Genomic DNA, 144179 nt, shown 5'->3' on the forward strand with positions numbered 1-144179 from the left:
AGTTTTAGATATATACATTAACATACAATATAATAGATAACATATATTGTTATATTAGCTAAAATATAATATATTGCAATATAATGTTATATTTTATAGTATTATATATATAATATTACACTACATATATATTTCAAAGCTATTTAAAGCATAGAAAATAATTTATTAAGGGAATAGCCCATGTAAATGCCCAAATGCGCAAAATAAATATACCGTATATGTCTTTTTCACTCTGTGCAAAAGAAAAAAAAAACCTAAGGCCCAGACTTTGCAGGAAACACAAAATAATTAGTAAAGACTGCATGTAAATAAAAAGTTTTATAAGTATATATTTATACTTATGGTACAAATATAGAGTATCATATTTTTATATCCTTGCTTCTGTTTATAGAGACTACTATGGGAAATAATAAGATGATAACTGATACATGTGGAGAAGTAAAAAAAAATGTCATTTCAAGTTTTTTGGCATCATTTTGTTACTCTAAGCATAAAATTTTGGGGTAGAAGTCTATTTTTAGAGGAAAACACATCAGTGGCCATTTTGACTTGAAATAGAAAGAATATAAATTCCAGAGTTAGACTTGATGGAAAGGTTGAAAGAAAATGGTGTTAGTTGTTCTACATAAAGAGTAGAAATAATTTTTTTCCCTGTAGGATTGGGGAAAAAAAGATTTATTTTTCTCTTCCTTTTTAAAAAAAAAAATATTTCTTGAAGAAGATGTATACTTGGGAAAACTGCTTCTAAAAAGAATCAGACAATAGACCATAGCCAGTTGGTGGCAGGCAGGTTTCACTAGAGAGACTGCATGCATATCAAATGGTGAGAAAGATCATTAGACACCAGAGCCTTGCATTGGTGGTGCTCTGAACAAGAGGGAGCTGTGCCTATACTTGAATGAAGCGTTAAAAGAAGAAATCAGAAGTGATAAAGAGCTCAGTTTTGAAATGAGATTCCAGAGATAAAGTTAAGCTGTATACAATACTTCTCAAATAGAGAAGTCAGACACCAGGAGAATGTAAGAACTTCCTCTACAAGTACGATTCCATGGAAAAACTGGAGCGGTCACAAAACTTCACACACCATCATTGGATAAATCTTTAATTACAAGCAAAAAACTAAAAATCTTGAACTTTGAGAACACTGGTATTATGTCAGTGTTCTGATCATTCTAATCTTATTTCCTGGGTCACACTTCATCTTTTTATTTATTTATTTATTTATTTATTTATTTATTTGATTTTGTGAAATCACTATACTTCTTACCCTGATATTTTATTGACTTTAATGAAAATTATAGATACGATAATCCAACTGTACACTTGGCAGCAAGTCAATTAAGATGAACCTTTTCCATCCTGGAAAGTCCATCAGTAACTCCTCAGATATAGATATTTATTCTGAGTATGAGTTCTTTACCTTCAGGTAGAGTCTCAGCTAGTACCACTTTCTGAGGGTTAATGGGAAGCCTGATTCACAACATTGCATCCACTTAGAAGATACACTTTAAAACAAAGGAGGTGTAGGTGTGGGCTCATGACCATGGAATATACTGATTATGTCACATACCAAATCATCCAGAAATAGTTAACCTTGTAGTTGGTGTACCAACATGGAGGTAATTCTCTAGATGAATGGGTACCTGATGGAAAATATACTTAGTTGTTTGAATCACTGGAAGGGCAAATAATAGAAAAAAAAATGTAATAAAGAAAATATTTCATTAAGTTTCAAAATACTAAACCAATATATACATAACAGGATGTTGTATTGGAATATGCAACTAAGGCATCTAAGTATGAAAGATATCAGATAGCAATGTGTGTGTGAAATGAGTTAGACCACCCTAGAGAACTTGAAAAAACAAGGTGATAACTTAAAATTAGTTACATGACTTTGTACCCTTTACCTATACCAAGTAAATATTTGAAAGGAAATATCTTTAGAGGTAGCTATGTTGGGATTCCCAATACCCCAAGGTGGGGTGAGATTTGGGAGAATGTGTATGCACTTTACATCTAGTCAGGGGAGACTGTCTTTAACTTGGAGAACTTAATATGCATTCTCTTTAGTTAGGAGACTGGGTGGATGGCTCTCTGACTCATTCATAGGGAATGCAGAGGGTGAGAATTGAGTTTTTAATTGTTTGGCAATGAGGTGAAGTAAAGCTAGATGCAGTAAGTGGTTTAGGACTTTAGAGTCCACTCCCCTGAGGTGAGTGTTCTATGTACACAGGAAGAAAGGTAATTATGGATTTTCGGATGGGTAGAGGAGAAAACTTCTAGTTATTCTCCAACATCATTCTCCCTTTCTTCCAAAATATAAGAACTTCCATACAGGCAAATAGCTATCCAAAGTAAATAAAGACTACATCTTCAATCCCCTTCGGGGGCTGGGTATGATCATATGTCTAATTTCTGGCAAATGGGATTGATGAAAGTGGACGGTTTTTGTGGCAGCCTTGGGAAATCTTCCTTGAGAGTTGGTGTATACAATTTGACATCTTTTACCCATTCATCATCATGTTGTTAGAATAACTGAAGATTTGGTTTTACATCATTAGTGGCCACCTTTATCTCTTATGCCACATTGGCATGGAACAAATAATTTAAATATGTGCATGGCATTCCAAGGACACAGAGAGCTATAGCAACTCTAATGTGTCATGCATTGCACCATTTTCCAATGTTTTATAAGGGTGCTGGAGTTGGGAGAGTGAATCCACTGAGGAACATCACAGTTGTGACAAGTGCCTGCCTTAGAAACAGGCGTCATGGAAACAGATGGAATGGAGAAACAACATCACTCATTCCCTAAATACCCCATGTAGCTCATATTCCAATGTCTTGATGCTACGTGCAATTACAAGAATAAGGAGATAAAACGTATACTGACAAACTGAAATTCCAAAGTGACTAAATGTAATTGGGAACCGAAGACCAAATTAAATTCTACAATAGACACATTTTTGTTGTTGTTTTTAAGTCTGATATTTTGGCTATCATTGGTTTTATTGTTCTAGGAAAAATGGAATTGCCTATTTATAGAATAATGAAATTGAAGCTCCTGTCCAGGGCGACTTCAGAAGGGAAATATTCTCTTCAAATGTCATATATTAAATTGGGACTTGATCTTGATTGGATTGTAGATCATTTGTTGAATCAGCCAGGTACCCTGCACTTACAATAATTCTAACTGAAAGCAGGAACCAAATTCTCAGACAGTGAAAAATGGCAGCACAAAGGCTGTGATATTTTAACATGTAAGAAAAATGAGAAAAGTGAGGGATTTTTCTGAAATGCAATCAAATGTACATTTTAAAGAGACCAAGTTTTAATATATATATTAAATATTATAGTTTTAATATATTCCACTTGAAACATCTTTTTTTAATTTTTGGCTGTTCTGTAAAAACTACTTAAGACAACTGAATATTTTTCTTATTAATTATCTGGATTTTTTTCACTTTATCAAGTAAATTTATTTTTCATGAGTAATGATTTGGCTAACATAAATTCATCTTTTGAATGTATTAATTTTATCTCTATGTTAAACATTTTGCTCTTCACTTCTGTCTTTTTGCTACTAATTTCAGCTATATGTTTGGTTTTGATGGATCTTTGTGATTATCTTATTGCCATAGTTTTTCCTTTAGAAATATAGATTTTACCAGTGAAAAAGTATTTGTCTTAAATTCTAGAGTAAACTAAATTAAATCCCACTACCTAGAAAATATTTTCTTTGTTGTTAAAATAGTACTTATTTCTGTTTGATTTTAAGGTAGAGCATTTGAAATAACAGCCTTCAGAAAGAAATTTCCTTGTGAAGAGTAATACCTAAATCCATATGCTTACAAATGTAATTATGATCGTTAATATTAGCATAATGCTATCCTAATTAAATAATTTTTCTCAACCGTTTGCAATTTTGTGTCAGGTATGAGCCTATTCAATCATTTCTGTTACATTTTAGAAGCTTACATTGATTTCTGTAATCAAATGTATTCATGAAAAAAAGTAACACAAAGGCCATTTAATTTCAATTAAAATGTATTTTATAAATAAATGATTTAAGACTGCTTTCATCTAGAATACTGATAGGACATTAATGGATTTTACAAGAATACTTTTTATATTTATATACTAACATTTAATTTAATATATTATTCATACATTAATATATTAACACTAAAGCAGTATTTTTATACATATTTCATCCGTAGACTTTGAGTCTTGTGTTCACTTTGTATAACAAGAAATATTTAAAGTACCTTTTATTGAAATATTACTTTGCATTTTAAATATTCTATGTTTGCTACTAACATAAAGGAAGAGATTTGAGGCGTTGGCATGTGCCTTAAACTATATGGTTTTAAAAAGAACTCTAATTGCAGCTGACTAATAGATGATAGAAATAGACGTGTACATCTGTGTTCTATAAAAGTTATAACTGTACATATATTTTCAAAACACAAAAATGTGTTATACAATGTCTTTTACTGTGATTTAAAAAGAGATATTTTAAAGGCCTTTGAAAAAATGTTTTAGAATGTCACTTTTTGGCAAGCTGGAGGTTGAAATACATCTGAGGAAAGTGAATGAAAATTACTGTGCTAGCTTCCCTATCTATCCTGTTGAAAAATTCTGGTATTTGTCCTGTCATAGCTATGAATACTTATTAAATATCTAGAATTTTGACTGGACATTTTCATTGTATGTTTTAAAGCAAACTACCTTATTGAGAGTTCAAAATTCATGAAATAATTTCCACTATGATTATGACAAATTTAAACTCTAGCAGTAAATCTTAAAGACAATGTGATCACACAGATTGTTAAATAAATAACATTGTCAGTATAATCTAAAGATCCCAGGAATGGGATTAATTTCTTTGTTCACACCATCAACATTTACCGAACATTTGCTTGGATCAGAAAAATGTGGTCTAAGTCACATAGATCAATGGATACATCAGGCAATATACAAATGCATTCATACGGTCTTGTCCCTAACAACAAGAGCAATTCATTCAAAAATTTGGGATTCTATTTGCATTTCTTAGGCTTCTCAATAATGGTTCTCTTCTCACAGTTTTGTGAGATAAACATTAACATTTGTCATGACAGAGAAGGTGATTCTCAAGCTAGCGGAAATCCTCTAAAGGGATATTGGACATTAGCAGGTTGGGCTTTTGGGGAAGCAGTGTCTAGGTGGGTTGGGCACATAGCACGTTGTTAGTTAATGTCCTCAGTATCAATACCAGTGGAAGGGAGAGGGAGGAAGCAGGGGAGGAGGGAGGAGCAGAGTTGGGTGCCAGCCCAACTGTTGCCTCAGTAGAACCCTGCACTGGGTGCTCTGGAGCTAAAATTGCTCTGCAGAGTGTGCAGAGTTGGGCCAGCTCTACCAAGTCTTCTACTACCCTCCATCCACATAGATTAGTCATGGGATGTGGGTTGCCCAGATAAGGGGTAAGAGCTTGGGTAAAGTGGAAGTTTGAAACTGACACAAATGTGGATTGGGCTGAGTGCTGAAGGCTGCCGTGGCAGCTGGGGCAATAAAAATTCACTGAAGGAGGGGTCCATCTTAGCATCTCCGTAAGCCACGGTTCATAAAAGACTTCTGTGAGCATCGAATACCTTTCAGAAATGAATATCTCAGATTCACCATGTCCCCCATTCTTTTTACATGTGGGAAGATCACAGTCAATCTAATACTGTTTATCAATGTTGGAGTGATTCTGTCTGGGTTTCTGCTTGAATTGTAAGTGTAGGTTGCCCAGCGGACTCACCATTCGATTCATGATACAATCGAGATCACTCTTACAGATACTCTGTAATTTTATCAACTACTGTTCTTATGCTGTATGCTATACCCAAGAAAACAAATGAACTACAAATCCAAGTTGTTTTTTACATCAGAGGTAATCAAGGAAAATATTAGTTAAGCTACATTATTTTATCATCAGAAAAAGTTAAAGAGAAGGTGGGTAATTTTGCATTGTGAAAGAATATATAAGGTATGTTGTTGAAATTAATATTCAAATATACTCTTTCACTCTATGGGGAGAGTAATTAAACAAATAAATAAAATGGCTATAAGATGTATGTTTTCATTACAAACCTTCCTTTATTTTAAACTGATACTGCTGTTTACCAAATTGTTTATCATTCATAAAATTAATGACTATTTGACCTTTTTGCTAAATAATTTTAACAGTTTGATGCCCATATGTATTAATAAATGTACATTTTAATGTGGTCTGTACATTTTTAATATCTCCATAAACATTTTTCATGTGGATTAAGAAGAGCTTGACAATAAATTACTTAACGGAAAAATAGTTTTGAAAATCCTAAGAGCAATATTTTATGTGCTTATGATTCCTGTAGCTTCCTTTTAATGAACTTACTGCTAAATAACTACTTCCTGACTTGAGAGTGTTGCCAAGATATTTATATACCTATTTTTGAAAGTTAAAAATTGTTGAGCAGTTAGAATAATGTTCTATCATTTATGTGTAGTAATGATAAAGAAAAAAATGTTTCCCAAAAATATTTTAATTCTCTTTTTGTCTTTTCTGTATCATATTTTTACATATTTTCAGAGGGCATGCCTGTTTGTACTCTTTACAGTCTTGCTCTGTATGAAATGTTTCTCTCTGGAGAAAGGCTGATGATTAATTGATTTCACCTTCCCCAACTAACAACTGTGACTTGATGTAATCTGATGTGGATCAAACTCATTTGACAGTCACACCAATGTCTGAAATTCTTTAAAACATCTTTTGCATAGATATCAAGTGAGGGCAGCTTAGTTTTCAAAATGTACAGCAGCTGCTTGCTTCAAAGTGCTGTGCAATCCAAGTGAAAGTGTAAAAATAAAACATACTAGATCTATTATTTTAAATGGGAACAATTTGCATAGTTTAAAAAGATCATATGACTCACAATAGATTTTTCATATTCTAAACATTTTTTAAAAATTCATGCTATATCTTGAGACTCTAAAATCCTCTTTAAATAATTTCTTTCATCAATCTCTTTAATCTAAGGACTTCTATAACTTTGTTTATAACCGCTCTTGTAAAATTATTATATTTTACAAATAATAAACTTTATTTTAATAATATAAAATTAACACATGAATCATTTATGGAAAATAGTAAAACTATACAGAATTTTTTAAAGTAAGAGTTCATGGTCTTTCTCTCAGACACTAATTTGTTTTTTTAAGTTTTTATGTATATGGCATTTTTAAGCATTTAATTCTTCTATCAGATATTTACACCAGTCTGTCTATGTACTTTATTTTTATTTACACGAATGGGAGTAAACTATACATATTGTCTGTAACATACTTGTTTCAATTAATAATAATATTTATTTTCTCTGTCATAACACGTAAACATATTTCATTCTTAATGAGTATAAAGTATTATTCAGTTGGTACACAGCAAAACATTTTAACTAATCCTCTACAGATGAACATCACGTCTGTTTCCAGGTTTTGCTGTTATATGTCATGCTTCTGTTCACACTTGTACAAAATCATTCCTTTCATATACAGGCCTTTTTGTAGAACACATTCATAAAAATGAAATTAAACTTTCTCCACAGTATTGAAAATGGCTAAACATATTTCTAGAACAACTAGGAATATAAATGCACCTTTCTCCTCAAACTTCTGCTGCCTTTGATTTTTTTCCCAATGTTTTATTATTAAAAAGTTGATTCACCCTTATTTTAGTATATTTTAGTATCTTTCATATTTCCATGGTCCATTTTTATTTTTTTGTGAGAATTCCCTTTCTATAATTTGCCATTTTAAGAACTGGATTATTTGTCTCTTTCTCATTAATTTGCATGTATTCTTCATGTATTCTGTATGTTAATTTTATGTTATTTATTTATTTATTTATTTATTTGTCTTTTTCATGACCGGCACTCAGCCAGTGAGTGCACTGGCCAGTCCTATATGGGATCCGAACCCGCGGCGGGAGCGTCGCTGCGCTCCCAAGCGCTGCACTCTCCTGAGTGCGCCATGGGGCCGGCCCAATTTTATGTTATTTATATCAAAGTCTTTCAACATCATGGAATGTATTTCTTTATTTTATATATATATAAATATACATAAATATTTCTTTATTTTATATATATATAAATACGTTTAAAATTTTTTTAGATATTTTCATCTGTCAGTTTTGTGCTTTATGGCTTCCGCTTTATGCCATGTTTAAAAATCCTTCCCCCAAACAAGCTTTTACACAGTGACTTAAAATACTACTTTGTTATATGTTAACTTTTAAAATATGTTAACTATTATGCATTCTCTTTCTCTTGGCCCTCTGCTCTAATGGTTTATTTGCTAATTCTTGTCCCAATATAATATAATATAAATTATATTTGCTTTTAAGTGTTTTGCTTTATATAAATGCAAAAATATTAATTTTGAAATACAGCAATGAGAAAAGAGATTAAAGGGGTGCCATACTTACATAAATCGAAAGATGTAAATGAAAATTAATAATAGGTGGTCAATAGATTTATTAATCCTAGACCCCTAACCTGTCAACATCAAGTTTTGAGATAAAATTTTGCAGTATCCCCTCTAAATTCTTCCTTAATGTCTTTAAATATATTATGTGAAAAAAATTAGTAACGGTAGTAAAAAGGTATTCTTTTTATATCTGTGTTTACAGATTCGATTTTTTGTTGTTGTTGTTAGCAAGTCATTCTTTTTCCGAATAATCAATTACTTGAGAAATATTTGACTCTAAGTAAAATCCCAGAAACTCCCAATGGCTGTTTGAAGTGTGCCTTTTGCTTATTTTGTTTATCAATAACTTGCATAAAATTTCTTCTTTACTTTTATAGGCTTGACAGTGAGTTTTATCATTGTTCGATTAATGTTATTGTTGCATCTTTTAGTAAATATTTGGTTTTACAGTTAGGAAAAATAAAGAAAAGATATACTGAAGTTATAAACAACTCCTAAAATTCATCCCATGCACAATATTAAACATCTGATGAAATAACATTTTTTAAAAAATGAAAAATAAATACATAGTGAAAAACATGGGTCAAAGATAACATAGAAATTTGAATAAAAGTGTGAACTTCTGCATTTTCTATTTTGTGTATTCAAATCAGGAATGAGATTTAATGCTACCAACAGAAACCAATGAAATTAAATTCAAATGTATTGTGTCCATGATGTTACAGTGGATGTAGAGATGAGATTGTCGTTTAATGTTGAGGAACAGTGCTGTAGCCATGCAAGCAATCAACAGTAAAAATAAATCTTATCATGAAGTAGGTTATAAAATAATGCTACAGGTGAAGGTTGGGAGATATGCTAAGTTTCACCAAAAAATAATTGTGAATAATGTAACTTTTCAATGGAATTTGATAATTATTTAACTCCTTTAGGCAAGAAAAGGGTAATTCAGATAGTTAGAACAAGTTATACCTGTATTTTAATGAAGCATTGACATTGAAGTTTGGTGGTGTGGTGAGTGGATTACTTTTAAAAGTTAGGGGCTGAATCTCCATTCTACCATATAATTGCTATGTGAACTTGGGCAATTTACTTAAATAAGGCTAAACTTTTGTTTGTTCATTTTTTTTTTTTTTTTCATGGCTGTCCAGTACAAGGATCCAAACTCTTGACCTTGGTGTTGTCAGAACCACAATCTACCAACTGAGCAAGCCAGCCAATCCCATTTGTTCATCTTTAAAATTAACCTTCAGGGTAATTTTGAAGATTAAAGCAAATATACCCGTTTTAGACAGCCTTTCCACCCAACTTGTGGCTTGTCCATCATGACTTTTCACAGGGTCCTTGGCATTTTCTTCTCTCTTTTCTTCCCATCTTGTATCTCCAACTTGGGTGTGAGATTCCAGATGGAGGAATTAAAGATCTGCTTTTGTGTGGCTGCATTTTCTTACCGGTTTCCCTTACTTTAATTATTTCTGTGGCTTTCTTATGGTTTAGCTCATGGTTTAAATCTTCCCAAGTTTATCTGACAGATGTCCAGATGTCAGTGTCCTGAGAAAAAGATTTTTTTTAAATTGTTTTTTGTTTTTTCCCCCAGTTTTGAAGTTCACAAGTTGATTGGACATGTGTGAGTGGGGTCCACACGTCCCTGTGTGTATAGCCTTGCTACTTTCTCTTCCAGGAGGCCTCTGGAAGAAGAAAGAGGGAGGTTGGTTGCTGGAGGACAGAAAAATAACTGTGGATACTGGACCCAGTGTAGAAGAGAAAGAACAGTGTAGCTAGTTAAGGGATTTTCACACTAATTTAGTTACATCATGAGCACACCTTTCATGCTGATAGCCATATAAATACACAAACTTAAAGAATAAGACAACGATTGCTCACTGCATATAATAAATTCTGGAATGTGCCATTTTTATGAGACTTAAGCAAAAATGAGTACAATAAGACGATTAGTAACATAATTTTCGCAGTACTTTAAAAAGCAAAATCATATGAATTTGGGTTCTTCCTCTTTAGTTTACTTTATCATAGCATCAGTATTTCATAATTTAGTCAAACATCACTAAATATTATAAATGAGAATGTATATTCCGATGTATTCCTAGACATTAAAAACTTAAAAAGAATTTGAAAGCGTTAGAAATTAATCGTTACTATTCAGGGTTATAAAGCTCTTTAAGAGAGGGGTGTATTAATGTTAAAATGAGTCAACTAATATTTCTGATTTATATGATTTTTTTGCAGTATTTTATAACACAAAGTTCCAGGTAGATTGATATTTTAAAAAATGAAACCATGAAAGTATTAAAATAAAACATAGATGAATGTTTTCATATATCTATAATTATTTCATATTCATGCTTATAAACTTGTAATTGCACACTCAGGTACTGTAATATCAAGTTCAAACTCTAAGTGTGGCATTAAAATCTCTTTAGCTTCGTCTAATTACTCCCTTTTTCTTCTCCTGTATCTGTCTTCAAGATCTGCTCACCTGTACAACACTACTCAGTTGCATTCTTCTTCATATCTCTTTTGTAGAATTGATTGCACTGTATTATAGTTACATTTTTGCTTCTCCAACTCTTTAAAGGCAAAAAAAAAATGCTTTTTATTGTTCTCCCAGAAGTGCCTAGTAAATAGTTGATTGATGCTTAATAAATATTTGAAAATAAATGTTCAAAAAATATCTTACACACTGCAGGTTTTCACATCAACATAAACTTTGCTATTATGCTGGTACAAACAAAATATATTTTTGGCAATCAGTAGAAAAATGTTTGACATGATTTCTGCTGTAGAGTTGGAAAATAGAAGCCAACATGAAGAAAAAGTCACCAAGTATGCAACATTCTAAAGTGGGCATAAAACAAGTCCCTACAAAGGTCCAAAATCCTAGCAAAGGTGATAATCACGGACAAGGTATACACATCATCAGAGGCAAGTAGCAGAAGAATACCTTATGAGCCTAAGGTTGACGTGGGGCATCTCCACAACACTGGACAGTAATTGGTTCTATGAGATAACACTAGCCTCTCACTTTTCCAACACATTAAGGGAGTAAAAGCCTATAAATGTCCTTCAACTTAAAGATAAGACAGGTAGAGGAGGAATAAAAATGCTATGCCCATCTATTCTTCTCTAAGTCATCACAGCAAACCCTGGACATTAATGTTGGGGACTCCTGGGGTGTAGAAAAACGTTATGAATTGGATATAAGATCAACAAGAATGGGCCACATTTTTATAATTTTTGATTAGAAGTGATTGGAGATTCACAGACTCAATCTGAGAACTCATTAAAAGATGGAAGAGAAAGGTTCAACTAAACATGTTTGAAGGAGGGATTGGATAAAAATGAAATGCTTATTTTTGCCATCACTGATTTCATAATATTTGATAGAGTAGCTACATATATGTAATAATATTATAAATCTCTATAAGAGTTTTGTTGCTAATGAACTCAAGTTTGTGATATTTTTAAAACTAGGTTGGCCATTAATTTGGGCATAAAATAATAAAGCTATGAGTTTAATATGATTCTGTGTTCAAATGATACACTAAATAGTGTTCTCTTTAATCAAACTCTTATGCTTTCTGGGTTTCAACTCTCATTTGCATGTATCTGTTATTAAAAATTTAAGCTTCATTTATCATTTTTCTAGACAAGTTTGAGACATTGATGCTGAATGATTAATTAATGTCCAATCAACAAGTAGTTAGTGAGTATCTATTTTGTTCCTATTATAAGTTATAATAAAAACAATTCTGCAGTAAGCCTTATTTTTTCAGTAAGACACTTTCAAAAACCCAGTTTATAAACCAGATAGAAGTGGATGGATGTGCTCTGAGGGAAGAGAGGAGAGTTAGCCAGAAGGTCCAAATATTCAGCCTTCTCATCCCCAGACAGGCATCTCCACTAGGGAGAAATATAGGATGTCGAACATGTACTTTCCGTGGATTCTCCCAAAACTGCTAAAAAATGATGGAAAAGGAAGATCAAAATGACAAAAGAGAAAACAGTAAAACACTTTTGAATTTTCACAAGCAGATGGATAGTCAGCTTAGACATGGCAATCCAAAAGGTGGGAGAACAGTCTCAGACAGAGGAAGATGCAGAGGAGTTTGGAAATTATACTACCTTGCAAAAATTTGGAAAATTTTCAGCTCAGCACATTTTTGTGGGTAATAATTGATCTATTTTCTACACATCAAACAAAACATTCTGCCCCTCCATTTTTTTGAGTAATGGTTAGAATACTTGCTGAACATTCTGCCTCATTATAACATGACCCTGAAGTTTAAGTGATTGAAACTTTTGGGGTCAACTCATTGCTTTATGGTGAGGCATATTCTTTACTTCCATGTCTACTTCAGCTCTTTCTTTCACCTCCTCTGGAGGCTTACACCCGCCACAGTTGCTATGGTAGAAGGTAAGACTTATTTATATATAAGGTGTCACTTCTTCTTAAGACCCATTCAGGGGATTGAGGAACTAATTAATATTTTGTTCCCTGTTTGGTTTATCCTTGGGGGTGAAATATTAATTTTTAGATATTTAAGTGGTTTTATAACTATATCTGTTTGATAAGTATGACGTTATTTCTTATTCGCTATGCATTAAAAACTGAAACGTATTCACTTTGTATATCTAAACAAAATGACTATTTTCTTTCTCAAAACAACATAATTATTAAAATCTTCTTCATTCATTTTCTTTTACTATTATTTTCCCCATGTCTCCTTAAAGTGAGCTCCTTACTAACTAAGTTTTAATAAATCTTCTATATATGAGATATGTCATTGTCTTCAAACAACCTATTTGAGGGTGAACAGAGAAGTAAAAGTTCATTTGGTATACACTTGTAACAGCATGAAATACTAATTATAAAAAGCTAAATTGTGTCATACCAGAAATTAGAGTAGAAAAGTGAATATTCATGTGATAATTGTTCAGTATAGAATATGTGAACTAAATAAAATTAAGAAGGGAAAGATGCAAGTTAGAAATCACGGGGGAGACACTTTTGCAGAGGTATAATCTGAGTTGAGTATTAAAGACAAAAATAGTTCAGAAGCAATCAATTATAAAAAGAATAGTAGGTATATGATAATAGGAACAAATTTTGTGGTACCGGAAACATGCAGGAATGCATTTACTTCAACTTGTATGTTTTATTAGTTTACAAACTGGAAATGTTTCCGATGATTATTTTGAAATATTATTACTCCACTTGGTTGTTTAAAAATAGGAGGAAATTTGATGCATCGAGACTAAGAATGCGTGGTTATTTTTTGAAAGAAATATGAGATTGTGTGAAGAATGTGATGTTTTAAATCGGACCTACCTGAGTTTAAATCGTAGCCTCAAACTTTGTTAGTTACTGGTTCTTGGATAGGATCTTTTTTTAATTTTTAACTTATCTTAGTTAGCTTCAGTTATCTTTTCTGAAAAATGAGTTGATAATAGGCCATATAATTATTATAATGATTAGATAAAATATTTTAAAAGTGTATGGTGTATTATAGATAATAAATATTACCTTATTTAATTATACCATTATATAAATAGTATTTTTGGAAATTAGTAATCTTAATTAACCCAGTAAGTAATAATCATATTTTAACTTGTTTAAATAATAAGAAGGTTATATAAGTACAATTCAGTGTGTCTTGTGAGATACTTTTAAAACTAACTCGAAAAACTCAGAAAGATGACTGTCCAAATCTTATTCAGAGATATGACATTAAAAATCCCAATGAGGTAAGTTAAAATTAGCCAGCATAAAATTATGCTGTTAATCACCATAATGGTATGACTTCAGCATTCCCTCCTGTTAGAAAACACACAAGCAAGCTCTTTATATGGTGAAACATTTCATTCAAAAAGTGATGACTGTACATAACAGGTTGCCAAAGCACAACCATGAAAACAAGAGCATGATACAGTTTCTGAAACAGAAGCAATGTTAAAGAGTAATGCAGAGAATTAAAAGATGCAGAGATAAAGCAGGGATGCTTGGAATTGTTTAAATTTAATTTTCTGGCTTTGGTAACTTTTCCTTAACACACATTTTAACAAATCAAGTAAATTCTCAAATACTGTGAGTGAGCAAGCTATTTCCCAATGTGCTTTTATTTAGTATATCACCTGGGAAATGTATAAATTATTTTAGAGCACTTTGGCACCAAAGAAGACAGGCCCATACCAGACCAATACACTATTTCAAGACACAGTACTCCCTTGTGGTTTCAGCAAGTCAGTGTATTTCATCTATAATGTTAAGGCATTAAGCACATGACAGTTAAGATCTATTGCCAAGAAAGTCAAGTGATAAGCCATTCTAAGTGAGTTTGCTATTTACATTTAGATTATTCGACTGGGTACAGAACTTACATGCCAAAGTCTTAATGTAAAAGAGTAATAATGTATTAACTTTCACAAATGACATGACAAAATTTGTACAGCATCACAGTTTTGGATGTAGAAAAATAAAATTTTTTTTTTTTCCTGTGAAACAAATGCACTGGATGTATAAACAGAGTTACCATACTGAGTAATTTTTCAGTTCTTTGCTATGCTGGATTAAATATATGATTACATAAATTTAAATCATTATGAATGCAATCAAACACCTGGAATTTTTGCCATGGTAGGCCAATGAATATCAAATATGAAGGGCATTATAAAATGCTTTTAGTCTTATTGGTTTAATTCCCATGTTTGCATAATAAGGTTGAAATCAATAAATAATATAGTAAAGTAAAAACATTATCCAATCATTGACCACAAATGGAGAATTGGACTGTTTGGCAGAGTTGGATGGCTGCTGCTGCTAAGTTTGGAATGCTGGGCTCCTAACCTCTTTTCCAGTCACTTCAACCTTCACTCATCTTTTTCTCTTGCTTTCAGGCACTCACTAAAAATTCCTAGAGAGTTACTGACTAGAAGTGGTGAACTAATGGGTACAAAACTATGCTATCTACCTTAGGTGAATCATCGTGCAGTATATGTATATACTGAAACAACAGACTGTACCCCACAAATATGTACAAGTAAATGTTAAAATTTAAAAAAAGAAAAGAAAAGAAACAAAGGGGCAAGATACTGGCTGAGAATATAGTAGTGATATTTTGATAGAGGTGCCAAAGTTTCCAATTATCACAGCTTAAAATTCACTCCCTAAGAAATTCAAATATTACTGGTTTCAGATTCCAGAGTAAAGGCAGTTTTATTACTTCACCAAGTTCTCTGAACCACAGTAGAAGAACAAATAGGATAAGAACAAAATGGATAAATAACACTAATTAAAAAATAGCAATATTAACAGTCTAAACATCAAACAGAAGTGTGAAGAATACTGTGAAAACTTGGACCAAAGTGTAGTGAAAATGTGAGAACCCACTCACACCTTTTCAGATATCTGGTGAATATTACTCCTAAAAGTGGATGTCACTGTTCTGAAAGGAACACCAAATAATGTCTGCATTACAATGATTGGATATAGTGCTCTGAGTTGGCCAAGAGAGAAGAGTGAAAACCAACCACAGAACACGAGGACCCACAAAGTTAAACAAGAGGAGAGCTATCACGTATTTCCAGGCTGTGCAAGCTGCCTCTCAATCTCAGGAAGACTTCTATAAATGGCTTTTGTCACAGGAGAAGGTGGAAGTTACCATTGTCAGATCACAGCCCTGGGAGACTGTTATTTAATACACTTTACTATGAATCACAATGACCTCCTAAAGACTAGAAAAAAGGAGATAGCCTCCTGGAGCAGAAACATTTGCTCTTAAGTTTTTGTAATCAGTAAATGTGAAACTAAGCTTATTGAGATCAGACTGCAAATGCTATCTTGTTATTCAGGCAATTGTAGGCCAAATTCACAGATGAAAGTAAGCGGGAGGCCGTGGGAAAGAAATGGAAGAGAAATAAAAAAAAAAAGAAAGAAAACATCATAGGCGTAATAGCCTTGTTATAGCAACCAAAAAATAAATGTGAATAAAATCATCAATGGGCATAGAGTAGACAGGATTAAAACAAAAGTAAAATAAAATAAAAATCTGTGGAAATGATTAAAGAGAAAATGGTAGATATAAATGACACATGAAAAAGCTCTGTAATACATATACATAGTATTCATAAAAGGGCAAGGAGAACAAATTTAATGGGACTATTTCAAACTTTCTTGATATAAAGAAGGCTTGAACTCTGTGGATAAATAAAAAATACAACGTCTAAGGAAAACTGATACAGAATGAACACTAACATATGATCCAGCAGATCATAAAAAAGCATCTCATAAATATTCAATAAAAAAAGTCAAACTGACTAAAATTTATCTGAAGCTTTATTCAAAGCAAGATGAATATACTCAAGTTAGTCTTAGTCTGATCTGGATAAGTCCTCTTGAACAGATGATCACGGAGCAGTATCTGACCAAGTCAAAAAAAGTGTGGACCACTTAAACACTGTCAAGGTTTACTTTATGCAATACAGGCCATGAACATAGTTTCAAACATACAAAACTGAAACTGTAACACCTCTAACTTGTTCTTGGAAAAAAATTCTTTTGAGGAAAACAATCCTACCAAACATAACTAAAGTTTTAGAAGCAATAGTAAAAAGAAAAATTGGTGGTCTTTAAATCCATCTAATATAGTCTAGAGAAAATGACATCCACAAAACAAACAAACAAACAAAAAACAAGAAAGTATGGAGAATACAAATAATGCACAAATCAGTAATGCATAACACAACTGGGTTAGAGCCAGGAACATTATAGATATTCAATTAATATTTGTTCATGAATGAAAAGAATAAACAAATAAAGTAACAAAAATTTGGAGGTGTCAAGTAAGTGGCATTGGAAAGAAACCTCATTTTCATATTTTTCATAGGAAAGAATAAGTGATTTGAAAACATGAATGTAAAAGATTGAGCCTTCTATAATGTTTACCTATTTCAGAACAATATGCTGTGTATGACAAATATATACAATTTTTACTTGTCAATTAAAAAATAAGTAAAGAAAGAAATACACAATAAAAATCATTTTGCACTTTAAAAAATAAAAATATAAATCTTTGTTGAATGAAAAAGATACTGTTACTCCAACCTTTTAGATTTTTTTATAAACTCTAATAAGTATTTAATTATCATTTTTATTAATTATTCTTTTTTGTAAACACTTCTTATGAACAAACACTTCACAGAGGTTCAAAATTTCTTGTTTTCCTTGTTTCATTGTCTTCTGTTAAAGTAAATAAAATTAGAATAAATATATTTATTCAGCAGTATTTAGAGTGTGATCTTATTTTTTGGTAAAATTGTTTATCTTTATTATTTTGTCTGCTTACATTCATAAAGATATGTGGGATGGTGTATCCAAATATTAGCTGTTTTTATTTCTGGGCAGGTGAAGGTAGAATGTTGGGTAACTTTTCACTATTTTTTTTCTGCTTTTCTGTATGGCTTAATTGTTTATATATATTATAAACCTGCTTTATTTAAAAAAATTCATGATATGATTTGGAATATTTTTGCTCTTCTTTAACATAAATGATTTTACAAATACACATTCCCTAAACATAGTTTAGCAGAAAGTAATATAATATTAAACCCTTAACTAACAGTAAATCATTAAATTCCTCAGGTAGTTTATGTGAATTAGAAAACTTAAATTATAATCTGAATAATAATAAAAAACTTTTTATTCTTTAAGTTATATACAACTATTACAGTTTTCCATTTTATTTGACATCAAATACAGAGTTGAGCAAAAATATCAGCAACTTAAATGCCTCCAATAAAATGCTCTGATCAATTTGGATGTTTGACAAAATTTTTTACCCTTTATCTATATAATCAAGGTAATTTGCCTAAATTTAACTTAGAAAATGAATCATTTTGTTGCTTTTATTTCCGTAATACCAAATGTCTGCCTTCACTATTTATTATACTTCTTAACTAATTATTTCAGTATCATTTGGGACAATAGCTGATATATAGCTAAACATATAGTGGACACTTGGGAAGATACACAACTCATGTGGGGGTAAACATGCCACATTTAGTAATGTGCTTTGTACAATGACATAACCGTAAAGTTAGCAAACTTACTCTGTGAAGTATACTGGATTAGATAGTACATTCCCAAAATTCATGTCCTCCCTGGAACCTCAGAATGTGAACTTATTTGGAAATAGAGATGCCAGAGGAAGTTCTGGGGCCTGAGACCTTGGGGAATAGTTTGAAACGCAGAGATGTGTCCTGTAACCTGAGCCCGTGAAAACCAAGTACCTCCTATCTCAATAGGGTTGTGCAAATGTAATTGGTTGAGATGAAGTTATACTGGGATTGGCTGGGCCCCTAATCCAATATAACTGGCATCTTTATAAAGAGGAGAAAACACAGAGACAGACACACAGACAGAATGCCATGTGATAGTATGATTGGAGTTATGAGCCCACAAGCCATAAAAATCAAGTATTGCAGCAATTAAAACAAAGTAAAAGAGAGGCATGGAACAGATCATCCCTCAAAACCCTCCAAAAGAAACTAACCTTGAAAACACTTAGTTTTCAGGCTTTCAACTTTCAGAACTGTGAGAATAACTTTCTGTTGTTTTAAACCACCATCCATGTGGTACTTTGTTACAGCAGCCTTGGGAGACTAAAACAGTATGTATGAGCCTTTGTACCATATGGTCTTTGTTGTAACGACTCAACTCTAACTTCGTAGGTGCAAAGCAACCACAGGCAATGTGGAAAAGCAAATCCCTATCCCATTAAAACTTCATTTACAAAAAAACAGGTATTAGACCAAATTTGGCCCCACAGCTATAGTTGCACCATACCCTTCCCTCTTCCTCCTCTTCCTCAGTCTTCTTGTTCCTCTTCCTCTTCTCCTTCTCTACATTCTCATTCTTGTTCTTGTTTTTCTTGTTCTTCTTTTTAATATTACCATGGCCAGAATAAATATTCTAGCTGTTCACTTTCCATAGCAGGATTTTGATGTCTGATAGGATAAGTATAAAACCAAGCATGCCTATCCCGGAGAGAAATGTACTTAAAAAATTTTGTTTTCATTTTAAAAATTACACTTTGTGCTTCCCCTTCTCTTGATTTCATGAGTTTCACATTATTCAGCATATGAATCATCTATATTTTTACAATCCAGTCATGTTTTCTTATTCTCAGACACCCTTAAGAACAAACAATAGCTAATCAATATGGAGGAAAATGAAGGAGAACACATGTTAAAGATGGAGGCACTCTTGCTCCATCAGAAATGCAAATAGATTGGGTCAGCAAGAATTTCACAAGTCTTAACCACAAACCACAGACTTCCCATCAAGTTGCCTAGGAGACAGGGAGGTAGGGTAGGGTCTCACAGCTGGCTAAAACATGTATAACACATGCCCGTAGACAATAAAGTTGCTTAGTGCAGGCGCTAAGTCCCAGGACTTTGTGTCTGGTTTCTGGTTGCCCAACTGCCTATGCGGCAGCCCCTAGCTCAAGACATGCCCTGAGCAACTCACTTCGCTGCACTCTCTTGGCAGGGTTATGTGTAGTCCTGCCTCCCGAGTGAGACCCCTAGGACCAAGAGAAACTTGCAAAAATATCTAAGATGTTCTAGTAGATGACTTTTATTTATTAATTTGTTTAATATTCAGAACAATCCAATCAGAGAAGTAGTATTATTATCTTCATTTTGCTGGTGGTTAAACTGAGACCAAGAAGATTTATGTAACATACATGGTCAATGGCCCTTAGTGTGTGGCAGAGCTATTATTTGAATAACACTAGACCCTTCACTTTTGTCATTTATCATTGGCATTATTCTACTCCAAAATGGTCAATACACATTTAAAATATTTAAATATTAAATTTTAATAAAATGCATTTTTCTAAAAAATGTAAACTAAAATGCCAGTAATTTTACTCAATACTCTAAACATATACTATATATTTCGAACAAGTATTTCTTCATTAAATACTCACTGATGTTCTAGTTTAAGCAGTGCAACCCTTCCTAAGAGGTAGGCTCTGACTTTGTTAAATGAAAAGACATCTTTCTGAAACATTTGTTTGTCACATTCTTCTAGTGAAATTTTAAAAGTAACTAATGCAGTTAACCACTATATATTTTCAACCATATTTTAGATTTTAATATTAACTGCAAGAATATACAAATAGTATACATCATTTATTCTAATATAAATATGTCATGAATCAGAAAAATAATGTATAAATCATATATAATTCAGTAAAAGTGGGTTATGTTTGCAAAATATACTTAAAAGAAAACAACTCTACCAAAATAAACAAAATAAATGACTTGTAATATTTTGGCAACTTAAAAATACATTTGGAAAAAATTTATCACTGTAGTAATTGTTGAACTACCAACTAGACAGTTGAACTGGGATTTTTTGGAGGGAGGGATGCAGTAAATAGCTATGACTGAAAGACATGAACTACTACCAATTAACTATCTCCTAGAATTGATTTTCTCCCAAACATCATGTATCAAATTGAAACTGTTTACAGGGCATAGAATTTCTAATTTGCATAGGATAAATTACTCAAGGAATTACTAATTTAATCTATATAATCATTAATTTAAATGACTCATCTTTCAACAAAGAACATTCTATCAACCTTCAAACACATATGGCAAACTTTCTTTGACAGTTTTGTTTTTTTTTTTTTGCTTGATTTTATTTGCAATTCTTTGTAAATTCTGTTTCTTTGGACATTTTTGCTGAAGTTGTCAAACCTTTGTTTTATGACGAAACTTTTATCTCTTTGTTGTAGGTCACAAAGGGATTTCAAATGCAATGTTTTATTCATTTTCAAAGTCCAAAGTTCCTTGGGATCTCTAAGGTTTTTATTTTTCTCTTCTTCTAGCAGTTAGTAACAGTGACATGCTTGTGAATAAAACCCTCCCCCCCACCTCATTCTATTCGCACCGTCCTTTCTTCATGCCCCTCCTTAACCCTCTTTCTCAAACGTCTTTCCTTTTAGAGAATCTAACTTCCAAATGGGATTTCAGACTGACAGGGGGAAAAAAGAAAAATGTTACCGTTTGAAGTTGTTTCTCACTTTAAAGGATTTTTTAGTGACAAACTTTCTTCTTGTAGAAAGGAGAAAATGGGAAAGGTGAAAGGTTATTACTATACATTCTAAAGCATAAATTTCTGTTAGGAATGAATTTAATCTTACCGATTTCTACTTTAGAAGTAGGTAATACTCACTAGAGCTTGGCACTCAAGCATACTTATTCATTACCATTTTAATTAGAAAAATAAGTTCTATGTAAATAATCTTGTATAAAGATATAAGTTGGAATTTAGATTAAAATTAGCATAAATAGCATGTTCTCACAGTCAGTAATATTTGCTAGGGGAGTTGTATTTTTTAACATGAAATAATACTAAAATTTTGGGAATCATTTGATTTCGTGGAGCTGGGAAACCTCTACTAGAGGATATTTAGCCTTCCTATTCTTTCTTGTTACATGGTGAGGATACAAGGATCTGAGAATCTCTTAGGGTTCTTTGTTTCCTGTAATTTGGCAAACTGCTGTGAAAATAAAATGTAGCATTTAAGGAAAGGCTAGGGAAACTTGTACTTATAGGGCTATAGCACCCAGATAAATAAAATTTTTACGTTTAATTCTAGGAAATACAGCCTAGCCTTGATATTTTTTACATCCTCTTCCTTCCTTTCCCCCTTCCCTTCTTTCCTTCCTTTTCTCCTTCCTAGTTGTCATGGCTTGATTGTAGCTTTGTGATTATTCGAAGCTATGTCAATATTAGGCAATATGCCTCAAAAGGGATGCATTGGACTGACTGCTAAAAAAATATATATTTTATTCCTCTCCCCAACTTACTTTTTGAGGAGCCATTAATAATTTGCCTTTTCCATAAGGATCATGAGGAACTGAATATTTAAGTCTATGTTTGTTGCCCTTGTTATTTCCCACAGTACCCAGAATGAATTTTAGCACACTGTATAGTTTCAGTACTCCTGGACTAATTAATCATTGAGTTAAATTGAAATGTTATGCAGGTGAAAGTACAATGAAATTGGTATTCTAATTCACTGCAGATGGTAATGTAATTTAGTACAGCCTACTTAGAATGTGAAGATCAGTAGCAGGAGCCATTAAGTTGTGGTGTCCTTCCACAGAAACAATCATTTACTTAACCATTTATCCTGTAGAAGTAAATCACAAAATCTAAATCAATTAACATAACTTAGTGTATTAAAATCTTTCAGGTTAAATGAAAGAAAATCTGAAATATTAAATATCAAATAAATAGTTTAACATGTCATATTAATATAATTAAATAGTATGCAGTTATTAAAATTATATTTATAAAAATAATCTGAATGGTGAAAAAACTTTAAAACAAAATACTGAAAAAGAAAGTTATGTGTAAAGCTGTAATTTTAAATATAAGTATACAGTCAAGATAAAATTAAAAATATAAACTTTTATAAGGAGAAAATACATATTGTTAAAACATACACATGTTAAAATATTGCAGAGCATGTACTTAATAAGAGTATTTTGAGACTAAAGTAGCACTTACTTTAAGACCAGCTAAGTTTATTATTTAGTTTTCTGAAAGTTTTGTAATGGATTCATTGCATGTTTGGGTTGTTGTGGAAGCAGATATTAACTATCTTCATTCAAAATGGTGATGGTCCAAGAATGTCCATGTGCTTCCCCATAGTTAGTCTGGCTATCTAAAGCTAAGGTTAAGATGGGAAAATATATATATATACTTTTTAAAGTATTTTAAACTTTTTTTTTTCTTTTCAAGCAACTACTGTGGTAAATATTGAGTAATGCACCAGCACCATAAAATTGTATGATAAAATTCTAAACTGTGTTGTTTTGGTTGTTCCCAGGCAAAACGTGTGCCCTGATAAAGCATGTAAATAATTAGAGTTAAAGTAATACTAAGAAATAGGCACTAAAATGAAATACAAATTATTACCAACTTCTGAACAAGGAAATAGGTTGTTCAGATTAAATACTTACATTAATCAGATTAAGTAATTACTCTAGCTTTATGTTGCTAATGTGGTTACAACTAAGTTACCTAAATAAACATAGAGTATTTGGAACTCTATACAGGAAGTACATTGAATTTGGAAGTGTGTGGATGTTTTTACTACCATTATCAAAATTATTTATTAAGCTCCAAAATTTGAATGCGTATGCATTTTCATGAGAAGTTAAACGGGCATTGTTCCTTTGCTATTGAGAAGAATGAGCTCTTTTTGTAGGCATCATATTTATATTTGCATTTTGACAATGACTGAGAGTGAGAATTGGCAGTTTCTACATGTTGCTAATTTGTTAATTTGAAGAACTTTGAGTATTACACTATGGTAATGGTTTAGAATACCTTATATTGAAATTGTGTACAAACCACATATCCCATGAATCTCCAATAAAAAAAAAAAAACATGGAAGAGTATATTTGGTGGAAATTGACTTAGTTTTTAAAACGTTAATGGAAAAGCAAGGGTCTAGATTAACCATGGCAATTTGGAAGAAAATGTTCAAAGATGAATGACTCAGATCACCAGATATTGACTTTTTGTATAATTACTGCAATCAGCACAGTATGTTGTTAGTACTGGTTAGACAAATAGATCAAAATAACAAAATAGAGTACAGAAATATCAGCTGATGCTGATAAAAACGCCACTAAAATTCAGTGGGAAAAAAAATTACCATTTTCAGAAGTCGTGCCAAGTAAACTGGGTATTCATTGGGAAAAATGATCCTTAAACTTTACAGAGAACATATAAAATTAATTTTCAATGGATTTAAGCATAAATTTGAATGATACAACAATAAAACTTCTAGAAGAAAACATTAAAAAAATCTTCATGGCATTTTAAAAGCCAACAAAAATTAAACATAAAATATTAACTATACGGATAGGATTGATTAATCAGAATTTACTAGACTTAACAATTTATGTTCACTGATAGATAATATTAAAATACTAAAAAATGCCAGCCACAGACTAGGAGAATGTATTTGTGTACATATACCTGCTAAAGGTCTCATTTGCAGAACAATATAAAGAATAAAAGCAAATAAGCTAAACAAAGGTAAGCCAATTAAAAATGGTAAAAGACCTGAAAACACAGGTCTTTATGACATTGACATTTACTTCTGTAAATTGAATGGAGCTGACCACTTAAAATATGCACACTTTGCTTTATGTAAATTATGCCTCACTAGAAAAGAAAAAAAAATGACAATGGTAAAAAAAAAAAAATCTTTTTTTTTTTTCATTCTGTGATGGCAACACCTTCATATAGTCTTCAGGATGTGTGTGTGTGTGTGTGTGTGTGTGTGTGTGTGTGTGTGTGTGTGTGTGTGTGTGTGTGTGTGTGTACTTACATATGTATATATAAAATACTGCATATTTTGTCCATAGATTATTGTGCATCTGAGTATGTAATCTTTAGCATTCTACTATAGAGTCCATAAACATATATGTTGTAAGTTTCATGCTTTGTTCTTGAAATGTTTTTCTGTAATTTTTCCATTTACTTAAGAATATATTTTTCCATCAATTACTCAGTGCATTTTCTGTATTTATTATTAATTCTCTAAAATAAATCTTAGTAGCTTAGACCCTATTGTGAAAATAATGTATGAGTATACTAATTCAAAGGGATTTATACTAGATCCATTGATTAAAATTATGATTTTGTTAACCTCTTATCATCAAAACAAAGAAGCACTTTTTATTCATTTTTGAAAATAATGAGGAATTGATTTGAATTATTTTTACTACTACTACAGTGAAAATACTTTTTCAGTTTTGTAGATTTATCATGGACTATTTTACTTTTGTTCAAGTACCACCCTCATCTATGTTTCTCATTTCAGTTATACAGATAATGCTTACTTTCACATCTATGACCCTATTAAAAGAAAAAAAAATTACAGTTTCCTTATAAGGTTTGGATGTTGCTTTGTATTTTTGCATAAAAGATTCAATCTTCTTTGTGGAAAACTTGAAAGTAGAGAATGTAATGGAAAAATTCTTATTCTCTCATCCTAAAAGATAAGTTCAACAATTCTCTGTTCTTTCTGAATAAGAAAGAAGTTACAAATTTTGGAAAATAGTCACAATTTCTCATATTGAAGTTCCAATCCAAATGGAGCATCTATATATATTTTGTGGTTTTTAAAAGCACATTAAAATGTAACAATTAATATTCCTAAAATATCTTGTCTAACTATATGTGTAGATGCTACTACTTAATAGCATGAAAATTCACTATGTTACTGTTGGCATCGGTGGTTCTCACTCTTGGGGTATTGTAAACCACTTCGCCACCGAAAGTACAAACAGTCACTTTGCCCAGGAACATGCAAAGAGCCAAAATTGTGCATAGCACTGAACGGAATGCACTGCCTCTACCTCCAGGATCATTAATCTCAGCAAAGATTTAAAAACTCGCTTTATAGCACATTATGAATCAATGTAATACTGTCTCTCTTCAACATATTTAAATGTTAGCATGATGTGTTGCATATAGTATCCATCAGTTCCCACGTGCACGGAAGGATGTTCCTATAATTGAAAACTCGAGATAGCTTTCTGAAATGTAATATAATTGACTATACTGAGATAAAAAATGAAGTTATGAATGATATAAAATAGAGTTGAGATACATCATGTTTCTATCAAGAAGCAAAGATTTTTCTTTTCTTTTGTAGCAGAGATTTTGCACATGTAATTGAAAATACAGCTTATTTTAGAATTCACTGTCTGCAAGTGACAAACTCATCCATAATACTTTTTTAGCTTTTAACTTTCTTACCTTCTCAACTCTCTCAATGTTCCTTTTATCAGGAATGTAATTTACTATGAAAAGTGAATTAGAATGTTAGCAAAGTGTAATTAATAACTTATTTGAGAAATATCTCAGCTATAATTCTACTGTTTGACAAAGTGAATATTCTTTCTCAAATTGTTACTTGTGAGTACTTAGTATGCTGTCTGCTATAAAGCACTCTGAATAAAACAAGACCTACACCAAAACCAAAGCACCGTCTCATGCATCAAATGTATAAGAGAGGATCAAAGTGCTATAAGGCGTGCACAGTCTTTACATGAGGTTGATAAAATATTGTGGTGGTGGTTTATTGAAGATTTTTGAAGCATCTTGAGAGGTGGGTAACATTTTGATGTATGAAAGTAGATGGTGGTGATAAATTTTCTGTTATTTATATTATACCACAATAAAAAACAAACAAACAAAAAAAACCAGCAGATGATGAGCAGCAGGAAGTGTAGAAGTCTAGATTGTTTCCAGGATATGGTGAATAACATACTCCTTTGCAAGAAAGAAGCTTTTTTTTATTGGTTATGAATATTTATGACATACAAAGCTGATTGTCACCTCTTGTGCCCAAGATGTGAAGGAGTTAAACAGTAAAGAAACCTTTTCAGGAGTGTTTTCAATAAGAGCTCTTTGAAAGCAGTTTATATCATTCTTAAGAGACAACTAAAATTATCAAGGAAATTTAAGGGATCAATTGTTATAAAACTTTAATAAGATTGATATCTTAAAATATTGGAAACATTATAAATGATTGCTTAGGAAGGTGGATTTTTAAATATATTTTAAAGTTTTCAAGGCTAAACATTGTGAAAACATAGGTGTTTAGTCTTTAGATTCGTCAATACTGTATATATAGTTGAATGAATGTACAGATATGTGATTGAAGAGTCGGTTTAGTTCAGAGGCACAAAATTGTTGAAATGTAAAAGATATTGAAAAAGGACGGAAAGTTAAAATACAACAGTATGCTTGATCAATATGATGTCATTGATGACCTTCCTAAAATTGAAATCAAAAGAAGAGAAGGCTTAAAGAAGTAGGAAAATGGTCAAAAGGAAGGAGCAGGAACTTTTAAAAGACAGGGTAAGTTTTCATTAGTCAAAAAAAAAAAAAAAAAAAGACTATTTGCAGATCATTCCTACCATTTACATCCCTACTAAATACTGGAGGAAGGGGTTAAAAAAATAGATTTGCCTGAAAATCAGGCTTTCACTATAACCACTCTATCAAAATTTCTATTTTAAGTCACACAGGATGTCCGTAATTTTTCTTTTTCTTCTTTATTTTTTAACATTCTTACTGAAAAAGACGTCCCCTTATAATTTGGGATCAAGATTTATTGTTTATTTTGAACTTAAGATGGTTTTTCTAGGTCATGGTATAGATAATCCTTTTTCCCTAATGTGGGCCTGAGCTTGTTTGTACCAATAAATGGATTAAGGAGGTCAAGATGGGGTTAAAAATCTCTGTTGGTAAAAGACAACAATTTAAGTAATTATTATTGAGCACCTAGGCACTAATGTGAGAAGCTAAAGAATACAGAGTAATTTGCAGAATCTTCATAAGGCTCCTTTTGCTTTCAGCACACTGTTCCAACTACTTCTGGCAGGTACCTCCTGACCTCCTGGCAATAGATCATTGTGGATTAAACCCAGTTTTATCATTTTCTCCATCATCTTTCTACCTATATTTTGCTAGTTATTATCAGTTAAAAAGTTATTATTTACTGTTATTGCACACTATGTATACCATTTGTCATACATTATTGTCAAGATATGTCCATTATCCAAATTAGATTTACCTCTCCATTCAGTGACACTTAGTCACATGCCATCTTTAATTATGCAGCTGCCTCTGCCTGAATTCTTTCAGCTTATTTTAATATTTTCAGACTAAGCTGTTGTCTTTTGTTTATGAAGTCTTTCATCTTAGCAATTACAAACTAGATTGGATATTCCTTTCAATGAACTTACAGATTTTAGTTTACAGAAAACAATTTAGTACTGGAATTCTTAGTATGTTGATTAATGGGAAGATCTAAAACTTTTTTCCAGAATTAATTATATGCTTTTTAAAAATAATAGCTCTTTTACTTTCAGTCATCAGGGAACCCAAAATACAGAATAGGTACATTTCAGTTGACATCTGCAGTTTGGTTGACTGAGTTGCATTACCCATCAATTATATTTTAAAAATATAATTATTTGTTATAACTTAATAAATATTTTAAAAATTTTATTTGCATTATTTTTGTGGTGATTGTATTTTCTCCTTAATTCTGTAGTTTTACATTGAAAAATAAATATTTCAAATAATGCCAAAGTTTAAAATAAATTTAACATAACATGAATATCTTGAAGACTTTTAAAAGCTACCAATATACCTTGAATGAATAAATAAGACAAAAAATTCTGCAAACCAATTTTGTTATTAGGAGCAAAACCAAACATGTGCCGAGGTAGCTACCAGTCCACTCAAATTATTTTAAAGTACACAGTTGTAGTTGGTGGCAATAGCAAATTGGATTGCTCATTCTCTCCAATTTTTTATTTTGCTGGTTCTCTTTGTGTGTGGACTAAATATTTTGATGAGTTTTAAGCAAACATCACTTTCAATAGATGTCACATGTGAATATATAAATATGTCCAAAGATCAGAAAAATAATGTTTCAGGGTTATTTTTCCTACTCTAGATTTACTTTTACGAGTTTTGATTTCTCTCTTTTTTTTTTTTTTTTTTTTGTCTTTTTGTGACCGGTAAGGGGATTGCAACCCTTGGCTTGGTGTCGCTGCACCACGCTCAGCCAGTGAGCGCACCGGGCCATTCCTATATAGGATCCGAACCTGGGGCAGGAGCGCCGCGTGCGCTCCCAAGCGCTGCACTCTCCCGAGTGTGCCACGGACTGGCCCCTGATTTCTCATTTTTTGTAGATTAGATATTCTTTATGACTTCCACTGTAACTTAGGATATTAAACTCACTATTAATGGAAACACATTATAGCCAAGAAAAGTTTAAAGTCTTCATTCAATTCAGAGAAATAACCTGACTGTGCTTGCTTATCACAATTGCATATCACCTACCCAAACCTTTCGAGTTTGTGAAATTGAGCTGAGAATTCTAGGAGAAAATGCAAGCTTTACAGCAAGATTTAATCTTCCTGCAAGCATCTAGCACAGAAATACCATAACAACAGCTGTTCTCATAGAATATTAGCATTTCTGCTTCTGGCCTCAGCTGCTTGTCAGAAGTTCAAAGAAATGCAAACACGGAAAATTTTCATTTTTAACAGTAGCTTGAGTTTGAAAATCAGGGGACATTCATCGGCCCCCCGAAGTAATGGATGCACACTTTTGCTAATTATTTTATTTCTGAAGTAGTGTATAGTATGACGTATACACAGCTCATAGAATATCTATCCTTTATTAACTATAGGAGGATGCATATTCATGATTTGGTAGCATGATTTTCAACTATGGTTCATAATGTGGGTGTGGTTTTTGATAGCATGTGAGAAAAATGCAATGTAATTTTCATCCTTTTAATATTGCCATACTTAAATTTAATCCCTTTATGCTCTTATATTCATGACTAAAAAATATAAACTATGAAAGTGTAACATCTGTGGTAGTATTTTAAGTGAATAAACTCTCCTTTGCAATTCCGAATAAGAGCAATTTTATCATATACCAGTTTATAGCTTTAACTCTGACTGTTCCTAATATAACTCACACATATCCATGCAATCACCACAAGATAAGAAGATGGAGTTTGTCCCCTTTGCTTCAAATTACTTTTTCACACTAGCCTTCCAATATCTATGAATGTTTTCTTTCTCTTTTTTTCTATCTGAACAATAGCAAGAGAGGATCTTACCTATGCAGTATATAAATTTTCTTGACTTTTGAAGAATAAAATAATATATGATGATCTCTGTTTCCTAAAATGGTCCCTACACTTAAAAATATATATTTTTCTTTCCAAGAAAAAACTCTAAAATATAACCTGAAAACTGAGATTTTTAGAATTTATGTCATGTTCTTCTATGTGCATGGTACATTTAATCTTGAGATTTATATAATTTTATTATTTATTTTAAATTGTACATATTTGCGGGGTACCATGTGTCATTTCAGTACATGCATATGTTGTTCAATGATTCACTTAAAGTAGTTAGCATATCCATTACCTAAACACTTATCTTTTGTTTGTGACAATTATGCTCAAGATCCACTCTTCTAGCTATTTAGAGACATACAATATAATATTATTAGCTCTAGTTAGCCTTGAACACCAGAACTTATTCTACCTATCTACCTGTATGTAACTTTGTCTCTATAAATCCACCTTTTCCCCTCCCTCCATGTCTCTTCCTTTCCCAGCCTCTGGTAAATATCATGCAATTTCATACTTCTACAAGAACCACTTTTTTGGTTATTTTCTGTTTGTTTGTTTTCAGATTCTGCATATAGTGAGTTCCTGCAGTATTTGCTTTTCTGTTCCTGGCTTGCTTCACTTAACACAACGGTCTCCAGTTCCACCCAAGTTGCTGCAAATGACAGGACTTCATTTTTTTTTTTTTAATAGGTGAATAGTATTCCATTATGTCTGTAAACGACAGTATTATTTTAACCCATTCATCCATTGATGGGCATTTGGGTTGATTTCATCTCTGGCTATTGTGAATAGTGTTGTGATGAACATGGGAATGCATGGGTTTTTTGATATACTTATTTCATTTCCTTTGGATATATACCCAGTAGTAAGATACCTGGGCCATAAGGCAGATCTACTTTTAGTTCTCTGAGGAACCACCATACTGTTTTCTACAATGTACCAATTTGCATTCCCACCAACAATGTTGGAGAGTTCCCTTTTCTATGAATTCTTGCCAGCATTTATTTATTTATTTATACCTCATTGTATTTTAATTTGCATCTCCCTGATGGTTAATAATGCTGAGCAATTAGTCATACACTTGTTGTCCATTTATATGTCTTCTTTTGAGAAATGTCTATTCAGGTCCTTTCCCATTTTATTAATTGTTTTTTTGTTTGTTTTGTTCTATTGTTTTTGGTTTTTTTTTTTTTTTTTGCAGTTGAGTTGTTTGAGTTTCTTACATATTCTGAATATTAGCCCCTGTCAGATATAAAGTTTGTAAATACTTTCTCCCATTCTGTAGTTTATCTCTTCACTTTATTTATTTTCTTTGCTATGCAGAAGTGTTTTTGTTTCATGTTATCTCATTTGTCTATGTTTCCTTTAGTCACCTGTGACTTTATAGTCTTCCTCAAAAAAGGCATTGCTTAGTTTAATTTCATGCAGCATTTCTTCTGTTTTCTTTTAGAATTTTCATAGTTTGAGGTCTTAAATTTAATCTTTTAATCCATTTTGAGTTGATTTATGTATGGTGAGAGATATAGGTCTAATTTCAATCTTCTCCATGTGGATATCCAGTTTTTCCTGTACCACTTATTGAAGAGGCTATCCTATTGACAATGCATATTCTTGAAACCTTTGTTGAAAATCAGTTGGTTATAAAATGTGTGGATATACTTTGGACCCTCTATTCTATTCCACTGATCTATTTGTCTGTTTTCATGCCAGTATCATGTTGTTTTAGTTACTGTAACTTTATAGCATATTTTTAAGTCAGGTAGTATGATGCCTCATGCTTTGCTTTTTTTTGTCCAAGATTTCTTTGGCTATATGAGACCTTTTGTAGTTCCGCACAAATTTTAAGATCACTTTTTATATTTCTGTGAAGAAGAATGTCATTGATATATGACAGGTATTTTATTGAATCTGTACTTTGCTTTGTGTAGCATGGATATTTTGATGATATTAATTCTCCCAACCCATGAACACAGGATACCTTTCCATTTATTTGAGTCTTCTTCGATTTTTTTCACCAGTATTTTATAGCTTTTATCATAGAGATATTTTACCTCCTCAGTTAAATTTACTCCTACATATTTATTTCTTTTCTTCTTTTTGGTAGTTACTATAAATGGGACTACTTTCTTGATTTCTTTTTCAGATATTTCAATATTGGCATATAGAAATGCTATTGATTTTTATGTTGATTTTGTATCCTGAAATTTTACTGGATTCATTTATTAGCTCTAGCCATTTTTTGGTGGCATCTTTAGGGTTTTTTTTTTTTTTACACATATAATCATGTCGTCTGAAAATAGGGATAGTTTTACTTCCTCCTTTCAAATTTCGGTGTTGTTTATTGCTTTCTCTTGCCTTATTGCTCTGGTTAGCGCTTCCAGTATGGTGTTGAATAAGAGTGGGGAAAGTTGGCATCCTTGTTTTGTTCTAGATCTTAGAGGAAAAGCCTCCAATTTTTGTCCATTCAGTATATTAGCTGTGGGTTTGTCATATATGGCCTTTATTGTGTTGAGGTATATTCCTTCTACACCTAATTTGTTGAGTGTTTTTATCATGAAGGGGTGCTGAATTTTTATCAGATGTTTTTTCCACATCTATTGAAATGCTCATATAATTTTTGTCCTTCATTCTGTTAATGTGATGTATCACATTTATAAATTTGTGTATGTTGAATCATCCTTAAATTCCTAGATTGAATCCCACTTGGCCATGGTTTATGATTTTTTAATGTGTTGCTGGATTCTGTTTTGCTAGTATTTTGCTGAGGATCATCAAATCTGTGTTCATTAGAGATATTGGTCTGTAGTTTTCATGTTTTATTTTGTCCTTTTCCAGTTTTGGTATGAGGGTAATGCTGTCCTCATAGAATGAGTTTGGAACCATTTCCTCCTCTTCAATTTCTTTGGAAGAGTTTGAGAATTAGAATTCTTATTTAAATGTTTAGTAGAATTTGGCAGTGAAGCCATATGGTCCTGAGCTTTTCTTTGTAGGTAGACTTTTTATTACTGCATCAACAAAGGTTTATATACTTGACAATACAACTCAGGCAGTTGAACTGACTCTAGTAGCTACTTTTAGAGATACTTCATAAAGGCACACCATTTAGAAAAAAACTCTTTTATATAGCTTATTTGCATGTAATTAAATATTAATTTAATAATTAAATTTGAAAAATAAAGATATATATTATCATGTAGAGTGAATGAAGGGAAAGGAAAGGAGAGAGAGAAAGAAAGAGAGGAGAAGAAAAGCGAATGAGCATTTGAAAACTTAAGTGATTATATCCAGTAAACAGATTTTAAATGATAGGTAAAATATTTATAAAGAGTGATTTGGTAAACCAGAGAAATATTCTAAATACAGGGAATAAAGTAAAGCAGTAGGAGAATTCAGGAATATTAAGAGAAAAAGGAGAAACTTAGTTTGACTTGATGGTTGAGTTTCAAGGGAGAATAATAGGCTATAATGTAAAAATGTTATAAGCCAGATGTTGGAAGGTCATGAACATCAGACTGAGGTGTTATTTCTTGTTTTGGAAGGCACAGGGGAGCCATTGCTTGATATGGCTCTTTATAGCAGAAAAATCATCTCTTTAGGCACATAATCTCAATAATTTTCCATAGAGTGATTCGGAATAAGAAAGTCCATGGGCTAAAACTGAAGCAACAATTTAGTTGCGGCATTTAAAATTTCAGCCCTATTATTTAGAAATGTACTTATATTGAGAGATAATAAGTAATTGGTAATGGTGTTCACAGGTGGCACCTGCTTCTCTTTAATGCACATACTGTGCTTAGGCACCCATTGTCTATATGCTGTCGACATTCAATGATACAACCCTTGTCTCCTCTTTTAGTGCTCCAGCAGAGGGAAAAATTCAAATATGGGTTTTCTTAAGAAAAAATACCTAAAGTAGTGATTGTCATTTCAGTGAATTATAGCAACCACATGGTTATTTGTTTCTACCCAATTTGTGCTGTGTGCATTACTTATTATCATAGTTCTAAACTTAGGGTGCGACACAATTCTTAAGTATTCAAAAAGGTATAATGCACTTTTCTACCATTCCACAAACCCCTGGAGAGAAGGAAATCAGCCTGGTAATTTACAAAGCTTGTTCTAAATGCAAATTTGTCACAGAGCAAGAAAATGAATTATTTATTTTCCTACATCTTCACCTTATCCTGCATCCTCAGAGATATTAATTAACCACTAGTGATAGCTTCCCTCTGTTTGCCATAAACTAGAGCTAAGAAAACTTGTAGATTGGGCAAGAATCAATGATTCGAGGTAGAAAGGCAAGAAGGTATCATTCCCGCACAGCAAGAGAATCAAGAGCAAAAGAGAAAACAATGAAACTTCAGAAAGAAATAACTCATATAGTAGATTTCTTTTACTGGAAATTAATTTATAGAAAATTTTGTTTTGACACTTGTTTGATATGATTAATACAATTGTAGTTTGTTTTGCATCCTCTAGGTTCATGTTTCTCAAAATATAACAAGGTTTTTCATTTACCATAATAGGAAACACATTTAATAAGGTAATGTATTGTAAATATTTGGCATACCTTTTTGACTGGAGATAAACAAGTAACTAAACACTTACCCATATATTTTTTAATTGGCAATAAATAACCTATGGACCATTATATATTATGTTCTTACAATATACTAACATAAAAATGCATGGTACTTTTTTTTTTTTTCTTTACAATTTCAATGATCACTGTCACCTAACTAAGAAAGAAAATAATATTGGCTCTTTTGCTTCTAGTGATTTGCTAGTAAAATGTCTGCTTTCCATTCTAATGACTTTTGGCTCTGCTGGTCTAGTAATATTAGTTTCTGAGGAAGGATGCTTCTATCAAGTGACACAACAATGATTCCACTAACCTGGAAGCTGAAACTGACATCTTGCCACTGTGGGCTCCTAATGCCAGTGAACAAACAGGTAAAGAAATGTGTCAGTGTGACAGCCAGTGTGGTGGACTCTGATTTTAAAGGAAAATTGAAATGCTAATACATAATAGCAGTAAGGAGAAGAATGTATGCAATGCAGAAGAGGTAGTAGAAAATCTTCTATCTCTTTCTATATGAGTTACAACATATTGAAGGACAAGTGTAACTCAGCTAGAAAAGAAATGCACATCACCTAAAGATGGGTGACGGTTTTCTGCACACTCTTTTGGGGAACAGATTAGTTTGTCCTCAGTTCTATCAGATATAGGTACATCCTGTTAGAAGCAAGCATGATTTTGCTGTTGTTTCTATCTGGAAGTGAATTAAGGTTAAAAGATGTATGTAGGGATGCCAAATTGACAAGAAGTGGACTGTACTGTCTTTGCTGTGGGTCAGCTTGGTTAAACTGTAAATATTTTTCGATAAATTAGATTCCCTCTGTAATTCCAAGTTGGATCTGGGAATCAGAGAAATTTACATAAGATTTGGAGGGCATAAATTAAAGAGAAGTCATTTTATACACTTCTAAATTTGGAATTAGGAACCAGTCAGAGAGACAGTTGCAGTGCTGTCACTGGCTATCTCACTTTGATGGCATGAGGTTCACATAGACCCAGTGCTCTCTTTTGCTTTTCTGAGCCTGCTCCATGTTGAAGGATATGTCTTCTACATCATGATGAGGGATGACAAGAGAATGTCACCAATTCCATTTTCTTCTCATGTGTACCAGTTTGTTCTTACAGAGCCCAGTTTGTCCTTGCTCTCCCCCACTTCACATTCATCACTCCTTTCCTACTCTCAGCCTGGCTGACCAGAGGGTGATTACTTGTACACACTTTACCAGCTTTCTCTATTGAGTTAAGTTTAATTTCTATAACAAACTCCTTATTCCATATCATTAAATCAACATATCACTCTAAATAAACCCTGATTAATATATAATTTGTAATAAATATCTTTATGAAAATGTCTATAAACATACCCACAAAGACTTTTGAATGAAGATGGCAGACAAGAGGTGCCCAATGCACATCCCTCCCCCAGAAGAAGATCTAAATGGGCCCACTGCCACTGCCACCATAGTCACTGGAGCCATTGTCCAATTCCCAGAACCATCCCATCACAGAGCAGCTCTCCACAGAGCAGCAGTACTGCAGGTGTGCTGTTGCTGCATCTGTGGACTCCACACAAGAAAGGAAGGAAGCTGCAATCATCACTGTCATTGCCACCTCCACAAGTTGACCCTACAGCCACCAAGGACACTGCAAACATGAGGGAGATAGCAGCAGCCACCAGCACAATTGCAGCCACCATGAAATAACACCACTGCTGTCAAGGGCACTGAAGATGTGAGGGAGGCAGTTGCAGCTGTTCGTGCTGCTGCCACCATTGCAAGGTAATCCTGTTGCTGTGAACACTGTTGCTGCAAAATCCACTGCTGAGGACACCACAGCTAAGCAGGAAGCTGATGCTACTGACACTGCTACAGTCACTGCCTGCACCAGCACTGCCAGACATCCACCATTGTCATATGAGCAGCCCACCACCACTGGAGCCACTGCTGCTATGAGGATAGCCCATCAAATTCACTGCCATGAATATCACTGCTGCCTGAGCAGCCTGCTACCACAGAAGCAGCTGAAGCAGCCACTGCTGCTGTGCAGGTGGATTGTTGACCACTAGACTAAATTGACAGAAAGAAAGTCACCAGCAGAGACCAGGGAAGGAGAGTAGTAGAAGAAACAACTGTTCTACCAGATGACCAGACATCGATGTAGATGTATTAGCAATATGAAAAAAAAAAAAAGAAAGAAAATGATAGAAGAAACAACTGTTCTACCAGATGACCAGACATCGATGTAGATGTATTAGCAATATGAAAAAAAAAAAAAAAAGAAAATGAGCCCACCAAAGGAATACAATAACTCTCATATACTAGACCCCATAGAGCAAAAAACCCTTGAAATGGATCAAAAGGAATTCTAGGTAAAAATCTTAATTAATGTCAATGAGATAAAAGAAGATGCAGTTAGATGACACAATGAACTAAGCAAAACTATCTAGGATATGTAGGAGGAAATTTACAAAGAGATTAACATTTTTAAAAAGAATGTACCAGAACTCTTGGTACTGAAAGAGTCATTCAACAAAATAAAACAAACAAACAAACAAACAAAACCTACAGCTAAGAACTTAAGTAACAGGCCAGAGCAAGCAGAAGAAAGAATTTCTGATCTTGGAGACACTATCTTTGAAATAACTTGGGCAGAAAAAAAAAATAGAAAAAAAAGAATTTCAAAAAATGAAGTAAATCTAAGAGAGATAGCAGACAGCTTTACTTGCACAAACATCTGAATCATTGGTATTCCCAAAGGGAAGGAGAAAGGAAAAGATATTGAGAACATATTTAATGAAATAATAGTAGGAAACTTCTCAGGTTTAGGAAGAGACATGTACTTTCAGATTCAGTAAGCTCAAATATCCCCAAACAGTTTCAATCAAGAAAAGTCCTCTCCAAGACACATTATAGTCAAAGTGGCAAAACTCAAGAAAAAGAGAGAATCATAAAAACAGCAAGACAAAAGCATCAAGTCACCTACAAAGGAGTCCCTATCAGACTAAAATCAGACTTCTCAACAGAAACTCCACAAGCTAGAAGAGAATAGGATGATGTATTCAAAGCAGTAAAAGAAAAAAACAAAAACTAAAACAAAAAAACCCTGCCAGCCAAGAATACTATACCCAGCAAGGCTATCTTTCACAAGTGAAGGAGATACAGTGTATTTCTCAGACAAACAAAAACTGCAAGTTCACCACCACACACCCAGCTCTACAAGAAATCCTCAAGGGAGTCCTGTATCTAGAATCTAAAAAAAAAAAAAAAAAAAAAAAAGATAATCACTACCATGAATACACAAAAATGAACAAAACCCACTGGTAGAACAAAATTGTAAATGAGAACAAAAAGAAACTGTATCTGACCATCTCCAAAAACCAACAAACACTGAAGACAAACACTAAATGGGAAAGAAAAATACAAAAGACATTTAAAACATCCAAATGAAAATCAATAAAATGCCAGAAATAAGACAATACCTCCCAGTAACAACCTAAATCTAAATGGATTAAATTTCCCACTCAAAAGACACAAACTTACTGATTGGATAAAAAGCTACACCCACTTATATGCTATCTACAAGAGACTCAACTCACCTGTAAAGACACACACAGTCCAAGAATAAAGGGATGGAAAAAGATATAACATACAAATGAAAATTTAAAAATGAGCATGAGTAGCTTAAATAGACTTTAAACCAAAAACTATAAAAAGAGACCCAAAGGGCCACTATATAGTAGTAAAGGTATCTATTCATCAAGAAGACACAACAATCATACACACACACACACACACACACACACACACACACACACACACACACACACACTCACACACATATACACACCCAGCATCAGAGCACGCAGCTATATAAAGCAAACACTATTGCATTAAGAAAAGAGATAAACACAAATATAATACTGTTAGGGACCTAAAGACCCCTCTCTCAACATTGGACAGTTCATCTAGGCAACAAATCAAATCAACAGAAAAACACAAGATTTAAGCCACATTTTAGACTAGGTGGACTTGGCATATATCTATAGAACATTTCATCCAACATCCACAGAATATACATTCCTCTCATCAGCACATGGAACATTCTCCATGGTAGACCACATGTTAGGTCACAAATCAAGACCCAACATATTTTAAAAAACTGAAATTATTTCAAGTAATTTCTCAGACCACAATGGTTTAAAACTAGAGATCAATAACAAGTGAAACTCTGTAAACTATACAGACACAAGGAAATTAAACATGTTTCCGAAGTACATATAGGTCCAAGAAGAAATTATAACAGGAAATCAAAAAATTTCTCAAAATTAGTGAAAATCAAGACACATCATACCAAAAGCTGTGGGATATTGCAAAAGCAGTACTAAGAAGGAAGCTTATTGAAATATACACTTACATTAAAATAGAAAGATTTCAAATAAACAACCTAACGGTATACCTCAAAGAACTAGAAAACCAAGAACAGTGCAATCACAAAATTAGTAGATGAAAAGAAATAATTAAGGTCAGAGCAGAACTAAATGAAATAGAAACAAAAACAATGATACAAAAGATCAATAATGCAAAAAGTTGATTTTTTGAAGGGATAAACAAAATAGGCTAACTAAAAAAAAAGAAGACAGAAATAACAAAACTCTGTAATGAAAAATAATACTATACCACTGATACGACAGAAATACAAAGAATCATTAGAGACTATTACAAACAACTATTGCCAGCAAAAATTTGAAAACCTGGAGGAAATGGATACATTTCTGGATGCATACAAACTACCAAGACTGAACAAGAAGAAACAAAAAACGTGAAAAGACCAAAACAAGCAATGAGATTAAAGCAGTAATCAGCAGTCTTCCAAAAAATGAAAATCTCAGGGTCCAATGGCTTTACTGCTGAATTCTACCAAATTTTTAAAGAAGAGTTAATACCAATTCTTCTCAAACTATTCCAAAAATTTGTAACAGAGGTCATTCTCCCAAACTCATTCTATAAGGCCAGTATCACCTTGATAACAAAACTAGACAAATATAAATAAAAAATAATATAAGCCAATATCTTCAATGAACATAGATGCAAAAATCATCAATAAATATTAGCAAACAGAATACAGCAACCTATGCAAGTCAACAAATGTGATACACTGCATCAACAAAAACAAGGACAAAAACCATGATTATTACATTAGGTGCAGAAAAAGCATTTGGCAAAATTTAACATTTCATTATGGTAGACTCTCAGAAAACTAGGTACAGAAAATTGATAAAGAAAATGTGGAGGTCAGCCACAACATTTGAAAATAAGGATCTATAAATCATTTTCCAGATCTAAGCCAATTATCAGATCCAGAATGTTTTAACAGAAGGAAAATCCAGGCCTCCTAAATATATGCTTTTTGATACATATATCAGTGAAGAAATTGAAACCACCCAAGGGCAATTGGATAATGGGTGTTAACTGCTTCTGTTACCAGCAGAACCAAAACATCATGACGACTTCCTGGTCAGAGGCCAGGTGATCAATGGTGTTCTAGCACAAGGATCTGTCACTCCAAAATGTTCATGTTTTCACCAGTGATTATTTTCCTGACTGTATAACTAGGATGGGTAAATTGTAACTGGAAGAACCCCCATAAATATTTTCTTACTAGTGAATTAAAAGGTATTAAGATTGGAGAACAGCCAAGTGGAAGTCCTTGAAACTCCTCTCCTTCTCTTCCATACAAACAAATCCATACTAGGATGAATTAATGAGATTAACAACACCATCAAAGAATTAAAGGACTCTGTGATGCTGGGCCCTAAAAATCCACATTTAGTTCCAGTCTGGTCAGAGCATCATAAAGTTAAACAAACAGCATTTCAATTGCAGCTATTAGGTCACATCATGTACTGAGACTCCAACAATTAAACACAGCCTCTGGCAATGGGAATGTGGCAGTTGATCCACATTAAGAACTGCCATTAAAAGACATCAATGAGAGAGTTAAAAAGCCAAAGACCAGAAAGAAGATGCTTGCAATAATTATAGCCAGCAAATTATTCATATTCAAATATAAAAAGCATTATGTACCAATAATAATTCAGGTAATCCAATCAAAAAAGGGCACAATTATTTGGGTGGGTCCTTTATGAAATCGGATATCCAATTGGCAATAAACATTAACATGTGCTTAAATTGATTATCAAGTTATCAAGGTAATACAAGTTAAAATCACAATGTGACACCTCTAAACACCTACCAAAATTGCTAAAGTGAAAAAAGAAAAAGACGATAGTGTTGGAGGCATGTGCATCAACGAGAATTTTCATATATGTTAATAAGGTGGAAATTGGGGCAACTACAGTTGACAACTGCTCAGTAGTGTAATGCAAAAGCTATGCAGCTGCAAACCTTATCACCTAATGATTGCTCTCTTAGGTATATTCCAAAGAAAAATTTATATGAATATTTAACAAAAGACATGTACAGGAGTCTTTATAGAAGCACTACTTATAACATCTCCAAATTGAAGACCCAGATGTGCATAAACACTTTGCCAATTAAATTGTAATATATCCATAAGTGGAATTTTATGGGGCAGTAAGAGTAAATAATATAGAACTGCATACAGTAACATGGATTGATCTCACAAATATAATATTGAACAAAGGAAGACAGATACAAAGAAGTATTGAAAATAAGGAAAACCAATCTATGCTGTTAGGTGTTGGGAGAGCGATTATCTCTGTGGAGTGGGCAATGACTGGAAAGCAGATGATGGTTTCATGGTGATGTTTATAAGGGTGTGTCCACACTGAAAATTTCCTCATGTGTAAACATCTGGTTTGTTTACTTTTTTCTATTTATTTTATAACTTAAGCATTTCTTTCTGCAAAAAGCCAACAGTACAAATTTATTGTCTTGTCCAGGACTATGTTCATTCTCTTTGTCTCTGTAACAATATAGTCTGCAGAGGTTTTTGCAAGTTATTCTGTAGAATAACATTCTGGTGCACTACACTGATGTAAACATGCTCATTGCAATCACATTAATCAGAAAGCAGTACTCTGGATACCTTAGTAAGACACATACACTTCAGATGGTGGGAAATAAGGCCCACAACGATAAAGGGACCTGCCACTCAATAACGCTTTTAAGGCTCTGATAGTATGATTCATGCCTACATATCTCCTCTAAGGTACAAATCTATTTCTTGCACTTTTGCAACACCTTATTTAAACTTGATGGATCTCTTTAAATTCTGGATGTGGCATATATGACATCTGGAATGCTATCCACAGAATTTATCAGGTGACTCAGAAGTCTGAGCAAGAGTATGTTCCACAGCATGTCTCGCCTGCAGCACAGGCTGACTTTCCACTCGTGCCATAGAGCTCCACGGATCTGACACTGCTAGAGGTATATGAGTAGGTAAGTAGAGTAAGAAATATCTAGCAAGCCTGAAAGGATAGTTACAGACAGAGTTCTCAAGAACTAAAGCCAGGTCTTGCTTCTTTGGCATAGAACTACTCATTGTTTTAAAAACAGCTGATGGTGTGACACTTGTCCCTATTAGAGCTTAATGCCTGACTATGGAATATCAAGTGACTTTGCAACCAGAGCAGCCCATCCTGACTGCTTATTCTAAGAGCCATCACGCAGGCTTGGGCAGCTGCCACAGCAAACATTTAAAAGAAAAGTAATACATTATATATCTGGCCTGAGAAAGTCCAGAAGGCGAAAATATGTTGATTGAGCATGTGATTTAAATTCCTTTGTCACCTATCTCTGTTACATCAATGCTTCTTCCTCAGTTATATGTGTAGCCTTGCAGGGACTTCTCTGTAAGAACCTTAGGAAGGAGAAGAATAGCCTTGCTCACAAATTCATTGGGTTCCCATGCCGCACTGCAGTGATCCTGTGCTACGTTTTTCTGCTATACAACAGGCCCATCAAGGATGGCCTTAAAGGTAATGGTCCAGGGGAACCTCCCCATTGAACAGAGCAATTAGCAATGTACTTGGTCATTCGCCTTATATATGGAGAGATGCCAGAGGTAAAGAGACATATGGGATTCCTTAACAAGTGGTTCAGATGTTTAGTCAGTAACCTGGACGAAGCAAGGTTAGAGAACTGGAGCCAAAAAGGTTGGGAAAAGTGCAAAGTGTATGGATATATGAGACTGAGCGAAAAGAGTGGTAATCTTTATGTCTCATTTTCATGATGACCAGACAGCATCCACCATAGAGGAGGAACTGTCAAAACAGATTGGGTAAGATTCTTCTAATGTGGGTCAGCTACTGATATAGTTTGGGTGTGTTTGTGTCCCCTCCCTCAAAGTGAGAACCATGAAGATTGGTTGTTAAAAGGAGCCTGGCACCTCCCCTCTCTCTCTCTCTCTTGCTTCTTCTTGCCATGTGATCTCTCTGCACCTGCCAGCTGCCTGTCAAAAGTAGAAGAAGCCTTAAGGCACATGCCTGGTACAGCTGTCCCAGAATTGTGAGCCAAATAAACCTCTTCTTTATAAATTACCTAGTCTCAGGCATTCTGTGATAGCAGCACAAAAATGGACTAAAACAGCTATCCACTTTTTGCCTAATGGGCCTGAAAGTACCACTATCTATAGGCTAACAGTGTTTAATTTATCAAAAGAGATCTCACATAATATTGCCTAGAATTAAGGGGCACATTTCACAGTAAAGGAAGGGCAAAATTCAGATGAGGACCATAGGATTCATTGGTCCTACCATGCCACATCTTTTTGAAGTGACGAATTGGATGCTTTAGTACATTCTTGGCTGAGATAACATCTCAGGGACAAGACCATGCAGGATGCAGTATACACTAAACCACAGTGGATATTTAGTCCCGTATCCCCAGTAGCTGGAATATGTGGGTCAGAGAACCTGTGAAGAAAGTACAGTATCAGCTCCTCCAACATCAATCCCAGGGATGCATTTGCGGAACATTTTCTCGAACTCATAAGCATACACACTGCTCGATTAGATGTCCTAGTTCCAGGGACTACAGATTTCATTTGTCCACCAACTTCATGGCTGTGTGATGAGGTGGACTTCTTGTAAGATTTGAATTTTCCGCATCATGTAGAAAGTGGGTATTTCATGCCCCATCTTAAATCTCAGCCCATTTTTGAACTCTGAACCCCAGCTATTACTCACCTCTGGGCACAGGTGTAAACTGAGAACAGCTCATCTCTGCTCCAATGCATGTCTATCTATTTCTGCCTCCTTTTGTGACATCATTGCTTGGCACATCTGTGGGAAACCCAGCCATATTGACAGAAGAACAAATCTGGAATTGAAAGGTCATTAATATTTGGACCAGTGGGTAAGAGCTGTTCTCTTAGGTTCCTTTAGTGGACAGTGTCCAGTTGCCCACAGAGGTGATCAGCTTTGTAATATACCCCATAATTAACTTTTCCTTTGTCTTTTTTTCTATGCACAGTATTAGCAGTTTACATTTCTAATTTCTGTCATTCCATCTTTCATTCCAACAAGTCATTATTAAAATCATAATTTCTCATTTGCAAGTGAGATATGTTTGTTTCAGTATGATGGTCTTGACTCAATCATATATGGAATTACTGAGTATTAAACTATGGGACAATTTAATAAGTGGAGATATGTATTTTTGTCATAGTCCAAGCTCATTTACTGTATTTTCACTCACTCTGTGTACTAGAGCCCCTGCCTCTGTCTACCATTTTATACTTATTTGCAAACTCACTAGATATTAGGCGGCTGAAAAATCTTTAGCAAATAATTTAATTTCATATAGACTTCCTTTTTTTTTTTCTGCTGGCATGTGGTATAGGTAAACCCAAGACAGCATACCTAACCTCAGCAACAGAAGATATGAATGTGTTTCTCCTCAGAGACACAGGTAGCTAATCAGCTAGAATTAGGTAAGCAGAGACATCACCTGTGCCAACTCATCTCTTACAATTGCTGAACCCTAGATTGGATTCAGGCTTGCCCTCATATACTCACACAGTCTTTACAACATGGTAGACACTCTTAGGGTTTCAGTTGTTAAATTCTACGCAAGAACTAGAAAAGGAGAAAGGAGATTGTACATGGTATTTTCAAATGACATGGGCATCCCTTGTGAACTGACTCATGGAGAATTGGAACCCATAAATATGTGCCTTTTCTTAAAAAAAAAAAAACATATATATGACAAGGTAAGAGGTATTTGGGAACTTTATTTAACTCTAGTTTAGATTAACTTTTAGGTAGTAATGTTCATAAGTGTTTATTTAGAAATAAAAACTAGTCCTGTATAGGACCTCTGTTTTGTTGTAAAAATGATAGGATTAAAATGGAGAAGTGGAAAATGTGATAGCTGAATGAGAAAGAGAAGCTGATTATTACCCACTGCGGTACCTCATGACATGTGATGAGCCCTGAGTAACCCCTGAATAGTAGGAATCATTTTGTTACAGAAAGTGAATGACTTATAGTCAGGATATGGCCTCTCTATTTTTCCTATTCAAAGGAGACAATGCAATTTGGAAAGCACGGAGAAGGGTGCTATCACCATAGAAGCACACATAATTGTATAGCCTTGAAGATAATGACATTTTTCACCCATTCCTCCCCTCTTTGTTATTAACTAGAAGAGTGTCATCTTTAGCTTTTTTGTGTGTGTTCTTGTGTGTGTGTGTACGATAACAGAACGAGTCATTTTTAATTACTCCATTTCTAATCTTGATAGAAAAATATTTCATACAGGGACTTCACCTTGCTTCCAATATGCAACATGTATCAGAAAATAGGAAAAAGAGAAAATTACTGATTTACAAACGAATTATGCTCCAGATGTCTGTACAGTAATTGTTTAGAATGTAACAGATGTTGTCAGAGAAACTTTGTGGGCAATAATGGTAAGATCCAACTTGGATCAAGAAAAAAATATATAGCAATAGGAAGAAAGAAAGAAAAAGAAAGGAAGGAAGAAAAAAGAAAGCTATTTAACTCATGTTTCAATCATTAGCAGAATTTCTCACCCATAGAAGAAAGGGAAGAAAATGCTTTAATGGAGAGAATGAAAACTACTTCAATTTTTAACTTTCTTTAGGTCAGACACTTTACAAAAATAAGTGCTATTCTATTTCCCTATTTTAAAATGTGAATGTTGAAATTGAGAATTATTGATAGCTCGTTTAAGGTCACTTGAAGCTTGGGAATAGCTGAGCTGGTTTTGCCTGATTATGAAATTTTTATCTACTGGATTTTCTCAGGATAGCCAAGAATTGGATGCTGCCTGAGTTCTCTCAGAATCACAGCACCAGTTCATGAAAGAAAAGATTCCATAAAGTACATGAGTATCTTCACCTAAGCTCAGAAGGACACATTTGAGAAACTCCACAGGAAACCTCATTAAAACCAAATCATTATTATTAGGAGTCAGACCTGTCCCTGGGGATTTGGAGGGTATAGGCAAGAGGGCAGGCAAGAAGCAGAGAGGAGCCCTGAGTTTCCCTAAAGGTAGGCAACAGATGCCTAATAGGTTTGTGTACAATATAGAAGTTTACAGCTGTGTTTTTGTGTCATTAAAACCTTTACCAGATAAATCATTTAGGTTAGTTTACTTACAATCCACTTAGTTGTAATTTTACTACATTTATTGGACTTAAAAGTCTCTTTTCATTTGGATAACTTTTATCAAGAGATAACACTATCTAAGAATTTTAATATAGGGGAGAAAAAGTGAGCTCTTCATATCTGTCTTCCTATTGAAGACTTGCATTCTCATAAATAGAGTAACAATTCTTGAAACATATTTTAAACAGGACAAAGGCTGAATAGGTGTCTGGCCCCTATCCCTATTACCACTTGTTCCAGCTGTATAACTGTGATTGAGTATTTGGTGAATGAGGATTTAGCTATCTCATTCCGGTTTTCCATAAATGTTTATCAAAAGGAAGAGGCAGTTACTTAGATTACCATACCAAAAATATGCTCTTTCAATGACAATCTCAGAGTCTAGTATATGTGACTGACATCAGTAACATCCAGGATGCTATTCTTATCCTGTGGCTCATGGGAGAGTGAGAGGAATATATAACTCACTTTCCTGAACTGGCAGATTTAAAAAAAATATATATGTATATCAGTGCCTTCCCTGAGGAAGAAGATAGATTACTATTCCTGTAATTTGCTAAGCAATTTTTGCTGTATTTGCTATGGTACACGTTCTGGACAATGAAGAAAACTACTCATTTCTAATTAATTAATTTTTATTATACATACATGTGGGATACAACGTTGATTTTCAATAATTGTGTAGAATGTGTGGTAGTTAGATCAATATAGTTAGCTTATTCATCATTACGGTACTCATTCATTCTTTGTGTCTGTTGTCCAATTCCTCATAAGCCCCCCTCCCGTTCCCCCTCCACTCCTCTTTACCACCTCTAGTTAAGGAAGATAATACAATTATTTTTTGAAAGATAGAAATTTATTTTAGGCAAAATGTAATATCAAAACTACTGTAAGAAAAAAACTTGTCCTTACTTTTGCTAAAAGTAAACTATAGGCAAATTACATATATGTGTGTGTTTGTGTATATAAATTAGTTTTAAAAATAATATTCTCAGCAACCTTCCTGTAAGCAACATTCCTTATTTCTTTTTTCTTAGTGGAAAATCTAAATATCCTATTGATATAAATGGCAACATATTTTATATGCCACAATTTTGAGGTGGCCATTCTAAGTCATAGAGGAGTTGATGAGATGTTTATTGCATACAAGACAATTCACACCAGCACATTAATATGATAAATACACAACCCCTCATATTACTCGTCTTTCTTATGATTGACAAATATATATGCCTAGCCATAGCTGTTTTCATACTTTTATAATTTGTGTGAATTTTCAAATAAAAATTGCAGAGTTTTATTCTATCTGGTTGTTTATAGAGAAAGATTTTGTCATTTTGAAAAAGGAGAAAATTATGAAGTGTTCCAGAATTAAGGGAGGTGAAAAAAGAAATGATTAACATCTGAGTGAGAACGTTTTCAACAAGTCTCATTATTTTTTTGGATAAATTATCTTTGACTTTACAATCTATATTCAAGCAGGTAGGAAAAAGGAGGATACACATTATTTAAATAACTACAATTATTTAATTTCCCATTTGCATTTCAATATAAATTTTTATTTTAGCACCTGGGATTTTCCATAAGGCCAGGATTTAAATATTAAAGTAAGTAAGGACTGAGCAAATTGTAAAATTTTTCTGTGATCTATTTAATAATTGTTTTTGCTGTCATCCACTGAACCCAAGTTATGTTGCTCTGGTAAGAAGGAAGGAACTTTCCATCATAATAATAGGTATCCTAAGTTTTGTAATATGATCACAAATTTGAATACAGGGTAATAATAAACACTGTGTGATGGTTTTCACACTAAAGGAAAAAAAAAATTAGGACGGATTCAATGCTATATCCTTCCCTTTCTCCTAGTGGAGAGAAATTCAAGAATTAAAGAAATCAATTGTTAAATTAGTTCTTAAAATGGTCCTAACACATTTACATTGTAACCTTTCATTTTCGTTTGTCTGACACTAGGCTAATTATCTACAACAATTCTCCCAAAGAATTTACATTAAATCACATATATGTATGTATGTATGTATGTGTGTGTGTGTGTGTGTGTGTGTGTGTGTGTGTTTGTATACTGGGACTAGATTCAAAATTATATTGTTCTAATAAAATAATGACTTTGGCTGATAGTCTCTATTTTTGTCAATTTAACCTTTGCAGTTTTGCATTTCTTGTAATAAATGACTTGTTTTTATCCAAAATTCTGCTAAATCCTGGAGAAATACTAAATTCAGGAAAGGCTAAAGAAAAGTATTATGAAATTTGTGTAGTTGGCCCTTTAATTTGTGAAAGAACTATATTTGTTTACTCCTTCAATACAAAGCAATCGTATAGTTGACACATTTTGGGGACTTATTTTATTTCATTGTAAAAGCCATTGCTATGGTCTGAATGCTTATGTCCCCACAAAATTCAAAACCTAGTCCCCAATCTTACAGTTTTAAGAGGCCTTTAGAAGGTAATTAGGGCATGAGGGGGAATTCCTCATAAATGGGATTAGTGACCTCATTAGAGATCCTGGAGAGCTGCCTTGTCTTTTCCAAGATGTGAGGACACAGTGAGAAAGCACCAACTATGAACCAGGAAACAGATCCTCACCAGACACCACATCTGCTGGCAACTTGATCTTGAACCTCCCAGCCTCTGGAACTGATAGAAATAAATTTCTGTTGTTTATAAGCTACCAAGTCTATGACATTTTGTTATAGTGGTCCATATTGTCTAAGAAAGCAACCTGATGAAAGTCACGGCTGTCTCAAATTCCAACTGACCGGCCAGCCACTCCATGAAGAGAAGTACCGATTTTATTGTCACCTGAGCTCCATGATTGAAAAAAGATTAGCAAATATAGCTGATCTCCTTAATTCTCCTTATCTGAAAGCCATAATGAATCACACATATGTATATGTGTCCAACGATATAATCTAAATGTTGCTATAAGAAAGAATTAGCTTGGAAATAAATCAATTGAATATGACAACTTGTGCTTAGAATTTAGGTTCTAAATTTGTCCAAATCAATAATGTTGAAACCAAAAACTAGGAAAAAAAGTTACTGTATTGGGATTGTGTATCTTAGCCATATTTGTCCACTAAGGTAAGTTTCTCATATGTGTTAGCTTTAATACTATCAATTACACGAAACTTTTATAAGATGATAATCACATTCCAAGAAATGTATTAGGCACTAGACACTCAAAGATGAGTAAATCATTGTACACTTTCCTGATAAAGCCTAGAGTGTAATCCGGACACATATACATCGTTAAATAATGCCATATTGAGGCAAGGTTTCTCAGCCTCAGTACAGTTGGTGTTTAGGGCCAGATAAGGCTTTGTTATAGGATTTGAACTGTGCATTGTAAGATGTTTGCATCATCCCTCGAATCTATCTAATAGATTCTGGTATCCACAGACCCCTTCTCAACTATGACAACCAAAAACTTCTCTAGACATTGGCAAATGTCACCTAAGGAAAATCACTCCTAGTTGAGAACCTTTGTTCTAGTGTTAAGTGAAAAAATAGAAGTGTTAAAAAAATGAACATTTAATTAGATTACTAAGGGATTAATTCTAGTGTGCATAGGGTGTGGAGAAAAGCAGCGGTCAGGCTGTCTTCATAGACCATGTTTTCTGAATAATGTCCTTATTTATAACTAGGATAGTGCATGAGTCAGCCAGGATGATGTGAATCCATTGCAGGGAGAGAGATAACATGTGTAAGACATAAAGACCTGAAGTAGCTTGGATATTACTGATTCATTGTTTTACACAGTTCAGAGGAGGATTAGGAAAAAAACTCAGCATGTTATATAAGTGCCAGATCATAGTAGACACTGAAGTCTTTCTAGGAAACTGGTCAAACAGAACACTGTTAGTGAAGAGAGAGTGGTGATCATTTTCATGCTCAAGTAATTTGATCAGATTCTGGTTGAGAATTGCAGATGGGATGCAGTGTGGAGAAAAAAAAACCTGGAGGGAGACAGCCTATGGGCAAGGTTAGGGCTTTACTGTGTGTAGGAAAGAGGACAGAAGAACCTGAATTAAGTCAGTGTTGAAAGGGCAAAAAATAAATGTCTGCATTTGAATATAATTGAGAAAATATATTTAAATTACTTCTTTTGGTTACTGAATATAAGGGATGAGGAAAGGTAAAGTAGAGAATGACTTTAAGATTTTTGCACCGAGTCATATAGCAGATGACTTTAGAGCTTGGCCTGTATCCCCTTGGATTCCTTCACATTTTTAAGCGTACGGACTTCCAACAGTTGGCACCCGTATCTCTTTTCAGAGGATTCCCCTCAGGCTGTGGAATCCTGCCTGCTGGCATTCATGGATAGCTAGATTGCCTGGGGATTTATATTTGTCCTGAGGTGGCACTAAACCGACGACTGACAGGTATAGGAGGATAAATACTCCAGCTCTCGCAAGAGAGCTTGTCCTGAGCAGGACAAGTGTGAGATGTGACCTGTGCTGTCCCAAGATCGTCCCTGCAGGATTAAGCCAGACTTACTATTGTTTGATATTTAACCTTTTCTCTGCCTCTATTCTAAATATACTTGCTTTTTTCTGAACACAGTGGCTAGTGTTTTCTGAAGACTGTTGCTGATTAGCACAAGTCCTGTCTCCTTGGCACACGATCTGCTTCTGGCAAACACAACTTTCTTGTTCATTTGTTTCAGTTGTCTGTGGAATATTGGATGTGGTCATCTCTCATTTAAATATCTTGAAACATAAATCAAAAAAGGTCTGGTTGAAGTTTTAGGTTATGTGGATATTGAGGAAATAATCATTATTTTTAACTTTGTTTTTATCTGTTATCATATGTAACACTATCCATTTATATTTGTTAAAGATTTTCAACATTTATATTCATTCTCTTTCAAATAAAAGAAATATGAACATAGGTTCTGCTAGTATATGAGAAGCCTCTCACATAAGAACAGGTGGTTTGTGAAATTAGTGTGGTTCTCTTTCTAGTACATATTTTGCCCATTATGACTTCTATCCCATTTGTCATTTGAGCTTGAGTTTTCTGATTATCCCTACTATTAATTCATTTGCTTGCTTATTCTCTTATCTACTTTTTCAATCTTATTTGTCTCATTAATAAATAATTGTTACTATCAGGAAAGTGCCAGGGTCTGTGTTAGTCACTGGGAAAATCATGCATTAAAGAGTTACTTTACTACATGCAGAATGACTATGATGTGTAGTAATACCAGAAAATCATATGATCTACCAATTAATATAAATGGTTTGCCATATTCTGCAATTCACTATTAAGAGATTGCACATCATAGTCATTTTAAAACATAAAGCATGACTAGAGATATGTTGGAATATGTTAAAAATTCAGAAAACCTAAATGTTAAAAGGTAGGAATTGACCAGTTAAAATCCTAGTGATTTACTATAAACAGATTGCAGCACAGACATTTGAATCTCTCATATGCTTTAGCCAGCACTTCATGGGAATGTGTAGTTAAAGGCTACCTAAATTTTACCTGATATAACTTCAAGTGTCTGAATAAGAACTGTGATCCCCACTATGTTGTGTTTTCCCCTTAACTGAATCTTCAACATTGACCAGAACTATAATTTTTGTGAGAAACCTCCTAAGTGTTCATTTAATTGAGTAATTGTATTTAATTAATCAAAATGCTAATCAGAGAAAATGAAATATATTATTCCCAAATTACACACAAAGTAATATTTAAATATCCTTGGAAGACTAGCACACAATAAATTCTTAGTAATACTTGCACGTACTACATTATAGCACTGTTTTTTTAAAAGTCATCTTTAACTAAGTAAAGTACAAAGAAAAGAAAACAATGGATGTAGCTTTTGCCCATTTCAAATTTTTGCATGGGAGTGGAGAGTGGGGAGGGGTCTAAACCATACATAATTTATCTTCTGTGTAGAAAACAGCCTATGGACTAGGAGTAAAAGCTATTGGCTTTGGGTAGCTTTGAAATTTATTTTGCTTCTGATATATTTTATTTCACTGTTTGAAATAGGGGAAATGACACTGAAGCTTGGTACAGTTCATCAGAATTTTCAAGGTATTTTCAATTTTATTATTGCATTTTATTGAGTATTAGACAAAGATCCCTGTCTACCTTGCAAAAATGCAATGTGGAAAAAAAGTACTAAGTGCAGTAAATAGGGCTCTTCAAGTGTGTGTGTGTGTGTGTGTGTATTTAAACAAATCATAAGATTAATAATAGGTATGTCTAGTTAGACTGCTGGTTAATTCTTTCCAAGTACGTAAAATTGATTTTCAATGAATAAAAAATAGAAAGTAGGAGTGACTAATAGATAATGTATACAGCAGTGGTGAAATAGAGCATGATTTTTAACGATTCTGTTCAAATGTCTTGGTGTCTACAGATGTTTTGTGTTTAGCAAGTTGTAGCTATCATCTAGCTGCAGATGACTACCAAACATTGATTTCCAGAACTTCCATTTCAGCAGATGAAAAATCATTGAGTTGCTAAAGGCAAAGAAAGTTTGTTTCTGATGTTGTGTCAGCTTACAAGTCTTGCTGTCCTAATCTACTCTAACCCAAAAAAGTCCTGTATCAGAGAATCCTGCAGGGGAAGGCTGAGGCTACTAAGAGAAACGTATGAACTTTACATGACAGGACTCTGGCAATGCAGCCTGTGGCCATACCCCCTGTCATAGCACCTGAGAGGAATACGTGCTGTTAACCAATGTGCTTGCTGTTGTTCTTGTAAAGAGATTTCTTTCTTAATTCTTCCATTGGAGATTATTTGGCCTTATATTTATATTTTGAAACCTTAATATATGTTTTTAATTCTGCAGCTATATAGCAGGACAATATAGAACAGTGTGGTATATATGAAACTTACTTTTGTTCTTGTATGCTAGCAGTATTCTCAAAGATTCTCAAACAAAAGTAATCCATGAAACAAAGACTCCTCAGAAACACAATGCAATTTGATTAAATTAGGGCATTCATTCAAATAATGCCAATTTGCACAAAGAAGATATATCTTCATGGTACAAAGAAAATGCCTGTCAGTCAAGAATATACACAATTCTTGGTTTGACAGCTGGCTTACAGGTTTCTTAAGGTGTAAGGGGAAATTGTTTCACTAATATGGACAAACTTTTCACTGATTTATTGTGGGAGTGGTGAAATAATTTTTCTGCTGGAACACCACATACTCAAAGATTGTATGAAATATAACAACACATCTCACCATTACAGACTGTCTTTTCTTTATTGTTACTATTTTACCATCCAGAAAATACAAATTATAAAAATCCTTTACATTAATGGCATTTGGTAACCTTAATTGATAAGATAAGCTAGCTACTGGTAGCAATGAGACAGAAAATATATAAAATATGACATATAGGCAGATATCAATATAAATGGCTCAGGAGACCCACAGTAATTTTATCGTGAATATACTACATAGTTCACAAAAATCGACATTTGGGAAACAGTATAATATCTTTATTCAACTCACCAGTTGCATAATATTCACCACTTCTCTAAATATTCATGTATTGTCAAAATTGCATTAGCACAAATATGAATTTGTGTCAGAAAACATTGATATATTGGTTATTTCAATGAAGTAAAATGATAAGAAATTATTTTTTTGTTTTAGAAATTTGGCAAGACAGTTACATTCATATATGTACCAAAGAAAAAGTCTCAAACATGTATTTCTAATATAGAATTTCACAAATTGCCTCTTCACAATTTATCGCACCTAAATATAAGTGCAAAGTTCTAAATACTTTCTTTACAGCCTTCTAATGCAACATATTTCCCCACCTGCTTGACCCGAAACTTCTATTAATACAATATGTCTTTGGTTAGTGCCTAAACAAAAACCCATTGTCTCCAAAGGCTGTAATTAAAACAGATATTTTTACTTTATCAGGTAGAAAAGGTATTTTTAAAATTTACTTGCTAATCATTTCCATATTTCTATTGTTATACAGCAGAATATTAAATAATAATAATAATCTGTCTTTTTTTTCCCTTAAAATGTGCCTCCCCGCTCCACTCTCTCTTGAATTATCTTCAGTTTTGTCTGTACCACTTGGCCAAAACTGCCCTTCTTAAGGCGGCAAATAATGTCTCAGCTGACCTACTAGAAGCATTTGAAAATGCCTCTTCAAAACACTGTCTTTATTTGCATTTTATGACATGCCTTTCATCTGGTCTTTCTCCTACCGTTTTATTATCTTTTACTTTCTTTTATAATTTCTCTTCAGTGCTCCAAATTCTGAAGGATACAGTGCACCAAAGATTGGTCTTTGAACCACTTTTATTTACTATTTGCATTCATTCACTGAGTGTTTTCTGTAGGGTTTGGGTATTAAAAACTCTATATTCCAAAGAATTTCAAGCTAATATTTCAAAAACAGAGTACTCCTGTGAATTCTAGATCTCTAAAGCCACTGGCTTCAGGTACTTCCAACTCCAATTGTTGATATAATAGCCATTCAAATACTAACATACACAAAGCTGATCCTATGCCTCCCAGCAAATTAACTCCCTATGTTGTCTTGCCATTTCAGTTAATGTCAACTCTTTTCTTCTAAATTTTAGGACAATATGCTAGCTCTCATGTTTTAATTCTTTTTTCTTAACTTCACATCTAGTCCACCAATAAATCCTGCAGGGTATACCTCAAAACATATTAAGAATTTGAACATTTTTTGCAGCTGAAAAATACAATAACTGAGCTGAAAATTTCATTAAAGGAGTTAGACAGCAGGCAAAATGAGACAGAAACAAAGAATCAGCAAACTTGAAGAGAGGCAATTTAAAATTGAGTCAGAGGAGCAAAAACAAAAAAGAATGAAGAACAGTAAAGAAAGTCTAAGGGACTTATGGAGCACTACCAAGCATACCAATATGCACAATATATAAATTTCAGAAGGAGAAGAGACAGAGAAAGATGAAGAAAGCTTATTTGAAGAAATAATGGCTAGACAATTCCCAAATATGGACGTATAGATTTAAGATACTCAAAGAACTACAACTAGAATAAATTCAAAGAGAGCCACTAAAACATATTAAAATCAAATTGTCAAAAGTCAAAGACAGAGAAGATCTTGAGAGCAGCAAGACAAATTGGCAAGATTTTATTATATACAATTGAATTTTTAAAGGATTATCACCTATTTCTCAGCAGAAATATTGTAGGTCAGAAGAGAGTGGGGTAATACATTCGAAATCCTAAAAGAAAGAAAAAAAACCCCAAAAAACCAAAATCACCTCTTAGCTAAGAATGCTGTTTCCCACAAAACTGTCCTTCAAAAATAAAGGAGAAATTAAGATGTTCTCAGATAAACAAAGCTTGAGGAAGTTAATTACCAGTAAACCTGCAATACAAGAGATGCTGAAGGGAATTCTTCACGTTGAAATAAAAGAATGTCAGAGAGCAATGCAAGGTCACATGAAAATATAAATATGATTTATTATAAAAATGTAATTTATTATTATTTTTTAATTTTTTTAAATTTAAGAATTTTTTTTTTATTTTTTTAATTTTGTTTTGTTGATATACATTGTGGTTGATTATTGTTGCCCCTTACCAAAACCTCCCTCCCTCCTCCCTCTCCTCCCTTCCCCCCAACAATGTCCTTTCTGTTTGCTTGTCGTATCAACTTCAAGTAATTGTAGTTGTCATATCTTCTTCCCCCCCCCCTGGTATTTTTGTGTGTGTGTGTGTGTGTGAATTTATATATTAATTTTTAGCTCCCACCAATAAGTGAGAACATGTGGTATTTCTCTTTCTGTGCCTGACTTGTTTCACTTAATATAATTCTCTCAAGGTCCATCCATGTTGTTGCAAATGGCAGTATTTCATTCGTTTTTATAGCAGAGTAGTATTCCATTGTGTAGATGTACCACATTTTCTGTATCCAATCATCCGATGATGGACATTTGGGCTGGTTCCAACTCTTGGCTATGGTAAAGAGTGCTGCAATGAACATTGGGGAGCAGGTATACCTTCAACTTGATGATTTCCATTCCTCTGGGTATATTCCCAGCAGTGGGATAGCTGGGTCATATGGTAGATCTATCTGCAATTGTTTGAGGAACCTCCATACCATTTTCCATAGAGGCTGCACCATTTTGCAGTCCCACCAACAATGTATGAGAGTTCCTTTTTCTCCACAACCTCGCCAGCATTTATTGTTCAGAGTTTTTTGGATTTTAGCCATCCTAACTGGGGTTATATGGTATCTCAGTGTGGTTTTGATTTGCATTTCCAGGATGCTGAGTGATGTTGAGCATTTTTTCATATGTCTGTTGGCCATTTGTATATCTTCCTTTTAGAGAAATGCCTACTTAGCTCTTTTGCCCATTTTTTAATTGGGTTGCTTGTTTTTTTCTTGTAAAGTTTTTGAGTTCCTTATATATTCTGGATATTAATCCTTTGTCAGATGTATATTTTTCAAATATTTTCTCCCACTCTGTTGGTTGTCTTTTAACGCTGTTAATTGTTTCTTTTGCTGTGCAGAAGCTCTTTAGTTTGATATAATCCCATTTGTTTATTTTTCCTTTGGTTGCCCATGCTTTTGGGGTCGTATTCATGAAGTCTGTGTCCAGTCCTATTTCCTGAAGTGTTTCTCCTATGTTTTCTTTAAGAAGTTTTATTGTTTCAGGGTGTATATTTATATAAATATAATAAATACATATTATAAATGTAATATGAAATGTTTTATTCTGTAAAGGTAAATACACAGACAAATGCAGCAACCAGTGTCGGGTCCGCCACTGGTTGACCCGAACAGCCCTAGCTTCATTATCAGTCTCTCCCTTGGTGCGCGAGCGAATGGCCTGGATTCCTCTTTCCCTCTGGTTCCCATTGGAAGGAGATGGGGGAAGAGAGCCGTGAAGAGAGGTGAGCACAGCTGCTGGCCCCAACCAGCCTGTTAAAGAACACTCAGACGTGGTGGGGGTTCTGTCAAACAGTTCTGTTTATTATCACACAAGCACTTGCTTTTATAGGCAGATGGAGAGGGGAGGTTTTAACATAATCCTATCAGCTTAAAGGTTACGAGAGCATGCATCCTATTTTAATGCCTAGCTATTGCAATCACGCAGTGTCCACGAGCGCAGAAGCGCGTATTTGGCCAACAAGGGCTAGGGCAAGGTTCCCACAGACACTCCCACCCTACTTCCTCCCGGTGCCGTCTTAGGCTGCCACGTTAATACGCCCTTGTGGGCCCATAATGGCGCCGCTTGTAATGTCACTTAAGGTGGCATTAGTTTTTAAGGCCCGACAAATCTGGACTATTGTAATTTTGATATATAAAATTTAGAGGACATCCAACTTTTGGTAATGAATAGAACTACGTGACAGAAGACAAATAATGAGACAAGAGACTTGAAAAATAGTATGAACCAATTGGACTTAATAGACATATGCAGAGCACTTCACCCAGAAAAAGCAGAGTATGCATTCTTCTGTAGTGCATGTGGAACAATCTCTAGAGTAAACCACATGTTAGGTAACAACAGAAATCTTAACAAATTTAAGAAGACTGAAATAATACAAAGTATCTATACATATAAAAATAAAATAAAATTAGAAATAAATAGCATAATGAAAACTGAAAAATACAACATATGTGAATACATACCACACTATTGAACAAGAAATAGGTAAAAAGAGAAGCCACAAGGGAAATTAAAAAATATCTTGAGAGAAATGACAATAAAAACATGATATGCCAAAACATTTGGAATGCAGGAAAAGTGGTCCATTGGGAATTTTATAGTTGTAAATGTGCACATTTACAAATAATGAAGATCTCAAATAAACAACCTAACTTTTCACCTCAAGAAACTAGGGAAAGATGAAAAGACTAAGTTCAAAGGTAGAAGACAAAAGAAAATAAATATTAGATCAGAGATAAATTAAATAGAGATCAGGAGCATGATAATAAATCACACAAAAAAATAGTTTTCTAAAGATCTACAAAATTCATGAATCTTTAAGATTCATGAGAGAAGGTTAAAAAAAAAAACTCTAAGAACTAAGATCAGAAATGAAAGAAGAGACATTGCGACCAATATTTTAGAAAAAAAGAATTATAAGAGACAACAAATAATTGAATGCCAACAAATTGAATAACCTAGAATAAATGCATAACTTCTTAGAAAAGAAAAAAACTCACAATAGCAAATCATGAAGAAATAGATAATCTGAACAAACCAGTAATAAGTATAAAGACGGAGTCAGTAATTAAACCCACACTTCCCCGGCAAAAGAGAAAAGCCCAGGGCCAGATAGAGAATTAGAGAATTCTACCATGTTTAAAGATGAACTAACACCAATTATGTTAAAACTCTTAGCAAAAGTTGAAGAGAATGGAAATATTTTAAACTCATTCTATGAGGCCAGAATCACCTTGATACCAAAGCCAGAAACATGATCAGAAAAGAAAACTTCAGAACAATATCCTCCGATAAATATTGATGTGAAAATCATTAACAAAATACTAGTAGGCTGCATTAAACAGGATTATAGTCCATGACCAAGTGCGATTTATATCTGGAAGGCAAGGATGGTTTAAATTATAAAAATCAGTCAACTTGGAGAGACATCATCAAGATGGCAGAATAGACAGTCCCCAGCATCAATCTCTCTCACAACTGATCAATTTACAACTATTAAAGAGCAAAGACTGCTAACCTGGGACTGCTGGAGATAGGAGGAAGAGGAGGAGAAACCCATGAAGTTCAATAAGGTGGGAGAAGCTGTGGGGAGGGAAAGAAGAGACCACTCTGACTATTTTGAGCCCTGGGACATGATCAACAAAGGGAAGAGACAACCTACAGAGTGGGAGAAAGTGTTTGCAGATATACATCCAACAAGCAATTTATGTCCAAAATATACAAGGAACTCAAACAACTTAACATTAAAAATACAAATAATTCAATTAAAAAATGGGCAAAGGAGAGTTGAACAGACATTTCTCAAAGGAAGACGTACAAATGGCCAACAGGTACATGAAATAAATGCTCAACATCACTAACCATCAGGGAAATGCAGATTAAAACCACAATGAGGTATCATCTCATCCCAGTCACAATGGCTATTAACAAGACAGAAAATAACAAGTACTGGCACGGATGTGGAGAAAAGGGAACCCTCCCACATTGTTGGTGGAGTATAAATTGGTACGGCCATTGTGGAAAACAGTTTGAGGATTCCTCAGAGAACTAAAAATAGATCTACCTTAAGATCCAGCTATCCCATTATTGGGTATATACCCAAAAGAAATGAAATCAATATATAAAAAGACATCTACACTCCCATGTTCATCTCTATTCATGATAGTGAAGAGATGGAAACAACCTAAATGCCTATTAATGGATGAATGAATTAAAAAGCTGTGGTATATATACACAATGGGATACTATTCAGCTGTAAAAGAAATCATATCTTATCATTTGCAGCAACCTGGATGGAACTGGAAGCCATCATATTACGTGAAGTATGTTAGGCACAGAAAGACAAATACCACATATGTGGAATCTAAAAAAAAAAAAAAAAAAGTGGTTTGCATAGAAGTAGAGAGTAGAATAATGGTTACTAGAGGTGGGGAGTGGAGGGGCGTGGTGAAGAGGACAAGGTGTGGAATAATGAGTACAAAATTATGCTATTTACCCTCAGAGATTCATTGTACAGTATACACATGTATTGAAACAACACACTGTACCCAACAAAAATAAGTATAAATAAAATCAGAAAAAATTCAGTCAACTTAATATACCACATTAACACAATGAAGAACAATTTTCACTTGATCATCAAAATTGACACACAAAAAGCATTTGACAAGATTAAACTCTTTTATGGCGGAAAATACTCCTCAAACTAGTAATAGAAGGAAACTGCTTTAATGTAATAAAGGCCACTTATGAAAAGCCCACAGCTAACATCACACTCAGAGGTGAAAGACTAGAAGCTTTTACTCTAGATCAGGAACAAGACAAATTTGCCTGCTGACTGCACTTTATTCAACACAGCATTAAAATTCCTAGCCAGAGCAATTAGGCAGCAAAAAAGAAATATCAAAAGACATTAAAACAGAAAAGGAAGAAGCAAAATTATCTCTACATATAATATGATATTACATATAAATAAACCAAATTCCAGGGGGAAAAACCAGTTATAACTCACAAGAGAATTAATCTAACTTGCAGGATACAAGATCATATCCCCAAATCAGTTGGGTTTCTATACTAACAGTGAAACTTCAAAAAGGAAGCCAAGAAAACAATTCCACTTACAATAGCATCAAAAAAAAAAAAAAAACTTCGGAATAAACCTTTGGAGGTGAAAAGCTTGTACTAAAAACTACAAGACATTGCTGGATAAATTTAAAGAAGACATAAATAAATAGAAAGACATGTTGTGTTCATGGATGGAAAGACTTAATACTGCTAAGCTACCCAAATCAGTCTACATGTTCAATGCCATCCTTCTCAGAGTCTAAACAGCATTTTTTGCAGAAACAGAAAAATCCATTTTAAAATTTATATGGAAGGAGTTCCAGTCAAGATGCTGGAATAGACGGTCCCCAGCTTCACTCTCTCCCACAAATCAACCAAATTTACAACTATAAAAATGTAACGTCAGCCAAGCTGGGGCCACTGGAGCTCAGGAGAAGAGGAGGAGAGACCTACAGGGTGTATGAAGGTGGAAGAAACCACAATGAGAGAAAGAAAAAGCTGCTCTAAGCATTTCCATGGTGATGAGTGCATGGAGCAGGAGCCGCAGAAGCCACAGCTGTGCCCTTCAGATGGAGTTACTTGGAGGCAGAAGGGGAGAAGAGGGCCTTGGCAGCCTCCAGGACAGCAAGACCACTAATAGGGTTCCCGTGGACCCACGCAGGAGTGAGGAGCCAGAACAACTGAGAAAAGGAAGCCACTCAGAGACGGGTGAGTCATCACAAGGGACCAGTGCAGGGCCGTCCCATGGGAAGTGTTTGGAGCATGGGCGGTGGGCGAGATGGGAACACTGGGAGAACACTGGGACACAGAAAGGACAGCCAACCTGCCCCCCAATCAGCACAGGACCACTCAGAGGAGAATGGTCAGGAATGCAGAATTGCATGGGGTGCAGTTTGATGATGAAACTCAGGCCCAGATCAGAGATTCTACACAACACAGATCCACCAGGTCTCTGGAGAGCCAGAAGTACTGATAAGATCAACCATTAAACCCTGAGATGCACAAAAAGCCTTCCCTAGGGAAACAGCAGCAAAGCAGCAATTTAAACACCCACACAGCTCAAGTACTTTTTCCCACAGGAAGTTCCCCCATGTTAGAAGCAAAGGATGAAAAATTAGTTCTAGCCCAGGCACACCACCAGCACTTGGGGCCTGCCTGGGAACTGGAGGCTTGGATCGGGGGACCGGATCCCACTCCCACTTCCTGGCAAACTGCACCAGTGTGTCGGGGCCAGCCCGGACACCCAAGGCATAGAGAAGGGGACTGGACCCTCCTCCCACAACCAGGTACACCATGCCAGCACCTCGGGGCCCGCCCAGGGACCCAGGACATGGAGAAGGGGACCGGACCACCCTCCCACAACCAGGCATATTATGCCAGTGCCTCGGGGCCCACCCAGGGACCCAAGGTATGGAGCCAGTAACCAGACCCTCCTCCAACAACAAGGCACACCATGCCAGCACCTCAGGGCCCACCTGGCCCAGAAGCATGCAGAAGGGGACTGGACCTCTCTCCCCCAACCAGGCACACCAAACCAGTGCCTCAGGTTCTCCCCCTGCCTGTGACCTCAGGTATGGAGCTGGGGACCGGCAGACCCTCCTCCCACACCAGGCACAAAACGCCAGCACCTCAGGGCCCACCTGAGTACCCGAGGCATGGATAAGGGGACCAAACACACCTACAACCAGGCATACTGCCAGTGCCAAGGAGCATACCAAAAACAGCACTTCCATGTGGGTGGCCCACCACAGCCACCACAATAACCATGGCTGCCACAAAAGCGACTAGACACTACAACCACCATGCAGATGGTCTGCTAACTACTGGAGTGCATTCACACAAGAAGAGTCACCAGCAGAAACAAAGAAAAGAAGAGGATGTCTCTCTCCACAAAGCCTATTTCAGAGTGACAAAGGAAGCATCTGCTCTATGATAATATTGGGGGACCTGATCACATCTCTCAGCATTGGACAGATCATCTAGGCAACAAATTAACAGAGCAACCATTATTCTTTCAGAAGGATAGAAGAAATCTAGGGTAATTAGAGTGGGGAGGGGGAGGGAATGGGGGAAGGAGAGAGATTGGACAAGGGGCATAAAGAATAATTATGATTTGTAACAATATATATGCTAACAATATTGATTTAATCAACATATCTCAATGTTCAACCCCCAAAATATGTGTAATCAATTTTGATTCAATAAATAAAATTAATTAAAATAAAATAAAACAAAATTTATATGGAATATCAAGGAACTCTAAATAGCCAAAGCAGTTTTTTAAATTATTTTTTTATTTTGAGAAAGATCATTGGAGGACTCACAGTCTTCGATTTTAAAGCATATTACAGTGCTACAGTAAGCAAACAGTGGCACTGACATAAAGTTACTGGCATAAATAGACCAGTGGAATAGAATGTAGAAGCCATAAATAAAGCCTTGCATATATGGTCCAATGATCTTCAACAGGAGTACCAACACCATTTAACGGCTAAAAGACTGCCTCTTCAACAAAAGAGTTGGATAAACTGGATATCCACATGCAAAAGCATGAAGTTAACTTAAAATAACTCAAATAACTATGTTTAAGACCTAAAGCTATAGAACTCCTAGAAGAAAACATAAGGGAAAATATTCGTGATATTGGACTTGGAAATGAATTCTTGGATATAACACCAAAAGCACAGGAGACAAAAGCAAAAGTAGACAGATCGGACTACATGAAACTTAAAAACTCTTGTACATTAAAAGACACAATCTACTGAGTGAAAAGGTAACCTACAGAAAGGGAAAAATTGTTTGTAAATTATTTATCCAATCAGGGGTTAATATCCAGAAGACGTAAAGAAATCCTACAACTCAACAACAAAAAATCAAACAACCTGATTAAAAATGGGCATAGGACATGAATAGACATTTCTCCAAATATGATACATAAATGGCCAAAAAGCACTCAGCATCACTTATCAGAGAAATACAAATCAAAAGTACAATGAGATATTACTTCACACTTGTTAGGATGGCTGCTATCAAAAGACATAAGCAGTGAGGAAATGTTAAGTGTTAGCAAGGATGTGGAGAAATTGGAAACTTTGTGCATTGTTGGTGGTAATGTAATATGATGCAACCTCAATAAAAAGTAACATGGAGATTTCTCAAAAAATTAAAAATAGAACTACTATATGATCCAGCAATTCCACTTCTGGGTATATATCCAAAAGACTCAAAAACGAGGACTTGAAGAGATATCTGCACTCCCCTGTTTATAGCAGAACTATTCTTGATAGCCCTGAGGAGGAAACAGCTCAAATGTCCATTGATGAATAAATGGATAAACAAAATATGGAATTTATATATACACAGAATATTATTCAACCCTAAAAACAAAGACAATTCTGTGACATGCTACAATCTGAAAGAAATTTGAGGACTTTGTGCTAAGTGAAAAAATCCATGCATGAAACAACAAATATTTATATGAGATATCTAAAGTAGTCACTTATATGAGGTATCTAAAGTAGTCAAATTCATAACCACAACTACTTGAAGTTGATACGACAAGCAAACAGAAAGGACATTGTTGGGGGGGAGAGGAGGAGGGAGAAGGGAGGGAGGTTTTGGTGATGGGGAGCAATAATCAGCCACAATGTATATCGACAAAATAAAACTTAAAATAAATAAATAAATAAATAAATAAAAATAAAAGCTATTCATTTTCTCTACTACCAAAAAAATAAAATAAAATAAAATAAAGTAGTCAAATTCATAAAAACAAAAATAAGAATGGTGCTTATCAGGGACCATAAAGAACAGGGAAAGGAAAATTGTTATTTAATGGATAAAAAGTTTCATATTTGCAATACAAAAAGTTTCTGGAGATCTGTTTTACAACAATGTAAACATACTTAATGCTACTAAACTTTACACTTAAAAATGGTTAAGATAGGAAATTTTGAGTTATGTGTGTGTGTGTTTTTTTTTTACCACAATAAAGAAATTAAAACAAACAAAAATATTATTTTGGATGCACAACCTATTAAAAAATAATCTGACATATTGCACTACTGCACTGTTTCCACCACCAATTAACATCTCTTATTGGTGTTAAAACATATTTTTCTGCTTTTGCCTTTATCACTCTGCAGTTTATTCTCAACACTAGAACCAAAGTGTCCTATTAAACTATACATTGCAGTATGTACTATTTTTGTTCAAAAGCTTCTAGTGATTTCCCATCCCCCTCAGAGTAGAAACCAAACTTCATTCCAGAATCGATTTCTCTCTATTCTCTGTCTTCTGTGTCACCTCTCAGACCCAACCTTCCTCACTTTGCTGCAGTAAAACTTGCCTGAGATGTTTCTCCAAACTCCTATTACTGAGCCTTTGTTCTTGCTAATGCCTTTAAACAGAATTCTCTTCACGGAGATGCCTACATGTCTAGATTCCTTAATGCCTTTACTCAAAATTCATGTTTTTAGTGAGACTTACCTAGCTACCATACCAAAAAACATAATCAACCCCCTTCCAATTTTATAAACTATTTCCTTGCCTTATTTTTTGCTTCTTCATATTTATGGTCTAATATACTATATTTTAGTTATGTATCTTGTATAAGACAAGTGATTGGGATAAAAAAAGAAGCTAAATAGGATAAAACTATTATGGTAATTCATAATTAATAACTGAATTAAAGATAAAAATGGAAAGAGTAGAAAGTGAAATCAACCTCGTGGAGAAAACTTGCAAAACATCATATAGACAGAACAACAGGAGCAAAGAGGGGAAAAAAGGGAAAAAAATAGAAAAGAAAAGAAAAAGAGGAAGGAAGGAAGGAAGAGAGGGAGGGAGGGAAAGATGGAGGAATGGATGAGAAAGTCAGAAATAATTTGTAGCAATAAAAAACAGACGACTGATATTGAAGAAGTGCATAATTATTGTGAATGAATGAGTAGAGAATGAATGTAAAAAAAATATATTTAAAGCCATAAAATAAGGAACACTTGAAATATAAGAAAATCTGTATTTGCAGATTAAAAATTTTATTATAGTTCATTAAGTCTCAATGTACATTGTGGAACATCAAGATGTGGTAAGTAGAGTTATTAAATTCCAAAGTGGATAAATTATCATATTCAGACAAAATTAGGTAATATTCAAAAAATAATAGATATTCTACACATTTATAATGTTAGAAAAAAACTGGAGCATTGTCTACAAAAGGTTGAGGCAAAACATATACAAGTATAATTTAATTTTCTATTTCTTGCAAGACAGTCTTTCTTTCTGGATGAAAAAGACATAGTCTTCTTTCTGAAAAGAATAGAAATTTCCTTTGAAAACATTCTTTAAAACTTTGTCAAGTTAAAATGATATTGAATTATTTTTTTAATTACTAGAAATAAGAAAGGGCCGATACATTTACAACTCTAATAAACACAAAATGAATTTGATAAACATGACTATGGAAAGAACCTAAGGTATAATGGTTAAAATTAGATGTGGTGCACATCTATTGAGAAGGTTGGGTTAGGTAGTTATTTCTCTTTTATTTTAGAAGCTGAAAATTTGAGGAAATTCAGGTTTAGTGTATTATTCACAAATACAAAAGCAATTATTGAGCACTAAAAGTCAACTTTCAAAGAATAACTTGCAAGTTGATAGAAGAAAAGTAAGAGGTAAAGTCTGTATCACATAGCACAAGTAGAAGAGAAGAAAAAATTAAATTCATAAGAAAATGACAAAAAGGTAAAATTAATCATTTAATTTTGTAACCATAATTGAATGTAATACACCCAGGTAAAGTAAACCAATCGGACTGGGAAAGACCCATAGCAGTGAGTCTTTGCTATTTATAAATAAATATTTAAATTGACGTGACTAAGATTGAAAGACTGTGAATGCTATACTAGGCAAGTACACCAAGTAAAGATAATAATATCTGTACAATAATAAGATAATTAAATCTAAAATATAGTTTATTTTCTACTGAAGAAAAGTGCATTACAGTGTATAACTTTAATGAATTTTTATTTGTCAACTGTCAGGAAGAACACAATGAGTACTGTATATACACTATCTAAATTAATGCTGAAATTAGAGAATATTGGGGGCAAAACCAAGCTGATAAAATATAGTTAAAGTAAGGAATAAATAACTAGTTCTATAAATTTGAAAAGGAAAATAATATTGCTGATCATTAAATTCATATATTTTGCTGTGATGTGTTGGTGAGGCTATTCAGACACAGACACATTACTCATAGGAGTGATAAAATCGCTATCATTTTTTTATGTCAATCAATTTGACCATATCTACTAAAATAATTTTCTTGTTCTTTGCCCTAAAAACTCCATTTCTAGGAATAGAGCACATAAGCATACTTCAAAAAGTTCATGGAAAGATTCATATTATCTTTCAATTCTATTTTTCCATGAACTTTTTGAAATATCCTCATATTCTACATATATCATGACATATGTGCAAAATGATGCAGGCACCAACACATATATCATAGCATTGTTTGTATTAGTAAATCATTCAAAATAATCATACCACATTTATCCAAAGAAATTGCATTTTAGATATAAAGATGAAGTTTATATATTGTTAATAAATGGCTTCAAATACACACACACACACACACACACGCACATAAATGGAAAACAACAAGATACAAAAAATATGTATAGTGTGGTAGGCACAAAATATTTCTGGATGGCTTTCCAGGTAAAAGCAGTGATGGCCCCTGGGTGGCATGGTGAAGAATATGAATTAAAGGCAGTCTCACCTATGGTTATACTTTCTTGTAGTCTTTGAATTCTTATTATAAAGAATAAAAATGGTGTATTGAAGTAAATAAAAGTAAAAGAATGATCTAAAGTCACACCATTGCTTCTTGCATGTGTTATGTGATCATTTGCATTAAAGACGAATAACCGTCAAACCTAGTTCTCCCCAGGGGGATACTGTTCTGTCAGCTGTGAGGTAAGATAATAATAAAATAAAATAAAGAGTACTTTACAGTAAGGTCAACTCTCTTTTGCATAATTCTTTGTCATTGCTTTGTTTCATTTACTTATTCTTTCAAACAACATTACTGGCCAAGATCTATATAGTACTAGAGAAGGATGAATTGGACACAGACGCATATTGCTAACTGAAGTGTGCGTGCTAATCAAGAATCACAGCATAATGGGTTAATACAACAACAAAAGTCTGTGCAAAATCATATTAATTTAATATAAAGCACCTCTTATCCACATATGATTTGTGAAGGTAGATTGCACTGAAATGCCCAGACCAACGATGCCTTTTTTATGTGGATTTGTTTTTGTAAGAAACAGGAATTTCTACATACACAAGTTACAAAGGATATTTTTGTTTTCCTTATGCATTACTTTGCAAGCACTGCCAAGACAAAGCAGAACAGTTAGGGTGGTTTAAACAAAAGAAATTTATTGCATTACAGTCCTGGGGGGTAAAGGTCCAAGATGAACGTGTTGTCAGCGTTAACTTCTTTGCCTCTCTCCTTGCTTGGCAAATTGCTATACTTCCTCTGTTTCTTCAGATGGTCTTTTCTCTGTATGTGTCTGTGTCTAATCTATTCTTCTTAAAAAGATACATGTCATATTGGATAAGGGCAGACTCGAATGACCTCATTTAACTGTAATTACATGTTTAAAGACCCCATCTCCACAAAAAGTCACATTCTGAGGTACTGGGGTTTAGGATGTCAATATATGTATGAATTATGAAGGACACAATTCAACGTACAACAGCCTCACTAGCAGTTTAAAAAACGTTCAACAGCACAATAATACTCTCAATAGTAATTTAAGTTACAAACTCCAAAGGTTGTTCATTTTGAAAATTTTAGATTTGAGAAATAAATATGTATTTGGATATACAGTTCAAATATATTTTGATAACTATGGGATTTGTTGCAATACACTGTTCTTACTAACATTGACATTGCTTTTTTTTTTCCTTATGAAACATCTGTACATCTTCTCTCCTAACAAAGCACATGGTAAATGTTTTTATTTAAATATTTTATTTGGGGATTTTGTTTGTTTTGTTGATACCACAGTTCTGCAAGTGTGAGACTCACCACAAACATTTTTCCACCTAATTTACTCATTTTTTGAAACATATTTATATTTAGCCAGCATGTATGTTGCTGGTTTTCATTTTAGGCATCATAACTTGATTTAAAAATAGAAATAACTTTTAATCAAACTGAAAGCAACACTTTCAACGATTCAAAAACCTTAAATCTTAGAAATTTTAAATAAACATTTTCTAAATATTATTAATATTCAAATATTAATCCTAAACTGTAGGCTATCTAATAAAAGTTGTTTGTCCTTTGTCAGATTATTTTTCTTCCAGTTTTAAATAGCATGCATCTTTACATTAGCTCAAACAGTGACTGTCACTTAACATAATATAAAATATTACCTAGATGTCCATAATCAAATTAACACACACACAAAAAAAATACACTAAAAATTGGGGGTTTTTTTTTTGCATTTTTTCAAAGTAAATGTGTTCGTGTAACTATCATGTATATTAAAACAAACAATCAAAAATCTATAACATTACTAGTGACCTGGAAGCCTTTTCTGGGTCATTACCCACACCAGAAAAGTTAACTGCTTTTCTGATACTAATCACTCAGTGTTATATATACCTGGTCTTGAGCGTCAAGTAAATAGAACCGTATGGTTTTATATTTCTTTGTTTCAGAAATTTTAAATTAAATAATACCTTGTTAGAATTATGCATGTTTTTATATCTAATAGTAGTTCATTACTTTTTCACTCAGTATGGTATTCCACTTAATCAATTATCCACAAGTTTTGTTGACATTTAATTTATTTCCACATTTAACCTAATATTAGTGCTCTTTGACCATTCCTTTATGTGTTTTTTGGTGAACATATGCAAATATTACTTTTGGATTATACCTAGAGGTGGACTTATTAGGTCATAGGGCATGCATAAAGTCAAATTTAGTAAATGCTGCCAAACAGTTTACACAAATGCTTATGCTAGTTTAGACTTCCGAGGAATCTATGAGAATTTCAGGTGCTCACATCTTTGCCAACTGTTGGGATTGTCTCTTTTTTTGTTGTTTTTTTCTTTTTGATAAAGCTACTAGGTGAGCATATAGTGCAATCTCATTGTGGTTTTAATTTGCATTTCCCTGATGAATAAAGAAGTTGGGAAACTTTTAGTATCTGTATTGCCGATTTGGATGTCATGTTTCGAGAAATACTGTTCAGGATTTTTACCAATAACGTAATTTAGCATTTTATATTTTTCATTTCTTAGGAAATTTACAAACATATTCTGAGGGCCAAAATAAAGTTGAAATTGAATGTGGAAAGAATATGAAAATAAAATAATAGCAAAATAAAAATATAAATACTTGATATGCTTAATAATCGTATTAGAAAATCTCATGGCCGGGGGTGGTGGTGGAATGGGGTCCATTCCACATTGTTCAAACTCTCCATGATCAGTTTTTGGAAAATATATCAGAATAGAAGAATTAGTATAGATTACATTGCTTTTAATTGCTAACAGTAAAAGTTTAAAAAATAAAACTAGAACCCATTTTAAACTTAGTTTAAATACTATGTAAATAATATGAACAATTACACTAAGAGATTTTAAACACTTTTAGTAAGGGTAAATGTTAAATCTAAAGATATTTTTTCATGAAAATTTTCAATAATATGCAGATATTTATATATATATTTGGGGTTAGACGATTCTTTTTTATTTATTTCCTATTGCTGTCTCTATTTTTAAAATAGTATAAGCAATAAAATGTGATCTGTAGAAATAATGTGAAAAAAATAAATCTTAGAGAAAATTTTTTTATAAATTTCTCTATATTGTCACCAAGGATATCTAAGTATGAATGGATTTAAATGCACATCCTATTCAGTCATTTATTTTTATTTAATCCAATTGTGGTAAAGAAACAGACTTTGCATGTATTAAATATTCTTAAATTTATTGAACCTTGATAAAATGTCCTGTTTGTTGTCTATTCTGTAGAACGCTCCATGTGCACTTGAGAAAAATGTGTATCATGTGGTCACTGGGTAGACTGTTCCATAATTTTCTATTTGGTTTATACTGCTAATTAAGTGTGCCATTACCATGGTGATCTTCAGTATAATTTTTGTAACTAGTATTTACAGTGGGTTACAAAAGTCTCCAAACGGTATTATTGAATTGCCAATTTCTCCCAACATCTTTCCTGTCAGATTTTGTTTTCCGTATTTGAGGGCTTTGTTATACGTGTGTGTGTGTGTGTGTGTGTGTGTGCGTGTGTGTGTGTGTGTGTTTAATTGCTATATGCTCCAGACGGATTGACATTTTATCATCATAAACTATAAATCATTATTTCTGGTAACTTTTTTTGCTTAAAGTCTACTTTGTTTGACATTAATATGGCTTTCCAATTATCTAATGACTGCTTTTTGCATGATATATATATTTACTTCTTTTTACTTTCAAGTTATTTATATATGTGAAATTAAAGTATCTCTTCTGTAGACAGCACATAGTTAGATCATGTTTCCTTGTTTTTCTATTATTTATTTATTTATTACTGAAACATAATTGGTTATACATATTTATGAGGTACAGAGTTGACTATCAGTATTTGCATATAATATGTGATGATTACATCAGGATAATTGGAATATTCATCATTAAAAAATGTACTCATTCTTTGTGTACATTAACCAACTTCTCCCTAGCTCCCTCCCCTGCCCCCTTACCCCTCTAATAAACACCATTCTGTTCTCTCTGAAAGTTCAATGTTTTATTGTGTGTTTTCTTTTCTTTCTTTACCTACTTCTTTCTTTCTTCTTTCCTTCCTTCTTCCTTTCCTTCCATTCTTGTTTGTCTATTTTTTAGTTCCTACTTAGGAATAGGGAAAAGTGGTTTTTCTCTTTCTGTGTCTGGCTTATTTCATTTGACATAATTTTCTCTAAGTTCATCCATGTTGTTGTGAATGGTAGGCTTTCATTCTCTGTTTATGGTTGAATAGTACTCCATTTTATATATATATATATATATATATATATATATATATATATATATATACACATACACCACATTTTCTTTATCCAGTCAGCCATTGATGGACATTTAGGTTGTTTCCATATCTTGGCTATTTTAAACAGAGCTGTGATAACCATAGGAGTTCAGGTTTCCCATCGATATGATGATTTCCATTCCTTTGGGTATATGCACAGTAGTGGGATTGCTGGGTCATATGGTTATTCTATCTGTAGTTGATTTTGAAACCTTCATACTGTTTCCATATGTGCTATACTAATTTACAGTCCTACCCACAGTGCAGAAGGGTTTCCCTTTCTCCACATCCTCACCAGCATTTGTCATTCTCTGTCTTTTTGAAAATAGCCAATATAACTCTCGTGAGGTGCTATCTCAATATGGTTTTGATTTTGATTTCCCTGATGATTAGTGATGTTGAGCATTTTCTTAAGTACCTATTGGCATTTGTATGTCTTCCTTTGATAAATGTCTATTCACCTCCTTTTCCCATTTTATAATTGGTTATTTTTTTGTTTTTGTTTTACTGTTCAATTGTTTGATTTTATTGTATATTCTGGAACTTGTATATCCTTGTTGGGTGCATAGTTTGCAAATATTTTCTTCTATTCTGTTGGTTTACTTTTCACTCTTTTGATTGTTTGCTGTGCAGAAGCTTTTTTGGTTTGATATAATCCCATTTTTTATTTATTTTTTATTTTCTTGTCTGTGCTTTAGAGGTCTTACTCATAACGTTTTTGCCCAGTCCTACATCCTGAAGTGTTTCCCCTATATTTCCTTCTAGGAATTTTGTAGGTTCAGGTCTTATATTTAGATCTTTAATCCATTTTGAGTTTATTTTGGTATATGGCAAGAGGTCTGGGTCTAATTTCATTCTTCTACATATGGACATCCATTTTTCCCAGCACCAATTATTGAAGAGGCAGCCTGTTCTTAATGCATGTTCTTGGTGCCTTTGTCAAAGATTAGATGGCTGTAAGCAGGTGGGTTGATTTCTGGTTTCTCTTTTTTGTTCCATTGGTCCATGTTTTTGTTTTTATGCCAGTACCATATTTTTTTTGTTTACTATAGCTTTATAGTACAATTTTAAGTTACATAATTACTTTTTTCCCCCCTCAGGATTGGTCTTCTGTTTTTCCATATAAATGCTAAGACTGTTTTTTTCTATTACTGTGAAGAATGTCATTGGTTTTTTGATGGGGATTGCATTAAATGTGTAGACTGCTTTGCATAGTATGGACATTTGCACAATGTTTTTCCTTCCACTCCATGAACATAGAATGTATTTCCATCTTTTTATATGCTATTTATTTCAGCAGTGATTTGTAGTTCTCATTTTAGACATCATTTACGTCCTTCATTAAATTTATTACAAGTATTTTAATCTTTTATTTTTTTTTGCTTTTGTTAAGAGCTAACAAGCCAGCCCACAACTGATTTTTGTATAATGGCTTTGTATCCTGCAACTTTACTGAATTTGTTTATCAGCTCTAGGAATTTTTTTAGTAGAGTCCAGGATTTTTCTATATATAGGATAATATCTTCCACAAACAGGGACAGTTTGACTTTATCTTTTCAAACATAGATGACTTTCATTTCTTTCTCTTGCCTGATTGCTCTGGTTAGTATTTCCAATACTATGTTAAATAGGGGTGGTGAAAGTAGATATTGTTGTCTTGTTCCTGTTCTTAATATCATTCAGAATGATACTGGTGGTGTGTTTGTCATACATGAGTATTATTGTATTGAAATACTTTCCTTCCATACCTAATTTGATGAGAGTCCTTATTGTGAAGGAATGTTGAATTTTGCCAAATGCTTTTTTGTATCTGTTGAGACAATCATATGGGTTTTGTCCTTGATTTTGTTGATGTGGTGTATCACATTATTGACTTGTATACAGTGAATCATACTTGCATTCTTAGGATGAATCCCACTTGATCATTACGTATAATCTTCTTGATGTGCTGCTTTATTCTGTTTGCTACTATTTCATTAAAAGTTTTGCATCTATGTTCATCAAGGTTATGGGCCCGTAGTTTTCTTCTTTTGTTGTTGTATATTTGTCTCGTTTTGGTGATGCTGAGGTGATGCTGGCCTCATAGAATGTGTTTGGGAGAATGGCCTCATTTCAGTTTTTTTGAAATAGTTTGAAAAGGATTGATATTAATTTTTCTTTAAACGTTTGTTCAAATTCAGTAGTGAAACCATCTGGTCCTGGGCTTTTCTTCATTGGAAAAGTGTTGATTTTTGCATGAATCTCATTGCTAATTGTTGGTCTGTTCAGGTTTTCCATGTCTTCTTGGTTCAGTATTGGTAGTTTGCATATATCCAGGAGTCTATCCATTTCCTCCAGGTTTTAAATTTATTGTTGTAAAGTTGTACATAATAGTTTCTAATGATTATTTGTATTTCTGTGCTATTGGTTGTAATGTCTCCTTTTACATTTCTGATTTTTGTTATTTGAGTCTTCTTTCTTTTTCAGTTAGCCTTGCTAATGGTTTGCCTATTATGTTTATCTTCTCAAAAAACTAACTTGTTGTTTCATTGATCTTTGTATTTTTTGTTATTGCTATTTCATTTATTTCTCCTCTGATCTTAATTATTTCTTTCCACCTACTAATTTTGGGGTTGGATTATTCTTGTTTTTCTATTTCTTTGGTCCATAGTGTTAGGTTGTTTATTTGGAGTCTTTCTATTCTTTTGATGCCAGCATTTACTCCAATAAACTCCCCTTTAGTACTCCTTTTGCAGTATCCCTTAGGTTTTGGTCTGATGCTTCTTTATTTTCATTAGTTTTCATTAATTGCAAGATTTTTTTTTTTTTTTCTGTTTAACTTCTTTTTGGATCCATAGGTTGTTCAGGTGCATGTTGTTTAGTTTCCATGTGTTTCTATAGTTTCCAAAGTTTCACTTGTTATTTATTTCTAGTTCTAATCCCTTGTGATCTGAAAAGATACTTGAAATGATTTCAATATTTAAAAATTCCTTGAGACTTGATCTGTGGCCTAACAGTGATCTATCCTGGAGATTGTTCTGTGTACTGAAGAGAAGAATGTACGTTTTGTGGTTGTTGGATGAAATGTTCTATAAATGTGTGGCATGTCCAATTAGCCAAGTGTGTCAATTAAATCCTGTGTTTCTATGTTGATTTGTTGCCTAAATGATCTGTCCAGTGATGAGAGAGCTGTGTAGAGGTCCCCAAGTATTATTGTATTGAGGTCCATCTCTGTCTTTAGATATGCACCCAACATTGGAGGACCCAGATATATAAAGCAAACAATAAGGCCATATATGACAAACACACAGCTAACATCATACAGAATGGAGAAAAACTGGAAGATTTTCCTCTTAGATCAGGAGCAAGACAAGGATGCTCACTTTTACCAATTTTATTGAACACAGTACTGGAAGTTCTAGCCAGAGCAATTAGGCAAGAGAAAGAAATAAAAGTCATCCAAATTAGAAAGGAAGAAGGTAAATTGTCCTTCTTTGTGGAAAACATGATCTTATATATAGAAAATCTTAAAGGTGCCACCAAAAAACTGTTAGGACTAATAAATGAATTCAGTACAGTTGTGGGATACAAAATACACATACAAAATCAACAGTATTTCTATATGCTAACAATAAACTATTGAAAATGCAATCAAAAAAAGAATCCCAATTACAATAGGTATAAAAAAATTCTTAAGAATAAATTTAACCAAAGAGATGAAAGATCTGTACACTGAAAAGTATACAACATTAATGAAAAAAATTGAAGACACAAATAAGTGCAGAGATATCACATGTTTATGGATATTGGAAGAATTAATGTTGTTAAAATTTCTATAATTCCCAAAATGATCGATAGAGTCAATGCAATCCTTCTCAAAATTCTGATTACATTTTTTACAAAAATAGAAAAAAACATTCTAAAATTTGTATTAAATCACAAAAGACACCAAATAGCCAAAGGAATATTGGGGAAAAAGAAGAGAGCTGGAGGCATCATACTACCTGACTACAAAATATACTACAAAGCTATATTAATCAGAATAGCATGGCACTGGAATAACAACAGACACATAGAACAATGGAACAGGATAGCCCAGAAATAAACCCACACATTTATGTTGATTTTTGATAAGGATACCAAGAAAATACAATGGGGAAAAGACATTCTCTTCAATTTCTGATCTTGAGAAAACTGAATATGCACCAGTGGAAGAATGAAATTAGATCCTCATCTCACATTGCATACAAAGATCAACTCAAATCTTATTGAATATTCTTTGTATGTGAAGTGTTTTTTCTCTTATGCTGCTGCTTTCAAGATAGGCTTTTGTGACTTTTCAGCATTTAACTATGATGTGTCTAGGTATTTATATCTTTGAGTTTATCATACTTGAAGTTCTTTGAGCTTCTTAAATGTTTATTATCACACTTGGGAAATTTTAGTTATTTTTTTTCAAATAATTTTTCTGTTTTTTTCCCCCCACCTTTTCTTGGGCTTCCATTATGCGTATGTCAGTATTCTTGATGGTATCCTACAGGTCTCTGAGACCCTGTCCATTTTTCTTTTTTTTTTTTTTTTCTTTCTGTTCCTCAGATTGAGTAATCTCAATTGACCTAATTTCAGGTATGCTAATTTTTTTTCTTCTACCTTAAATCTGCTCTTGAAACCCTCCAGTGAAATTTTTATTTCAGTTATTTTACTTTCTGACTCCAGAATTTCTGATTCTTTAAAAAAAAATAATTTCTACTCCTTTATTAATAACCTTTATCTGTTAAGACATGATTCTCATACTTTGCTTTACTTATTCAGACATAGTTTCCTTTAGTTCTTTGAAGATATTTGTAATAGCTAAATTGAAAGCTTTGTTCAACACCTGAGCTCTCTCAGAGACAATTCCTCATGACTTTATGTTTCCTGGATGTATGTTATATTTTCTCATTTTTGTGTATGTCTAATAATATTTTAATGAAAACTGGACCTTTTAGATACTATAATGTGGCAACTCTGTAAATTATATTTTCTATCCTTCTCCAAGGGCTTGTTTTTATTGTTGTTTATTTGTTGTTGCTGCTGCTGTTTATTCATTTAGTGACTTATCTGGACTATATCTGTATTTCCTATAGTATTAGCCCACTGAAGCATCTTCTCAGTTAGCTTAGTGGACAATTAATTATTGTATAGTGATTTAATTAAGTGCCTTGAATCAATGTTCTTTCACCCTTTGCCAAGGGACTCAGGATATATGTGGATTCATGCTTTCAATAGCCAGCAGTTTACAACACTTCATTTCCCTGCCTTTCATTTCATCTCACAGTTGAACAGGGACAAATGTTAGCCATAGATGACAGATGGAGCCCGCTTAAGTTTTTCCTAGACATGCAAACAGCCCTGCTCTTATGCTTTACCTTCTAGATTCCAAGAAATATATGAATATATCACTGCTTTTCAAAAATACTTATATACATTTTCTTGCCAATTTCTTCCTTTTAAGTTTTTGGTCAAACAGTTTATCCTAACTGGTATCCTGCCCTCAGGCAGCCATGGAGTTAGATAATTGCTGCTGATTGTTTTTGACAAATGCCTTGAAGATAGAACTTTTTCTGCAGAGTGAGCTCTAAGCTAGGTCAAATAACAACTGTAATTATTTTTTGTTTTCAAGAAACTGAAGACAGGTCAAATAGTGACAGTGCTCTTGGTATGAGATTTTTCGAGGAGCTTGAAACTGGGTCTGCTCCTTTCAGTGGCTGTTAGGATGCTATTTTTGCAGCTCCCCTGTTTGCCAGACTGCTGGTTTTTAAGGCTGCTGTGGAGCTAAGAACAAGGCTAGGTGGGTGGGGGAATATAACTTCTTAAAGACCACACAAGCCTGCTGTTTTTTACTGAGGTCCAGCATTTTTCCCTCAAAGAAAAACTTCTCAAATAGTTGGAAGCCTTTGGTTAATTTCTGGAACTCTGAATACATTGCTTTTTACCAGTTTTTTGTTTTTTAATGAAGAACAGATTTATGGAGGTTATCACTCTATAGTCCCAGAGGTACCATCCTAGCCATCATTTTAAAGCATTTGAAAGAGGCTATTAATTTTGCCAAGATGTTTATTTCAATATTAAGTGATTTAAAATTACTTTTCACCATCATCTTTCCTAATAGTCGTTTCAGTATTTCAGCCACAAAGATATTTTACATGTACGTTGGTTCTCCAAACTTAAACCTCATTTATAGGCACTATATTTTTTTTTTAGGAAAGGCCATGTTTCCTACTCAAAGTCATTTAACTTCCTCTTCAGTTAATTTTGAAAAGTAAATAAGGGTAGAAGGTAATTCAGTTATCCCTTCACCTCCCCCAAATTAAAAAACACACACACGTACACACACAAATAATATTGTAATAGATGAAAGAAAATGCAGAGAGAAAATATGTATATTGATGAGCACTAAATATTATAATATGCATTTATATTCAATCATTTAATATAAAAATACAGTAGCATTGAAGAGTCCAAAGGATTTTTTCTCTCCATTAAAAGGTTATTATCCAATTCATAAATTGAATATCTTACAGAGACTATATAACTGAAGTATTCAGTGGATCATTAAAAGTAATTATAAGCATAATTATTTAGGAAACTAATTGCATGTTTGAGATTACTTTGAAAAACACTGTTTTCTGCGTGCTTTTTGGCAACAATGTTTTTTTTGAAACCTGACTATTAGCACAGAGATCTTTAAACATTTTGTTGTAGAAATAATACAGTCTTGAAGTCTGCAGAAAATATTGTTATGTCTTAATTTTATTTCCTCGCTTGAAAATTAAAGATTTTTTAATGCTTCACCTACCTATTTAAGCTTAGTAATCTGTGTGCAATAAATGTATGTATATCAAATATGTCAGAGTAGGAGTTGTATAGTGTTGTGTAGAAATAAGCATGATTTAGTTACCTAAAGTCTTTTTTACACCCATAACAAATAAGAAAACAAACAAAAAACAAAATGAGCAAGCAAATTTTTTTAAATAACCACACAGAACAGAAATAAAAATAATAAAAACAAATAAAATAAAAACAAAACAAAACAAAACAAATAAAATAAAATAAAAAAATAATAAAAAGGCCCTGAAGTTATGCTTCTTGGCAGAAATTAGAAAATATCCCAAGATATAATAGAGAAGATACAAAATAATACTATGGGTAAACTATCTGTGTTATATAATAAACATTTAGTTGACATAAGACATTTGATTTCATATATTTTTATCAATGTGTCCTCCTATAATTTCTAGTCATCCATCATTAGAGTCGTTTCTCTGTATTAATATGTATCTTTCTGGTCTTCTGAAGTCATGTGCACACAAAAGGCTGTATGCATATGAGAGCTCTCAGATTGAATTTGAATTTCCTTGGTATTCAGACACTGTAGTGGAAAGATTTGTTACTGCTGTTAACACTGCCTAGTAACTTTTTGAGTCTATTGCATTGTATTAGGCTGTGCTGGTTGGTCTTAGTTTCCCTCATGTACTTTTCTTGTGCACATTTTGTATCTGATATCAAGAACATGCTTTATCTTTTAGTTGCCTGCCTCCTAAGTCTAGGTTTCCGTTTTGACAGTCTTCATATGCAATGATTCTCAAATGTTGTTCCAAAGAGACTTATGCTTTTATTAAAATACCTTATGGACTATCACATGGTGAGTGAATGATAACAGTGAGGGAAAAACTCTGCATTCCCACCTCTGCACTAATCATAGCATCTACCTTTAATCTCGTTTCATATTTGGTTCCAGTCTCAAATTTTATTTGAAAAATAGAGGAAAATGGAAAAAAAAAAAGAAAGAAAGAAAGAAAAAGCAACAAAAAAAAAAGAAGAAACCATGGAAAGAAAAGGAAAATAGAAATAAAAAGAAATAAATGGAAATAAATAGTTGGGGGATTCTATGCAAACACACAACTTTGAATAAAATACTAAAAACATGCCACATAACTGTTTTATTTGCCTTAGTGATACCTTGCATGCCTTTCAAAAGGCTCTGAAATAAGTTATTTTTTCCTATTTCTGTTACATTTGTAGTTACATATATAAAGCCCAGGTAAAAAGACACTAGGAAAGCTATCCTACAGAAAATACCAAGCCTCTTTGTTTATGGTCCTTTCCTGTTCTCACATTTCAGATTTTTCTCTAAGTCCAAGAGCAAAAGCATGAAAAAATGTTAATGCTTCTAAATGCTTCTACCCTAAAATCACACCAAAAGTTCTTAATGAGTTTTTGGCATCATATATAATTTTGGGAATCATTTCATGATGCCCTAGTATAATTTAATTATGTGCAACAAATTTGTCCAGCAAGGATAACAAGGAAATAGTTAATGCTATTTACTGCAATGTCAACCCATTTTTGTACACTCTGTCCACAGTTCTTTCATCAGATATAGCTTGGCAGTGCATCATAAGAAATACTGCAGATAAATCTTGCCACAGTCAGTGTACTGCATTTTATATTCATCCAAAATTGCCTTTCCATTTGCCTATCTGAATTGTCACTCTCGGTTTCTATTTACTTGGGAGTTTTCCAACATCCTGACTTTGTACCCTAGCTTTTTAAATTAATTTCTTCCCCTCCTGCTTGTTTAGGTGACTTATTCAGATTCTGTTACATGCATTACAAAATTCTGCCACCCTATTCAATTAACACTCTTCCCAAGTATTTTCATTTTCATATCATTTTCTAGTCACTGATAATCTCTGTATTATGAGTATCTCTGAAACCTCTTTGTTAATGTGTGTCAACTAAGGAAATGGGTGGTGGAGGAGCCAGACTCCATAAACAACTACAAATCCAAAGGATAGCACTCCCTGATCAACTACTACTACCTGTAACCGTTAACTGTGTGTAATTAATGGCTTAGCTTCACGTTCTGTATGGGACATGGTTACTATTTATAATGGACGTTAAACTCACTAGGCTTCCATTAGTCTATGTATTTTTTTTGTATTGTAAGATGCATATATACCATCAGTTTGAATCATAAGAATTATAATGTAAAATGAACTTAAGTGCTATTACAGGGGAAATACAGTGATTTGTTTCTCCACTCTAACAACCAGAAAAATATAGAATTTTTTAAGGGGTAAAGGGGTTCTTGGCTTTCTATAGAATAATTTGAGATATAGGTCCATTAAGTTTGGATCATATATGGAAACAGCCAGCTCTGTAAGGAGGCAAAGTATGTATTTTTGTTCTATTCTCCAGTGAAATAAGTTTAATAGGATGAGATTTAAAAATAAACTTGATTTAGGAGGAGAAAAAGAGAAGAAATGTTGAGTGATAAACTCCCTGAGATTTCTCGTGCTCTTCACATTACCAAGAGGTTGAAAGTGAGCATATCTGCTTGAATTTTCTGCTTCTGAAGCACAACAACCCTACCCCATTTCCACCCCTACCTTCCAAAATATGACAGTGTGGACAGGACATATTAACGAACTTTTATCCAGCTACTTATTTCAATCACCTAATGATTCCTTGAAATGAAATGAAATTCCAATATTTGCACATTGAAGTCACCATGAGACAGTAGTTAGTCTAACCATCCAACTACCCTAAAGGAGCCCATTTTAGAAAAAGAAGAATAAAGAACTCTTTATAGTAATCATCATCGGTTCAGCATGATTAATATTCCATTCAGAAACCATTTAGTGTGTTCCCCAAGCTCATAGCACAGAAGTATTTACGAGACTGGAACTTATCTTTTTGGTTAGGAAATAGAACATAATAGAGCTTTGATTTTTGGCTGATAGCATAAAATAGCCAGATATAATAAAAATTACAATAATAATTTTCTATAAAAATATTACATAGTAAATAATGCAATTAAAACGTAATGAATTACATTTAAATGGAATAAACCTTTTATAGTTGGGTAAAGAATTACAGAATCATTGATACCTGAGGGCAAGTATGAGTGGAATAAGGGTTTTCAGAATCAAGAAGAAAGTAGCCAAGACTTTAACAATGCTATGGATTGGCTCAAAGAATCAAGGTCTAAAAGAGACTGGATTATAGAAACGCATTGCTCAATCTAAAAATTCCTCAACTGATATGCTTCTCCAACCTCAGAATCTTCACAAGAAAGCCAGGGTGGAGCAGGGTTGGTAAACAGAAATCTCAGTCTCCTGCATTATCATCAAGCTTGGTTTCCAAATGAATAAACAAAATGTGGTATATACATATTAATGGTGTGTTATTCACCCATACCAAGAATAACATACATACTACAATATGGATAAACCTTGAAAACATACTATATGAAAGAAGCCATTCGTAAAAAAACACATACTATATGATTCCTTTCATATAAAACGTGCCAAAAAAACAAGATCTACAGAAAATCTATAAAAACAATGCTTGCTAAGGGCTTGGAATGGGTGTATGTGGCATAAGGGTATAATATCTAAAGTATATGGGGTTGATTTTGAGGTGATGAAAAATCTGAAATTTACTGTGATGATGATGCACATATCTGTGACTATACCAAAACCACTCAATTATACATTTAAAACTGGCAAATTGTATGTATGTGAAATTTAGCTCAATAAAGCTATTAAAAATATTATAGCTCTTTTGCCCATTTTTTAATTGGGTTGCTTGTTTTCTTCTTGTAAAGTTGTTTGAGTTCCTTATATATTCTGGATATTAATCCTTTGTCAGATGTATATTTTGCAAATATTTTCTCCCACTCTGTTGGTTGTCTTTTAACTCTGTTAATTGTTTCTTTTGCTGTGCAGAAGCTTTTTAGTTTGATATAATCCCATTTGTTTATTTTTCCTTTGGTTGCCCGTGCTTTTGGGGTCGTATTCATGAAGTCTGTGTCCAGTCCTATTTCCTGAAGTGTTTCTCCTATGTTTTCTTTAAGAAGTTTTATTGTTTCAGGGTGTATATTTAAATCCTTAATCCATTTTGAGTTGATTTTAGTATACAGTGAGAGTCATTGCAGCACTCTTTACAATAGCCAAGAGTTGGAACCAGCCCAAATGTCCATCATCAGATGAGTGGATACAGAAAATGTGGTACATCTACACAATGGAATACTACTCAGCTATAAAAACGAATGAAATACTGCCATTTGCAACAACATGGATGGACCTTGAGAGAATTATATTAAGTGAAACAAGTCAGGCACAGAAAGAGAAATACCACATGTTCTCACTGATTGGTGGGAGCTAAAAATTAATATATAAATTCACACACACACACACACACACACACACACACAAAGAAAAAAACCGGGGAGGGGGAAGAAGATATAACAACCACAATTACTTGAAGTTGATACGACAAGCAAACAGAAAAGACATTGTTGGGGGGGAGGGGGAGGGAGGAGGGAGGGAGGTTTTGGTGATGGGGAGCAATAATCAGCCACAATGTATATCGACAAAATAAAAATTAAAAAAAATAATAATAAAATAAAATAAAATACTAATTAACCTTTAAAAAATATATATTATAGATATCTCTTCTGTTCTTTAAAACACATTTTTTGTTCTTTTAAACACACTGTGTGCAATATAAAAATAAATTTCAAAATATGTGGAAAGCAGAACAGTTTGACCTAGAATCAAAAGAATAAAATAAGTCGATGGGAGATTATCCACTGATTCTATAAATAATAAAATTTTCAAAAAAGTAACTTAAAATAGCTATTATAAATATATACTTTAAAGAATATGGTTACTGCAATGTCTGAAGAGATATATTCACAAGAGATTTAAAAACAAAACAATAAAATAAAATTGTAAAGCTGAAAAATAAAACTATCAAATTAAAAAATTTACTCAATTTGCCTAAAAAAAAAACCTTGGATACTGTACAAAAAAATAATGAACTCAAAGACAGGTTAATAAAGAATATATAGATTATAGAAAAAAGACTGAAAAAAAGCTATCAAGTCATTTCACATATGGGTGACTATATATTCAAAAGATCCAAAAGCATAGGGAAATGATATAGATTTGAAGAAGAAAATGGTTATTTCCCAAATTTCATTTAAAAATAATCACAGATCTAAGAAACCCAAGGACATGGGTGAAAAAATTTTCTAAAATGGAGAAAATAATAAAATTGTCAACTTAAAATTCTCTATCTAGGAAAAGATCTTTTCAAATTTAAAACAAGAAAGATATTTTTTGATAAATTAATGCTAACAGAATTTGCCGCCAGTATGTCTACACCACCAGCAATGGTAAAGTAAGTTCTTCAAGATAAAGAGAAATGATACCTAAAGGAGATTCTATTGTACATTAGGCAACAAAGATCCATGGGAATGTTAAATGTATTAGTAAATGCAGAAGACTATGCTTTATAATTTCTTTAAATTACAATTGACTATACAAAGCAAAAATAATATATAGTGGACCTAGAAATTTTAGAAGTAAACATTTGACAATAATAATACAAAAACTTGAGGGGTAGGTAATTAAAATTTTATTACTGCAGTTTACTTAAAATGGAAGTAAAGTGTAAATTAAGTTTTTTTCTAGCACATAAAGTAAATCATAAAGAATTTATAAATGTAAAATAAAAAGACAAAACTAAAAATCCAATTAGGTAGAAATACGTACTATTAAATTAACTTATTAATTAACATAAAATTCCCAAATAACAAAAATACAGCCTATATTATATTCCATTAAATGTATGTACACTAAACCTTTGATTTTAAAGCAGAAATTTTCAATTTAGATGAAAAGGAAGACACAATAGCATGTTGTTTAAAATAGGCACAATTTAAAAAGAAAGAAAGATGGAAAAATGCAGAAGAAAGATATAACATGCAGATGAAAATCACATTAAAGCAGGTGTAGCTTAATATGCAAAGTGGATTTCAAGATAAAGAGTTTTAACTGATACTGTTCAGTAAGAACAAAGCACTGCCCCTTCCATGATGGAAGTGGTCCAGTGTAATCAATCTACCAAGAGGTAGCTAAGGGGTGCCATATCAGGAACTCAGTGCTGGTCCCTGCTGCTGGCAGATGTGACACTCATCAGTGACTGTAGACAAATTGTCCATGCTGAGTAGATACCCACGTTCTTGAGCACATTCATAATCTCCATCCCTGCCACCATGAGCCCATAGCACAATGACAGGAGTTTCTGAGGAGAGAGGATGACTGATATCCACAGAATAGGTCATCCTATTTACTTGGTTATCCAAATCCTACCCTTCTGTGCTCACCATTTGGTAAGCATTCATATGGAACACAAATATCTTTGCATTCTTTGTCCGTTCATAAAAGTGTATCAACGCACCTTTTCCCCAGACCTCCTTACCACCAATTTTTTAACTGTTTCCTTACAATTCTATGGCAATACAGCCAAACCATTGGCCACAGCCATTGAATTGCTATAGAATTTTACCTCTGGACATGTCTCCTTCGAGGCAAAATGAACGACCAGTTGCACTGCTAAAATTTCTGCCAGCTGGGAGAATTTCGTTTCCCCACTGTTCTTTAGGGATGTTCCAGAATGAGATTGTGTTGCTGCAGCACTTTGAGGCATTGCCTGAATATCACACAGAACCACTTGTAAGCAAGGCCTGATTTTTTCTCTTCCTCAGTTAATGGATGGCAGAACATCTTGCACAGAAGCCTGGCCCTGTTATAAAGCATTCTGTTGTTTTGGACTCCAATCAAAGCTGGTAGCTTTTTGGGTCACTCAGAAAATGGGTCTGAGTAGCACATCCATATGACTAATATGTTGCCTTCAAAATCCAAAGAGAACCACTATTCATTATACTTCTTTTTTGGTGGTATGAGGGCCCAAAAGCAAAACTTATTCTTTACTTTTGACAGAATATCCCCACATGCCACATACTACTGGACCCTGGAAATTTCACTCATGTGAAAGGCCCCTGAATTTTTGTCAGATTTATTTTTCACCTTCTAACATGCAAATGTCTTGCTAATATATCTAGAAGAGTTGTTATTTCTTGCTAACCAGGTCCAATCAGCATAATATCATCAATGTACTGAATCAGCATGATGTCTTATGGAAGGGAAAGATAATCAAGCTTTCTATAAACTCAGTTATGGGTGAGAGAGTTGGCATACTCCTGAGATAATGAAGTGAAGGTGCAGTTCTGATTTTTCCAGTGGAAAACAAACTGCCTCTGGTGGTCATTACTAACAGGTATAGAGAAAAAGAGATGACAAATCAATAGCTGTTACCAGGGTTTGTGTTAATTTTCTCAAGCAACAAAACTCCATATGAAAGAGCAGTTGCAACTGGATAAACTGCTGGATTCAGTTTACAATATTTCAGTGTCATTATCTAAAATCCATGTTTCTGCAAAGGCTAAAAAGGTAAGTTGAAAGGGCCTGTGGTGAGAATCCCCACCCTGTATCTTTAAATCCCTTAACGTTGGCATTAATCTCTACAATCCCTCCAAGAATGCTGTATTGCTTTTGATTTACTATTTTTCTAGGTCAAGGCAGTTCTAATGGCTTCCACTTGGCATTTACTTCTATAATAGCCCTCACTCCACAGTTGAGGGAACCAATGTGGGGATTTTGCCAATTGTTTAATATTTCTATTCAAATGCTTTCTGGTACTGGGGAAATAACCACAGGATGGGTATCAGCACACACCAGGTCCACTGAGAAATAGACCTGAGCTAAAACTATATTAAATACCTGATTTCCATAAACCCCTAAAATGACTACTGGACAGTAGCAGTGTTTGGACCACTAGGAATTAGTATCAACTCAGAACCAGTATCCAAGCATTTCCAAAAAGTCAGATTATTTCCTTACCCTAATGCATAGTCACTCTGGATAACAGCCATTATCTATTTCAGAAAGGATTATTAAAATATTAATAGTATAAGTTTTTGGCCATGTAGCAGGGTTCTTTTTGAAGATACTTAGCCTGACTTTATTTCAAGATGCTGGGTTTGTAAACTGACTCTCAGAATTTTTGTGGGGCTGTGACTGTTTTGGTGATTCAAGTTAGAATTCTTTGCACTACACCTAGAACTTTTCTACTTATGCAGATGAATCAAAAACTTAGTAGACTGCCCATCTATTTTTCCCCCCTCGGGATACCATGATGAACTAGCCGAAGCCATTGATCTCTGCAAGCAAGACTATTCTGATTACCACTTTGGCTCTTGCATATAAAACGGGGTTCATACCCACTTTATTTTTAGTGATTAAATGATGTCATTTATCCCCTGTCATCAGATTCCAGTAGCAGGTCCCACTGCTATTTCTTAGCTATTGAGAAGAGGGACCACACAGGTTTTCAAGGATGTTCGGGCTTCCCACACAAATTTATTTCTCACAGTTGTAATAAAATGTGTTCTCTGGACTGTCTCAGTGTGTGTGAGCAAATCTTCCTATGATAATCCATTCTAACATGTTAATTGCCCTAAGTCAATAGAAACCTTCCTCGACAGTATACCAAGCCACTTCTGGTGTTTGAAGTTCATTTAATGTAGGCCATCCTTTGGTCCATGTTATAGCCAACCAATCAACCAGTCCTACTGTTTCTTACCCTTAAAGGTAAAATGCTAAATTTTTGCTTAGTGAGCCCATATCAATAAATTGGGCCTTATCTAGCTTTATGTTTCTTTCATCATTTTCTCACACACTTAATATACACTCCCACATGTATTTCCTATCTTTATGCCTATGTAAATTGGAAAAACTATGTACCACTTTTGGTGTGTTCCACAACTCATCAGTCACACTTTGCACCTCACTCTTTGGGTCCTACTGGAACTTGAGTCTAATTGTAGATACAGCAGCAAATACAGGTGTCAGGGATAGGTCCAGCAGAGACTCAGCAGTGCCTTGCAAGACAGCTTCCTCTGGGAGGGCCGTTACTGGTTCTTCAGGCAATGGAGGGCTGAACTACTCATACAGAGTTGGAAGGGCTGTTTGTATTGGCAAAGAAGACTCAGTAGAATTTGGGGGCTTAATGTCTACCAGTTATATCAGGATCTGTTCAATTGCCCCTATTCCCATTTATCGGATACCATACTTTCCCTATTAATGTCACTTTAACAAAAAACATTTTGCAATATTGGGAATTCAATAAACATTGTAATTCAGGTACTCACTTTCTGTGGTGCAGCCAAATCAGTTTTCTTTCCATCCTATAAAGGTATATTCTTAGGCTTTCCCCTTTTTAACTCCTACTCACCTTACTAAACTCCGACTAAATATTGTCCCTCAAAAAGCTTCTTTTAACCTGATGATTTAAGCTAGTTTCTTTTCTTGCAAACTAACAAAATTATGCATTTCTTCCAGAGAAATCCCTTGTTTGTATTTCAACATTCTGACCCCAGTCTCTTGCATAGCACTTAGCACATGGTATGTGTTTGCTAAATATTCATTGACTCAATTATTTATCATAGTTTGAAATTTCTCCTCTTATTGTATGCTAGTATTTTTACTATTTTACATTTCCTTCTTTAGGTTGAAGAGCACACAAATTTTCTTAATCAGACTACTAGAATTTTTGCATTCTATGTGCCTACACTTTAACTGGAAGAAAACAAAATAAGCATATTTACTTGGAATATGTGTTGACATATCAATTTCAATAGTATTAATAATTTTTCTTTATTTTAATCATTATTTTGCAATTTTTTATTGTTCTTTAAATTATAATAGTACAGCCCAGAATTATGGCTTGAAACTTTATTTTACATTGCCCCCTATGATTAATGTCAGAGTAAAACTTTTAAATGTAGTATGGAAGACCTGTTGTGTTTCTGTATTTTCAATGTTCAAAAGTTAAGACTTGACAAATAGTACCATAGATACCCGATGTAAGGAATTTGGTGCAGTATCATGGAGGGAAAAAAAAAAAAATACTGAATATCCATTCCTGCTTCAATAGCAAATAGACTGGGCAATTTATAGCAGAAATTTATTGCTCACAGTTCTGGAGGCTGGGAATTCCAAGATCGAGGCACTAGCAGATTCAGCCTGGTGAGGGCTTGTTCCTCTTGGATGGCACCTTCTTGCTGTGGCCTCACATGCTGGAAAGGACAAACATGTTTTCTTCAGCCTCTTTTATAAAGACACTCATCCCATTCATGAGGGTGGAATGCTCATGACATTTTTACTTCCCTAAATGCCCACCTTTTAATACCACCACATTGTGAGTTATGTGTCAACATATAAATTTTGGGAAGACACAGACATTGAGACCATAGCACCAGAACTGACTAAATTGACTGTGAGCTTGATAGTTACTTCTTGTAGCTTGGCTTCCCATAAAATCATATGTAATTTTAAATATTGCCCAGAAGTTAAATGCATGGAAGTGCTATGTAAATGGACATGACCACACCACAATGGTTTTAAGTCCATCCAAATCATTCACTGAAAGTCCCAGTTTTCAATGAGTAAATTTGCATTTATAAAATCAGATAAAATGAGAACAATAATGCTTACAGCTGATCTTTTGTTTATTCTGGTATAGGAATGTTTTACTCTTAAAATAACCTTTGTTAGTAGAGGGAAGTATGTCAAATTTCTTAACTTACAGGGATCCAACTATTGGTGCTTGGGCTCAAGAATAAGAATCACAAAAAGTAGCAGCAGCTGCATTAGTGAGAGAGGGAGCAGAAAAGGAAGAAATTTATATGATGATGTTAGTCGCCCTTCCTATGCCATTTGTGGACTGGGTGCAATTCATGCGTTTCTCTTGAGAGAAGGTTGGGACATGTGAATCTGCTCTTCCTGATTTGGCCCCAATCTGCAGATGCTGAAGAGCAACCAATTTATTAATCTGGTCTCATCAGGGAATTGGGGACTGTCAGACACATTGGGAGACAGTATTTGGTGAAACTTGGGGTTGAATAAATTATTTCCCTGCCTGCTCCCTGCCTGAGATTAGAATAATTGAGAGACAAATCAGTCACCTAGTTACAAGCAGCACTGAAGATACCATTATGCAATGGTTTATCCCTTGAAAACTTTCAGCAGGGAGGAATAAAGAAGAGCATTTATTTTCTTCAGGCAGCTGTCACCCAAGACAGGGAAAAGTCAGGCAACTCAAGCCCTCTTCCTTTCCTCAGCTTATTAATTCTTTAAATCATTACTTCAATCCTGGGAAGAAATGAGCAGGAGTGTTATTCTAAGAGAGTCCTCCACCATGGAAAGCTACATCGGAAAGAGGGATTGAATTCCTTTTAAAGTATAAGTCTCTTCCTCAAAATATGTCATTCTAATGTAATTTTTTTCCATATATTCTTACACTAGACCCTGGCTAAATTTTTCTTATTATTGAAACCTAATATAAGAGGCATAGTTTTTCAAAAATATCTGCCTTTTTACTTTCAGCATTAAACTCTCTGGACTTTAAGCTTCTTTAGGAGTTAGGAACTACGTGATTATCATTTTTTGTTTGTCTCACGACCCAACATAGAATAAATTCTCCATACATTTTTATTAAATTAATGACTGAATACAAAATGAATGAGTAAAAATAATGTTATTTCTATGATCACTAAATACTATTGGGTGACATTGTATAAACAGACACATTTGGCTAAATATAATAATTAAGTTACGTACAAAGAATTATAAACCCCAAAGAATATGTACACATAAATCTGGTGTCAACTTGGAACATGTGTGTAATTTTATACTAATTTAATACTACTGTATCCCTGTAAGATCCAACGAGTCAGCATGAAGTTTAAAGCATTTTGGATATCTAGGATTTATGCAGAGGCATATCTTATGATCTTACCCTCCCCTGTTCTTGACATAGATAACATTTAATGAACGGGTTCTTGATTGTTAGTATTTTCCAAAGCGACCCTGGCCACTAATTGGCTAAATAGAACAACTGCCACCTCCTGCATTTAGCACAGCATGAATTAAGCAGATTTTGCTTAATAAAAACCTATAATATGTGCAGCAAACTAACCTCTAATCAGCAGAACATAAATGATACATTTTGCATCTTCAAGTAAACAGTACGGAGTTCGGCAAACTTACCTCAATGGTGAGAAAGTGAAATATTTTCAACCATAGCAAATGTAAAAGGAAGGGCATGGTGAATAATAAATCTGAAACTAAGGGAAAGTCTTTTTGCAGTGAGTAGAGGAGGAAATGCTGTTTCACAGATAAAGTCTTGAGATTCACACAAAATTAAGCTTGTTTGGCATGGTGTCTCTGAATATATGCCAAGCACATATTAAGATATGCTTTTCTGTCTTGGCACTTTAACATTGCATTAGGCAAGGGTTTCACATCTCTAAACTGTTTCTGAATAATTTCTTCTGGTGGTGGCCTTATCGTAAAGCATTTAAAAATATCCCAGTAGAAAGTCTCTAAAATGATGCTTTCCCAAAATAGAAGTGCATTGGGTCATATGTTAATAGTGTAATCTGACTAAGCTGAAAGAAACCCTGCTGGGTAAAAGCAGCTTAGGTTCAGATGTTGAGAATGAAGGAAACGTTTTCAGAATATTAGGCAATTCATCACTATCTCAGAAAAAGAATTAATTGAAATGCAGAGCAGACAAAATATAATCAGGGTATTTGGAGAACAACATTCAAACTCAACCTCACAGATGCTAACAACATGTAATTTTTTAGGTCACTCTCACTGTTACTGTTTCTTTTTTTTCCATTTGTGAGCTTCTGATTTTTCTTGAGTACAATAAATTCTAATAACATATTTAAATGTTTTTATACTTATATTTAAATATAATAATAAACTATATTTAAATTTAATAATAACAGTCTGTAGCTCTTGAAGCCAAATTAACTTTTTAACAAACATTAAGTGAAGAAAATGTTTTAAAACCTGGCTATACTTAGGGAATTTCTCTAGTTTTTTTTTTTTTTAAGCTTAACTGTGCATGTGAATCATCAGTGGGAATTTTTCTTTAAAATGCAACTACCTGAGCTGCCCTAAATATTTCAGTTCAATACAGCTGGCTGCACTGGCACAACAATTTTCTGAAACTAAAGTACTGTGAAACAATGGTGCATAAAGTGAGTCTGAGGAATGTGCTGTTCAAAGATTGTCACTAGTTCCCAACAGTTAAGGGCTCAAGTTGAAAGTAACTTTCAGAAACATGTATAGCAATATAACAGAGTAATTTAATGTTTGTTAAATCTAACAGTAAAGTATGGGTCTTGTGTTATTCTGAGGATTAAAGATGTAGAGGATTCATAAAGCAAATGCACCTCACAGGGCCTGGTTTTCCAAAGCCTTGCAGTTTCAAATATTGACCTTGCAAAGGACAGGAAATTTCCCCCAGGGCAATGAGTCTCTGTTGCAAGATAAGAATCTGTAACACAGCAAGGCTGCTGGTTCTAAGACAGACAAGTTACTAATTGATATGAAAAGTTATTAAAAAGCTGCTAGAGGGAAAAGGAATGTCAGCTAAATCAAGCCTTTATTAGTGGATCATTTAATTGCCTAACAGAATGTCATCTGACTTGTTTTTACTGAATGTTACCAGATTCTATTGTAAAACTTGTTAAACTGTACTTAACAAAACCCCACCTATATCTCTTCCTGTAACTTCTTGGTCTGGAGAATAAATGCAGGAAGAGAACCCCAATTTGTGGTTAATTTCCCAAATGGAAGGAATGCCTCTATCTTGAGGGTTCTAGGAGATTAACCCCTTTCTGGGCTTCTCACTGCTCAAAAGAGATGGGCTTTGAGTAATCTTTGGTGGCTCCGTCACCCAGGGGAAAAGGGGTGACAAATCCGTGGGAGGCAAAGCAACATAAAGATTTTTAAATAATTATTTTTAAAAACAAAAATGATTCCAGGTGTCTGAAGAAAATAGAAAAATCCATACTTCAAGTTTATTTTAGTCAAAATTAATTAGGAAACTTAGGAAGAGGGAGAAGAGGGAGCTTTGTATACCATTAAAAATGCAATTCAATAAATTTGTTGCTTAATTTTAAAGCATTTTGATATTTTCTAAATATTATTTTGTTATTGATTCCTACTTAAAATCTGGATGGTCAGAAAATATGGCTATGATTTCAATCCATTCAAAAATATTAAGACTGTCTTCCTGATATAATCTACTTTGGTGAAAGTTTCATGTGCATTTGTTAAATGTGTTCTGTACTGGTAGGTATATTAGTCTATTCACATACTTTTGTCAAGTTGGCTATTAGTGTTGTTTGACTCATCTGTAACTGTATATTTTTCCTTTGCTATCAACTATTACAAAAAATATGTTAAGAACTTTAAATTACAAATTTCAGTTCTGCCATACGAGTATACACAAACTAAAGCTAATCCCACCCAATAATAACTATAAACTCTGGTCAAAATGAAAGAACACCACAGAACAACAAAAGAGAGATACAGAGTGGGGCAGGTTGGTACTTCACACAATGTGGATTTTCTTCAAAGCAGAGGAGTTGTAAGCTTAAAAATGAATCTACACAATAGATGCAAACAAAGCTATCCTTTAATGTAAAGGGAGACATTATCATTATTATACTGGGTAGTACACAAACTTGCCTGTTCTCCAGAAGAAAACACTATCTCTATATTCGAAGACTGTTTGCCGTACAAATATCCTTGAACAGACAGTTTAAAATAAAATTTGTCAGTGTATTTGTTTATAGGTTGCAAGATAAAATACAATTAAATTTGAATTTCAGGCAAACAATAACTTCTTGGTAGAAATATGTCCTCTGAAATACCTGGGTCATACTTATATTAAAATTCATTCATTGTCTGAGTGCCCTCCAATTTTATTTACCGAACATGGTGGTCATAATTTCTTGTAGAACAGGAAGAAATGTCAAAGGCCCATGGAGAATTTTTTATCAACTGTAAATTTCCCGATATTATTCTTCTTCTTGTATCTTTTCCCCCCAGGCAAGCTTCAGTTGCTAATTTCAGCAAAAGAAACCAAGACAGAAACCTCACCATGTCTCTGGTCAAAGAAATCAGGGAAAAGACTCCAAACAGATTGGAGAGTAATGACAGAATCCCAGAGAGGAGACAATGAGAAAAGGGTATTCCAAATCTCTCTGATAAACTCACAAAATTTTCAGTCAAGTCCCTAAACTATGTATGCACAGGAGTGACCCAAAACACCATATTCAAACATAACTTATTAGAGTGAAAGTTGAACCACTTCTCACAGAAGGTGAGACAGGGCTTTAAATCTGACTCTACCTAGAACGATTACTTGCTAAAATAAAATCACCAATGTCCTCCAAATATTCATAATAGAAATATTAGTCTAAACAACATAGCAAGGGCTGGCCAATTAACTAGTTGGTTAGAGCATGGGTTTTATAACACCAAGGTCAAGAGTTCAGATCTCTGTACCAGCCAGCCACCCCAAAAAACCCAAATAAATAAATATACAAACAAACAAACAAACAGTCACAAAGTCCAAGATACAATCTAAAAGCATTCAATAAATTAAATAATTAAAAGTAAATAATTAAAAGTAAAAAAGACATGTTCACCTATTCTCAAGGGAGAAAAAAATCAAAATATGCCAGTACTTGATTACTCAGATACTGCAAATATCAGACAAGAATTTCAAAAGAACTGCTATAGCCATGCTCCTTGAAACAAAGAAAAATATAATTGAAATAAAAAAAAGACAGGAAATGTCAATGGAGAAAATAAAAACATAAAACTGCTGGGATTTTTAGCTACAATTTCTGATTTAAAATATTAATATATGGGTTAAGAGTACAATGGAAAAAATAAAAATTAGTCAGGGACTTCAAAATAATTCAATCTAAAGTATGCTTTATGAGGGACATAAAGAAAAAAAGTAGAAAAATAGAAAAAGACTTAAGAAATGCTGGGACAATGTTACAAGTTCTAACAGATGTGCAATTGGTGTCCTGGAAGGGTTAATAAAAGAGTTTGGGCATAATAGAATTTGAAGAAAAATGGCTGACAAAACAAATTTCCAAATCTGGGCAAAAATATAAATTCAGAGTGAGGACACAAAGTGACAAATTCCAGGTGAACCAAGCCTAGAAATCCAATGACAAAAAAAAAAAAAAAAAAAAATAGAAGCCAGAGTAGAAGTGATACCAAAGGAAAATGTGGACCTTTGGGATAAATTAAGAGGATATAAAATGGCAAATATCTGGGTAAATTTAAAATATTATCTGCTTGCCTCTAAAGTTATTTTAAAAATGAAAGTTTAAAGCAAGACTTCTAGTATTATTACTTGTGCTTTTAGCTGTGATACGTAAAAAGCTTGGAAGTTGTCAGCCCCATTCTTACAACAAGAGAAAGCTGGAGAAACTGAAAATAACAACTTTCTTAGACCTATCAGAGAAATGTTGCTGGGCAAACTGCAAGCCTGAAATCTAGAGAGACAAGTGCATCCAGGGATAATCAGATGAAGTCTGCTTACCTAAAGAGAAGCCACCTACGCTCTAAGTCAGTAGGAACATTTAAATAGTAATCATGATGAACTGCTGGAGACTGAGTTTGAACTACCCTGAGAGTGAGCAGTTCCTGGGGACCAGAGTCTTAGGTGGTTCCAATACGTTTTTGGGTTCAGTTCTAACATGAATCCATGCTCTTACGGTGAAGTTACAAGATCAACTCGTACCTCTGGCAGAAAAAGGGGAAAGGTAATTATCATAGAATACACCCAGAGTCTCTTGGTAACAAAGATCTAACCTCCAAGAGAAAGGACATTGCCAGAGACTGATTCCAACTGGTGGAAAAGAATACTTTCCGCTCCTGTTCCCTCCAGCCTTCCTATCTCACACAAGAAGAAAAATAAGTAAATAAAACAAACAAAAATATATACATAGTCAACAGGGTCAGGGATTCAAGGAAATAGATCAGTGAAAGCTACACTCACAACAGAAAGAAGGGAGCAAGGAAACAAAAACCTGTAATACTGAAGAAACATTTGTGAATGTCATAGCTCTGAAACAGACATACTAAAAGACTGAGACTTAACTGGAAGAATATGAAACACTCCACCTTTCCCCCGCAAACCTTACCACCACCACCTGCAGTATAATAACAGTGGACTTGAGCAGTAGGACCTGTGAGACACACTCTTCATAAGGAGAGGTACTTATAAAAAGCCCCAAATCAAGAGGAGAGACAAAGCTAGAACAGTAGTAGAATTTGACGTCTCTGGCACAAATGGCTACAGGAAGCATTAAACAAATATCAACCACAAACTAAAATGCAAACAGAAGAAAAAAAGTTAAAAAAAAGAGTTTACAAGAACTGCAGGAAAAATATCAAAAATTGGTATTACTGAAATAACAAAAGGAGGAGAGGATGAGGCAGAAAAATATGGGAGAGCAAATACCAGGCTACAAATTCAGATTCAGGAAGCTCACAGAACACTAAACAGAATAAATAGCAGATAAATACCAGTTACCAACCAGGTATATCATATTCAAGGTTTAAAATACCAAAGACAAGGAGAAAAAAATTTAAATAACTCCAATAAAGAAATATCACTGTTACTGAGCAACAGATATTAGAATTACAGCAGATTTCTAGTCACCAAACATACAAGTAAGTTGAGAACAAAGTGAAACATTAAATTTTTGAAAAAGGGAAAACACTAACCTAGAATTCTACATAAGAAAAATAGGAGAATATCATCCAAACAATAGGCAAAAAAGACTCTCAGACAAAGAAATGAGGAAATTTATTGTCAGAAAAAAACTTTTCTGTAAGAAATCTTGAACTTACTCAGATGGCAGAAAAATTATATAGGACAGAACTTGAATCTACCATAAAGAGAGAGCAATGAATTAGGAAGAAATGAAAGTAAAATGTATTTTTTTAATTATTATTTTTCACATTCTTAAGTGATCTAAAAGAAAAAACAAAGATAGTAACAATAACTTAGGTGATTATAAATGTAACAAATAGAAAACTGTTGCAAACATATTAATACAACTATTTCAATAATCACTGAAAATGTTAATGATCTAAATACACTTAAAAGACAGAGATTGCCAGAGGGAATTTCTAAAAAAGATAAAACGATATTATCTACAAGAAACTTACCTTGAATCTAAAGACAGGTTCAAGGTAAAGGGATAGAGAAAGGTATAACATGCTAATACTAATCAAAAGAGAGCTAGACTAGTCATATGAATTGCAGACAAAGCAGATGTCAGAACCAAGAAGTTAATCTGAGATAGAGAAGCACACTGCACAGATACAAAGAGGACAATTCTCCAAGAGGACAACACAATCCTTAACATGCATGCACCTAAAAAGGCAACATCAAAATGCAGGGGGTAAGAAATTGATAGAAATAAAAGGAAAAAGAGATAAATTCAATATTAGATTTGGAGACATTAACAAGACTCTATGAGTAATTGATCAATCAGGCAGAAAATCAGCAAGAATATATGTGACTTAAACAGTACTATCAATCACTCTGATCAATTTGACTTTTATAGATATACTTCATCTAAAAACAGCACAATGCACATTCTCCCCAATCTCATATAGAACATTCACTAAGATAATTCACTTTCTGGACCTAACCATAAAATTACAGAAATAATCCAAACTATGTTTGCAGATAATGAAATTAAACAAAAAAATCAAAAGAAAGATAGATGGAAAATCTGCAAATACTTGAAAAATAAACAAAACACTTCTAAATGACTCCTATTTCAAAGAAGTTTCTAGAGAAATTTTAAAATATCCTTAACTAAACTAAAACAAAAAAGTCAATAAGGAAAATTTTCGGATTTAGTGAAGCAAGTTTAGAGAAAAATTGATAGCACTAAATGCATGTATTAAAAAAGAAGACCTAAAATTGTAATCTAAGTTTCTACCCTAGGAAACTATAAAAATAAGAACAAGGTACCCCTAAAGCAAAAAGAAAAGAAGAAATAAAAATTAGATCAAAAGCCAATGAAACTGAAAACAGAAAAATAGACAAAAAATAAAGCCAAATGATGGTTCTTTGAAAACATCAATATAATTTATAAACCTCTAGCCAGACTCTGTGTATGTATTTGTGTGTGTGTGTGTGTGTGTGTGTGTGTGTGTGAGAGAGAGAGAGAGAGAGAGAGAGAGAGAGAGAGAGAGAGAGAGAGAGAGATTAGATTAGATTCTGGTTCCATGGGCATTAAACAAACAATAAAAGAATTCTCCATGCCTACAAATTTGATAATTGGAGAAACAATATATTTTCTGAAAGTTACAAACTAATGATAGGCATATATCTTATTAAAGAATTTCAATCGATAATTAATAACTGCTGTGGATTGAATTGTGTCCCCCAGAGTTTAACTATTAAAAACTTAATCCCCACTGTGACAGTTTTAAGGTGGTGGAAAATCCTATTACGGTAATTGAAAGGTGAGGCCTTGAAAACGTTAGATTGTGAAGACCATGCCCTAGTAAATGGATTAATAAGTTGATGGTTTAATGGTGGTTGTGAGCATGGTTCTGAGGGATTTAAAAGAAGAGCATGTAATGAGGTTAGTCTTTCTCTGTTCCCACCATTTTTCCATATGACACCGTGCATTGCTGAAGTCACCACCAAAGGTCCTCACCAGATGTGTGACCTGGACTTTGAACTTCCCAGACTCTGAAACTGTAAGCAATAAATATTTCTTCCTTTTGAATTTTTCAGTTCTAGGTATTCTGTTATAAGCAACAGAAATGTATTAATACAATAACCTTTAAGAACAAAAAACAAAACAGAAAAACACCAAACCCAGATGGTTCATAGATGAATTCTACCAAACATTTAAAGAAGAATTGTTACCTCTACTCAATCTATTTCAGAATATAGAAGCAGCAAGAGCTCTTCCTAACTCATTCTATGAATCCACATTGCTCTAATACTAAGATCAGATAAAAATATTACTTGAATATAAAACCACAACCCCATATCTCCCATAAAAATTCTAACATATAATTAGTGAATCAAATCCAACAATTCCAGGAAAAAGTTAGATATTGTGATCAAGTGGGATTTACTTCAGCTATGTATGGCTGGTTCAACTTTTAAATATCAATAAGGTAATCCACTATGTCAACAAACTAAAGAATAATGATTCTATCAATTGAGAGAGATAAAGCACTTGACATGCTCAGCAATCCAGAAATAGAGGGGAATTTTGAATTGATACAGAAAATCTACAAAACACCTATGGCTAACATCATACTAAATGGTGAGAAATTTTATGCTTCACCCTTAAGATTGGGAACATGGTAAAGATAACTTCTCTCTCACCGTTCCTCCTCAACATCATATAAGAAGTTCTAGGCAGTACAGCAAGAAAAGTAAAAGAAATAAAATGTATAAAAAGAAATTAAAGCATTTGTATTCTCAGATGATGTGATTATTTACATAGAATATTACAGATAATCTACACAAAAACTCCTGAAATTGACTGTAGCACATTTCAGGACACAATATTAATATATAAATCTCAATTACTTTCTAATATAATAGCAATGAACAATTATTTGAACATTTAAAAAAATACCATTTGTCCTAGCAACAAAAAAGTAAAAAGAAATACTGAGGCATAAACTAACAGAATATGTATAGGATCTCTATGTGGAAGACTGATGAAAAGAATCAAAATACTAGTAAAAAGAATCAAAGATCTAAATAGATGGGAAAATAGTCCATGTGCCTGCATTGCATTGGAAGACTCCATATTGTTAGCATACTAGTACTTCCCAACTTAATCTTAGATTCAATGAAATCTAAATCAAAATCTCAGCATTATTTTGTAGATATTCACAAACATTCTAAAATGTATGATTATATGAAAGCATAAGACCTAGGCTAGCCAACACAAAAATGAAGAAAAATAAAGTTGGAGGACTCAGACTAATTCCATGATTTTCTATAAAGATACAGAAAAACAATGTGGTGTTAGCAAAGGAAGAGACAAATAGATTAATCAAGTAAATAGAGAACCCAGAAATAAACACAAACACAAATATAGTTAACTGATTTTGACAAAAAAAACAAAGAAAATTAAATGAAAAAAGGACACTATTTCAAATAAATGATGAAAAAGTTTTTTGGCATAGTTCTTAAAACTTATGCAAAAATTAATTCAAAATAGATTACAGACATAAATAAAAGGTGCAAAATTATAAAACTTCTAGAAGAAACTATAAGAAAAATTCCACATGTCCTTGGGTTTGGTTATGAGTTTCTAAACACAACACCAATGCGTGGTCAATTAAAAAAAAATGTTATAAGGTGGGCTTTACTCAAATTAAAACAAACAAACAAATGAAACTTAGGCTCTGCGAAAGCCAGTATTGAGAGATTGAAAAAAAGAAAAAGTTATATACTTCAGGAAAATACTTTCAAATATTTTCAACATAAATACCTGACCTATATCTGACAAAGACCTTGCATCAGAACATACAAAAATCACTTAATCCTTAACAATAAGAAAACAAAGAAAATAATTTTTAAAATGGGCAAAAGATTGGAACAAATATCACACTAAAGATGGTGAGAAATTGTGGAATATACTATAAAACAACTGTACTTCATAGGGCCTGATTTTCCAAAGCCTTGCAGTTTCAGATATTGACCTTGTGGAGGACTGGAAATTTTCCTCAGGCTATAAAGTTTCTGGTGTAAGATAAAGATTTGTGGCACAGCAAGGTTGCTGGCTCAAGGACAGACTAGTTACAGATGGTCATGTAAAGATACTGAGAAATTGCCAAAAGAGGGAATGTTTTCCAAGATTGAGCTTTTGTTGATAGCCTTACTGGAATGTCATCTGGCTCGTTTCACTGAAAGTTACCAACCTATATAGTTAAACTATAACCCCACCTATGTTTCTTCCTGTAACTTCCTGGTCAGGAAAATAAATGCAGGAAGAGAACCACAATTTGGGGTTAATTTCCCAAGGAAGGGATGCCTCTTGCTGGAGGGGCCTGGGAAGATTAACCACTTCAGTTTCTCTCACTGCTCAGAAGAGATGGGCTTTGAGAATCCTTTGCTTCTCCGTCACCCAGGGGAAGTGGGGTGACAAATCCGTGGGGGGCAAAGCAACACAAAGCAACAAAATGTTGCCCCATGTGAGGACATTCTCTATGGATCAGATACTGACCTGCCAAGCATTGGAGAGGAAAAGGACATCCAATTCTTCCCAGCAAGGGAGTCCCTAATAAGGGAGATGCATCCCAGTAAGGAAATAACAGGTGTCTTTTGATTAGTGAATGCATGCCTGCAGCAGGTCAAAGTTAGGTTTTTTTCAGCCCCAGAGATATTTTTTCCTTCTCTTTACTTTTAAAATATGGATAATTCATTAACAAAAGGGGAGACTGAATATACATTATGATTCCAATGTCTCTTTAAAGCAGTAGGCTGTAAGTAAATGAATGGTAGCTTGCAAAACTGTTAGTAGATATTAAACAACCATGTCTTTGATACCTCAAGGAATGGAGCCTTAACATAAAAATTTGGGAACAAATTGGTCACTGGTTAATTATGCAATGGGTCTCATTAAGGCTTCCCACCTAACAACTAGGAATCTATGTAAAGTCACTCTGAGAGCTATCCAAGACCTTGACAAAAACTAAGACATGTTTTTGTTACCAAAAAAGGATAAAACTTAATCTTTGCCAGTGACTTAGGGAACTTTAAATTGGACAATCTAAAGTAAAAGAAGTTAATATTTCTTTACAGTGTTGGTATTGTTTGAGCATGTTTTTCTTTCTTATTTGCACAATGCTTCTCTCCTCTCTTAAAAGCAGTAGTTCTTTTCTTAGCTTCAGGTGCTACTTCTTTTCTATGAAGATTCTGGAGTTTTACGAAGAAAAGCAGCCATGGTGTCAACCAGACCCCTTTTGGGTCTACTGCTCTTCTCCTAAAAACCTCAAGAGTCAAATGGTTTCATCTCTGATTAGTGGCTCAGCTCTTGAGCTCAGTAACCCATTTGAGAAACAAAAACTAACCTAAAATCTACCTGTTTAAATAGATGGTCTCAAATTTTCTGGCATCTTAAACAGACTTCTAAATTCTCTTCTAGTCTCATCTATGTATTTCTTCACAAAATTCTATGGTAGAATTCTATGCTATTTTCTTAAAAGGAAGAAAATCTTCTCTGCATCTTCTTGAAAAGGCTTGCATACTTTGCTTTACAATGTAAATTTGTTATCTTGCTTTCTTTAAGGCAGGGTAAGGCTTCACTAATAAGTCTTTTTGAAAAAATGCAATCTAAACCTGACTGTCCTTTTTACTAGTGAGCTTTTTATTACATCATGGACAAAACCTATAAGATCCTTGTTTGTTCTTGTAGTTTATATCTGTATATATGCATGTATAAGCTGTATGTTATGTCTATATGTTCATGTCTGTTTGTGTAATTGTTTTATGTGCAAGGTACCAAATTGGCTTATAATTAATGCATGCTCATTAAATAAATAATTATACTTTTCAAGTTCACATGACTTAAATCTTCTAAAGTTTTGATAAATATATTTTCAAAATTTGATTCAAACCCTTTACGTAAATTTGTCTCTCAGTCAATCTGTCTCCTTGTTATCTCAGCTCTGCCTCCTGGCCATGCTGGGAGAAACAATATCTTTTAGACATAGATAGTGAACACTGCCCTCTGCCTCTCTGGATTCCACTTGGCTCTAAATGCCATGTGGAAACCTGGGACCTGAAATGGCTAATGAAAAGAAACCTATGCCAAATATCACATAGGCCCTAGTTAGCATTAACTGATAAGGGTATAGTCCTAATACACCAAGTTTTTGGCTGGGAAACCATAAATATGTATGTGGTAAATATAGCTAAAACTCAAACTGGGCTTTGTATAATTTGCTCTGATAAATGGGCATCTATTACTAACCTGAATGTATAAACATTTTCTTCTCAGCACACATCATTGCTTGGGTTTACTAATCAAATAGGATTACTAAAGGTCTTTTCACTTAACTGCTCTTGATGCAAAACTGTAAAAGGTTTTTGTTGTCCCTTAGATAACTGGTTTAAGAAACTTGTTTCATGATAAGTTCTTGTGCTCTCTGCCTTTAAAACCCTTTGTCACTTTGGTTTTATTTTTTGTAGTAATTTGTGATCTTATTCAACTAAATGTTTTAAGCCTTTCATTATTTAAGAAAACTTTCCAGAACCAAATTCTAAAAGCTCAACATTTTAACTTTAACTTTGAAGAATTCCAAGGGCCCTCAAGTTTCTCAAAGGATATATAATATATGTATCAAAACTAATTGACTTATTTAATAAATTAGACTATATGAAAAAGCACTGTCTGTACTGAAGGTGTTATGGATATGTGTTCTAAAATCTTGTAAGGTTCTTAAATATCTGTGTCTTGATATAAATGCGACCAGTCTTAATCTTGGTTTAAATATAATTTTAAAATGTTATGTCTTCAAATATTTCATGAAAAAATTCTGATAGGTACAGTTTCCCAACAAACTTTGAGTTCATAGCTTTAAACTAAAGTTCCAAAATTCTAATGAAGAAACTGATGGGTTTGTGAAATTGTTCACAAAAGTCAAAAGAACAAAAGTTAATTGGTAAATTAATTAAAAAGAATTATGGGTTTTTACAATTTCCTATTTTAAAACAATGCTGGTTCTCCTAATGTTTTTCCAAATGTAAGAAAACTCTCCCTCTCTCTTCAGCTATCTATAACTAACAACAGTTTGGTAATATGTCACTTAAAACAGAGATAAAAGCATTTGTTTTCTCCCTATTTAGTCCCCCCCAAATGTAGTAACTTTAAGTATTTTTATGATTACTATGACAATGTGGCTATTTTTATAAGTTCAATGAAAATTAACTCTCTCTCTCTTTATAACAGGATATAATTTAGAACTTTGATTATAAGATAGCATGTCTCATTTCCAAGTTTCTGTCTTTTATGTTGCCTAAATTTGGCCTAGTGCTGCTTCATCCTGCTGTTCATCTTTCCCTCTGACCTGAGACAGATCACAGAGAGAAAGTGAGCCGAGATGCTTCTTTCAATCACCACCTGGGAAAGAGTCTTCCCAAAACTGAGAGATTTATACAAAGAAAAAAGTAAGACCTTTTCAATCAAGATATTGATCATCAATGCTTTTATGAGAAATGCTTTGATCATAACGAGGGAAATGATGTATTCTCTGCAAAAGCAGTTCTCTAAATATTCCTGGCTTTAAAGTAGGTGTTTATAACTTGGATGAGACATCCTGCTCTTAAACAAAAGACTCGTAATTGATCAAAAATTTTACATAAGACTAGACACTGAAAGCAGTAATGTCCTGGACAGGTGAACTAATAATAATAAACTCTCTGGACTCAGAATAAACTATTATATGGAGCAGAATACCATTCCAGAGTTTCAACAATTGGTAATTACACCCAATTCACAGCACCTGGAATGATGCTGCTGCAGCCGTCCTGAAAGAAGATATCATCAGTCCTCACCTGAAGTAAATTAAAAGGACTTGCCATGCTAAATGATACTAACTTTGCTTTAACAAAATGTTTTTTGTCTTAACTGTGCCAACCTGATCTATAGCTTTTGATTTTTCTTTTAAATAAATAAAATGGAGAAGATGTGGAATATACTATAAAGCATATGTACTTTACAGGGCCCGGTTTTCCAAAGCCTTGCAGTTTCAAATATTGACCTTGCAGAGGACTGGAAATTTTCCTCAGGCTATAAAGTCTCTGGTGTAAGATAAAGATTTGTGGCACAGCAAGGTTGCTGGCTCAAGAACAGACAGGTTACTGATTGATATGTGTAGATACTGAGAAATTGCTGTAAGATCACCTAATTTTCTAATGGAATGTCAAGAACATTGGCTCAAGAACAGACAGGTTACTGTCTGTTGCTGGCTCAAGAACAAACAGGTTACTGATTGATATGTGTAGATACTGAGAAATTGCTGTAAGATCACCTAATTTTCTAATGGAATGTCAAGAACATTGGCTCAAGAACAGACAGGTTACTGTCTGTTGCTGGCTCAAGAACAAACAGGTTACTGATTGATATGTGTAGATACTGAGAAATTGCTGTAAGATCACCTAATTTTCTAATGGAATGTCATCTGGCTTGTTTTACTGAAAGTTACCAGCCTGTGTTGTTAAACTATAATGCCACCTATGTCTCTTCCTGTAACTTCCTGGTCTGGAAAATAAATGCAGGAAGAGAATCCCAATTCAGGGTAATTTCCCAAGGTAGGGATGCCTCTTGCTGGAGGATTCTGGGAAGATTAACCACTTCTGGGTCTCTTACTGCTCAGAAGTGATGGGCTTTGAGTAATCTTTTGTGTCTCTGTCACCCACGGGAAGTGGGGTGACAAATCCATGGGGGGGTGAAGCAACACAAAGCAACAACAAATAGTCATATTAAAGGAAGCACAAAATAATTTGTCACTATAGAAATACAAATTTAAATAATAATATCACTACGCACATTAAAAAGCCTATATCTAAAACAACAATATTAATCACTGAAGAGCATGCAAATCAACAGGAACTCTCATTGTTTACTGTGAAAATGCAAACTGGTACAACTGCTTAGCAGACACTTTAGTAATTTCCCACAAAACTAAACGCAGTCTTAGCATACTCAATCTAGCAATAATATGTTTAGGTATTTACCCAACTGGTTAGAAAACTTACATCCACACAAAAACCTGCACATCAGTGTTTATTCAGGCTGTATTCAGAATAGTCAAAACCTAGTAGCAACTGAGATATCCTTCAATAGATGAATGGATAAAAAATGTGTGGTGTATCATGCAGTAAAATGCTATTCAGAGAAAATGAAGAATGAACGATCAAGCAGTGGAGATTATGGTTGAATGTTAATGCATATTGCTAAGTAAAAGAAGTCAGTCTGAAAAGGTTACATACCGTATAATTCCATTTAAATGATATTTTGGAAAAGGCAAAACTATAGAGACAGTAAACAGACCAGCAGTTGCCAGAGCGTATTGAAGAGGAGAGTGGAAAAGGTGAAACAAAGGGGATATTTTAGGGTAATGGACTATTTTGTGATACTGTAATGGTGGGTACATGACACTACACATTTGTCAAAGCCTATTAACTTTGTAACGGAAGCTATGTTTGTGATAAAAAAAGAATTGAACTGTATGTGGCAAATGTGAGAACAATCTTACTGAAGGGAGTGCTCAAAAATGTTGTGACGTAAGTAATTTTGGAAATCAGTGGTGTCTCTAAGACTAAAGGCAAAAGGGACTGTATATTTTTACTTGTTAAAATTGTTTCCCACGGGGCTACTGTTTAAGATAATTTATGCTGTTAGATGTATATACTGAAATTAACAATTAAGAAATGGATGGCAGTGATGTTAAAGGTACACCAGAGCCAAACGAAAGAGTTCCCAATAACCAAAGCTGAAAGAATTTGAGAAAGAAAATAATTATTAAAAAAAAAGAAATAATTATTGGATTATAACATGAAGTATAACAGATATATGTTTCATGTTGATATAAATAAATGACTGAACAAATTAACTATTGGGAGAAAAGAAATAAATATCCCATGAAAAAGAATTACAAATAATTTAAATAGATGCTCCAGTCTCAAGGAGGTGTACCATAAATTTCCACTCCTCAAGTGTGGGCTGTGCATAGTGATGTCCTTCCAAAGAGTACAGTTTGGAAAGCAGGGAAAAAGTACCTTTTCAGTGAAAATGCTTAACTTTACCAGCATTTGTTTTATTCTCCAGCATATGGTATTTATTATTAAAATATCTTATGCTCGTAGAAAGGATGTGATTTTCTTCTGTTGTGGAAAGCAAAAGTCAATAAAATTAATCACTTTAATAATATTAGACTAATATTTTTATAGATTTTTATCTCTACAAATGCTGAAAGGCGAATATTAAAAATTCTAATTATAATTAAGGATTCTATTTGTTCTTTTTTTTTAGTTTCTGCTTCATAAGATTTAAAGCTATGATATTAAAATCACTTCTATTTAGTTTTTTTGTATCTTGCTGGTATATTGCCCCTTTAATATAGTAAAGCCCCTTTAATTGCAGGAAGTATTGCTTATCTTAACATCTATATTGTCTGAAATTTGCATAGCCACCAGAGATTTCTTATAATCTGTTTTTGCATGGAATGCATATTTTTTATACTTTTAACTTTTTATTTTTGTATATAATATAGGTTTCTGGTGTGTGATGTACAATTGTGTCTTGCATTTTCATTCAATACATAACCTCTTAATTTTAAGAAAGTTTAGGCCATTTATATTCAATGCAACTTTTAATATGGTTGGATTTAATCCTACCATCCTGTTATTGCTTTTCCATTTGTTTAATTTGTTCTTGGTTTATTTTTTTCCTCTTTTCATCTTGTATTAGAGTGAGTATTTTTGAATGATTCTATGTTGTGTCATGTCTAAATCTATTTCAAGGTATTCTTCATTCCTGATATTTTTTCACCTCTAGAATTTAGTCAGCTCACTTTTAAGAAAATCTATTTCTCTCTCACAGTATCGTTTACTGAGATACTTCATCTTTAAGTCATAGTGTATGTAATAATGTTGTATGTATGTATAACAACATATTTTAATATATATTTTAAAATCCTTTATTAGTATTTCCAATATATGCTTATTGCATGTACTTCTATGTATGATTCTGTTTCTTGATTATGATTGACATTTCCCTTCTCACATTTTATAATTTTTTGAAAATATTATGACAGGTTTGGGGAGTAAAAGAACAGTGGTTAGTGAATTAGACAGTATTTTCCCACAAAGAACTGGCTCCTTTCTGTCATAAAGTTAAAGCAAGTTTAATTTAATTGAGATTTAAGTTAAAGCTAAAATTTTGAATTGCTAATTTAATCAATATCAGTTTTTCTTCATTTCAAATGTCTTGAGGGCAAATAAGTCTCTTCACTTAATCAGGGAATTGTGAATCTTCCCATGAGAACTCTAAGAGATTTACTTCTGCTTATCAGCCAATTTCCCAGATTTCTTTACTACGACTTATTCACCCAATCCTGTGGGCAATAATTGATGAGCAAAAAGTACAATGGGAAATAATTGGACTAGCTCTGTATTTTGTTCCCCTTCAAGTTCCAGTTTGTCATGCTCAGCAAAACGTCAATAGAATTTGGTCCATTTCTTGATATCTCAACAATGTTCCTATGTCTATGGCAAATCTGCTATTCTGCCTACTCATAATAGGCATCCATATTTCCCTCAGGACTAACAGCAGCCATTAATATCTGCCAAACTAAAAACGGCATGCCCCTCCATAAAGTTTAATGCATTTTAACTTGTCTGCTTCTATAGATACTCAATGGCTTTTAAGAAATTAGAAATTCTTTTTGTTTTACTTTTTTTGTGGTAGAATCATAAATTTCAAAAATGTCCACTGTCAGGCTTTAAAAACTAACGCCACCTTAAGTGACATTACAAGCAGCGCCATTATGGGCCCACAAGGGTGTATTAATGTGGCAGTCTAAGACAGCGCCAGGAGGAAGTAGGGTGGGGGTGTCTGCGGGAACCTTGCCTTAGCCCTTATTGGCCAAATACGTGCTTCTGCGCTCGTGAACACTGTGTGGTTGCAATAGCTAGGCATTGAGACAGGATGCATGCTCTTGACCTTTAAGCTGATTGGATTATGTTAAAACCTCCCCTCCCTATCTGCCTATAAAAGCAAGTGCTTGTGTGCTAATAAATGGAACTGCTCGACAGAACCCCCCGCCACGTCTGAGTGTCCTTTAACCGGGCTGTTTTTGGGGGGCCGGTGGGTGTGCTCACCTCTCTTCATTGCTCTCTTCCCCGGTCTCCTTCCAAAGGGGACAGGAGGGAAAGAGGAATCCCAGGCTGTTTGCTCACCCACTGAAAGCAACGAGGCTAGGGCTGTACTGGTTGGCCGGCGGTGGACCTGACAGAGTGGTGCCCCGTGTGAGGAGTTTTTAAAACTCGTGGGTGAAAGGCACGAGAGTGAGGCCCCCGGATGCTCGGTCCTGAAAGAAAGTCAACGAAGGGTGATGAACCAGCAGAGTGGTCCCCGTAACTGCGGTAGTCACCGTGAAGTAATCCGCCTGCGTGTCAGGGTGAGTACCATAACAGGGGGAAGTCCCTGCACTTCTCTGCCCTGTTGCTTCCCTTTGTCCCTTCCTCAGGGCAACATGGGAGGTGTGTGTGGAAAGAGTGATGAGACAGCCTGCAAGGCTCTAAAGTACATTTTAAAAAATAGACGCCTAGAAATATCTGACTCCACGGCCACCAATGCCTGGCGTCATGTGGTTAAGGTAGCCCTTTGGGCACCTTCACCCAACTTGTTCTTGTATGAGACTTGGGACCGGGTTCAGACCCTGTCCAGAGAGAATGAGACTAGTCATGGGCTAGACACCCCCTTAGGGTTCTACCCAACCATCTCTGTCCTAAAGCTTTGCTTCCGTCCTGAGCATCAGGAAGGGGCAGAAAGGGATTGGGCGCAGTTCGATGAAGAGAGAAAAAAGGAAACAAAGCTGCCAATGCAAGGCCCTGAGCCACTGAGCGATACCTATGCCCCTACGCTCTACCCTCCTCTCCTGGCATATTCACCCCACCAAAGTTTAGCCGAAGGAGAGAAAGCGGCACCTGAAGAAGTGGAGGAGGCTAGCCCACCTTTAAAAACATCCCCGGCAGAGCCTCAGGCTTTTCCTGTCATGGCTCGCTGGGAACCCCCAGCCGTCCGCAGCCCGTGTGGGGAAGCGGCCCCTCAGGCCTATCCGGTCAACGTTGTAAAAGAACTAAAAAAGGCTGTTGCCGAGGCCAGGACTTGATCCTCAGTCTTGTAGGCTCAGACACAAAACTTAACCGAAGCCTTCAAGGTGTTTACCGCCCTGATCCTCTCAGGAAACAATACTTCCCCACCCTTCAAGGGACAATGTTTTGGTTGCGGAAGACAAGGTCATTTTAAAAGCCAATGTCCCAAGGCTAAAGGCAAAAAAACCCTTCATGCTCCCGCCTGAGTGCTGTCAATATCAAAACCGGCTGGCACTGGCTCTAGAAGGGTATCTCGGGGTTGTTGATTGCCACTATGGCAACAATAAATGGGTCTCCGCCTTCAAAGAGCTGTCATGGACTAACCCACAGCTTTTTGTCGCCAAACCCCTGGTAGACACCTACAATGTCTTCACGGATGGTGGCAAATCAGGGGCTGCTGTAATTATTTACAACCCCCCATGCACCACATCACAGGTGGCCCCCGCTACTCATTTTCACCCCTGTGATGGGTCGCACAATACAAAGAGCTGCTCGCTATACTCCTTGCCCTGCAAAAGGTGCCAGACCCCATTAACCTTTTTACAGACAGCTTATATGCGGCCAATCTTCTCCCTGGGCTTCCGGGAGCCCACATTCGCCTAGATTGTAATCCCATCTCCTCCCTTATGATACAAGTAAGGAGTACCTTACAAGGCCGCAATAACTCTATTTTTGTTCAACACCTTCGGGGTCATCGAGGGATGCCAGGATTTCTAGCCACTGGAAATGCCCAGGCAGACACTCTTCCCTCTCAGGGCCCTAAAATATGTACAATAGATAGTGCCAGCCAACTGCACACTTTAACTCATGTAAACTGGCGAGGTCTACATGCCAGGTTTCCAAATATACCTATTTCACAGCTAAAAAGGATTGTACACACACGCAAGTCATGCCTTCCTTATCTGCAAGTACCCCCCTTACAACCGCCAGGGGTCAATCCTAGGGGACTCAAGCCTAATGTGCTGTGGCAAACTGATATAACACACTTCCCGCCTTTTGGGAAACTCAAATATGTTTTTGTGTCCGTTGACACCTATTCACATGCATGTTGGGCAACAACACACGCAGGTGAAGCTGCCAAGCATGCAAAAAATCACCTGCTGCAGTGTTTTGCCACCTTAGGGCTGCCAGCACAAATTAAAAGATAATGGGCCTTGTTTTTCTAGCAAAGCCTTACAAGAATTCTTAACACAATGGAACATTAGACATACTACAGGAATTCCCTATAATCCCCAAGGACAAGCCATTGTTGAACGGCATCACCAATGCCTAAAAAATCAATTATTAAAACAAAAAGGGGGAGTCACCAGCCCTCATCAGCAGTTGGGACAGGCACTCCTAACTTTAAACATCCTAAATTTTTCCAAAAATGAACCCCTGTCTGCCTTCCAGAAACACTGGTCAGCTCAACCCCCGTGCCCGGAAGTCCAAGTGCGCTGGAAAGACCCCTTAACAGGCCAGTGGAGGGCCCCTGACCCGTTGCTAACTATGGGTCGAGGGTTTGGTTGTGTCTTCCCCCTCAGTGAGTCAACCCCTATATGGGTCCCAGCCAAAAATCTTAAGTTCTTGCCAGACACCCAGGGTACTGAGGACCCTGAGGAGTTTATTGTTTGTATGTTTCAGACTTCATTATGAACCCTTTGTGGATGCTCCAAGTGGCCGCCCTCCTCGGGTCAACAAGGACAAGAGCCTCTGCCACCGGGGAAGGTCCCCAGGAGCCAGCCAATTAAACCTGGGAGGCCATACAAGCCGCTTGGAGGTGTCTGTATCACATTTAAAAAAATTGCTAACATCACTTTTTGAAGTTGTTTTACAGAATCGACGTGGACTAGACCTGTTGTTCTTACAGCAAGGAGGATTATGTGCCGCCCTCAAAGAAGAGTGTTGCTTCTATGCCGACCACTCTAGAGTGGTCAAAGATTCCCTAGCTAAGCTTAGAGAAGGGCTAGCAAAGCGCAAAAAAAGAGCGAGAAGCCAATAGTAATTGGTTCCAAAGCTGGCTTTCAAGTTCCCCGTGGCTCACCACCCTGCTGTCCTCCCTGGCAGGCCCCCTAGCATCTTGGGGCCTTACGCCATTCTCCAGGTTGTGTCCCTTATAAGGCACAACACCACTTATCTCGTAATGCTCACCCAGGTGGTAGAGGAGGTGGCCCACAATGAAAGCCCTGACAGCCCTTGGGTCAATATGGCCCTTCAAGAAATCAACACCAATCTCTAAGGCTCTGCCCTGCCACCGCTGGCCTGGATAGTCAATGACAGGTAAGATTTCCAGAGGGAAACCACCTAAGACAGGCACAGCCACCAGAGGAAATGGAGGCGAGGCTGGGAAGGTTAGCCGCCTCCAGCTGCCTTATTAAAACAAAACAGGGGAGATGTCGGGCTTTAAAAACTAATGCCACCTTAAGTGACATTACAAGCAGCACCATTATGGGCCCACAAGGGTGTATTAATGTGGCAGTCTAAGACGGTGCCGGGAGGAAGTAGGGTGGGGGTATCTGCGGGAACCTTGCCTTAGCCCTTATTGGCCAAATACGTGCTTCTGCGCTCGTGAACACTGTGTGGTTGCAATAGCTAGGCATTGAGACAGGATGCATGCCCTTGACCTTTAAGCTGATTGGATTATGTTAAACCCTCCCCTTCCTATCTGCCTATAAAAGCAAGTGCTTGTGTGCTAATAAATGGAACTGCTCTACAGAACCCCCCCCCCCGCTGAGTCTGAGTGTCCTTTAACCGGGCTGTTTTTGGGGGGCCGGCGGGTGTGCTCACCTCTCTTCACGGCTCTCTTCCCCGGTCTCCTTCCAAAGGGGACAGGAGGGAAAGAGGAAGTCCAGGCCGTTTGCTCACCCACCAATAGCAACGAGACTAGGGCTGTACTGGTCGGCCGGTGGCGGACCCGACAATCTACCTCTTAATAAGAAGTGGTACACCATTTAATTTATTTTGAATCATTTGAGAATATCTTAAACACTTCTAAGAATTGTGTGAATTTTGGTAACTATGATTTTAAAAAACATTTTTTTAAAACATTTACTTGTACATATTTGTGGGGTACAGTGTGCTGTCTCAATACATACATATTCTGCAGAATGATTTGTTTAGGATAGATAGCATAGTTTTGTACCCATTAGTCCACCATATATCCTCCCGTACTCTCTCTCCCCTCCATACCATTGGTAATCATTATTCTACTCTTCTATGAGAACCACTTTTATTTTCCTTTTTAAATTCAATATATGAGTGAGATCACGCAATATTTGTCTTTTGGTGTTTGCATTATTTCACTTAATATGATGGTTTCCAGTTCCATACATGTTGTTGCTAATGATAGGATATCATTTTTTAAAATAGCTGAAAAGTATTCCATTGTGTATATATTCCATACTTTTTTTCAATCCATTCATCCATTGATGGGAATTTAGGCTGATTCTGTCTCTTGGCTATTGTGAATCATGTTGCAATGAACACAGGAGTGCAGGTTTCTTTTTGATAAATTAATTTCATTTCCTTTGGGTATATTTTCGGTAGTGGGATAACTGGGTCATAAGGTAGATCTATTTTAGTTCTCTGAGGAACCCCATACTGTTTTTCACTATGGTTGTAGTAATTTACATTGCCACCAACAGTGTAGGAGAGTTCCTTTTTGTCTACATCCTCTCCAGAATTTGTTATTTTCAGTCTTGTTGATAACATTCTAACTGAAATTAGATAAGATCTCATGGTAGTTTTAAATTGTGTTTCCCTGGTAATTACTGATGCTGAGTATTTTTTCATGTGCCTGGATGGCCATTTGTGTGTCTTTTGAGAAATGTCTGTTCAGGTTTTTTGCCCATTTTTAATTGGATTATTTTTAATCAATTTATTTAATTTTTCTGTTTTTTGAGTTCCTTATATATTCTGGCTATTAACCTCTTATCTGATGTGTGGTTGGCAAACACTTTCTCCCATTCTGTAGGTTGTCTCTTCACTTTGTTCATTGTATCCCTAGATGTGCAGATGCTTTTTAGTTTGATTTAGGCCCATTTGTGTATTTTTGCTTTAGTTGCCTGCACCTTTGTACCCTCCTTCATAAAATTGCAGCCAACTCACACTTCATGTGGTGTTTCCCCTATGTTTTCTTCTAGTAGTTTAATAGTTTCAGGTATTAAATTTAGGTCTTTAATTCATTTGAATTGATTTTCGTGTTTGGTGAGTGATAGGGGTCTTGCTTCAATCTTTTGCATATCCAGCATTCCCAATACCATTTATTGAAGAGTTTTTCCTTTCCCCACTGTATATTTTTGGTACCTTTGTCAAAAATTAGTGGGCTGTAAGTGAGTGATTTATTTCTGAACTTTATTTTGTTCCATTGATCTATTTGTCTGTTTTTATGCCAGTACCACACTGTTGTGGTTACTATAGCTACATAGTGTACTGTAATATCAGGTAACATGATGCCTCCAACTTTGTTTTATTTAAGATTGCTTTGGCTATACAGGGTCTTTCATGGTTCCATACACATTTTAATACTGTTTTTTAATATTTCTTTGAAGAATGTTATTTAATAGGGATTGCATTGAATATGTAGATTTCTTTGGGTAATTTGGATATTTTGTTGATGATCATTCTTCCGACCCACAACATGGGATAGTTTTTCATTTATTTGTGTCCTCTTCAATGTTTTCCACCAATGTTTTACAGTTTTCATTGCAGAGGTCTTTCACCACCTTCGTTAAAATTATTCCAAGGTATTTTTTTTTTGTATCTATTATACATTGAATTACTTTTTGATTTCTTCTTTAGCTATTTTATTATCAGTGTATAGGAACACTATTCATTTTTTGTGTTGATTTTGTATCCTGCCGCTATGCTGAACTTATTGGTTCTGGTAATTTTCTGGTTAGGTCTTTAGGGTTTCCTACATATATGATGATGTCATCTGCAAATAGGGATAGTTTGACTTCCTCCTTTCTGATTTGGACACCCTTTATTACTTTCTCTTGCCTTATTGTGTTGGCTAGAACTTCCAGTACTATGTTGAATAATAGTAGGGAAAGTGGGCATCCTTGTCTTGTTTCAGATCTTAAAGGAAAAGTCTCCAAATTTTTTTCACTCAGAATGATATTAGCTGTGGGTTTGTTGTATGTGGCCTTTATTGTGTTCGGGTATATTCCTTCTACACTTAATTTATTGAGTGTTTTTATAATGAAAGGGTGTTATATTTTATCAAATTCTTTTCCTGCATCTATTGTAATGATCACATGTTTTTTTCTCCCTTTATTTTTTTGATGTGATGCCGCACGTTTATTGGTTTGCATATGTTGAACCATCCTTGCATCACTGGGATGAATCCCACTTGATCATGGTGAATGATCTTTTTAACGTATTGTTGGATTCTGTTTGCTAGTACTTTGCTGAGGTTTTTTACATTTGTATTCATTAGAAATATTGATCTGTAGTTTTCTTTTTTTGTTGTGTCTTTTTCTTGTTTTGGTGTGAAGGTAATGCTGGCCTCATAGAATGAGTTTGGGTATTTCCTCCTCTTCAATTATTCTGAAAGTGTTTAGAGAAATTGATGTTAGTTCTTTAAATGTTTGGTAGAATTTGGCAGTGAATACATGTGGTCCTGGGGTTTTCTTTGTTGGGAGACTTTTTCTTACTGCTTCAATCTCATTACTCATTATTGGTCTGTTTGGTTTTTTAGTTCTTCATGACTCAGCCTTGGTAAGTTATATGTGTCCAAGAATTTATCCACGTCTTCTAGGTTTTCCAGTTTGTTAGCATATAGTTGTTCATAGTAGTCTGCTATGATCCTTCGTATTTCTGGGGTATCTATTGTAATGTCTCCTTTCTCATATCCATTTTTATTGATTTGAGTTTTGGGAGTTTTTTCTTCATTAGTTTAAAGGTTTGTTGATTTTATTTATTTATTTTTTTAAAAACTTTTTTCACCAGTCTTTTATATATAATTTTTTAAATTTCTAACTTATTTCTGCTCTGATCTTTGTTATTTCTCTCCTTCTACTGATATTGGGTTTGGTATGTTTTTATTTTTCTATTTCCTTGAGGTGTAACATTATGTTTTTTATTTGATGCCTTTCTTCTTACTTGATGCAGGCATTTATTGCTATACACTTTACTCTTAGAACGCCTTTTGTTGTATCCCATAAGTCCTGGTATGTTGCACTTTTATTTTTCTTTGTCTCCAGAAAGCTTTAAATTTCCTTTTTGATTTCTTCTTTGATCCATTGGTTGTTTAGGAGCATATTGTTTAACTTAATTTAATCTCTTTGTGAGTTTCCTCCTTCATATCCATTCTTTTCATTATGTTGTCTGAGTCTTCTCATACCTCAGTGAGTTTCCTTAAGATTTTTGCTCAGAATTCCTTTTCAGTCATTTCATGGATTACCTGCTCTGTATGGTCTGATATTTGAGAATTACTGTATTCTTTTGGTGGTTTCATATTTTCTTGGATTTTCATATTTCTAGTGTCACTATGTTGTTGATGTCTAGTCATCTGGTAGAGCAGTTGCCTCGTCTATTACTCTGGAGTGGGCTTTGAGGAGAGAGCTGTCCTCTTCTTTTTCCAGTCTCTGCTGGTGACTCTCCTTGTGCCAATGCAGCCGAGTGCATGGTGGCTGTGGCTACTGCCATGGCGTCAAGCCACTTTTGCAGCAGTTGTGGGTGTGGTGGGCCACTCACGAGGAAGTGGTATTTTTCTTGCGCTCCTTGCCTGCTTCTGGGCAGGGAATGCTGCCCTCAGCTACTGCCTAGGACCCCAGGCATGCTCTACTGTGCTTGCCTGCTTCCAAGCAGAGAGGGCTTCACTCAGTTCCTGCTTTAGATCCCAGGTGTGCTCCTTGCCTGCTTCTAGGTGGAGGGGCTTGGTGTTAACTTTTAGTCACATCTAATTCTAAAAACATTCTGATTGCCCCTTATCAGTAATAAGGCAAAAAACAAATAAAAGGAGATGGAAAATTAGTTCTAAAAGATCCTATTCTAGAATTTATAAATTTTACAGAATATGCTTGTGTATATATACCAAAACACAATCTATCTCATACACCCTAATAACTTGCCAATGTAGAAAAAATAGAAAAAAATAACTGTAAACTTTAATATAAATAAATCTATCCCCCAAAGTGTTATATTTCTAGAGAGCAAAATTTGGTTAGATAAAAATTTGATTCTTTATACATACAGAATACCAAGAATAAAATACAAAACCAAGATAATATATTGGATGCTGATGTATTCTATAAGTTGCTACATTAATTAAGAAGTAGCATACATAAATTCAGCATATATAAACATTGTATGAATTTTAGTATATTCTAGTAACTTAGGAGCCCATAACCTGTGGATATTATTTATTTATTTATTGTTTTTTCATTTAATAAAAATTACTGTCTGATAACAAAGTAACATTCTTCTAGAGTGTGGACAAAAACATCTCTGGATTTCTCAGTGCTTCTGTAAAAAGCCCTAGTTCTCCTGAGACCCTTCCTGTACAATGAGAATTAGTTTTGTATCCATTTATGTAGTTAAATGCTGCTATACAAATGGATTTTTAAAAATCCCGTATCTCCTCAAGAAGGCCTAATTATTAGGTTACTACAGGACTAGGGTTTTATGTTATCCTTCTAAGGTACTTCCAAGGTACAAGGTATCTTCCTAGCTACTTAATTTCAAAGAAAAATGAAGCACAGGGACTTGAAGACCATCTGGCTCCTGGAGAGATTTTATTTACATCCCAAAGTGTTTGAAAAGGAGAAGACCCTTTCTGGAAGGGCAGGGAAAGAAGCATCCTTCTCCTTTATAAGCAGGAAAAAATAAATACATTTTCCTTTTTTCTTACATGTGTTATATCCAGCCACTTATGTAGGAACAATTCCTGCTGTCTCTCACCACAACACCATAGGGGTAGGGCCTGGGGCAAGGAGGAATGTATATCATTTACTGCGATATAATGAGTAAGAAATCTGTCTCTGCTCCAAAACATATTATATACACATTCAGGAAAATATTATAAATATTAATATTGGAAATGCAATATAGAAATTGTTGAAAAATTTGGAAAAATTATTACCCTTTCTATATGAGACAAGGAAATGAAAAAGGGTACAAATGGATTTATAAAAAGAATATTTAAAAATTTAGCTCCTAGACAATGTATTATTACATTTTTTCTTTAGTCTTTTATACACAACCAATTTAAAAAAGAGGAAATAATCTGTTTTGTTAAACACATAATACTCTTTCCAATAATCTGCATCCTTTCATGCAGAGAAAGGTTTTATCTGGCTTAATTTTCCTTCAGCCTGAAGAATTTTCTTAATTTGTTTTAGTACTACTTTGCTGTGGGAAACTTCTATAAACTTTGGTTCATGCAAAAATATCTTCATTTTACCATCATTTATGAAAGATACTATGGTTACATAGAATTCTGGATCATATTATTTCCTTTATGCCACCTTAAAGTTGGTAATACTCATATTGTAAAGAAAACAGATCAGTTAAAAGACAATGACAATGTTTTTAGTAAGTGAAACACACTCATATACACACATTTCCTCTATACTGGCAGTACACCGTATAGTCTTCTAATAATTTTCTAAAAAACATTAGGAGTACCTGTAAGTGATACTGGAAAGAAACCTGAAATAAGTGAAATTTACTATTTGACAGAATATTATGTGAGGCAACTAAAATAGGAGGCTGGAAAATGGTCTTTTGCTTTACCCTGTTTTGTTTTGTTTTTGTTTGATTTTATTTGTTGTTTTTTTTTTACACTGTTAGACATAGCCAAGAAATTCTCGATTTCAGATATTTTATTTTGCAGTTCCAGATTATTGTTTTGATATTCACATTTAGATTTTGATGCTAGTTAAAAAGATTTTTTATGCATACTCTCTACCTTTTCTTCTATTTTCCCCAATATATTATCTATGGCTGTTTTAAAGTCCTTCTCTGCTAACTGCAAAATCTTGACCATCTGTGGAACTGCATCTAGTGCTTACTTTTATCTTAATTATCTATCATTTTCATTTGCCTCTTTGCATATTTAGTGTACATAAAATTAAACATACAGTTTTTCTGGCAGGCATTGTGTATAAGAAGAGCATAGGAAATCTATATGATATCTTCTACTAGCACTGGTCATCTTTACTCTTGCATTTAGGATGACAGGCTGGATGCCTTCATACAAGCAGAGATTGATTTGGTTTGTAGCTTGTGATGGAGTTTGGATGTGTTGTCCCCTCCAAAACTCATGTGGAAATTTGATCTCCAGTGTGGCAGTGTTGGAAATTGATTGAGTCATGGGGTGGATCCCTCATGAATGGATTAATGCTCTCCCTGGGGGAGGAGGGGTAGTGAGTGAGTTCTTGCTCTATTAGTTCCCATGAGAGCTGATTGTTTAAAGGACCCTGGCACCTCCTCTTTCTCTCTCTTGCTTCCTCTTGCCATGTGATCTGCCCGTACCCGCCAGCTGCCTGCCACTTTTCTGCTATGAGTAGAAGCAGCTTGAGGCTCATGACAGATGCAGCTGTCCCAGAATTGTAAGCCAAATAAACTTCTCTTCTTTATAAATTACCCAGTCTCAGGTATTCTGTTATAGCAACACAAAATGGACTAAAACAGCTCGACTGCAGTTTTAGTATAATTTATTCTACCTCTAGGTTGTCACTATTTTTTGCATAGGGATCTGCTCTGCTCTTGACCGAGAGAGTGATTCCATTCTCCTCAGCTATGAGAGTATCAAAAAAGCCCATTCCTATTTGGAAAATTAATTCATTTAATCCTATTTTAGATTTTCAGAAACACATTTTATAATCTATTTATCTTTTGTAATTGTTGCCATGGGAGCTTTAAACTGACTCAATTGAAACAGAAATTTTGAACTGCTTCTTGAGAGCTTATTGAAGATATCATCTTAAAGATAACATCTTGTGAGAATAAGATATTGTCCTTCAGAATGTGTCATATATTTACCATTACTTGGGGATGCAACCCTAATAGCTAAAATAAGGATTCTAGGATCTAAGGGACGAAAGTAGGAGTCAACTCTCTCACCATCACATCCATTGTGGCACTTTAGAAATTTTTGCTTCTTGTATACTGTCTGATGGCTTGATAGATTAGATGTTCCAGTTTCAGAAGTGGTGGTGGTGAGCAACTCATTACAATTTAACAAAGTACGTATTTAATCAAACCCAAGGTATAACTGCTGCCAGGTCATATTTTGTTCCTCCTGTGTATAAGCCATCAGGCAGAGAAACAAATTACTATTCTGGCAGGGATAATCATGTTTATTATGAGAACATAAGAGTTATTACTACATGATAGAGTTCATGATGAGCTGGCATGAAATTCAAGGGATTCACTAAGATACAATACAATGAGCCATTTGAGCAATGACAATCTGACCAACGTATAATGACTGGAGTTTCAGACTTCTTATAGAATAGATGTCTGGGTTACTCAACCAAGGAAGCAACACAGACTAAGAGAAGTGCTTGGCTAAGTATGAGAGGATCTAGAATGAGTGGTAGAAGAGGGAGATGACAAAAACACAAAAATAAATCATGGCCTTGGAAACGACTTCAGCATATCATACTATAATTATCATAACTGGACATTATCTTGAAAAATTAGAGGAAGAGCAGACTGGATTAAACCAGGGTCTGAGAGATCCTAGGCATTGCAAAGAGTGGCCTTAAGTAGATCCTGTTAGTCATATTCATATCCTCTCAGCCCTAAACTGCAATGCATGCCAAAGGCTGCCCATAGCAACTTTTTATGCCTCATTGCCTGAGGCTTTATTGTGGCTAAAAGAGCATACTCAGCCAGTGTACAAGGATAGCCAGACCTGCTGTAGAGTTACTGGCTGTGAATCAATCCTTATCCATGGAACTGGTAAATAGAATTGTTCCTCCTCAACCATCTGTTACAGTAAGTCTTTTGCATGTTCTGACCTGTTTCTTTAGTCCCCTAGGGAGGACTGAGCTCCATTTGTCCACAGAATCAATATCCTGGTCAAAGTCCCTTTATTGGCTTTCTTCCCTTCTCTGTCACACATTTTCACTTGTTTACTTTATTTCTTTGGATCATCTATCAAGTTAACTACTTGAACTAAAATTATTTTATAAGGATCTGCCTCTAAGGATTCTGTTCCAAAATAAGTCATGAGCCTGCTCCAAACTGAAGTATCAAAGCAATGGCTTACCTATGTTGAAAAAAAAAAATACTGCAATAAACTATAGTAAAATGTATAATAATAATAATATTTAATATAAAGTTAAGAAAATAATATCGATAGATTTAAACAGTATATAGAAGACAACTCCAAAGAAAAATGAGAAAAACATGAAAAAAGCAATTCACAAAATAGAAAACTCAATTCACTGGGAAACTATATACGAAAGTTACCACTCACATTTAATGATCAGAATAATACAAATTAAATGAGAAAAAGACATTTTTTTCACCCCTACTAGCAAAAAAATTAAAATTTATGCAATTCCACTATGGTCAAGTGTGTGTGGGTATTACAGAAATTGGTAAAATTAATGATAGCTATTTGACAATCACTATTAAACTTGAGAATGTGCATATTGTCACCCAGCAATCCCATTTTGAGGTATAATCCTGAAATAATTCTTGCATATGTGCCCATATAAGAACACAAAAATAAAATTGCTTATAGCAACATTACTTTCAACAGTAAAAAATGTCTGAGTATCCTAAATTTCCATCAAAAGGAAAATGATTAAGTAACTTACAGTATGTTCATACAGTTAAATGCTTATTGCTACAGGTACTAAAAGTGAAAATGGTCAGGAATATAAAATTAAATTTAAAAAATAAAGGTGAAGAATGTACACACAACGTGGTACTGTTTTAATAAAATTCGAATACATGGGAACCACAGTTTATATCATTTAGGGATACATTTAGTAAGAATATAAATCATGTATAAGAATGACAGACACGAAAATCAAGACAGTCTTTACCTCTGAGGAAGAAAGAGGGGGATAGGATTATGGAAGTTTAAACCACACTCTCAATTGTATTTTAAATATTTTATTTGTTTAGAAGGTTGCTCTGTATATGAATGCTTATTACAGTATTATTAAACCAATGTGATTATCCTAAGTGTATTACAATTATTTTAAAAGAGGAAGGCTGTGTTTTACTTTTAACAAAATAGTTATTTTAGAAAAAGAAATCCAAAACACTGTTTTAATGGAGATTTACCTCTTGATTTATAAAGGAATTACAAGAAATAGCACTAAAAAAGCAAATGGAACTTGAAACTTACAGAGTTATTCAAGACTAGATTGCATTTATGACAAAGTAAGGGCTGCTTGTAAAACTAGCTACCTTTTGTGACCGGTAAGGGGATCGCAACCCTTGGCTTGGTGTCGTCTGCACTGCGCTCAACCAGTGAGCGCAACGGCCATACCTATATAGCGCCGCTGTGCTCCCAATGCTGCACTCTCCCGAGTGAGCCACGGGCTGGCCCAAAACTAGCTATCTTTCTGCCTCACTTTGTTTTTCAAAATCGATATAGTTACAAAATCATTGTTTTTTTCAATTTCAATATAAATACTTCCCATATAGTAGTAGATTTATGATGTTCCACTAATTAAGAATTTGCTCTTATGTCCTTAATCACGTTCATCCGTTCACGTAAGACTCCCAGAATCAAGGCACGTAGAATCTCACTTGTGTAGATAGATTAGTCCCCCTTATCCATGGGACATACGTTCCCAACCCCCCCACGGTGCATGCCTGAAATGTAGGTAGCAGCAAACCCTGTATATACTATGCACAGATTTCATTTTTCTTCTTCACAATTTTGCAGATAGAAAATTGATTAGTACCAGTCTTACCATATGATTTTTCCCCTCTTATTTAAGCAGAGAATTTTCACCTTTTCATTTAAAGGAAGCTCTTTACACTTTCTCCTCAGCATCTCCGAATTGCCAGCATCACTACTCTTGCACTTCGGGCCATTATGAAGTAAAACAGGGGTGACTTGAACACAAACACTGCGACACCAGGACAGTAGATCCAATAACTGAGAGGGCCCTGAGTGACTGAAGGGTGGGGGGCGTCCACAGCACGGAGCGCTGGACAAAAAGAAGATTTAATCACACTGCTCAGAATGGCACACAATTTAAAACTTATGAGATGTTTATTTCTGGAATTTGCTACTTAATATTTTCAGACCGAAGTTGACTGAATAAATGAAACCACGGAAAATGAAACCTCAGATAAAGAGGGACTACTGTACCATATTAATGACTTTAAACAAAATTCTAACCTTGGATCGTAGTTTTCTTATTTTAGAATATAACAATATAGATTTTTTTTTTTTTTTTTTTTTTTTTTACTGGCCATCCCCATGTAGGATCCGAACCTGTGGCCTTGGTGTTATCAGCACCGCACTCTCCCGAGTGAGCCACGGGCCACCCCACAATATAGAATTTTTTTTCTTAAATTTCACCTACCGATTTATAAAACCTGGTAATTTTAGTGTTTTCTTTGTAAAGAAGTAATTCAGAACATGTTCTTCAATTGTAATAAATTCATTATTTACAAAATCTTACGACCTTTTTGTTGAAGTGAGCAGGACTCAACTCGGGTACATGAAACCACCTAGGCTGTAGGATAATTTTAAAAACAGGTTATTTCTTTGCATGCATTTCTCTGAGTTTCTTCTATTCCCATGGTTATTTAATATTTTGAACCTTGGTTATGGAGCAAGACGACATTATTTGCATAAACATAAAGTTGTTTTCCAGTCAGCCTGAAGCTGCAAATTTGCCAGGAGATAGGCACTATCCAGACCCTGAGAAACCACGGAAGACATCAACAAAGCTATGCTGATTCCACCAGAAGCAGGACCTTAAGATAACATGAGGGACAAGAACCGAAGCCAGAAGAAGCCTTGGTGAGAATTTGCACATGGCCCCTTGCATGTCCCCTTCCTCCTCCTTTTCATTTCACACATTCCATTTTCTCAAACCCCTATTTTAAAACTCCTCAGTAAATCTCAGTCTTTGAGATGATTTAGTCTGACCATACACCTTCAGGTTCACTGGAAAGATGGATTAGCCTAACATCTTTCCTCAGGTCACTGGTATTCCTGAATAAAAGTTGACTTCCATTTTCACCAACATTTGACTGTTGGGTCATTTGTTTTTATTTGGGGCAGGCAGCGGGACTTGGGTTCAGTAACATTTTATTTTGCCAAAAAAAAAAAAAGAAAGAAAGAAAGAAAAAAGAAAAAGCATGAAATTTCCCCTCAAATTTTTAAGTGTCCAGTACATAATTGTTAACTATAAGCCCAATGTTGGACAGCAGATCTCTAGAACTTTTTTCAGGCTTCATAACTGAATCTTTATCCCACTGCACAGCAATTTCCCATCACCCCCGCACCCCCACCAGCCCCTGACAACCACCATTCTACTCTCTGCTTCTATGAGTTTGATTAGTTTAGATACCTCACATAAGTGGAATCATGCAATATTTGTCCTTTCTTGCCTTGGACTGTCATTTTCTTCTCTAGGACCCCCTCAGTCTCTCTATAAAGCTGGTGGGCAAATAAGCATTCACACATGCTTGTGCTGATGTCACTTATATTTGGTGAAAGCCTCAGTTAGAAAATCAAAGACCATATACTCTCAGGATTACTGTAAGAGTTTCTTTCATTTTCTTAATTCTGAAGGTGCATGTTTCAAGACACCACCGCTTTCCTTGCTTCTCCAGGAAATTCCCTCTTTGCTTATTTTCTGTTCTTACTCTTCTTTACATTTCTGTGGTAGGTTTATACAGAGTATCACTTTTTTTTAAAAAAAATTCACACACACACACACACACACACACACACACACACACACAAAACCGGGGGGGGGGGGGAGAAGATATAACAACCACAATTACTCGAAGTTTATACGACAAGCAAACAGAAAGGACATTGTTGGGGGGGAGGGGGGGAGGGAGAAGGGAGGGAGGTTTTGGTGATGGGGAGCAATAATCAGCCACAATGTATATCGACAAAAAAAAAAAAAAAAAAAAAAAAAAAAGCCTGGGAGCTCAAGGGATTGCCAGAACTTATCAGAAGCAGGAAGGAGCAGGTAAAGACCCTCCTCTAGATCCTTCAGAGATAGCACGGCTTTGTCAACACTGCGATCTTGGACTTCTGGCCTCCAGAACTGGAGAGAATAAATGTCTGTTGTTGTAAAAAAAAAAAACAACAAAAAAACCCAGAGTATCACTTTTATGGAAACTGTCCCAGTTCCTTCACATACATCTTTAATTCTTTAAGGCAGTAAAGATTTTCACTAATTTGTTTAAAAAGGTGCCAGCCTAACCTTCAGTATATACGAGAGTACTTCAAAAAGTTTGCAGAAAATTGAATTGAAATATAATGGGAATCTTTCTACAAACTTTTTGAAGCACCTTTGTATAAAACAAAGAAAAAAATGATGTAAATATGATTTAAAGTTTGATTTTCCAACTCTTCTCCTCTTTTCCATCTTTGCTTGATGCTGGGCTCCAAACTGACATTTTAAATTTAATATGAAATTACATAAATATTTGTGAGATGTTGCTAGACACCACTATAGATTTCAAGAAATACAATAGGCACTTCAAGATGTAATATATTTTGTTCACTTTAAGTCTTCTACAATCATTTAAAAAATATACATTTAAAAAAAATTTTCTCTATGCACAATGTAAAGACTTTTAGGAGACAAAAGGAATTCAATCACATTCATGGTAACAAATAACAAAGTAATTTTTATTTACAAATAAATAAATAACAGCAATCTGCTTAGGATTGTGTTTATTCACTCACTAGTTGTACATAGATGTCTTCTGATGCAGGCACTTTATCACACACACTATAATAATTAAAACACACACATATAGCATTTCTCACTTCTGCAGTGTCTATTGTTTTTCACTAATCTGTTACCTCTTGCATTTTACCAAAACATTTAATTTAATATCACTTTCAAATATACTAAAAATGTTCTTTTTATTTATTTATTTTTATTTTATTTTGTCAATATACAATGTGGTTGATTATTGTGGCCAATTACCGAAACCTCCGTCCTTCCTCACTCTCCCCCTCCCTCCCAACAATGTCCTTTATGTTTGTTTGTCTTAACAACTTAAAGGAATTGTAATTGTTGTATCTTCTTCCCTACGCCCCCAGTTTATTTGTGTATTTAGTCATTTATTTCTAGCTCCCACAAATATGTGAGAACTTGTGATATTTCTCATTCTGTGCCTGACTTGTTTCACTTAATATAATTCTCTCGAGGTCCATCCATGTTGTTGCAAATGGCAGTATTTCATTCTTTTATATAGCAGAGTAGTATTCCATTGTGTAGATATACCACATTTTCTGTATCCACACATCTGATGATGGACATTTTGGCTGGTTCCAACTCTTTGCTATTGTAAAGAGTGCTGCAATGAACATTGGGGAACAGGTATACCTTCAACTTGATGATTTCCATTCCTCTGGGTATATTCCCAACAGTGGGATGGCTGGGTCATATGGTAGATCTATCTGCAATTGTTTAAGGAACCTCCATACCATTTTCCATAGAGGCTGCACCATTTTACAGTCCCACCAAAAATGTATGAGAGTTCCTTTTTCTCCACAACCTTGCCAGTATTTATCATTCACAGTCTTCTGGATATTAGCCATCCTAACTGTGGTGAGATGGTATCTCAGTGTGGTTTTGATTTGCATTTTCTGAATGCTGAGTGATGCTGAGCATTTTTTCATGTGTCTGTTGGCCATTTGTATATCTTCCTTTGAGAAATGCCTATTTACTGAGGAAGAGACTGCCTCTTCAGCAAATGGTGCTGGGATAACTGGATAACCATATGCAGGAGAATGAAACTAGACCCATACCTCTCACCATATACTAAAATCAACTCAAAATGGATTAAAGAATTAAATATACACCTTGAAACAATAAAACTTCTTAAAGAAAACATAGGAGAAACACTCCAGGAAGTAGGACTGGACACAGACTTCATGGATATGACCCCAAAAGCACGGGCAACCAAAGGAAAAATAAACAAATTGCATTATATCAAACTAAAAAGCTTTTGCCCATCAAAAGAAACAATTAACAGAGTTAATGGACAACCAACAGAGTAGAAGAAAATATTTGCAAAATATACATCTGACAAAGGATTAATATCCAGAATACACAAGGAACTGAAACAACTTTACAACATAAAAACAAGTAACCCAATTAAAAATGGGCAAAAGACCTAATGGGTATTAAAAATCTTCTTTTTAAAAATAATTTTTCTAATAATTTGTAGTTCTTTTGTGCAACTTGAGAATTGTTGTGTCAATTAAATAAAGTAACATTTTATTTTTATTTTATTTTGAATAAATTTTACTATATAAGTTTAAGATATACAACATGATGTTATGAGATATATGTGGATAGTAAGATGGTACTATATGGAAGCAAATTAGCATATTCATCATCCAACATAGTTAACCATGCCCCACTTTTTATTTTTTGTGGAAATAGTATTTAAAATCTACCCATTTAGCAAAATTCCTAAATACAACTGTAATAACATATATCTGTTAGAGGAATACATTCAAACCATGCAAATAATAAGGAAATAAAGAATATAAAAATAGTAATAATAGTGGTTTATAGATTATTTATATTTTTTACATATTTCCATTTTTTTCTAAAAAGTTAATATAATTAATTTAATAGGAAAATGCTAACATCATTTCAAATGGAAGAACTAATAAGTGAGAAAATAAAGAAAATTTTATAGAGAGTAAAAATAAGGCAGTAATTTATCATACCATTAAATATATTTTTAATTTATGTATTAAAAATATTACACTGGGTCAAAATACTAATAAAATAAATGTATCTGAGTAGATGAACTTGAAGGGGAAATTCCAAAATAAAATCATTGGGGAATGGAAACTTTTATTCCTCAGTAAAACCATTCAAATATTTGATAAAATAATTAGTAATAAAACTAAGTTTGATTTCATCCAAATACTATATCCATCTAAATATTACTTGAATTAAAGTCAAAATTGTATAAACCCAAGTAAAAAATTCTAGAAACTATATTAATCAATAATTATTCCTGGGATAGTGAAATTTTTCTATGTGCACTAAAAGAATCACTGAGATTAACTCTGCATTTGACTCAATGGAAACTTTAAACATCTTTACGTCAAAATAACAAGCACAATATAAAATGGAACACATGGGTTAGGAAAAATTCATGTAAAATTTGAGATTTGAATTTTTGACATCTTAAATATATACTTATTTTATACAAATCAAGATAAAAGTTACAAAAAGTCCCATTTAAATATAAGTTAAGTTTGTGGGTAGATAATTGACTCCAAAAAGCAAGTGGCTAATGGATGTTTTTAAATCCTCATTAGTAAACCAAGAGATGAAGACTAAATAATATAACATAAACAGTTTTCTGATTTGGAAAAATGTTTGCAAAAGATAGCACATGCATATAAACTTGAATAGGCCACAAATCAAGTATCAACAAATTTTTAAACATTGAAATAATTTCATGCATATTCTTAGACAACAATCGATTTAAACCAGAAATCAATAACAAATGAAACTTTGGAAATCATACAAATACTTGGAAATTAAACAACATGCTTCTGAATGGCATATGGGTTTAAAAAGAAATCAAATAGGAAATCAAAAATTTCTCAAAACTAATGATAATAACAACACATCATACCAAAACCTATGGGAAAATGCAAAAGCAGTACTGAGGAAAGTTTATTACAATAAATGCTTACATCAAGAGAACAGAAAGATTTCAAATAAACAACTTAACATTACACCTCAAGGAACTAAAAAAACAGGAACAATCCAATCCCATAAATAATAGGCAGAAAGAAATAACTAAAATCAGAGCAGAACTAAATGAAATAGATAGCAAAAATATAAAAGATCAACAAAACAAAAAGTTGGTTTTTTGAAAAAATAAACAAAACAGACAAACCCTGGCCAGACTAATTAAAATAAATAAATAAATAAAAAGAGAAGACCCAAATAGCGAAAATCAGAAATGAAAAAGGGAATGTCACAATTGATACCACAGAAATACAAAGAATCATTAGAGATCACTTTGAGCAACTATACACCAACAAATTTGAAAACCTGCAGGAAATGAATAAATTTCCAGATGCACACAAACTACCAAGACTAAACAAAGAAGACATAGAAAAATTGAACAGACTAGTAACAAGCAACGAGATTGAAGCAGTAATCAGAAATCTTCCAACGAAGAAAACTCAGGACAAGATGGCTTCACTGCTGAATTCTACCAAACCTTGAAAGAGGAATTAATACCAATTCTTTCCAAACTATTCCAAAAAATTGAAACAGAAACCATTCTCCCAAACTCTTTCTATGAAACCAGCATCAGCCTGATAGCAAAACCAAAAATACAACAGAAAAAGAAAAGTACAGGCCAATATCTTTGATGAATTTAGATGCCAGAATCCTCGAGAAAATACTAATAAACATAATACAGCAACATATGAAAAAGATTATTCACAATATATCTTCATAATTATCTTCAGGAAATATCCTTGTAAATGATCCTTTATTAACGTAATCATGGATTCTTCTAAAATTTCCTGTGCCTCGATGTTCACAAATTACAAAGTATTGTATAAAAAGTAATGGGTAAAAATAACCTAAATAAAAGAGTCATTAACAATCCAATAACTTATTGTACATACATGTGATAAAATATACTATGTTACTAGTAAACAAGTTTTTGAATGATATGAAAGTCATCAGAAAGAAATTAAATTTTAATAAATGGAACATATGCTGATTGGAAAAGAATATTAAAGTATTAACTAAAAAAAATGTGTGTATGCATTTTAAGAAAAGGAAAGTAGAAAAATGTATAAAGATATTCACATGATTAGTTGTGATTCTAGTTTCTTTACAGCCAACATATTTTTTTTTCAATAAAATAATTCTACATTCATAATTGCAGTGTCCTTATAAAGGAAGCTCAAGAATTTAAATACAGCAGCAAGTCTAAAAGCAAATCAGCATCAGTGGTCAGGGAGTATGCAAATTTCACTGTCAAAACAGAGCAATAAGGCTGAATAAGGTAAAATTTCAGTAAAAAGTAAAATCAAGAAAATGGAAGTTGAGTCATAGCCATCAATCAAAAATCAAGGGAGCTGTGAGCAGCGGAGACAGAATATACCCATTGCAAGTAACTGTCCTCATGAGACTGCCCCTATTTTAAACAGAATGCTTATTTTTATTATATTTGCCAAATAAGCTGAAAGTGAAAACAGGTGAGTTCAATCGAAGATGTAATAATTAGGACAGTGTATTTGAAGTATGCTTGATCTATGAAAAATAGTTAGAAATTGTAAAGTAATTTGCAATTTCAAAAAATGTTACAGGTTGTTGGACTAAAATAAATGTATAAATAGCATGTTTAGTCATTTCTGTATTGAAATAATACATATACTAGTGTATACAAAAAATTATATAAAAATAAAATAATGCAAAATTATACCAGATTTCTTTGAACCATGTTAGTATTTTTAACGTATTTTTACACCCTTTTGAATTAATGCTTTTGTCAGTTTTAAATTAATTGTAATTGTCCAGAAACTGGAGGTTTGTATTCTGTCTTTTTAAACTTATTATTACAATATTTATTTACAATGCACATCACAGTTTTTACCCTTAATAACCATCATATAGAATGGCTGGAGAATATTGGTCCAAAAGATTTATCCTTCTATATTTTTCATTGTATCTCTCATATAGTTTTAATATTATAAATGAAACACATAAGCTGCAATATATGTATATATCTCTGTCACCTTTCTACATTTAGAATTATTATGTATGTATGTTTTAGATACTAGATTTTTCTCGTTATCAGGTTAACATATATATTCACATGTTCATATTTATAGAAATGTGTAATATTTTTATATTTTCTGTCTTTATTGAGTATTAGTCAACAAATAAAAATTCTATAAACTCAAGGATACATAGTAGTGATTTGATATATATATGTATATATATATACATACACACACATATATATATATACAATGTGAAATGATTGCTGCAATCTAGTTAACACATTCATCACCTCACCTTGTTACCATTTTGTGTAAGTGTATGTGGTGAGGACATCAAAATCTATTCCCTTAGCAAATTTCAAGTATACATACAGAGTTATTAACTGTATTCACCATGCTGTACATTAGATCTTCAGAACTTATTCATTTTATAACTGAAAATTTGTATCCTTTAACCAATATCTCTCCATTTCCCCTATCCCTCAGCCCCTTGTAACCTTTCTGCTTTATGAGTTTTTATCTAAGGGATTAACATACAAACTAAATAAGGAACTCATATAACTCAATAGCAAAAATCAAATAAACTAATTAAAAATAATATTGTAAAAAGGCTGAACACATGGCAATATGTTTTTTGAAAGTTTAATGAAATTTTACAAAAGTAGCATTAGTATTTGAATAAAAATTTCACTGCAGCTTTAAAAATATTTATATATATTTTTACTTTGCAATAATATAACGTTCAGTTGAACACTTATTTTATGTAAAATGAAGGGGTCTTACACATAATTAATTTAATTAACTGTCAAATACCTGTGACAATCAGATGGCACAGAGTGTACAATCTTGAACATGATTTCTGTTCTCATGGAACTTATTGTGATAATGCTAACCATAATGACACCGTCTAACATCTATTGAACTATTAAATGAGCCAGGCAACGATTTAGCCACTTTACCTGCATTAACCCATTTCCCTTCAAAGTAATTCTCAGAAATAAATATTATTTAGTTTCTACTTTTCAAGTGAAGACTGTGGCACAGGTAGGTCAAATAATTTGTCAAGGTCATATTGTTTGTAAGTAACAAAGTGAAATTTGAAGAGTGATTAGGAAGAAAGGAATTGAACAAGGTATTAGCATATGTTTACAGGAACTTATAATATCAGCTGTGTAGGAATGATCAGAATGATATGAAAGAGGATATTTGGGTAAAATCATTGTGTGGACAGTAAGAATTTACATATGAGTGGCATGTAATTTGAGACCCAATACATGAGAAGAAGCCATTCTTACCATGGGTGGAGTAAAGATGAAATGATCCTAGTGAAGGTTTGTAGATATAAGAAGAATACTTGGCATGTTTTCCTTTTGTATAATATCTTTCCAAGTGCTTTTCTCATTGGCATATGCTTTTAAAATACCTTTCCTTTTTAGACTTGGCACAACAAATAATTTTGTGGAATCACAACATCAAATTAGAGCAGAAGTGGTTATATCAGAATAAAAATCATCAAAGAACTCTTAACAGACTCATATTTTTCACCACTTACGATGCCTTTTTCAGGTAAACTTCAAAATATTTTCAATAATTTATAATGAGGATTTGAATTCAAAATTTGAGAAATTCTGAATTTCCTGTAGTAAATAACCATGTCTTCTTAACTTCTGCCTGCTTCCTTCTCTATGAAACTGGCAGATGTTAATTATAAAGCTGCACAGCAAAGTACATATTTATAGTTTTCATTTAAAAATTTATATGGAACAGAGCACAGGGAATTATTTTAAACTATTTAGCATACTTTTATCAGTTAAAGTTTCACACTTTTGAAGCATTCAATCAGTATCAATTCCTTATCTATTTATTTTATTTGTAACAGCTTTATTGAGATGTAATGTACACATATTATAATTAATCCACTTACAGTGTATGATTCAATGGTTTTAATATAGTTACAGATATGTGTAGCCAACATCACAATTTAGATCTAATATTTAGGTCTTTGTTCCATTCTGATTAATTTTGGGTAAATGTAGTGTCAGGTAAGCATCCAACTTTTTTCTTCTGCATGTAACTATTCAGTTGCTTCAGCACCTTGTACTGAAAAAGCTATTCATTCCCCACTGAATTTTCTTGGCATCATTATAAAAAAGTTAGGTGAACATAAATATGTGTGTTTGTTTCTAGATTCTTGGTTTTGTTCCACTAATCTCTACAGCAAACCTTGTGCCAGTTTCATTTCTCTGAGGTAAGTTTTGTCATCAGGAATTATGAGACCTCCTCCTTTGTTCTCCTTTTTAAAGACCTTTTTGGGTATTTTGTGTCCCTTCCAATTCCACGTACATTTTAGAATTAGATTGTCAGTTACAATCCAGTTGGGATTCTGGCAGGGATTGTGCTAAGTCTGTAGATCAGTTTGTGAAGTATTGCCATCTTAACAATTTTGAGTCTTCTGATCCACGAATATAGGACGTTTTTCCATTTATACAGATGATATTTAATTTCTTTCTTTCAACAACTTTTTTTTAGTTTTCAGAGCATGCTTCGCACTTCTTTTGTTAAATTTATTTCTATATGTTTTATTATTTTTGATGTTATTGTAAATAGAATTATTCACTGACTTTCATTTTCAGATTTTTATATAATGATTTTTGAAGCGTTTTTATAACTGCTGCATTCGTCTAATTTTATTAAGGCTTTAAAAAATGTTTGTCATAATATTTTCCAGTGCATAGATTTAACATTAAATGATTAGATGTAGATGCAAATAAAATAAATATTTATATGATTAAAAACATAGCAGACAGAAAAGGGATGTATAAGCAAATTAAATAAGTAAAATGAAGTCCTAAATTGTAAAATTGAGTTTGTAAAAGCCAAGCCAATCAGTCGTTGGTAGGGCAACATTTTGGACTGATGTCTCTTAGTTTAAATTCCAGGGTTACTTATACGCAAAGTACAACTTTGAAACTCCAAAACGTATATATTACTTTCCTTCAAACATGCAATTTTAAATTCCAAATATAATTATTTAAAGATGAATGCTGAAAAGTATAAAAGGATGACATGCATTTTAAAAATAACTTCTGGAGACTTCATCAAAATTTGAAATATTTGTGATCCGTGATCATCTATGGCTAAAAGTTATGAAACACCATAGGAGAATTCAAAGACTTCATTGTAACTAACAGATGCTTTAACCAAGTTATTCTGTAGAAAAGTTTTAAAATATTAAATTGACTTTCAATATAGAGAAAATCCAATTCATTAATCAGCTCCTACTACTATTTAATCTAATGAATCAGCAGTATCACAACAAATTTACAAATCTCTTTTTGCCATGGATTTAGCAATTCAAAATACATGCCATAATATTTTCATTTATCTTATTTACCTTTCATTTTTAAAATGAGAATTATTTTTGTAAGTTTCTGGAACAATAATTCATCCAATATTAATACATAATATATAATTAATAATACATTTAATAAAGTCTAAGCTCCATAGTGATATATTGTATGTGTTTATTGCTATTTTACCTATCATGTCTAATTCACGTTAACTACATGCTAAATAAATGGATGAATTAATTTATCCAATAAACATTCAATGAATAATTTCCTAAAGTATTCCAATCTCAGCCAGAGAAGTGTTATCAATCTTAGTAAAACTCATTGTTTACTTTAAGTTTCTTCCAGTAGCTTCAGCGGTAAATGGACAATAGAGATGTGGAGAGGTGGGTATAACTAGAAAATGTGTCCTCTCAAGTTTAGGTGGCATGTGATTTTGAAAAGTGGACTTAATTGTGAATAATAGCTATATGAGAAAAAATATGATTCCTAGTTTACTTTGTCTCTCTAATTTTTAGCAGTGGACTTTATTAGGGAGTAAAATGATGTTTACTTAATGAATATTAAATCTGATGATTGTATAACACTATTGGTACAAAAAATTAAAAAAGATGGTTTTCGGTTGCTGTAGGAAAGTAGAAGGCATTTCCTATTGTTGCTGTAACAAGTTGCCATAAACTTATTGCCTTAAAGCAACAGAAATTTACAGTCCTGAGAATTAGAGACCTGCCATGGGTCTCACAGAGCTAACACCAGAGTGTTAGCACGACTGTGTTCATTCTGGAAAGATTAGGGAAGCATATATATTTTTTGCCTTTTTCTAGCCTTTAGAGGCTGACCATATTCCTTGGCTTGTGGCCCCACATCACTATAACCTCTGTTATCAACATCATGTCATCTTTTCTGACTGATCCTCATGACTCATTTCTATAAATTTTGTTGTAGTTACATTGGGCTCCAGTATAATCCTCTCATCTTAAAATCTTTCACTTGATCTCATCTGCAAAGTGTCTTTTACCATGTAAGGTAATTTGCATACAGGTGTCTCCCACTATCCGTGATGGATTGGTTCCAGGATCTCCAGTGGATACCAAAATCCATGATACTCAAGTCCTAAGATAAAATGACATTTGCATGTAACCCACACACATCCTCCCATATACTTTAAATCATCTCTAGATTGCTTATGATATGTAATACAATGTAAATGAGATGTAAATTGTTATTATGGTGTATTGTTTAGGGAATAATGACAAGAAAAAAGTCTGTACGTATTTAGTACAGACATTTTCTAAAAAATATTTTCAAGCCATAGTTGGTTGAATTCACTGCTGAGGACCAGACAGCTGACTGATATCAGATTAGGGCACAGATATTTTTGGAGAGCTATCATTTTGTCTACCAGGGAGAGAAAATGATCCTTCACAAGTTAAGAATAATGTTTTAAAAATTGTTTATTTGGCCCCTCTCTGCCAGTGACTGTGTATATGTGTAACAAAATAATGGGGCTGAATTTATTTCGCTTCTCCAAATCTCAATTTATTTATATGAAAAGTTTAGATGACACTTGAATTTTATATTTGAAGCACACTACTTGTAAGCTAACTGTCATAAAAATGTTCAAATAGTCAGTTTGAGGGAATATTTAAAGTAGATTCATATTTAGGTGGGAGGGATAGACTAGACGACTTCATAAAACCTTATACTCAATGATTTCTTTGAGTTATTATTAACATTTATAATGTATAAATATTAGCTGATTTGGGGAAAGTATTACTTTGTGGAACTGATATAAATGATTACTATAACGTGATCTTTTTTTAAATGCTGTGATTACTTATTAAAATAGCAGTAAGTATGACAATATTGCTTTACGAGCCACATATTAATACTGAAAATACCCATTGAAATTATTTAGCTATCAGTAGCCACAGAAAATATGACTCCACCCCCAACTTTCAATGTTTTTCTGCCTTCACATTTAATGTGATTTAATTAAATAATGTCTTTGTAGTACATTATGTGCAAAGCCTTGATGTAAGTAAGCATTGTCAAGGAGTCTAGAAATGACACAGCAGTGATTTTCATCCTATGGGACTAAATTTACAAATTGCATGTCTCTACAAAAAAAATGAAAGCCAATCTTATTATTCTTTTTAATTAGTAGATATTAAAAAGAAAAAAAAATGCAGCAAGTGTCAGGGTTGCTTTAGCTAGCACCTAGTTTGCTGTGAGGATAGTTAGTATTACCTCTCTCATTTTTAGAAGAGAATTTATTATTCATATTAACCAAATTTGCAGATTTAAAATTATTATCTACCCTTCTATTAAAATATCTAACCATACTAATTTCATCGGATTCCTGGAAGATGTTTTGTGAAACCAATCAATGGGAAAATAAGTATAGTTATAAAATTACAGTTAATGCTGTGTTTTAAATGGAGCGTTTATTCTAACACCAAAGCTTAGTACCTGTTAGGAAGTAGTATATCTTCAGGATTCCAACAATTACATCAATAACTCATTGTGAAGAATTTTCTCCAATGAATCTTAGAATAATAGTTTAACACAATTTTTTAATTGAATTTTATGTATTTAAAAATATACATTCATACATTTTTCATACTTTTTTATTTCTTGGATTTAAATCAAGGGGCATAAACCACATGTATCTTAACTAGTGAAATGCTGTTAAATGTTTCTTTTTCTGCATTAAAAGTACAAATATAACCTTGCTTCCAAAGAAAATAAATAATGAAGAGTAATATTTGAATAGAATGCCCATTTCAAACATTAAAAGAGGTAGTTGGTCTTGTGCATCCTGCTCTTACCTCTCTGAAAGCTGTAGACTTAAATGACACTGATTGTACCTGTTACTGTCATGCATTATACGTGAAATTGATGATGGAGCATCTTGAAACAGAGTGTCATTTTCCATTAAATTCCATCAAAGAACCATATGCTGTTTTTACAGTGTATTGATACTGAGGCATACATAACACACTCAGAAAAGCATATGGAGGCATTAAAGGCTTTATGATGAGCCTTTGAAAATACTTATTCAGTGCTTTGAATGGCTTACATGATTATGCAATGCTTTGACTAACAAGCTTCAGCAAAGAGGCAATAGGTAGCCATCTATTCAGCAACAATCTGGTCCATTGTCAGCTATAAGACCTTAGGCTCTAGACCACTGAAGCATTATTGACCTTTTTGTGCACCTATCAAATGGGGTTAAAAAGGTGGTTGTAAATTTGAAATACAACAAAGCCATGTGAATCCTATCAGCGTCTGTCAGAATAATAATGTTCACCAAATGCTAATTGTATTTGCTAAATTTCTAGCATGTAGACAGGTAAGAACAGAGGCACAAAGGAATTTTTCAAAGAGGTGAAATTCTAATTTTCAAAGAGGTAAAAATCTTCACAATTCTAATTAATAAAAGCTATGCCTATTTGTTATATTTTGGGACAACAAACATTTTACTGAATATTTTTCTTTTCCACAATGTAGAATGCTGGCTGATAGACCACTCAGTTAATATATAAGGTATCAGTGTGACTATAAGAAGATTTTCACAATTTTTTAAACCTAAAACCATTCAGTCTCCAGACTTTTTTCTCGTTTGTAAGTGCCATATGCCACTGGATGATAACATTTAGTTCTATGTCCATATTATCCTGAAAATGTGATGCTACTTTTTTATCAGTGGGAAACACAGTCAGAGTAGGTTTTGACTATTAAAACAGAAAACTTCACTCTCTTCACCCTTCTTTTGATGATCATTTAACAATGGTTGCAAAGAATTTATTGCAGCTGACCCTCTACCTAAGCACATTAAAGATTTACTGGTTTAAGATGAAGGAAATAATCAATGTCTTCAGACATGCAATATTCTTTAAGACTTAATAGAGTTATCTCAATTTTGCATTTTGGGATTATTATTCTCATTTCTTCTGTAGGCAGAATTGACTATAAGCTCACCTTATGGGAAACATAAAATCTAAAAATAAACTAGACAAATTCCTGTAGAGTGACAATGTGGGAAGACAATTTATCTGCTAATAATCCAGAGCTCAAATTATGGCTTTGCAAAGAATTAATAGGTTAAAACCAGAGGATAAGTACTTGATGTTTGTGAGAATATTTGGATTTTGAGTTTAAGACTAGTCTGGCTCCTAATGGGAAAATATATTTGAATAAAGAAGTTTTAAAATGAGAAGGGTAACATCAATCAAATTGCAAATAATATTTGTAGCACATTTACTGTTGAAAGCTGTTACTATGAACCACTAGACATTTAGGGTTGAAATTGATGTAAGGTAATGTATTGATTACACCTCTGACAATGCAATTGATCCCCCAAAAAACTTTGTATATTGAACTGCATTTTATTTTAAAAGGTGATCTTAAAGCTATTACATTGAATTTTCATACAGTGATAGAAAAAATATTGTATTTTAATTTCATGATCTACAGTAAGAATAACATAACTGGAGGCAAAAACTAAAAGAATGTATATGTATGTGTATAAATATAAGTATATATTTATATTGCATTATATATAATAAATTAAAACATAATTCAGTATAATATATAACACATTATAGTATATAACACATTACAATACATAACACATTATAATACACACATACACAATACATATGTGTTCTATACACATACGTTACATGTAATACATATACAATAACTGAATATACACATGATATACATTTTTTTTTCTAAAAATATAGCAAGAGGTAACAGATCTAAAGTTCTTGTTTCAAGAGACAAGCATAATACCACTCTCTCTATATAAATATACATATTATATATTTGTATTGTAAATTTATTTATACTGTGCTCTATATTACAGAGATTTAGAGTTATAACATACTCAGATAAGTCTTTTATTTTGTCATTTTGGCCTTCAGAATAATTCTTAGCAAATTCAACTGAATACTTGCCTTTCTATTAAAAACTCACCTGTGCTATATTTTATTACTGAGATGTTTTGATTTTACAGTTAAATCTGTATATTAACTGGATATTATTTTTTAGAAAAAATAGATATAGTAATAAAGTTAATTTTGCTTTGCAATCACTTTGTGAACTTTGAATTCTGACTCAACAAATTTATGTTTATCATAACAAATTATATTAAACATATAAAATGTTATTTTATACTTTACTTGATCAGTACTAAGACATTATTACAATTTATGTATTTTCAAATTAACTCTAACATAATAAAAACAAATTAAATTTCTTTTAATGTAAATAAACAATAAGTCAAAAAATTATAATCATTCTGGCAAAGATTGTATTACACAAAAGACAATGATTAGAACATTTTAAATCATCTTTAATTTAATTTCATTTTTTTTTTAAGTTTTTATGCTTCTGGTCTCTGCATTTGGCTATTCTATTTCACAGTGTTTTTCTCAAATGCTTTTGGTTGTTTTGCTGTTCATGTTGCCTGTCTGTTCTATGTAGGGTAGCATACTTCCGATACTTGTGTGGAAAGATAAAGACATGCACCTAGGATTTGTGTCTCAGTAGCTTTTTAAAAATGGATTTGATGGTTCCATCATTTTAGTAGCCAGAGGCTACCTACCAGCATTTCTCTGCCTTTTTGAGCAGTGAGTGTATACTCACTGCTATATCTTGAGATCAAGCATCAACGTTGCCTACATCACAGCTTAGTGGGTCTTCTCAGGGTCTTCTCAGGACATTCTAGTTTCATGATGATTGTTGGTTATTTCTATGTACCTTTCTCTGCAATTATTGAGGTTATTATATGGTACTTCTCCTGTATTCTGCTGGCATAGTGATCACCATTGAATGATTTTTAATATTTCCCTGCATTTTTTGGATAAGCTCTAGTTGGTTGTGACATATCATTCCTTCATATACTCTATTTGTTTTGATAATATTTCCTTAAGAATTTTTAGATGTATATATACATGAGGGAGATTAGCCTTTAATATCTTCTTTATTTGAAATATCAACTATTTGTATTCGAGTTAAGTTGACATTTTATAAACCAGTAGAGTATTAGAGTATTTCTTTACTCTTCTATTTTCTGGAAAAAAAAAACTGCTTAATAGTGCTGTTTATTTTCTTAAATATTTGATAAAATATACCAGAAGAACCATCTTGACTTGGAGTCTGTGTCAGAATTTCATTTATTTAATATATGTTACATTATTTAGATTTGTTCATATTGTGTTAGGTTTTTATTTTTAACAATTATTATGGCAAATTACACAGAACATAAATTTTTCCATATCATAATTTTAAAATGTATGATTCAGTACAATGTAGTATATTTATAACACTGTGCAACAATCACTCCCTAGTTCCACAATATTTTCAACACCCCAAAAAGAAATCCTATGCACATTAACCACCCACTCCCCCCTTTCCCCTTCACACATCCCCAGGCAAACTCCCATGTGTTTACTGTAGACTTTGACTATTTTCCAGTATGACATCATTGAGTCTGACAATTTTGCTTGATTTTACATTTATGTGAAAGGCCAGGCTTCCACTGCCATTTTCTCATAACTATTTGTTGATTTTAATTCAATAATAATATTTTACATTTCAGGAGAGATTGGAATTTAGAATACAATTTGATTTGAATTTTTTGAATACCTATAATAAATGTGTAAATATAATAAGCATGAATAAAAGTTAATGAAACTGAATTTATATAAGATTGGGACTTGTCAGCAGGGACATAAAGAAAAGGAAAGAGAATAATATCTACTGAGGACCTTCTATGTGCCATACAGTTGCAGACATACATTGTTTCTCACATTTCATACATAATATGAAATTCAAATGGAATTTACACTCAGAAGTTCTATCCTAATTTTAGCACAGCTTCCTTGTTAGTAATAAATTATGTTTGCATAATACCTCAGTTTTCAAATTGTTTTCATGAATAGGTATAATCTTCATTTTATAGCTGAGAAACTAGTGGACATATGTGTAAGGTTATTAGGTCTAGATCGCAAGAGTAAGATAACTTGGGAAAGTTAGTTTAAAGGTACATCTTATGACTTCTAAACGGTGTAGTTTTACTCTACCCTTATGACTTACTATGTGCTTGTACACACAGCACACATACATACACATACACGCACCACTTCCACCCTAAGCTTTACAGAGAAATTCATGCACGTTTATTTAATCAGCTAAGACGATATTGAGTCTTTGGGTTTTAAGTGAAATTTACTTTTTATTAGCAATGCAGGCTATGTTTTGCACTTTTTTTCTCATTCTATAAATTATGACTCAGAAGTGGGAAAACTGCTGAATGTGCCAAAAAGCAATGGCGGGTAATAGACTGACATTATTAATAAGCTAGCCAAAATTTCTCTGCTTTATGATAAGATGATTTGTCCAAGTGTTGTGGGCATTAGTTTAGAGCTACTTATAATTGAATTTTCAGAGAATTAGCTTATGTCACCTGAATATTGAATTATTTCTAAGGAAAATAAAACAGTACACAACATAAAATATACTTGTTTGATAGTCTTTGCAGGGTATTCTGTTTTAAACCAAAAAAAAAAAAAAAAAAAAAAAAGCTGTGATTTCTAGTTTGATGTTGAAGTGATAATACCTCAGCCAATAAAAGTGTCAGCTTCATGGTTTGTAATGTAGTGATGCACATGAAATGTAATAGTGGAAAAATGTTTCTTGGGCTTTTCATTATAAATATTTTATAAATGTTGACCTCTACCCAGCCCCTTGGAGATTTAGGTGTCTGTTTGAATATCCTAGACAGCTTTTGTCATATCACTAGATTCTTATATGTGCCTTTTGAAATTGTGCTCTTAAAAATGACACCATTTATGGGACCCATAAAGAATATGATTTCTCTGGAGTTTTAGGTGATTCGTGTGAAATACTGAAAAGCATGCCATGTTAAGTGTACTAGCACTAGAACTTTCCTCAAGGCAGTTAGATAAGAGGTTTAAGAACTACTTAAAAATCAAATCCACTGGCCTTCTAAATACTTTCTAAATGTACAATTGAAGAAGTAATATATGGAGATTTTAACGTCTAAATAACTTATATTCAAACAATTGTGTTTTCTACTTAAAATAGCTTTTAACATATTTTTCTAATTTCCCTCAAAACTTTAGTAAATTAAGCAATAGGATACAGTTTTAAAACTATTCTTTTCTCCCCCCTCAATGTATTTTCCCTTCTTTTGCTCTCATGTTAAGCATATTAATGCTATAAGAAGTGGAACAATGAGAGATATTATAGAAATCTTTCAAACCAGATAGCTCAACAAAGTGATTGTGTCAAGTAATGTCAGTTCTGGGGTCGGCCACAGAGGAAACAGCCAGTGCTGTTTTCTCCAATGCCAACGTGCATATATTGGGGGCATGTGTCCTGAATCCCATCAGCATGTAGGGATTTGGTGGTATTAACTATCATTTAATGCATGGATTGTAGAGATGTGTTCTAAGAGAAAGAGAAGATGAATGGATACCATTCCAAGATCCCTGGCTCAGAGCTAGATGCACTAAGTGATAAAACTGTGGGCTAGCTGAGGTGAAAATTTGTTTTGAATAGTGCAAGGAAAATTTGAATTATGTTAGGTAAATGATATTCAGAGACGTATGTAGGGAAAGAAGGATGTATGTTAATATCTGTCGATAAACCTGTGGATTGATTATACATGTCCCATTTTTGGATGGATAGTATCTGAAACCTTCATGTTTAAAGACCTCGTATTATGGTGAGTCTTGGCAAATGCCTCCTTCTAGTGAATTTGAAAGGCTGGATACAGCTGGTCTTCGATGTTTGAGAATTATATAAACTGAAGACACCTACACTTAATAAGGGCTAGCATATTCGAGACACTATTCTAGACACATGCACATGGTATTTCCAGGAGAATTTATCAGAAGTCAAGGTGGGTAAAAAGGTAAATTAGACAAAATATATGAACTCCAAGAACTAAAAACAATGAAAAATACGTAAATATCACATTAATTTTAATACAGAGCAAATGTCTACCTGGTATTAATAACATTTGGAAAATGTAGTTGTGTAATGCTAAGCATATTTGGAGGGTTCTGTTAAAGGGCCAAAGAAGAATTTCAAAGTCAGGAAAAAAAAGTCTGACACTTAATAGAGAATTCTGAATGTAATATTAGTATTTTTGAGGAGACAAGAATATTTCCTTCTGGCAGCAGAGTCAATGGCTGTTTGAAGTGAAGAAATTAAAGGGATGAGGAATGAATTACAAGGCTATGATATTTGGCAAGGAAATAGGTAATAAGAACCAAGGCAGCTTACAAGATGAATACAAAAAGTGTTCCACAGGCAGGGAAGTCATTCATACAGAAAAAATCAAGAATTGCAGAAGTAGGTGGAGGAATACATGCTGAGAAGAGTAGGAGAAATTATTTAGAGATTTCTGAAATAATGCAAAGTTTGAGGCTGACTGGGTTTTTAGATGGAATTACTGAAAGTGATATTATTGCATAATAAGAATTTAGCCAATCTCAGGGCTGTCTGGTTGATTCAATTGGTTAGAGTGTGGTGCTGATAACACCAAAATTCAGGGTTTGATCCCTGTATTGGCCAACTGCCCCCCCCCCCAAAAAAAAAAAGAATACAACTGGTCTTCCTTCCCATTTCCTGGGAGTTAGTTAGCTTCTAAATCCCTGGAATAAAGAATTGGCTGAACTCTGTTCCCAGTTTCTGGGAAATATCCTCTAAATCCTTGGAAGTTTTGGGCGATAGTAGTGTCTCTACTATAGTGTTTATATGTTGGGCTCTGATAGTTTATGAGTAAGCTGAGAGGACATTTCAGGGTGGAAAGTGTCCATGCCAGAAAAATCAACCATGTGATTAGAGGGTTGGGAGTTTGAGTCACATGACAGCAGCCTTACCTCTGAAGAGGGCAGAAGGGGTCAGAGACTGAGTTCAACCTTATGGCCAATGACACAATCAGTCATGTCTACATAAGGAAGCTCTTGACTCTGAAACTTGAGTGAGCTTTCCAGTTTGGCAGTATTATGTATGTATCGTTACACATCAAAGTACTGGGAGGGTAATGTGTCCTGTCTCCTTGGGGACAGGACAAGGGAAGCTTCACATTTGGGAACTTCCAAGATCTCATACTATGCATCTCTCCTTTTCTTTGCTTCTGATTTGCATTTCTTTTGCAATAATAAAACCATGATCATAAATACAGAGTTTTCCTGAGTTCTTTGAGTCATTCTAGTGTATTATCAAACCTAACAGACTAGTGAGAACCTCTGAATTTGTAGTCAGTATGTCAAAAGTGAGGGTGTCCCTGGCCCT

The sequence above is a fragment of the Cynocephalus volans genome, chromosome 13 (genome assembly GCF_027409185.1).
Source record: "Cynocephalus volans isolate mCynVol1 chromosome 13, mCynVol1.pri, whole genome shotgun sequence".
In the NCBI taxonomy this organism is placed as follows: domain Eukaryota; kingdom Metazoa; phylum Chordata; class Mammalia; order Dermoptera; family Cynocephalidae; genus Cynocephalus; species Cynocephalus volans.